Here is a 101,686-nt window from a genome sequence, read left to right on the forward strand (position 1 = left end):
TTTGTACCATGCATTGCTGTACAAAGATGTGGGTGCCCCATATCTGGGCTATGGGGCTGTAAGGTCCCTCCCAACCCAACCATGTTGTGAGTCTATCATTCTATCTGTTGGCTGTTGGATGGACCACACTTTATACCACTGTACTTTGTGATATCCCTGCCCTTATACCAGCACCTGTGGTGTTGGATAGCTTTGCTATTATCTGTATACAAGGAATAAGCAACCAAATGTAGCATAGCAGCCTATGTAAGCAGAGTTTGAGTGCTGGCAGAGGAGATGCTGGCAGCTCCATAAGCTTCTCCTGCAGGACCAGGTCAGGCCAAGGAGCCCAAAGGAATCTTTCACATTCTATGGATGTTCCTTACCCAACATCCCTCCAGCAAACACCCAGCCTGGCAGCTTCAGTGCACATGTATTGCTCTGCTACCATGTTTGTATCTGAAAGTGCAGAGAACACCAGATGAGATGGACCCGACCCCAGAGCACAGCTGCTGTAATGGAACCTCTGCCTTTCCTTGATTTCGACACCTACATGTTGCAGAACAAAAGGCGAATCTTCTCCCCACAAAAGGACTTTGATTTTCCTGTGTGTCAGAGGTGAGATCGCAGTGCAGAGCTAAGAACACTCCGGACCCATCAGTGCTGGTGCCAGTGCACCATCCTGCCTGGCAAAGCACACACTGGGAGCACATCTGCTCTGTGTTGCAGCTCCGGAGTCAAACAGCAAAGCACTGTAAAGCACTTCTCTGCTGCGAGTTAAAATAGATGGCGTTGCTGGGCTGTCTATGGTGCAGAAGGGGGATGTGAAGCAAGCAGGGATGTAACACAGAAGGAATCACTTTCTAGTTTCACTCTGTGCATTGGTGAAGCTCTGCTGGCTGACCCAGACCAGTAATGGGAGCAGAATGATGCAGGAGGTGGCCACATAAAGCCCCCAAAGCAGTGGCTGCTCAGCAGGTGACACCGTGGCTGTGCCCACCTCCCCACCCTGAGCTCCTGCTGCTGCCTGCAAAGAGGAAAACCCTTCAGATGGAGTAATTCTCATTGTTCCTTATGTCTTACCAGCACCAGCCGGGATAACATCAACAAAATGTCATAGAAAGTTTGGTTTAAGCTCTTAATATATGTCAGCTGTAGCTTGTAAAAGTTGGATTGGCTTTTTAAGCAAAATAGCCCCAAGACAGGTTTTACTGTAATTGTATCTTCTGCAGTCGGGCTTTGGGAGTTTTCTCCTTATAGCAAAGGAGAGAGTTATCACTGAGGGGTCCGGGCAGAGGGGGGGCAGCTCTATGGAGCAGCAATGGGGAGGAAGGGCACAAATAGAAGTGTGGGGCTGCAGTGCTCGTTCTTGTGCTTCCAGCACCTCCTTGGAGGATTACCCTGCACAGCATTCCCTATACCCCATCCTATGGGCCTTTTGTGGACCCAGGTAGAAAATCCATCTGTTCTTTTGGTGGAAGTTAACAGTCCAACAGTTCTGAAACGCAAAGTGGTTTATAGTTCTGAAGTATGGAGGCTTGTAGGTTTACGGCAGGGCACACACAGCTCTTCTTAAGACCTGTTTGGGGCCGTGCACCCCAATACGGAGCCGGGCAGTGGGCAGCGCCTCTGTACAGATGTAAGAGGAGATCTTGTTTCTCTCAACCTGAAACCATTTCCTTTCCCCCGCTGCCCTCCCTCCCCTCACCCCCTAATTTGTCCCTGGGGCTTTAATATCTATTTCTCCAAGTGCCACGGGCCGAATTTACTGCTCGCATAACTCCACCGACTTCAGTGGGGAAGAGCGTTTAGGGTGCTCCAAGGAGGCGTAAGTAGGAGTGATGTGATGGAATCGAGCAAAGGAAAATAGAGCCTGACTGTCAAGAAGAGTTTCCTACCAGGGAAATCTATAGGCTGTGGAAGTTCCCCATGGGAACAAGCAGAGACCAAGTTGCTGAAGTCATTTTCAAACAGCACAAGAGAATAGGAAATCAGCCCAGCGACCGGCCAGAAGGAAAGGCGAGATGACATAATGCTACTTCTCCATCTCTAATTTCTGTGTCTGCATTTCTTTGTCCTTGGAGTTCTTTTCCTGCAACTGGATTTCTCCTCTCTGTCTGAGCGATGCGACGGCTCTCGCTGCTTCTGTTTCAGTCCCTCTGCTAAGCTCTGCCCTGGATTATAGAAACATGCCAGTGCTCCTCTTTGTCCTGCAGGGCACAAACCTCCTTCCAGGTTTCACCCCTTTCCTATCTGAGCAGTTGTCTCCTGTAGTTACGAGGCTATATCAGATGAGTTGGCTTAATCTTAGACTCTCTGGGGTGAGGGTGCATCTGTAACTCACACACAAGCAGGGCTGGCAACTTTCCTATCACCGCAGATCCTCAGCTAGAAAATCACGCAGGCAATCGGCACAACAGGACACAGCGCTTCCTTTGGCATCCCGGTTCCGATCAGCACAGCCTCCTATGAGCCCAAACAGAGCCCAGGTCCGTGAATGGGGACATGCCCGGCTCCCACCCGCGGCTCCTGCAGCGCTTCCTCCGTGTTTATTCATGACTTCACATTCGCTCACCGTCTCAGCATCAGCGACTCGAAGCTCCGCTGCTCGCAGCCTCCTGCCTCGCACAGATAATTACAGATTAGAACCGGCTAATTTTTATTTTTGTAAGGCTGTCAGAGATCTATGTTTGTTATTATTGTCTCCTAGGTTGCCAGTTGCATAAATACATATGTAAAACCCCCTTTGATCTCGAAGGATAATGACACAGATTTATCAAATGTTTGCCTTTTTCTGTCTCTTTGAAAAGGCTGATTTATGGAGTGCAGTCCCTACCTCCCTTCCTCTCTTGAAATATGAAGTGTTTGTGAGCAGCCAAGGTAATATTTAATATCCTGCCAAGAATCCTTTGCACTTCCTAACAAATGAACTACAACCTAACCAAATGGTTCACATCTGTTTAGCCTCTTCTCCTTTTTAACTAAACAAATTAGCATTAGAATACCTGGGAGGCACACAAAGTCCCTTTCTAGATGACAGAACACAGACAATTATTAGCAAGGGGAGTAACTGTACTGAAAGGCTCAGGCAGGGACCCAGCAGATGCTTTCACATCTCCTGTCGAGCCCATCAATGACCCACATGGGGCTGACACACCGCCGCGGCCCCGGGGTGGGCTGTGGGGTCCTGAATGCCATCAAGCAGCGGCCTCGGCTTCTTCAGTGTTTCGTTTCATTCATGCAAAAGTGCATTTTGGGGTGGATTTTTGTTGCTCTGCAGCCTGCAGGAAGGAGTCCTGCCTAGAGGGAGTGCTGCCAGCGGTCAGGAAGGGGATGAGTTATTCTGCACTTGTTTCTGATGCATTGGTTGCCCTTCCTGAGAGCATCAAGCCAGCTCAGCTCCATCACCGCTGCCCTCTGTGAATGGCACTGTAACAAACTGCTGGCTTTTACAATGGCAAGGTGTGAACTAACATCTGCACAGTGAGACCTTGGGTCAGCACGGCCTCATGGAGCTGATCCATAGGTAACTCCAGGCTCCAACCGTGCCAAGCAATACGCTGCTGGAGCCTCAGGTACCTTAGAATGACACATTTGGGTCCAATTTGGGGGCTGTTCAGGACGGGAGGCGTTGGGATGAACTCTGCTGAGCGTCACTTCATTGGATTCATCACGGCAGAACGGAGCCAAAGGAAACACACGTTTTATTGGGGCTAAAGCTCAGCTTTTGTTGTAAATGTTTTGGAAAAGAAAACACTTGAAAGCCTCACGCAGATACTGCTATTAATATATCATCCCCAAACCAAGTGATTAAAACCAACAACAGCTACTATGAAAACGCGGTTTTGTAGCACAGGACCGCATGGGATGCAGCAGGGAAAATCATTATGAGCACAGCAGCAGGGTGCAATTATAAATAAACCCAGCTCTGTTCAGGCTACAAAAGCAGCAATAATCGGTCGGGGCTGCGGTTTAGGAAGGACTAAAAACATTTACCAAAGGTGCTATTTATTACCAGAGACAGGGACGCAATTGGATTATGGGGTGCAACTTCAGGAGAAGTCAACAGAGGGAGTTCAGTGCCATCACGGCCAGGCCAGGTTCAGCCCTGCAGCCTGGCAAGCAGCAAACTGCCTGTTCACCTGTCCGTCCATCCACCTGCATGGCCTTCCTGCCATCCCCATCATAAACAAAGCATCCCAGGGCTGGTGGCTTCTCCCTGCTTCGGCACAGGTTGAGTAGCAAAGAACCTAACCACCATTCCTCCCTCTGCCCCAAGGTGACTGTGTGGCCCCAGCATCCTGCTGCCACAGCCTGCATCAGCTTGGCAGGCTCCAGTTTAGACAGGGACCTTTCAGGTTGGATGTTAGGACAAGTTTCTTCTCTGAAAGACCAGTGACACATTGGCACAGCTGCTCAAAGGGCTGGGGGGAGTCACCATCCCTGGAGGTGTTCCAGAGCCATGGAGATGTGGCACTGAAGGATGTGGGCAGTGGTGGGTTGGCAGTTGGACTTGATAACTGGAGTGGTCTTTTCCAACCTTAATTATTCTGCGATGCTGTTTTCAGTCATTCAGGGCCATTCCCTGAAGTCTATGTTTCTGTTTAAGGAGAAGTCAGCCCGGCTCCAGCTGCAGTTTATACTGGTACGAGCAGTGGATTTTGTAGCACATAACTCATATTCAAGGCACGCTGTAGTTATAATCGAAAGCACTGAAAACATGAATGTTGGCCAGAATGGACCTCACCATTGGGCAGCACTGCAGGAAGGCCCCAGCTCCTTGCAGCAGTGTGTGCCATCAGTGACCTTTTAGAGGCTGTGAACACAAGGCTCTGCACAGAGCAGTTCAACACACCAACCCAAACCCAGTGAACCCACTGCCAGAGCCTCAGTTCTCATTCCAAGGCCCGGAGGTGCCAGAGCTGGTTAGAAACAGGAGGAAAAACATCACCACGTTGTGGGAAAGCTGCTGGCTCTGCCAACCCTGCTCTGTGAATCAGTCCAACTGTGCCTTTCGAAACACTGTGAGCTTCAATCCAGCCCGAGGCACTGACTGGGGCTGGAAAATCTTCAGTGCAAACAGTTCATTCTGGGAGCAGAAAAAGCGTGTGAGGCAAAGCTGATGGGCTGCTCCTGCCAGCTGTGTCCAACATATGGGTATCAGAGGGCAGTCTGTGGCTTTGGGATGCTGGAGTAGGATGGCTGAGTTCTTTGGATAGACTCTTTAGTAGGGTCTGTTGCGACAGGACAAGGGGAAATGGTTTCAAAACCCATCAGGTTTCCTCATTCCTGCAAGAATGAAGTCACCAGTGAGGCTGCTCTATGGGATGCCCATCACATGGGGTTGCAACAGGCACAGCGTGGATCCATGCAACAGTCTGGCTGCTCGGGCAGTGGCAATCACACAACTGAGCCTTCCCCGTCCTGCCAGGCAGGCGTTGTTCAAGATTAAATGATTTGCTGAAGATCAGCACAAGGAGCAGAAGCTGTAGGAGCCAGCCACTGTAATGCGGCTCAATCGCCAGCGCATCCTTAGGGGCTGTAGGAGATAATGGCAAAGGGACTGATAGAAACGTGAGCTCGTCCAGCCAGGCAAAATATCACCATCCCCATTTTACAGATGGATTGCATTTCTTAAGCAGAGATCTGGAAAGAATGAAGATTGTTCGAACCTTAGGGCTACCACATCATCCACAAAGCCACGCTCGGAGTCATACAGAATGTTTAAAGCACAAACAGAACCAAGCTTCACCTAAAGCCACTGGCCCAGATCCCTCTGTGAGCCCCAGCACAGGCTTCTGGAAGCGCAGTGCTGCCAGTGAGGGATTTCCTTTGCAAAATGCTGTAACAGCATCAGCCAGATGAGCCATAATTAAAGCTACCAGCAGCGCTGCAGTTCTGAGTCTTGACGTTTTCAGCTGGGCAAAGTTTTTGTTTCTAAAGTGTATGCAGCAGTGTAATACACTGAGCTGAAAGGAAGCATTTTCTTCAAGTCCTCCCTACAAAAAAAAAGGGTATTTTTACCTTCAGATTGCAGATTCACTCATTCTAGCAACAGGCCCTCCCTGCAGGCCAAGCTGTCCAGGCGATGGTGATGGTGCAATTCTCTGACCTGCATTTTGCAGTCACTCAGTGATGATTACAGAGCTCCCGTCTGGCCCCAAACCTGTGAATGTTACACGTTCTGGCCCAAGAAAAGAAGATGGCCACACTTCAAAACTGAACCACAGGCACGTCCTCAGGCCCTTTAATCACATCCGAGCCTGGCAGGACAGCACCCCAACCTCCCAGGCCATCCTGAGGCTGGGATGACCATGACCTAGGAGAAAACCACAGCTTCAGCCCCACTTTCTGCCTCTGGCAGCCAAACCCGCGGCCTTTGTGAGCTGTCTGCTATTTTCAGGTTCCTCTCCCAGCTAAAGGTTCACCAAATCCTTTGGCTTTGCACACTTTCCACTCACACGCAACCTGCTTTCAGTGTGCTTTTTGCACAACCAGCCACCATTCTGCAAGCTGCCCCTTAAGGATCAAGAAGAATATTGTTGCAGGGAGAAATGCCACAGAACTATTGCAATATACCTCTGTGATGAACAGCACCAGGGCTTCAATTCTACACAAGCTGTTTAAAACAAACAACTTCCAAGCACCGCTCTCTTCCTGTACAGTATGCACTTTATTGCAGAGAAGACCTGATGCATTAAAATGAAGTAGCTGCACAGTTGTACAGTATTGAGATATACCCACAAAGTGTTCCACCCAGTAACTCAGAGCTGCACAGAGACAGGGAACTCAGCCCCAATGCCTGTAGTAGAACAGGAGGCGCTGCTGTGCCAGCACCTCTGCCAGCAGTACAGGGGTTAATGGTGCCACTCTGTATATAAACCAGTGTAACAGAGCAGAGGTTGGGTGCGTGGCATCCAATCCACCACGGAGCATTTACAGCAGCATGATGCACTCGTGGTGGCAGAGCTGTGATGCTTCTTGGAGGGTTTTATTTGGGATCTGATTAGGGAAGCTGTCTCCCGTTTCAGGTATTACTGTACCCTTGGGGTGATGCACAACCGCGCTGCCCACATGGGAAAGAATTCTTGGCAGGATGTTGGTTAGAAATGCATTTCATCTGTCAGCTACCAAAGATGATGTGTTTTCCTAATAAGACCATCCCTAAGAGTTTCTTTGGAGAGACACTGGCTGCATCAGCAATGTGAACATGATGATATTAGCTACAAATCCTAATGTTTCTATTCTGTAGAGTTTCCTTCCTGATGACAAACCTTTGTGAACCACTGCGGTGTGATACCAAACACAGTTCTAACTGCTGATACCCAGCGCTCACCTTGAGACACAGTCTGAATGGGCGGCACAAGGCACATCAGCAGAGAAAAGCCTTATAAAGACCAGACTCTGGGGCCAGGCCCTTTTCCAATACCAGGTGCCTTTTCCAATACCTTTCCAAAGCGATGGTAGGTTTATTTTGTGTCAGCTGAAGCTCTGCCACACAGGGCTCAAACCTTAGTGATGGAAGTGCGCTGTGATGGATGTACAGTGAAATGGCTATAGGAGTGTTCCAGTGTGTCCTACAGAACAGTGATCTGGAGGCTGCGTAAATGCTGATGCGTAGCGTGCTGGAAGACAGCTTTCCTAACTCCTTTAGCACTGTGAAAACCTTGTGAAAACGATATGAAAGCTACAAACCTACTGGGGTGAATGAGAACCTTGGGAAAAGCAACTGATAGGGAAAAGCCTCAGAAGATGAAGGCTTCTATGTAAGAACAGAGCAGGGACAGCAGGGAACGAGACAAAACCAGCTCACCTAACCCACTGAGATCCTTAAAGCCTCATCTAGGAAAGGGTGCTTGGGGCTGGGGTGGCAAATCATTCATCACTTCCTGACTTTGCCAAGTGTATGTGCGCTTGTGACAGGAGGACCCAGGACCCACAAGGATCTTGGAAGGCCGTCTGAAAGTGATGTGCTTCTATACACAGGCTGCATTTGAATCTGTGATGAGTGAATGGGCCTGTGGCAAATGAAAGCCTGAAGCTCTCACACCTATTCCCTTTAAGAAGAAAGTAGAAAATCATCACGTGAAGTGGTCACCAGGCACAAATGATTCTTCTTCTAACAGATCCCACAGGTTTCCCCCTTGTAATTACTAAAATATACTACCTGACATGTCACGAGGACGATGAGTAATTGACATTTAAGGCAATCTAATTTCCATAGCCCTCCCATGACTTCCACTGAGCGCATCACCTTTCTCTTCCTTCTCCAGAAGAGACTTCTTGCAGGAGAACATGACCAGCAGCAGCAAGGGCAAATGCCAGAGGCTGCAGAAGAAAAGCTTCCTAGAGCTGCTGCGGTCTGCATCCTTGTAGAACCGAAAGCCGAGGTAGGAGATGTACAGGTTAAGGGGGAGTGAAATGATGGGGAAAGTCCACGTGGTGATGTCCAGGATGGGAGCCATTGTGCAGAGTCCGATTAAGGCCACGCAGTGACGCAGAGCAACCCGCCTGCACAGCTCCGGGTGGGTCACTGACATCATGCAGTATCCTCCCCGCGAATAATCCTCCCGCAGCCCCCAGCTCAGCGCGTTGAAATGAGGGAACTGCCAGGAATAGAGGATTCCTCCCAGCAGCAAAGCACCTGCAGTGGGGAAGAGAGAAGGAAAGAGGCGTTAGAGGGCCCAGCTGGGACACCGCAAGCTGTGCACCAAGAACTCAGCAGTGTGGGGCTTATCTGCCAAAAAAGCAGTGCTAAAAAGCCCCCCAAAAGGGGCTGCTAATTGTCTCTACCTGTAAAGGTCAATGAAGCAAAACTGGGCAAGAGACTTTGTTAGCAGCCCCTTGCTTCCAATGCCATGCTCCCAAGTTGTGCATGCACAGAAAGCCAACGGGCAGACCACTGCTTTTCAGATGTAACAGTGACCAGAAACGGGGCCCTGTTCAAGGAAAGCAGAAGACTAACGTCCTGCAGGGAACTGGGGAACCACCAGCAACCTGACTGCCTGTTTGTCCCTTGCACAAGGGGTGACTGGTTGCTTATGGACCTCTGGGCCAGCAGAACGGGCACAAGTGGATAATGATGTGACAGCAGATGGAGAACTTTCCTTCAAACCAACTTCAGCGTCTTCTAAGCAATTTGATCATTCAGCTTTAGTGTTTAAAAAGGAGCAATGAAAGCGTGACACTTTCCACACTGTCCCAGCTCTCCTCAAGACACAGAGCTCAATACGCTCAGGGCTTATGGAGGCAGAAGCAGTTCATGCTGAGTTCAGTGAGCTTCAGGGAGGCCCTCAGACCAAACTCTGCTCACTATTTTTGTCTGCAGATGCAAAAATCCCCCACAACTGATGCACATTTAGGAGCATTCCTGGATTTTCTATTTGTTTCCCAGTTCCCAAACACTCCATTCCAGCATTAACACTTCCGTTGCATCTTCCTGCCTCTATGAGTTCACCCAAGGGAAATTACCTCCCAGTTAGAGCCAAGAATCCTCCATTTCCTCAATAATTTGTCAAGAATAGCAACATTTATCTCCACACAGGTTAACGTCCTTCACCTCTTCCCAAAATACTCACTTCTTCCCCAGCATCCGCTTGAGCTGTAACAAGACTGAGCACCACCTCCTCTGATCTGCTCTGTGCTTCATATCTGATACCCTACTGTTCTGGCCTCTTTGGGGTTGGACACGTATGCTTCTTGTCTTAAAGCATACCATGCAGTGCTGTTGCTATGCAATAATAGTAATCTAAGTTTGCAAGAAAGCCATTTTTGGGGGTCCTATCTTATCAATAAATAAAAGAATGGACCATCAGACCTTCTGTAGGCTTCCAGTTGCCAAGAAGAAACAACAGTGGAACAGAAGATCTTTGTGTGAACACATACCTCTGAGACCTGGCCACATGAAGCATTGACACCAATGGAGTGGGCAGGCAGCTTTCAGAACAACAATGGTTCAAAACTGCACACCCAAAAATCGCCTATATTTTTCATTGCAGAAAATTATGGTGAGTGGCAACAAGAGTAATTCAGTCCCCGACAAAACAGGACTGAACTCAGTTCCATTCAAACATAATGGAGTAGGCTCTATTCAGATCAATGGAAATACAACTTTACTGAGGTTTTCATAATGCTGGGAACGGCAAGTCACAATTATCCACCAGCAGAGGAAATGCAAGTGGCTGGAGCTGGGGCCAGGACTCACAGCAGGGCTGCCCCTGCTTCCCACGGCCGTGGCCCTGCCTGTTTTCCGCCTGGCATGAGTGGCTTCACTTGTTCCGTTGTTCAGACGTTGTCTGCAGCCAAGCTCCAAACACACCCTGAACCTCAAACACACACAAAAACCTTTAACAGTTCTCAAATTGTAATGCCATTAAAGAAAAAAAAGAAATAGTCATCTGGAGAAACTTTTAAACGCAAACAGAGCGACTCAACTACTTGAGGCTGGGTTCCCATTTACAAAGCTCTGGTTTTCACATGCGAGCCTTTGGAATGTAATTGCTTTGATTACATTACAGCCATTGAGATAATTGATATTTTACAGAGAAGCTGAACAGTAAAACAATTTAATGGGCCATTATGAGGACTGTAACTGGTCTGGTTCTTTGTTATTTCCCACATGCTTTGCACATCCCGCCATCTCCCTGCCCGGATGGGATCGCCAGGTTGTCGGAGATTTTCTAGTGTCATATAAGGCTGATAACTTGCAAAGCAAAGCACATGGTGAGGGATGATCCAGCATCAAAAGAGCCCCAGGAAGGAGTCCTGTCAAGCCCAGAGCAGACACTATAATACCGGCTAATTACTAGATGCATGTTAACTATGTCATAATTAGGTCAGTGGTGTTTTTAAGCAATACCATAGAGAGACGGACTCTGGAGAATCACCTGGTTCCAAGCACTGCAGTCTGCTCTGTTTATTCTGTGCAGTTCCCAACAGCTTGAAAGTCAGTTTAATCAATGCAAATCTTTTTCTTCACACGGTTTATAATTAAAATGAAGAACAGACGAGGTCGTTCCCAAGCGATACACAAGGAGCTGGGAAAACCTCAGCTCTGCATTTCTACCAAGGGTTTGCATCCATGGGCTCCTTCATGGCACACGAAGCACCTGTGCTCCCTCACACCACTCAGCATGGAACACAAGGAACATCTTTCAGCTCTTCTCTAAGTGTTTATACACTCTAAGAATACAAGTGCCTGGATGTTGGATGACTTTTGGCCACATATTGAATAGCTGCAAGTTGAGCCCACAGAGTACAGCATCCAAACTCTTGCTTCTCCAAGAGTAAGCCTGGGATTGCTGCAAGCAGGCACCGATAAATCCTGGTCACTTGGCAGAGGTGTCCTGTTTGATCTCTGAAAACAAATCAAGTCTCTTTAGGGAAACAGGACCCAGCTCTCCAGTATTCTTTCACTGCTGGGTGCAGAACAGGCATTAAAGTGTTTTCACATTGAGTTCCTATTGCTTAATTGCTTCGTACCAGCTTAAATCATCTCGGAAGTCAGCCCTGCAGAGAACCAGGCATGTCCCTATACCATATGCAGTGTCAAAGAACAGACTTCACCATTCATCATGAATGTTAAGGTTAAGCTATTTTTTTTCCCCTTAAATTCTTTTAAGGGTATTTAAATAGTAATAATAGATCTTTTTTTCTCTTTTTCTTTTTTAATAAACAAGAACAAGCTGAGGTTTTTATTTTAATATCTAAGATAAAGCCAAAATGTCAGCTGGAGTTGAAGAAGGTGGAAAACGGTTCTTTCTTTCTGTAAATATATTTTTATCTAGTAAAATACTGAAGCTCTATAAATTGCCTTTTTTTTTCCTAAGACAAACACGGACACTAAATTCCACAGACGTTCAGAAACTGCTTGGCAAGACATTTTAAGGTTCAACAAATCTGAGTAAGCCTTGGAAATAACAGTGAGATGAGACTTCCAAAAGCAACGGGTGATGCTTTCGGACCAAAGCAGCTGGCAGTCTGACTTGCAGAAATACACAAGCAAGAAGCATCCCTCTCTGAAGTTATGCTCTTCATGGTGTCAAGGTCTTTCAGTATTCTCTATAGTTTGATTTGAATCCTATGCTATATTCCTTTGGAAGCAGCTTGTGATGACCTCATGTGCTGGATGTCCCCATCTATACATGTCCTGTAAAGGATACATTGACCAGTCAAGTCTACACAGTGGCTGCTCAAGACACAGCAAACTCTTCTGCCCTAATAGAGCCAAGAGGAATCTTGCTGGAGAAACCCCCTGCATAAACTATTTCATTCACATAACACAACCTGAGGACTGGAAACCTATTTCCTCATCTACTCCAGGGCAGATGTAACACCTGGTTACCGTGTGAGCATCCCATGCTGAGGATGCCACTCTCCCAAGTGAAACACGGCTCCTTCATACTGCCAATGCCATGCAGCCAACGCATGGAGCAGCAGCAACAATTTAACCCACAGCTGAATTCGCTTCATTTGCTGTCCTAAATAAGGCACAATCCCATTGAAATTGTCCACAGCTTCTTGAAGGTGAGTTGTTGCAGGGCAAAAGAGGATCACAGCCAGATAGGGTGAGAGGCTTCAGGCTGGCGCAGCCCTTTGTGCATGTGGCTGTGTGCCTGCCTGCACAAGTGGGACAAACACAGCCAAGGTTATCTGCAAGGCTGCTGCCGTGCTGACATCATGTTCCTGAAAGCACCAGGGACCAACAGCTGATTGCCTTCTGATCTTCCTTGCTGCTCCTTGGAGCACGCACGGTGCTTTCTGTGATGATCTGCAAAGCTCTGCAAGCTCCAGACAGGACAAGCATCCAGATATTTCACCAGTGAAACAAAATAAAGCAAAACAAAGCAAAATTAAAGAATGGGAGAGCTGATGCTGAGCATCCATTCAGGAATGGACTCGCCCTTCTGTCTTTTCCTCAGGACTGGGAAGTGGCCAACCCGGCATTAAAATAAACACAGAATGGTTAAAATATCAGCTCCGAAACAGATGTTGAAATCTTACTGCATTTCCCAAAGCTGGTGTTTACTGCCTTGGCAACCTAAGAACGCTGTTTTGCTTAAAGCACCATTTGAGTAATTCTTCTGCCTTGAATAATGTGAAGGAATTTTAAAATCATTTCCAGACCTCGGTAGCTGCCTTATTAGAGGGAAGCACCGGCCTTTTGTCTCCGGGAAACTGCTCGGGTTTGGCTCCTGTCAGCAGGGGAGGCTCCGGGAGCTTCGCCTCTAAATGGACCATAGGCAGGAAACGGCCACACGCCATGGAGAGCACCCAACTGGCGCTCCTCTGTTAAAGGACGTCGAACAAATTGCTGCTCTTTAATCCAGACAAGGCAGATTAGAGCTCCGAGGCTTGAAGTGGCCCAGCTGTATCCACCTGCTCATGGTAAGCAAGCCGTCTCCAACTGTGTTTTTCACCTTTTCTACAGGAAATTTAATGTAACCAGTGCAAAACATTTCTCTGCAGCCCTGCGTGACTTTTACAGGATGTTACAAGAGCAAAAAGCATTACTTGACACATCCCCAAAGCTCTTATTTTTCTGTCTTTTGTGCATGTTCACAACAGGTCTAGCACAGCAGCCCTCCCTGGAGATCTCTAACTATGCAGCAATTACGGGTGTAAAGGAAAGCTTTGAAGTCTCAACACGACCTCGCCGCACATGGCAGATACCGCGCCATGTTAAACACCCAAAGGGCTCTTTGAGGCACTGGGTGCCAAAGCTCAGCGTGGTTTGGAGCATGCAGCAATGCTGCCCAGCCTCACAAGTCAGGGGTTGCAATCTCTGCTCGTGCAGCAGGGTTGGAACGTGTGGTAATTAGGTTCTTTCCTTCAACTTGTTTCAGTGACGGGAAATAACCATTAAGGTAAAGCAATTGGCCTCAGATTACATGCGTTCAAGACGCTGCCCTGATAAAATCTCCCAGAGGAAACACGTTACCTGCTATTTCATTCTTACTGTTGTCTTGGAGAGGAGCAGTGAGATTAGCAATACAAAATCTACATCTTAATTTGTGATTATGAAGCATTCTCAAACACAACGGCATTCGGGAATTATCTGTTCACCAACCTTAACAAAACCAATACAAATTCCCCCATGTTTTACCACTGCGCTATATCCTGTATTAGCAGCTGAGCAAGACAACAACTGGCACTTCTGCTTCCCTAGGAAAACAAAGCATATGCTGCTGCTTGTGTGGGGTGACACGTGAGTGGCTCGGCAGCCTTGAGAAGAAAAAAGGATCAAAGTATTGCAAGGAAAGCCTCGCCCAAGGTCCCTGTGCTGCTGATAATGGCACTCAAGTGTGGTTGTGGGCACTATGCTCCTGCCCAGCATTGTATACCGCCAAGGTTGTGCATGGGGAACACACTGCAGAGCTGAAAGGCTCATGGTCATGGGTTTGTATAGCTGCTTCTTTGGAAGGATGGCACAAAGGATGCGTGGAATGGGGTGGTTGCAGAGCTGCAATGGACTTCTCTGCTGGAGCACTTAAAGGGGAGGGATGGCGGGTGTGCACACTGTGAGAGGAACAAAAGGAGCATCTCAGTGCCCACCACAAAGAGGGCATGGGGTTCCTATCTCCTGAAATGCTCCTGGCTTTACTGGGAGGAAACCAGATGACCTCAGGTACTGCATGCAGGTACTGCACACAGACACAGGTATTGCATGTGGACACACACAGGCACACACGCCTTTCATGCAACACAACACATAACAACAGGTTATGACTAATGACAGCATTACAAGGAAACGCCTTCCATTATACAGCCACGGTTGTGAAAAGCAACACTGCCTTGCAAAACTCATCTCTGCTACCCCAGCGACACACATCATAAAACATGTGGGCCTGTTGGGTGAGATGAAATTACCAGAGCACTCATTTCTGCAGATACATTGAAGAAGTATTCACCAAAGGACCACGTGCAGCAGAGGATGGGAAACTTCATGGATGCACAGGGGCTCCTCCTGTGTGTCACCCAGGGCCCCAGTGTGGGTACACCTGTGGGTACCATGTGTCCCCTGTGTCCATGCAGCCCCAGTCACTCCAGCTGCCCCAATCACAGCACACAGGTCTGGGATGCAGCACTGGGATGCAGTACCAATGCACTGCCTCTGAACTCCTGGCGCTGCTCCCACAGGTGTCCTACTGCTGGAGCTGCCACTTCTTTTGTTTCTTTTGAAGATGGAAAGTGTTGGGGGGGAGGGAAAAAAAAATAAGGCTCCCTAGCTTTTGTACTAAATTCAGACCAGCTGCTAACCGGCATTGTCCCTCCACCCCACTTTTTACAGTTTTTACCCACACAAAGCACACTCCTGGGCCCCAGCTTCCAAATCTCAGATGTCGATGACATGAATATCTCCGCTTCCTCCGGAGCGGACCGCAAATCCTGTCGTCTTTCATCTGAGAAGCAAAACCCCAACGAGCTGCAGGAGGGGGCTGAGAGCTGGAGTTGGGGGCTGCAAACACTCACAGCTCAGAGAGAAGGGATGGGACAGCGAGCTCTCCGAGCTCACTGTGCATGCAATTAAGCTGTTGCTTTCCTTTCTTCCTGGCAGACAAGTGCTACATCAGAGAAGGTATGGGGGACCCCGGGCACTGACAGGTTGGGCCAAGGCCTCCCCCCTTCTCCTGTTTTCCTTTTCTTTCTGTGCCTGAAACTATCCATCTGCCAAATGTCACCGGCTGATAAGAACTGCCCGTTTTAAATCCCCATTTGTAAATAGATGTTGGCTGACATAATTAATGTCTACCATACAACATAATTTGAATTACAAAGTAAAGGCAATTTAGAAATCAGCCTCCACATGATTACAATTGATACGCAGCCTATAAATTCCATAGCCCCGGGAATTATTTAAATTTCTCCAAATGAATGAAAATCAGTACAAGATGTCTTTCAGGAATACGAGACCAGAAGTGGAGCATCTGAGATAAACTAAATGGTCTCTTGAGATAAACACTCTTTGGTGCAGTAATACCTATGGCTCCAGGCCACCGCGGGTCTGTAATGTCTGCTGCACTGTCAAGGCTGCTATCTGCTACGCCACCGCCACCTACTCAGAATAAATCCCCTTAACTGATAAGCACATTATGTGGAAGACCCCTGCTTGTCACTTCCATCTATCTGGGTGGCTTACATGACCGCGATGGCACTGAGCTCTGCCCCAAGGCACAATGCTGTGGGCTGGGATCAGCCATCAGGGCACGGGATGGTGAGCAGAAGCACAAAATGTACACGGCAAGATACGGGCTGTTGGCACTTGGAAACGCTCCCTGCAGATTTGTTCATTTTCAACTGAAAAATACCAAGTTAAGATGAACAACAAACACCGCTAAGAAGCGAGCAGCAGCATCAGGCTGGGGAGGAAGAACAGCAGTGCGAGGGTAGCTTGCAGCATGCAGACATGTGCCCGCTTGCATGCCAAAATAAACAGCTCTGCTACTTCCTAAAGACATCTGCACTACCAAACACACCCAGACTCAATAGCACAGCAATAGCAATAGCAATAGCACGGCACACAGAGCACAGTGCTGGAGAGCACAGACCTTGCACACAGCAGCACTGCTGAGCTATGCCTCTTTCTCCTGTCTTTACACCACCACTCCAGTCTTAAAGAGAATGGCATTATTTCCCTGCACAGCATTCCTTTGTAAAACAGGGAGAAATTATTTGAGAGTCTCTATTTAACAGAAAAACAAATATCTTAGTAAATAAATCGTGCCACAGAGGAGCAATGAAGCCTGCTTTCAAGGAAACAAACGTGTTGCTGCAACTCGCAGGCGGGCAGTCAGGTTCTGCATAAACACAGCAGAGATGTGGCAGTGATATCTGTGTGATAAATTACGCTTATCAAGCACCTCTGACCATCTCACCTGCACTCGGCGAGGAAATGTGAACATTCCTGATCTCTCATCGGTTTCAAACAGCTGCCATCAAAAAGAAAAGAACCCCCCCAAAAAAAAAGAAAAGAAAACCCACTCCAAACCCACAACAAAGAATTCCCAGAGATAACCTTATCTTTCTCTTTTGAAATGGGAGGTTTCCCCTAAATTGCATTGGCATGAAACCCAGAGGTGGGGGCAGGATGCTCAATCAGACTTAAGAGCATACAATTAAAGACTTATCAGGGGCACAAATGGAAACAAGCATCACTGGGAACTACCCTAAGAGGTGCAAATCTGTAGCAAAAGTGATATAAGCATGTATTTGTACCATTGGAAATAGAAGGTCACAGATTTTTATCTGCAAATCTGCATATATATTTTTTTGCTTATCTGTCAATGAATTACTCTTCGGGATAAGAGGGTTATAAAGGAAATGAAGACAAATGACAAGAGAGTGCTGCTCAATCAGAGATATTTCCTTGTTATGTCTTGAATTAGAAGTTGGGAATCGCCTTCAGCTTTACCAGCTGAATGAGGGCACCCCATGGCACTACGAACCCGCTGGCAGCACATGCACAGCCTGAAGGGCGCAGTAAGGGAGGCTCATAAAAATGCAACATAAATGCTACAACCAGCAGCACGTACAACAGTTTGGCTGCTGTGAGATTACAAGGAGAGAAAATCCACCATAAAATGTCAGCTGGGAAGGGCCCATTTCCATGGGGAGAGCCCTCCTTCTCCCAGTTAGATGGTGAGAGCCTTCCATCTCAGTTTTCTAACTCCCTTCTTTCACATTCCTCTTTGTTATTGAGTGGAATAAATCTTTTCTCTCTTTTTTTTTCCCCACCTTTTTAAACGAGGTGCAAATGCATTTTCACACCTCCAACTAAAACGAGGTTAAGGCTCCAAGCTAATTACCCTTTATTAATGAGCTCAACAATGGTGTGTTGGCCTGCACATCACACATGTGCACGTGAAGATGCACATTTGTGCTCCAGGTGGGATGGATTCTTCCAAGTACTAAACTCTTTTTTAGCAGCATAATGCTACAGCACTGGAAATTGGTTACCGTGCAGCTTTTTTCCTCCTTAATTCTATATACATATGTATATATACAAATATTGGAATGCACTAAAATATGACATGCAGGTCACCATTTTCAGGACTGTCCCCAGACCTGCTTCATTACAAAGGTCTTCATCAACTCAACAGTTCTTCTGTCATTATCAGCTGCTCTGTCCTGCTGGCACCCATTGGGAGATTGCTGTGGAACATTTCATCTGCCCAGAACAGCCAGGACAACAGCAGTTATGCACCAGCACAGGTCATCATGGTCTGGCAAAGTCTGCATTGGTTCAGGTCATCTTCCACTGACTGCATCCCTGCCAGAGCTGGCAGAGGGAAGTGTGCCCACATGCCTAAAATTAATTGCAAATTAGATAGGAAGAGAGAGAAGATAGAAAGAAACGGACTCTCTGCAGCCTGCAGTAAAGGGACAGCATAGCTCACCAAGAAATAGGTCTGGAAGAGCAAGTTATAACTTGATGATAGAAAATCATTAAAGATAATGAAAACCAGTGCCCGTTTCCTTTAATGTGGTGTGCTCTGGCTGCAGTTTAGCTGCCGTTTCAAAAGGGATATGGCAATCTGAACTCTGACAGCCTCTCCAGCAGCACCCCATGCAGACCTGGAGCCCTTCCCTAAGGGCAGCTCCCAATGGTGCAGCTGAAGCATCCTACAGCATCAGCCCCACAGCACCAGGCCAATCTTCTGGACTGAGGCTCTATGCAGTGACCGAGTTCTAAAACATGAAAACGTACTTTATGTTTTTGAATCACTCGCTTCAGAACTACAAAGCTCCTGATGACCTTTGTTAGGCACTCCTTAACACAAGACACTACATAGGCATACCCGTATCATTTATAAGGCTAAATATGTATGTCTGAATATGTCAAGACCTCATCGAAACGTTTCTTGAACGCCTCCAGGGGTGGTGGACTCACCAGCGGTCAAGAAACATTTAGATGCACAGATTCTGATAAAGTAAAAGTGGTGTTGTTGGATGAATGTGAGCTAACAAATATTCTTAACAAACCTGCCAATTGAACTCCATGAGTTTCCTCAGAATATAACTATGCAGAGCTGCTTTGACTCTTAAGCTTGTAGCTGGCAGGACAAACAAGCCCTAATTGTGTCAGAGTTGCTGCTGAAGAGATCAGTGTTTTATGAGAGACGTTAAAAAAAAGGTTCACAGTTACTAAAATAGAAGTTCTTGTTTGCTTTTCAAGGAGCTGGGGAAAGGAACATTTATAAGTGTCTAAAAGTGACCAATTAAAAAAGAAACACCAATAAATTAATCTTCCTAAGATATTTTCTGGCTTGTGGAAAGACAGTAGTAAACACATCTGTGAGTTCCTGCTAAAAGCTCCTAACTGAAAAGTCAGATCTAATTGTGTAATGGATTCATACTGAAATTATAACAGAATACCAGAACTGTAGGGGCTGGAAGGGTCCGCAGATCCCCCAGTCCAACCCCACTAATGCAGATTCCCTACTGCAGGTTGTACAGGAAGACATGAGCAAACAGCCTGCTGTGCTGTGAGCAGCTGGGACAGAAAGCAACCTGGACAAAGACACTGCCACCAATTGGTATTGAATGAGAACCAGAACAGGACAAAACGCTTGTCACAAAAGTAAATACACAGAAGAAGAATCTGTGTGGAGATGGGAAATGTGTGCAACCTTTATTTTCCCAAATCTATCAGCTGCACAAAGGACAGTCAATGAAGGATGGAGGGCAACATAGGCCCAGCCTGGCACCCAAATACACACAGCCCTGTGCTGCCAGGTCACCGACCAAGGAACTGTGACAGCAGCGGGAGATGGCTGTGACCTCACCGACCCCCCCTGCAGAAGCTGGGGCGCAGCAGAGCCCTGCATCACTCGTGCCTGGACTCTGGTTGAGCGCAGTAGCGAGACTTGGAGCCGCCTACGAGATTTTGTTTGGGCCGTGCTGTGGGGCTGCCGGCAGCAGTTCCTGGTGCTCAGCCCACAGCATCGCCAACGTTCCCCTGGCCCTGCCTGGCTCAGGCAGCCGGGGCCCACGGGGTGCGCTCGCAGCAGCGGAGGTGAGCGGTGTGGGGACACGGGGCTTTGTGCTGAGGGACCGGGGCATTGCTGCTGCTGCTGCTGCTGCCGCCCCAGGGACGGTGAGTGACCGCAGCCTCTTCTCTTTTGCAGTTGCTGACAGCTCCTGCCCGCTGCAGCGCCAGCCAAGGGAGCAGCTTTCCCACCTCGGCTCTCCCCAGCCCACCACACAGCCCGGAGCCATGGAGCTGCCCTCGGAATGGACCTGCCCCATCTGCGGGCAGAGCCGGGACGAGGCGGCCTACGCGATGCCCTGTTGGCACCAGCTGTGCTTGGGCTGTGCACTGCGGTGGGCAAAGCAGCAGCCCACCTGTGCTGTGTGCAAGGAGAGCATCGAGACCATCCGGTTCTCGGTGCGCGCGGAGGACGATTACCTCGAGTGCCCCATCCCGCAGCCTGCACAGCACTGCGAGGACGAGCAGGAGGACGAGCAGGGCTCTGCACAGCCGCAGCTCGTGGCTGCTGAGCAGAGCTTCCCAGCCGAGGTCTGGGCGGACTTCTTCCGAGGAGATCCAGGAGACCTCGGCCCACTGCTCCAGTGGATCCAGCAGGAGCTGCAGAGGATCACCGAGGATGAGTGGTGGGAGGTGGCTGCAGCACGGACTGCCGTCATGAACTTCCTGTGCGCATATGGGCTGGACGAGGTTGCCCTGATCCTGACTATGGAGACCCACCTTCGAGAACACACGGAGCAGTTTGTGGCAGGGCTCATCGACACCGTGACAGCCCTGTATGGCCCAGAGCTCCGCCGGCAGCAGCACAGCCAGGCTGCCCGTGAAGCAGGAGGGCAGGACGGCCCCGCAGACACCCCCAGCCCTGCCACCTCCCAGCAGGAGCCTCCTGCCTCCGTCCCGGGCCGCTCCGCCAGCCCTGCAGGCCCCGGCGCTGAGCAGCTCCCCGGTGTCCCTCATGGGGGGCCTGAGCCCCAGCCCGCCACCCCTGTGTCCCCGCAGGAGCCGCAGGAGGAGCCGGGGCAGGCGGCGGCAGCGGGCCCCTCCGCCCAGGGCACGGACCGCTCGCCTGGGGGGCCCCAACGCCCCCCGAAGAGGAGGGCCAGCAGCTGCCCCCCGGATTCGTCCCCATCCCCCAAGAGGCGGCGCTAGGCCGGCACCCACTGCGGGGATGAGCACGGCTCTGGGGTTGGGAGAACAACAACAACCTCCATCTGTTTATGGATAATTAATAAATTGCAAAAAACTATAAAAGGTCTCCGCGTTATTCACGATGAAATTGGGTTTGATGCCCCTCCACACCTCGGTTTCTCCAGCATCTCCTGATGCTGGGAGAAGACACAGAACCATAACTTTCACTACTAGCACCAAGGAGAGGATGCTCGCATTTGCAGGTCACACTGAGGTGGGTGAATGGGATTAATGGGAACCCTTTGGAGATTTACTGATGCCAGACTCTAAATGCCAACCAGCATCTCTTGCTTCCAGAACAACTGATAAGGAAGAATCTCCAGGCACACAACCACAGAAGCGTAGGGGCAGGAAGGGCCCTGTGGAAATCCCCCCATCCAGACCCTTGCTAAAGCCAGCTTGTGACATACACTACACAGGAAAGCGTGAGCAAGCAGCCTGCTGTGCGGTGTGCAGGGGCTGTAGAAAGGAACCCGGGTGTAGGCATTGCCCCCAGTTGGTGCTGCTTGTGAACCAGAACACGTCAAAAAGTATCCAGGTACCAGGAGGTATAAAGTAGTGGAAGGAAGACATGCCATTCTGAGGGCCCTCAACAGACTTGAAAGGTGGGCCTGGGAGAATCTAATGAGATTCAACACAGTAAAGTGCCAGGGTTGGCACTAGGGCTGGAGGAATCCCAGGTAAACATACAGAGGGGAAGGAGCAGGCCTTGAGACCAGCCCTGCAGAGAAGGGCCTGGGGGCCCTGGTGGATGAAGAACTTAACATGAGCCAGCTTTGTGCCTTTCAGCACCGAAAGCAAACATTATCGTGGGCTCCATCAGGAGAGGAATGGCCAGTAGGCACAGGGAGGTGATTGTCCTTCTCTGCTCTGTCCTTGTGAGGCCCCGTCTGGAGTGCTGTGACCAGGCCTGGGACCCCCAGTACAAGAAAGACAGGGAGCAGTTGGAGAGGGTCCAGAGCAGGCCACAGAGATCATCAGATGGCTGCAGCACCTCCCCAGCAAAGACAGGCTGAGGGAGCTGGGCTTGCTCAGCCCGGAGAAGGCAAGGCTGAGCGGTGACCTCGTTGCGGCCTATCAGTACCTGAAGACAGACCACAGGCAGGAGGGGAGTCAACTCTTCACAAGGGTAGATGGTGTCAGGACAAGGGGATACAGTTTTAAGCTGAAGAGGGCTGGATTTAGGTTGGATATCAGGGGGAAGTTCTTCACAGAGAGAGTGGTGAGGTGCTGGAACAGCTGCCCAGAAATGCTGTAGATGCCCCGTGCTTGGAGAAGGCCAGCTTGCACTGGGAACTGGGCAGCCTGGTCCAGTATTACATGTTGAGGTTGATTGCCCTGCCTGCAGCAGGGCGGTTGGAGACTGGTGAGCATTGGGGTCCCTTCCAACCCAAGCCTTCCTATCCTTCTATGATGCTAAACAAACAGCAGAGGAAAGATTGATATGGAGATAGTGTGTGTGCAACCTTTATTTTCCCAAATCTATCAGCTGCACAAAGGACAGTCAATGAAGGATGGAGGGCAACGTAGGCCCAGCCTGGTGCCCAAATACACACAGCCCTTTGCTGCCAGGTCACCGACCAAGGAACTGTGACAGCAGCGGGAGATGGCTGTGACCTCACCGACCCCCCCTGCAGAAGCTGGGGCGCAGCAGAGCCCGGCATCACTCGTGCCTGGACTCTGGTTGAGCGCAGCAGCGAGACTTGGAGCCGCCAACGAGATTAAGTTTGGGCCGTGCTGTGGGGCTGCCGGCAGCAGTTCCTGGTGCTCAGCCCACAGCATCGCCAACGTTCCCCCGGCCCTGCCTGGCTCAGGCAGCCGGGGCCCGCAGGGTGCGCTCGCAGCAGCGGAGGTGAGCGGTGTGGGGACACGGGGCTTTGTGCTGAGGGACCGGGGCATCGCTGCTGCTGCGGCTGCCGCCCCGGGCACAGTGAGTGACCGCAGCCTCTTCTCTTTTGCAGTTGCTGACAGCTCCTGCCCGCTGCAGCGCGAGCCAAGGGAGCAGCTTTCCCACTTCGGCTCTCCCCAGCCCACCGCACAGCCCGGGGCCATGGAGCTGCCCTCGGAATGGACCTGCCCCATCTGCGGGCAGAGCCGGGACGAGGCGGCCTACATGATGCCCTGTTGGCACCAGCTGTGCTTGGGCTGTGCGCTGCGGTGGGCAAAGCAGCAGCCCACCTGTGCTGTCTGCAAGGAGAGCATCGAGACCATCCGGTTCTCGGTGCGCTCGGAGGACGATTACCTTGAGTGCCCCATCCCGCAGCCTGCACAGCACTGCGAGGACGAGCAGGAGGACGAGCAGGGCTCTGCACAGCCGCAGCTTGTGGCTGCTGAGCAGAGCTTCCCAGCCGAGGTCTGGGCGGACTTCTTCCGAGGAGATCCGGGAGACCTCGGCCCACTGCTCCAGTGGATCCAGCAGGAGCTGCAGAGGATCACCGAGGATGAGTGGTGGGAGGTGGCTGCAGCACGGACTGCCATCATGAACTTCCTGTGCGCATATGGGCTGGACGAGGTTGCCCTGATCCTGACTATGGAGACCCACCTTCAAGACCACACGGAGCAGTTTGTGGCAGGGCTCATCAACACCGTGACAGCCCTGTACGGCCCAGAGCTCCGCCGGCAGCAGCACAGCCAGGCTGCCCGTGAAGCAGGAGGGCAGGACAGCCCCGCGGACACCCCCAGCCCTGCCACCTCCCAGCAGGAGCCTCCTGCCTCCGTCCCGGGCCGCTCCGCCAGCCCTGCAGGCCCCAGCGCTGAGCAGCTCCCCGGCGTCCCTCATGGGGGGCCCGAGCCCCAGCCCGCCGCCCCCGTGTCAACGCAGGAGCCACAGGAGGAGCCAGGGCAGGCGGCGGCAGCGGGCCCCTCCGCCCAGGGCACGGACCGCTCGCCTGGGGGGCCCCAACGCCCCCCGAAGAGGAGGGCCAGCAGCTGCCCCCCGGATTCGTCCCCATCCCCCAAGAGGCGGCGCTAGGCCTGCACCCATTGCGGGGCTGAGCACGGCTCTTGGGTTGGGAGACCAACAGCAATCTTTGTGTAATTTTAGAGACAATAAAACATATTTTATTCCTTTATTTTAAGGAAAAGTCTCTGTGTTATTGATGACACTGTTGCATTTGCTGTCCCTATGCATGTAGGTTTCTCCTGGGCCTGGGTGAGGCCACAGAATTGTAAGTTGATTTCCACAATGAGAAATCAAGAGAGCGTACTCCAGTTTGAACACCATATTGAGATGGACGAATGGGATCGGTATTTTCTTCCACATGAACCACATTCCTCATTTTCCTTTTAATATGTTCTAAACACATACTGTTTAGGACATGCATTTTTTACTACCTCATGTTTGCCCTTAAAATGCAATACAAGGATCATTACCATCAGGCCTACTTCTTCCATCCTCATGCTCATTGTGATGTAATAGTACTTTCTGATGTTTGCACCGTAACAGCTGCACTTATGAAGCCGTATCAGGCCAACAAGCAGAAAGAGAAGAGCTTAAGAAAATTCATTACGCATTGCCTTTTGTGCAGGTATTTTTAGGTGTCCCAAAGGCAAAGCTAACAACCAATCCCCCAAGATTTCAACATGGATTTTCCACTTACCAGCATCAAGACTTGCAGTCGCTGCAGTCCAGCCCATGACAGGGGGAATGGCTCCGACAACGGCTCCCACCCAAGTGTTGGCGATGCTCATTCTCTTCATGGGTGTGTAACAGCAGGTGTACAGGAAGATGTTGAATGCTCCGAGGGCTCCGGTGAGGGGGTTGACCCCCATGGTCAGCAGGGCGATGCCAGGAATGCCACAAGATGCTGCAAAGCACACGGCAAGCAGGGGGCTGCAGGAGGAGAGCAGGGGTTGCATTAGAGAAGGTTTGCCACGAGAGGTTATTTTTATACACCTCACTGTTGCCTTTGCCAAATAAGTTTAAGCAATGGAGGTCAATGCAAGCGGTGCTTCCAGCAGATCATTTTCTTTTATTGTAATCTTAGTAGATTTTGACCTCTGGAAATGGCACTGAGTGTTCAGAATGAATGAGCACGGTTGTAGCCTGCCAGAATTGTAACTGATTGCAATTTTCCAAGGGGCTCTTTGGCTGAAATACAACAGAGTTAGACACAAAATGAGGAAGCGTTTAAGAGGAAAAGAGCACATTCAATCATTTGGAAATTATGCTAACAGAAACAAAGTAATTTTTGGCTTTACTGAAAATGACTGAATTCTCTACGTTGCCATTAAGCTCACGGACTGTGCTGGGCAGGGGGAGCACAGCAAAGCCATTCTGGTAACAAAACCAAACTGAAATCTTCTAAGGGAGGAATTAACCAAAGATATTTCAGGTTTGCCTGAAAGAACCAGACAGACAAAAAAAAGATGTGAATTATTTCTGTTGATTTTTACCATGCAACAGCCCTATGGGCTCAGGGAAAGCTGGAAACTCCTTTTAAAATCTGTTAAGAAAGTGGTTGAAGTTGTGTAAACTTCTGCTAATAAGTTCCACAACAAACATCCAAACACAACGAACAAGGCTTTTTTGTTTGGCTACCAAAACCACATTCACAGGCAGCAAGCACCGTGACACAACACGGAGGAAGCTTTGTTTGTGTTCCTTTGCATCAGGTCAACACGCTGCTGGCGATCTCTTCGAATGAGCTTGTTCAGGGGTATCAGGTAAAGTTGGAAGGGAACTAAATGCCACTGAGAGAAATAATCATGGAATCACAGAATAGTTGGAGTTGGGACTCTAAAGGCCACCTGGTTCCACACCCTGCACTGAGCAGGGACACCCACAGCTCCATCAGTGCTCACAGCCCATCCCCTGACCTTGGCTGACTGCAGGGATGGGGCACCACCGCTTCTCTGGGCAACCTGTACCACTGCCTCACCACCTTTAGGGTATATCCAACCTAAATGAAACCATTTTCCTTTGTCCTGTCACATCAGATTCTGCTTAAGAGTCCGTCCCCTTCTTTCTTACAGCCCCCCTTTAAGTACTGAAATGTATGGGAGACCTCTGGAAGGGAGAAAAATGTCATTAACTGAGCTGCATTAAATACACGCTTTCAGTCATATATATATAAGAGCAGAAAATAAATGTGCTTGCAGCAAATGTCTGCGTGTGAACTTTAGCTTTACACATTTTGTCTCATTTAAAACTATGTAGCCTTTGTATTCTACCATCACTCTGCCCTCTGGACAAACCTTTAACCTTAAAATACGTGTTGCAAGCACTGCTCCAGCTTCATAAGGAGAATATGCTGGTGGGGATGAATTTTATGAGTGTTTTATCAGCCAAAAAACCCACCTTTTTAAAGCCTTCATCAAACTATTACTGTATGAAAATCCTAAATAACCACAAGAATTACAGCGAGCAAAACTCACACCCTGCCTCTGATTCAAATTAAATGGACTGAGTCAATACATCCCAACACAGGTAATGGAGCGGCAGGAACAGATGGAGCAGGATGCTGCCTGGCTGCCCAACAACAGAGCAAGGCCTACAGGTTGAGAACACATTGCAGAGGGAGCCAGGAGGTGCCGTGCCCTTCGGGTTTGCAGCTAGCAATGCTCTGCTATGCAAAGGCAACACAACACAGTCTGCATGGCGAGGTGTCTCAGCGCTGACTACAAACACTACTCTTTCTGCGTGTTGCCCCTCTACAGTGAAAGCCTGACTGGTTTTGGTTAAACAAATCCATCCTGACTGGTGGCTGAATAAAACAGAGCCAGACGTACGGCTGAGCACCAGACTGGCACAATGCATGCACTGGAGGTGACAAAAGACCAGCAGGATTCTCAGAACCAGGCACTCCTATGGGGTGCACGTCCTCAATGAGGACTCGGTTTGACCCAACGCAATGAGCTTTCTTCTCGCTAATCAAGAGTGAAGACTCAGCTGTATTGCTCCAAATGAAAGGCCCAGCACGCATCAAGAGCTGGTGATGAAAGGCTGACACCAGAATTTAATCACAGAACCACAGAATTACAGAGTGGTTGGGTTGGAAGGGACCTTATGGATCATCCAGTTCCACCCACTTGCTATGGGCTGGCTGCCCTGCACCAGATCAGGTTGCCCGGAGCCCATCCAGCCTGGCCTTGGGCAGCTGTGGGGATGGGAAACCCACAACATTTGATAAGAAATTCAGTATTTCCTTCATCCCTTCCTCAGGAGATGGGAGCAGAACCTCTTTAATTTTTGCTCCTTTTCAAAAGGAGGCTCCTGAAGGCACTTTGATCAACGTACATTCCTAATGATCTCAGTGGAGGGCATCAAGTCAGCGATGGCCGTTCTTCACATGCAGGTTTTAGACACCTTGAAAGTATCCTATTTCCTACTTCTCCCCTCAAAAACCAAGCAACTGTAAAATCCTTCTCAAAGACTAATTGTCTGACTGACAAGGGCCTGCACTAGAAACACCAACTGAGATCAGAAACTCCCACTGTGATCCGATGATTCAGCTTTGTTATTTCTGCCCCATAAAACTCCTTGGCGTTACAAAGACTACACACTCAGAAATTAGGACTTTGCTTTCTTGGAGACAAACCAGGCAGAATTCAGTTCACTGTCCCATAAATACATCATATTGATAAAGCCTAGGAGATGGATAAGCAACATCTCACAGAAAAAGAGGCCATATTTGAGGAAAAGGCAGAGAATTTTCAGTTATTGCTGCAGTTTTTACCACTTTCGTGTCTTAGAGGACTTTAAGAAGGAATGCTTGACACACCTTTAAGTCAAGCAGTTTAAGGGCACCCTGATTTCTAATAGCTGATGGTCTCCTAGGGACCATGATATATCTCCCTGCTGACGTAAGACCTGTCAGAACTCATGGATGAGATGTGATGCTCATTGGTTTGGCACACAGTTCATTGCCTGTACCTCACTGAGGCAGCAAGGGGATGAGGATCCCAGCCTGCAGCAGGAGGAAGGCTGTGATGCTCAGCTGTCACCAGCTCTATCCCACATAAGGTCCACAAAGTCCTCCCAGGAACAAGGGGACCCCAAGACCATGGAATTCTCATGTGGCATTGAGAATGGGCTACGGGCTCTCTGCTGGTTTCCTTCATCCCTAAACCAACCCCTCCAATAAGTGCAGGATGATGACAGACGCTGGTACATAAGCTTCATTTCACTTGGGCGTTCACTTATGCTGAGGGAATCACTCTCATGGGAATAAAAAAGGCAGTCTTCCATTGGAAAATTGGCCAAGCAGCTAGCTGGGAAAGCAAACATATTGAGTAAGAAACCGGGTTTTATGATGGATTCTTGGGAGGAGTTGGTTTCAGTTATTTGACTGATTAAAATCAGACTCTGGAAAAATACTACAAGTGCCAAATGAGTTCTCTTCACATTTCAACGCTAAAATACCCACGTATGTCACCACATACGACACCTCCTCCAGGAAAACCAAAAACCGGAGGCTCTGCCTCAACCCTCTTCTCTCTGTCATTGAGAACGCAAATGCCCAATAATAGTGAGCAAAGACACTGACCTTCAGCTAAAAGCTCCTGAAAGAACTTCAGCTTGAGCGCCAAACAACCAAACCCCTCCAGATCCAAGGAGAATTTGCTGAGATGCCTCTCCTGCTCAGCTCACCCACGATGAACCCATCCCAGTAGTGGCATCCAGGAGAGGACCCTCACCCATCACATTGCTGATGGTGACATGGGCAGCACAGCAGCCTGCTGTGATCCACGAGGAATAGCAGCATCTTTGGATCCAGGTGACACTTACAGATGAGCTGGTTGCACGTATATAATGATCTCACACACATGAAGCATGATTATTTAATAGGCTCCAGAGCATGGGTAACAGTGCTTATTGACTCCTGGTGTTACTTGGAAAAATGGAGCAGGGAAAACAAATTAAAGCGTTTGCCCATCTATAAAATTAACGTATTATCTTACCTACTTCACAGCAGCATTAGCGAGCTTAATGTGTACAGAGATCAATAGCTTCACTGCTGTGCATGCTCTCCTGTGCTGCCTTTGGCAAAACATTTTGGGAAGATGGCCATCAAAGCACCGATAGAGCCACAAATTAGAAAAAGCATATTAAGAGGAGATAATGAATTTAAAAAACAAATGACATCCAAAAATTACCCAGAAATTACTTCATCTCAACACACACCAGCCTTCAGAAACATGACAAATTCCAGTATCAGCACCTAACACTTGGACGTGGCTCTGTGAATGCACTGATACTCAGATACCAGCACATCCACACGGCCTGTATGCATTCTGAATAGGTGCATTCAAGCAATCGGCAGTTGCATGCAATACATGCTCAGATGTTGTGTAAATACATAAGAAACTTAATCTGTGACCTTGCTTTAATGGGAAATTGGGCACACAAAACATATTTACATAAAAGCGAGAGCTTGAATCTAAGTGTCCATTTAAGACCGCCTGCATATTTTTCAGGTGAAGCGCAAGTGCTTATGTTTGAAAATTAGATTCAAAGCCTAATACAGAAGGTAAGAAAACAAATTCTCTCTTCTCCCTGTCTGTCAAAAACCTTTTAAGGAAACATCACCCACTTCCAAAATGGCAAATTGGAAAAAAACCCAACAGATCAAAGAAAACAACAGCGCCCTTTTGTTTAGTGCAGCATGCACAGAACACCTCAGCGGATTGAAATGCTCACATTCCTGGTCAAGTATTTTGTATTAGACCTTATTATTATCAACAACAGCCTCTGGAGCCACAGGATCATTCTGCCCAATGCAAGATGAAGACCTAAAACCAGCAGGAGGGGTTGGTGAGAAATGGGATGCAGGGAACAAACGCCCCCACCTCCTGCATCACTCTCCACTGGGACAGGGAAATAAGGCAGTAAAGGGTAGACTGATGCCTCAGATCAATCTCAGTATTGTTGCTCTGGATGAAGATTTCAGCTGCAAACAGTGTCAAAACAATTTGCTGCAATAAAAAGAGGAACAGCCAGAACTAGGTTGGGCTGAAAATAGTGAGGCTCTAAGGGAGACATTGGCAATACCAGCCTGGTCCGCATCTCAGCAGCTCTATTCTGCCATCTCAGTCTGAGGCACAAGTCCAGTGCAAGAATGCTGCTCTAAAGCCATAATTAAAATCAGATTTGAGGAGTTAGTATCATAAGCTACTTATTATTTCTGGAATCGGTAGGTACTAAAAACGTCCCCATACTCCTTGCCAGCCCGGCTGACAGAGGAAGCCCCTCTTCCCAACTTTTTCCAGGTCAGCAAGAAGCTATTCGGGCTTCTGAAGCCAATTACAAGCTCAGACTAAAGCATCGGGCTGAGGTTTCTGCATTTTCCAACAGAAACAAGAGGTTATTCAAACTGAAGTCACGTCCCTTTGGATGTTCCTGCAGCCATGAAAGCCGACTCCGCAAGAGGAGGATCCACAGAGCTCCCCATTCCCAATGCACCTGGCCCCGCTCAGAAAACCACCGCCTCTGCACTTCTGCTTGGCATCTTCTCAGCTCCCGTGGCCAGACAACATGAAGGACTGCCAAAAGCCAGTCCTAAAAAACCATTGCCAGGGTGGGATCACCACAACTGCCATAGGGAGCTGAGCTATGTCTGGGCCACCTCCCTCAGCCTGCAGATTCTTACTTTTTATTTATTTTTTGAAGGATCAGCACCCAGAACTGCCAGACCCACCTTGAAAACTCTTTCAGACCCACCAAGAGGATTCAGGAAGGCCACCAAGCCCTGCAGCTACAAGCAATCCCACCTCACATGGAAAGGAAGCGAGGAGCCGAGGACGTTACACACTGCAACAACATATGACCGTATAGAAGCCTTCCTGCTCCTCTGACTTAGGTAATGGGGAGGAAAGTCCGTCTTTTTCCAGCACACATCTGGGCTGTGTTTGCACAGTTTCCAGCCCTGCTTCCCCAGATGCCTGCAGCCAGAAGCAGGGCAGCCTTCTGGCACTCAGCTGATGGCGAAAAACCAGCCAGAAAGCTGCAAAAAGGCACATTTTGCCCCGAATAGCAACGGTAGCTTCCCTGAAATGATTGTGATGGGAGGCTAAAAAAACCACTCCGACAGCTTCGAAAGCTCAAAGTAAGGAACAGATCTTTCAAACCCAATTAGTAATCATGGCAGACAACTGAATGATGGCAATCTACCAACAGTGAAATTGAATTTTAAACTTTCCACACAAATCCTTTCAGGCTGCATATTTATATATTTAGTAATAAAAACCATATTCATGACCATTGTCAGCTGTAAAAGTTATATAGTAATAACAACAAAGCTAATGGAAACTGAAACTGGAACAGCACCGCCTGGGCTCAGTAGCTTCATCATGAATGAATGAGTGTTTGATTTTGCTAAAATGATTTTAATTTCTCTGCAAAAGGTATTAAATTCCAGAAGAGCCTTTTGGATGGACAAGGGGGGGGATGCACCTGATAGAAGAAACATCCACACTCTGAGCCTGAATCAAAGCGGTGCAGCACGACCCCAATCAGCGCAGCCTTGAGACAGCACATCTTCATTTCATACGGCACTTAAAGCATGACTAACACAATATTTTTATATGCAGTGATAGCTTTCAGCTACCGAACTGATTTGCTTCGAGGAATGGTATTTCTTTCCAACTGAAGAAATTACACTGATCTGATGCTAGAAGCATCACTGAACACCCATGACCTGTTCTCTCCTTCCCGGACCATCTATGGTTAAGCTGTGGCTGAGCAGCATGAAAACGCCCTCCAGCCTCCTGATAGAGGTGCTCATATGCACCCATTTGTTCTCTTCTCAGTCAAGAAAGAAAGTTCGTGACTCATGATAAGGGCTGGAGGATGATTTATTTTAAAATTAAAACATGAAACTTTTAATTGGGAATTTGTTTTTTTCCCCCCTTGGCTCCAAAGCATCAGAATATGCACTTGTCTGTCATATACCACCAATGATTGACAAGATGTCCGTTAGAAGGAGCAAATGAATGGGAGCGTTGTCAAATCCCATTCTTCATTACCTTAATGAATTACTCAATGTTAAATCTTAACTAGCAGAGAAATCTTCATTCTGCCAATGATTCAACCTCTGGTCTGCACTGTGAACAAACTCCCTGCAGGCATCTTGTCCCAAAAGCTGTTTCTATAGCACACCACATTCTACATGCACTGCAAGAAGTGCATTTCATATCAATTTCCCTTTAGGTGAGTATGACACTACCACAATTGCTAAGATAGCAGGAAGCCACCTGTTGCAATTCTGCCTGCTAATGCTTTTGTAACTGGCTTTTTGCAAATGCAGTTTCTGAGGGGAACCATAACAGAGATGCTGATAAGCTCCTATTGGACTGTATTGTTCCCCACATCTAAATAAATAAATATACATACATATATATATATATGAAACATGATAAGAATTACTTCTAATGCAGAATCTGAGCTGAAGAGGAACTAGTCTGAGCTCAGCAATGGATGAACAGCATTGCTGGCTGGGTGCTGTCAGAGAGATGCATTCAGGAGTCTGGGCACTAAACAGCCAAGCAAGCTCTGGCTTTGCTATCCAATGTACTTGTTCAGAAGCTCACTTAGTGTAAATAAATACAAATGAGGATAAAATACCCCATGTCTATGTCAATTCATTTCTCTCCCAGTGAAGAAACAACCCATGCATGGAGCCCAAGCCTCGCTGTCAAGGCTGTGTATCACTGTTGTTTAAAGGAGTAATTGACACTGTATTTTAACCAAATTGGAGGCAATTAGTTTCCCTCGCTCCTCAAGAATCTGAGCTGCAGATGTTCAGTTTCCCTTGCCAGAGCTGGGGACTTTAAAACTATCATAAACAAACAGGGCTAATTTAAAAGAATCATTTCATCTTGAAGGACACATCTCTCTTTTTTACGCTCGCATAAATCAAAACCGGTTCAATTGATTTCACTGGAAGTTTCCACAAAGATGCTACGTTCGTGCTAACGAGAAGGAGTTCAGCTCAGCTGGAAATAACAGAACCTGGAGGTCCACCTTCAGCATAGAGCCTTCTCCTGAGCATCTCCTGCCATCCCACCAGCCAGCTCCATGGATGCGATGCTGGGATCTGCTCCTCCATTGCTCTGAGGTTTGAGGCTCTTCTGACAGATGGAACCACACCAGCCACAGTGATGGGATGAGATAAACCTAACACAGCCTGGGAACACTTGCAGGTTTATTAACAGCGCGGTCAGACAGAAATACGGCTTTTTATGCTGCCCTTTGGTATTAAGCAGAAGCACCAATTGGGCTCCATCACTTCACTGGAGGCAAAGGAAAAGAATAAAAATGAAAAGAAGCCCTACTTCTCCAATGTTTATGCTCTCATTACGTTTGCTATACACAGCAGAACACTAACCATAACAACCCTGAGCAACCCTGCCGAGCGTCAGCACGCTCCTTGTTATATGTCTCTGTTAGGTAGGAGTGAAGGGGTGAATAATAATATTCACAGCTTCCCTGCAGTCACAAAAATGTAAATATTTTGTTAAAGTGCTTACAAGACAAACCCACAGTAAATTTGAAAAATGTCCCCCATAATATTTAAACTAAATCCTCCTCTTTAACCTAACAAAGCTAACCTTACAGCATGGCACTTAAGTGATCCATTCATTTCATTTCAAGATCTCAGTTCTCTCTCTGTGTAAGAACCAGAGGCCAGCTGACAAACACACTGGATAATATGTTCTCGCCAGAAACATTTCTTCTGTGATTTAGAGTGATTAAATCTAACACATGCTGCTGCTCAGCCTACAGCCAACGCTTAGAAAGCAGAGAGTAAAGAAGTCCCAGGTCAGTTCTCCATCTCATTGAGATGGAAGAAAACTGAAGTGCTACAATATGAATCAGCGTGGTCTTCAGAAAGTGATAAGGCGGTCCAGTCATTCTTGGTTGTGAAGTGCAGGATCATTGGCTCTAAACACGTTCCTGGGAGCAATGAGAATGAAGGAAAGAAGTCATCCACCACATCCAGACACACCAGGGCAGGAAGCAGCAGTCGGCAGCAGGAGGAGGATCCACGCTGCAGATACCATAATGAGGAAGAGTAAGTGAACAGCTGAGACCATCAAATTGCAGTTTTAAGATCCTTGCATTGCACTGATGGTGCTTCAGGGCAGGTGAACCAGCCCCTGTGTTGTCCACTGAGAACAGAAGCCTCTTTCATTTCTGTTGCTTAACAAGCTCAGAGGCAGGGCTCCTCTTCCCTTCAGGACAATTGAACACATCACGCTTCTGGGAAAAGAACCTTAAGCCAAAATCTCAGTGAAAGAAGGAAGCTGAACCAGCAGTAGAGGAGCCTCCATGCATCTTCTTAACAATGAGCGCTGCCATGCCCAACAACTACCAGGCATCAAGGCAAAGCTGCTGCTTTCCACAGCAGAAAGGATGGGAATGATCATGGCTTGGGATTCTTGCATTATTATTTGGGTGTTTTGTCTGATATAGTTAGCATCCGGAGTTACATCTTACAGACATTCAGCTAAAATAAACCCACATAAGCCTCCATGTACCCCTGAAGTGCACAAACGTAATGCTGTCACACGCAGGCAGCACTGTGAGTCATTGTGGCTCATGCTCCTTTATGGCATGATTTAGAATACAATAATCCTGTGATTCGAGGACCCTGGCAAAAAGAAAAGTTTAAATAAAACATATCAAAGAAGTTCCCTGGATATCTTAACCTCAGGAATGCCACTTCTCTGGTAATAAGGACTAAAGAGCAAGCATCTGTGCTAGCGGAGCTAATTACATTGTAAGAAAAAACCTCTTTTAAATCTGGCTTGCAAAGTTGATAACATGTAAATTATAACTTGTGTAAGACATGATAAACTCTGTCCTTCACAGAAGGAAATGCACTTCTAACACGACTTACTGTAAACAGATCTCAGGGTATAGCAGCTTCTAATCAGAGGCAGCTCTGTAATGGACTTGTTGAGCAGTGACATTTCCTCCGACACTTGGCACTCCGTGAATAATGATGCTGTTGTGGTTAAACCAGATAAGGTTTAATACTAATAGAAGGAACAAAGTGCTGAGCTTTTGACTGCATTAAGCCAAAATTTACAAACATGAACCTGAAATGTTTGACAGCCACGAGGACAAAACTGTGAATGAGTCAGAGATAGGATCCTGGGCTTCCAACTTCATTTGGCTTTTGTTTGTGAGGCATAAGAGGAAACATTTCACCATCACCTCCATAGAAAACCACTCCTCACGCAGCAGTTACAAAAGGAAAAGTAAAAATCAATGGCCATCCCAGCGGACAGCAAGGGCACAAAGCAGGGCTCTGCCCCCCAGCATGGAGCTGACACGGGGGGGATAAGACATCTCCATTAGCAGCACTCCCTGTGAGCAGATGGAGCAGCTATTTAGCCAAATGCACCGTGACTCCTGGTTTATACATGAGCATCTGGGATGCTTCCTAACGGGAGGCAGGGCACAATGTCCGCCGATTTATCAACTGTTCTGCGCGCAATTAAGGATTCTGATAAATAATTTGGCTGTGAAGGCCCCTCGGCTGAACTGAAAGGCAGCAAGGCGTGAGGGGTCAAGTGTTTCCGCAGGATTTATATTGAGCAAACAGAGCTGCCTACAAAGGAATGCCCGCGCTGAGTGCTGCAGGGCTGCTGGGGCAGAGGGCTGTACCAGGAGCTGGAGGGTTCTTTGCTGCAGCTGAAATGAATCTGGATGCAGAGTTCGTTGTTAAAACCACACTCCTTATTGCCTTAAGAAACAAAACGGAGATGTAGTTAGAGCTATATAATTTCCTGCTAATACACATTTTGATCTAAGGATAATGTGCGGTATCACCACTTTTCCGCGAGCTCTACAAAAGGCCTCTAATACCTCAGAACCATTTAATCAACATCCTATGCAGGCAGTGAATAGATAATTGAAATATAAGTACTGTCATCCATATCCCCCTTGGGAAAGCGACACAGTAAGCATTATATCATTCCATTAGTCCACCCTTTGATGTGGGTTCTATCCTCATCAACCTATGTCTTAGCCTCGAGGTTCCTCCCCCCACCTCTCCATAATGTGGCCACGCCAGGAATACAGAGAATGCCCCGCTGTTCAGAACACACCGTGTACACTTCTACAAGGCCTTGGATGTGTCAAAAGCATAAAGCTGCCTTTTTCATTTCTTGTTTACCAAATACAGTCAATGACAGCTTCTGGAGAACAGGGTGAAAACAAACAAGGCAGCCAGGAGGGTGGCGGTGGCAATGGAATGCATTTACTTGTTTCCAAATAATAAAGGTTGACTACAAGCAGGATAAAAAACGGCTTGGAAAGGCTGCAGTGATGGTGTCTGCTTTGAATCGTGCCCTGTTTAAACAAGAGGAAAACCTCCCGCTGTAAAAAGAAACAGTTTTTATCATTCAGAACCATCTCAGGGCAGCCCCTTTAAAAACGAGGTATTTTCTAAACAAAATATCAGGATGTTTCCCTGCGGGGAATGAGCATCGGAGCTCTCACAACGATTTCCCTTGAAGAAGTGTAGATTTATGGAGTTTCTGTTTTATTTGTTTTAACTTAAATACGAGGAAAACCCATCTGAAATGACCACCCAAGGGAGCAGCCCGAGCGGCTCAGAGGGGGCTGATCCCTAAATGGGAACCAAAGTGGAGCTGAAAGCCTCGGGGAGATTTCAAACCACTGCTTTAAACCCCAGGGCTGTCTGAGTGCTGCATGCAGGTCTCAGCACAGCACTCATGGATTTCCTCTCACTTATATCAGTGGAACTCCACCAATTCCAGTGGAGACGTTCCTGATTTGCATTCGTGTTAGCAAACAAAGAATCGAGCTAATTACCCCGAGATATCAACAGCGATTATGGGAGATTATTTTCTATTCTTTTTTAATGCATTTTCTCAGCACGGAGTGCTTTTGCTGTAGCAGCAGTAGGTCTGCTCCATGAGATGGAAAGAGAACTCGGCCTCACGCATTGCCAGACAGATCTGGTCCTGAGGCTCAATGAGTTTCTGAGTAAATAGGAAGGCCTGACACGCTGCAATTTCCTATCAGATAATGAACCTTCAAGTTGTATTTGCAGTTGTCACCACAGTTCATAAACATAAGCCATCAGCGTGAAATATTACTGACTTTGGAGCTCTTTTTGGTCTGATTCTCCAGGAGTTTATCTTAGAGTTGAACTGACCAAAGTCAACACTGCACTCAGAAACGTCAACAAGTGGGAAAAGCATTAAAGCCTCCATTAATTGCTGTAATAATTAAGAGAGGCCATAAGCTCATATACAGAACACAGCTCCTTGTTCATTGCTAAGTGAGGGAGTTAATGGGATTCCAGGAAAAAAATATTTACCAAACAACATGAAGATTTATTTCTTTTGAAGCATCAGAGGCATTATCCGTGTTGTGCCTTCTGCCAAGTTAATAGACTTAAGCTTCTTAATTGCACAAGGAAAAGCAACTTGAGAAAGCAAATATTTTGCATGAGGAGAATACAGTTAAATACCACAGCGTGTTAGTCACATATTGAAGAGTTTATGGATAGGGCTGGATAAAACCTGCGGCAACATCCCAGCTGCCCCTGCAGGGAACCGGAGATGGGACTGTCCCTGCAGCCCAAGCCACCCCGATGCTGCCTGCACAGCATGGGTGACATGAGCCCAGAGGTGAACTAAGGGAGTAATCATGGCTTCAGTCCCAAGGAAAGGCTGTAGGAATGGGTGTAGGGAAGAGCTGCAAAATGCAGAGCAGAGCAGTGTTGACACGGTTGTGAGTTAGTCAGCTATTGAGAACACACTGTTTGATGTCGGATATGGAAATTCCCCCCCCCTCCCCCTTATTATTATTTTCTTTTTTGTTTTTAAGATGAAAAACCATTCCCCTACAACTATTAAGTTTTTATGAGTGCTTAGAGCAGCAGATCCAGCAGCACTATAAGTTCATAAAAACAGATGCTTTCTAACAAGTGCGCACGCAGCTCCGTGTCAAACTGCAATCAAAGCTGTCATTCTGTACAATGTAATGGAGCAGGACACTTGTCATAGTAGAGGCTAAGCTCACCCAGCTACTGCAGCTCATACTGGAGATTTATTTAAATTAATCTGCAGGAAAATTAAATCCATTACTGTAAGAAGCAAGGGAATAAATCAAACCCAACAGGAAACTAGAAAAAGCTGCTGCCATTTCAGTCCAATCTAAGGTTGCGTGAGTGCAGCGACTTCTTTCTTGTCAAGAGCATAAAAACAACCCATAGCAGGAAAAATAATATCAGCTGTTGTTCTAATGCAAAACACAAATAGGCCCGATGAGTTTAACACTACGGTCAAAGTAGGAGGAACATCTGAAGCTGTCTGCATTTCCAAACAAGACTCGAGGGTCAGCGGAGGGAGGGGACATGTGGGCAGGCTGGAATGATGGATGGCGTTTAGTGGCATGCTGTGTTTGGGTCTACCCGTGTTATTTTTGCAACAGGATGTCTCTGATTACTCTCTGAATAGAGAATAAGGATGGTTACGTCTCATTGCTCAGAGGGGAATTTTTTTCAGAGCCCTACAAATTAAATAGGATGCTGGAAAGCAAGAAGTCAATGAACTATCAGGTGCTGTTTGTCACAGACCTAGCAAGAGTGTCAGAATTTTCCCAAGGGGTGTCAGCAGCAGGTTTGGGGCAGGCAGAAAGATGTGTGCACTCGTCTCCAATGTACAGGAGACCCCAGCTCTGCAAGGCCCATTGGCATCCCTGCCTGTATGCTTTGCCTGGTGTCAGAGCCAGGGACAAAGCGTTTTATAGCAGGGGCACATCAAGTGTCTGGGTAACTATTTCAGCCATATAGTTGATGCAATATAACATAGTCTGATATGTCTTTATATCAGACAGAAAACAATGCCTTTCCCAAACTGCATCATTTCTGAGTACTTTGCAGAGCTGGCTCCTGGCTCACAGGCTGCTGCTGCCTGGTGTGACAGTATGGATAAAGCTGCCTGATAGAAACACCCCCTGAACCCCACAGGCTGCGGTGACACAGACACCCTGCAGCACAGCCCTGCTTCCTTGAAGCATGTTCAGGTTCCTCAGTGATGCTGACGGACACTGCCAGCCCTCAGCAAGTTACCCTGGCTGCCCAGGCTGGTGGTGGATTCACCATCCTTGGAGGTGTTGAAGAGACGTGGAGATGCTGCACTGAGAGATGTGGTCACTGGGCAGTGCTGGTGGAGATGGGCTGATGGTTGGACATGATGATCTTAGCGGTCATTTCCAACTGTAATGACTCGATGATTTAGTTACATGGCAGCTTCTCTTAAACCTAACTAAGCCCATCTAATCTTTGCTGAAGCTGCAAATGAAGGCCACAAAGCCAAACACATGGGAGCAATTTCCCTGTTACAGCATGACACATCTAATGAGCCAGTTCCATGAGTTGGCTTAGTGGAAAGGAAGACACGAGCTCATCCAAGGGCTGGATGACTCAGGGACACTCAGGACCTCATGATGAGGGTTACCAGCTTGATTTGGGCCCAAGTTCTGAAAATCTGAGAGTTGCCTACAAAAGAATCCCCTGGTCCCAATGCAGCTTCTCAATGGGCATAGGTTCACACCAATACCGCCACTGGAAACCCTTGCAAAGAAGTGCAGTCAATCAGCACTAGGCAGAGTGAAGGACTCCTCAGTCTTCAAAAGGGGTCTCAGGCTCAGCACTGGACTGCACAAATGGCATGGTCCTACACCAGCTCTCTAACAGGACCTGTGAGAACTAAACCTCTAAATAAAACGTGAAGAGAGAAGGGAAGAATGAAAAAATAAGGCCATTACGTTTTATTTATGAGCAGTGAAAATGAGCATGGACTGTAAAATGATGCCTCATTTGCACTGCATATCACAGATATGAGTTTAAAAGGCACCAAGGACCTCATGATATGAAACAGTTAAAGAAAACATCAAAACTTAAATGTCAGACAGATTTTAGTCAAGAACTCCATATGTACCCCAAGCTTGTTGAGTTCTTTCCCCAAGGTGAGATACCATTCTCTTACCTACAATTTATCCATCTCTGTCCAGCCTGTTCTCGACTTATATAAGGATAATCATTTAAGGGTCTTATTTAACCAGCCAGAAATGAAAGAGTTCAAGGAACACCAGGGAATACGTGGCAAAAAATAACAAGCTTACATCACTTGCACTGGATTACTCTCCTCTGGCACACCGCAGAAGAAATAACGCCAGTCATGGCCTGCATGCTCACAAGTCTCCAGGGAATCAGGTCGGCATTATTCAAGGTAAATGACACTTTAAAGAACTTTAAATTAGCTGTTGACAGTAAGGTAGATAGATTGACGAGTGATTACATGAAGTCCTTAGCATTACCATTTTGTGGTGAAAGTAAATATGAAAGGGGGGGAAAGCAGAAAATACGTTAAGTATGGTTTTGTCAGTCCGTGATGCAGTTGGAAGATGGTGAAGTTCACTGAAGGATGCTGGAAACTTCTACAACTAATTGCTTTCTCTAAATCAGGAGTTGTCAGAAGGTTTCCCAGCAGAATCCCTGCAAACAATACGAGACTATGCCCCAAAAAAACGGGGAAGAAATGAAAGGGAAAAGCATCCCCCCCATCACCTTTCCCCCTAAGTGAGAAAGCATCCCTGCAGGCATTCAAGGCCAGGCTGGACGTGGCTCTGGGCAGCCTGGTCTGCTGGTTGGTGACCCTGCACACAGCAGGGGGTTGGAACTGGATGAGCACTATGGGCCTTTGCAACCCAGGCCATTCTATGAGTCTATGATTCTAAGAGGAAGCCAGCTCCGCCTGGTGCTGCACAGGAGGACACTCTGCATGCACAACAGATGTCCTCACTGCAGTTGTCCCTAAAATATGTTTTTTAAATAAAATTAACTCAGCTCAGGCATCTGTAATTAGCACCATCCTTGAGAACAAACCAGAACGAGTTTATTGAAGCTCTCTAACTATTTACAGTGAGAGCAAATTTACCCTCAAGGTTCACTTTACTATTTTGTCTCAATTTTCTTGTAATTTCATCCATCGCCATTTTTTTTTTTTTTTCAGTCTTCCAAAGGTGATGGATAAAACACAGAAATAAATAGGACCAACTGTTCACAGAAGCCTAAGGGAAAACAGGATTTTGTTATAAATAATCCTTGGCACCAATCGTGGAAACGCAATACTAAAATTGTTTGTTGAATCATTTATGAATTGGGCCTCAGTTTTAGTTTGCAAATAAGTTACAGTTTTTTTGTTGATGTTCTTTTCCACTTTGCTTTTTTAGCTGGGAAACAGCCTTTGAGAAGCTGAGCTGATACGTAATGCAGAAGACAGAGTGACTAAAGGATCTTTTGAAGGGAAATCTATGCACATACAGCACTCTTGCTGGATTTAGATACAGGTGATGAGAAGCTAAATGATGACACTTGTACCAGACGTTCTTAGATGCCACCGCTCTGAGTTTTCATTCCAGCTTTACATGTAGAAAAGGCAAAGGCAGAACAGTGCATTATAAAACGACTGGGAAAAGAAAAGGAAGCCTTTTACACAGGTCGTTTTTAGCAGCGCCTCTATGGGATGGTTTCATTGCTCAGGAAATGACAACCCAGGAGACTCAGGTGAATGCATGCGGTCTAACAGATAAAGGGGATGGATAAGGACAGCCCACCATCTCGTGTTCATTCCAAGATGGGAAGTTTTGAAGATCTGTTGTTACAACCCAATGCAAACCTTCAAGGGAGCGTAATGGCACCCTGCTGCACTGCATGGAGTCTGGTCACACGTGCAGGAGTACACAATACGAGTGGAAGGTTTGGGATTGCAGAGGACAGCTGATTACCCAAACACCTCACATGAAAGTCACAAACATGAAACAGTATCAAAGAACAGAGAGTTGCGTTTCTTTTGTCTGCAAATTGCTCTTTTTCCTCATCTGAAGAGAGCAAGAGAGACACTTGGAGACAGATAAAAGCAACATTAAGACCCATTGCTCATTAGCTGGAAGCAGGTGTGTGTGTGCAGCCTTACCTGATCTGTCCTCGCACCAGGGGTCTGTTTTTTGTCCTGTTCATATTCGAGTCAAACGGAACCTCAAAGAACTGAAATGATAGAAAAAAAAGAGGGAAGAACCAAAATGAAAAGGATGCCGGAAAACGTGCCACGCGTGGAATGCCGTGTCTGCATCTGCAGGTGCTTTCATCTCTTAAGTTTTGAAGGTTCAGAAATGCAACTAAAATGGCAAACTCCTTTCATGGAGCTTTGATAGTCTGCAATAATACTTCTGGCATCCCTTTAGAAAGAAAATCACCTGGAGGACAAAAATAGTTTGTTCAAGTCCCCCAGAAGTTCCTTATTTGAAGCAGAGGCCGATTTCAAGTTCTCAACAGGTCAAACAGAGCCTTTATACACGCTGTTATATGCACACACACACAGAGCTCTGCCCCAGGTTTTATATTAAGACCAACAGCCCTCACCAATGTTGTGCTTTTGGTATTTTAAAGACAGATGCCTTTTTTCGAGATCTTCTACCTTCCGAGAACCTACAACCCACCCCAAAAACCAATCAGCTCTTGTGAAACGCGACCCAAACTGCACTGAGCACCTCTCTTGGGCTGCAGGCAGCGAGCACACCATATGTTGTTATTTAACACCACCAACCCAATCTGACTTGAAACACCACCTATGGGAACACTGAGGCAGTGCTATCAGCACGCTACAAATTCCTGCAGGCTTCTGCAGAGCTGCTTCATAGAGAACGGCATTGGAAAAGCTGAGTGTGGTTTTCCATGCAGCAGCATAAAGGACAAAATAGCAACAAAAAACTGAAATATACATACATATATAAAAACCACCATGCTTCAGGGATTCACCAAAAGCTATTTATAGGCATAGCAATATGTATTTATAGAAAGGATATCTTCTACTGACGTTATGTCTGAGGTTTTGGGGGCAGGAACCCAATTACAGTGAATGTGTAGGAACAGCAGCAGGATTTCAAGCCATCAGAAGGACATATTGAGCAGTCAGACTGCAGATGGATTTCAGGTTGCTGCTGTATAAGGTCTATGTCGCTTCATCAAGCTGATGCATCCTTTCACACGACAAAAGACAAAGTTTGCAAACATCCCCATCCTGACAGTGCCACGTTTCTGGCCTTGCTGTTTGATGGGGCTGTGTTCCACAGTGCAGAGTGGAAAAGATCACCAAGAACAGCCCTGCTGTGGGTTGCCCAGCCCAGCATCACCGAGCCCCAAGGCACCGATGCACAGCAGCTTTGAGGTGTGGGTCAGCTTTGCATCACTGCAGCACCACGGTGTGAGTGCTGGGGGGGGGGACAGACTCACAAAGACCCTCTGTACAAAATGGCAACAAGTACACCCAGGGAAGGGAAAGCACTTTGTTTGGGTTGGAAGGCAGTGATTGCTTCTGACAGCTCAGCATTTTGCTAATGGGTTGTTTCACTGTTACATTTCAGACACAATTACGCTAAATGAAGAAAAAATGTCATTTGACATCAGACTGGTGGAGCGATGCAAGGGAAAATTCTGCAGAGCGAAAGTCTTTTCTTTCTCTTCTGAAAATATTTTGGGCTGTGTGCAGTTTTGTTTCACTCTGTTGGCACAAACCTCCTTTATTTGTATTTGCACTGACCGCCCAGAGCTGACGTCCAGCTGAAACTTGGGCACACACAGAGATCCCGGCTCTTAAATACTCACAGCTAAAGGTGTTCAGTGTGTGATGGGTAAAGCTACAATAACGCCTAAGTTTTAAACTCAAGCTGAAACATAAGAAGGCAGAAATGAAGAACAGTTGGATGCCCAACGCTGCTGAGAGAATCGAAAGGTACACACTTGGTATGATGTGATAATACTGTATCAGTTTGTGACACATTGCTGTATATTTCATATAGCAGTTGAGTCCTGAATAGAACAAGAAACTTCTGTCTGATAGAGGCAAAGTCTGAACGCATCAGCCCAGACAGACAAGGCGGAATGCCCTCCCATAGGTATTTGGGAAGGCAGCCACCAAAGGACAGCCAGAGGGTTAAACCTACAGCATCTACAGTCCCAGAGTGACTAAACTTGGCAATGATTCTCCAGACCCCATCCTAACTTTTTATCAGTACATTCAAGCATCCAAGACACCATGTCGGAAAAGAATAAATCACACCAGCTATACTTTGTGGTTTATTTCTCTGGCAGACTCATCAGACTCTCTGCGTAGATCTCATCTAGTTAATATACAGTAATTATATCTCAAACATCTAACAAATCTTAGATTAGCTGTCACACTACTGCTCACTGTTATTTACAGCCGTGCTTTCTGTCCTTAGCTGCTTCATACTGGTTTCCTCTATGTTTCTAAGTGAAACACTGCAGACTGCTTCATTTCTCCTTCCTGGCAATAGCAGCCCATAGCACTGACTGGGACACACATTAATTACGTTATTTAGACTCGAGCAGGACTCCCAAGCTCACTCCTTCCACACCATCACCGAGCACTTGATTTGCAGTTAAATACAGCCACCACCTATTAAGTTCTCAGATTGAGTGGCCTGACTGTTCGCAATTAATTAGGGATGGAAAAGTCTGAGCACGGAGCTGTTTGCCTTCTGTGGTCATTCCTGCGGGAACAATTTCAGCTCCTGAATTATGACAATTCAATACCCTGATTCCTGTTAACACACAAACATAAATAGAGCACATTACGAGGAACAACATGTCATATAGTTTATCAAATGGATCGCCCGCATGGAGGACTGTGAGCTTTTCCCATCCGCTCTGCTGCGATCTGAGCACCCAGGGCCTGCTCTGAACTGGAACAGCAGATGCTGGAGGCAGCAACTGGCCTCCATGTATTGGATGTGATGTACATTTCCCTCTAACTCTAAACACACGTTTACATCAGAACTGACAAATTTAAAGCCAGAGCATAACCTTGCTATTAAAAAACAGTTTAATTTGTGTCAACGTGCGGATCTCTCCACTGCAATACCAATGCTAGGGCTGGGCAGGACCCAGCAAGGCCCTCACTGCCAGCCATCACCCTCCCACCCCATCTACAGGTCCCTGACCAACCCAGACCCCCAGAGTAGCTCCTGTTTAAGGCCCCATGCACTCATGGAGCACAAAACCTTCAGCCTGATCCTAAGCACTCCAAACAATGTGCCATTCCCAGGGTGCAGTGTGGGCTCAGTGATCCCTGCAGGCTCCTTCCAACTTGAGATACTCTGATTGTGTGATGAGTATCTCACGTGTTCAGAGCACAGTGTTAAAACAAGCCCTGGAAATGCAGCAGGCTGCAAAGGTTCCAGCTCCTCCTTTGAGCCCTCTGTACTATCTGGTTATTTCTACTCCGTGTGTTTTGAGCCATTTATCTCATATTGTGATAAAGTAACGTATAATTACATAAAAGGCAAAGAAAAACAGAACATATAATTTATGGTAAATAAGATCAAAGTCAAGATTATTATTATAGGTTTTCTCCCGGTTTCCTTTCAATCACTTTTATATGAAAACAACAAAGAATAATTAAAGTCTATTACAAAGGTCTTTTGATTCAATTGTACACAGATGTGCCTAAAAAAAACCAAGAAAGCCACGCAAAGGAAGGATTTTCAAAAGCACTCCTGTACTGATCTAACACCATCCCCACTGAAGTCAATGGCAGTTTGACTTCAATGAGAGCACAGACAGACCAATACTGAGTGATTCTGAAAATCCCACCCTAATTGTACAAACAAGGGAAGGCTTTAGAGATTGCTGGCTTGGAGATGGTGTATTTGAGAATCATAAAGGGCACGCAGCACCTGTTTGTCTTCAAGATATGAAAATAAAGCAAGCCAAATATTTTAAGGATTAGAAATGGCTTTTTTTTTCTTTCTTTTCTTTCTTTTTGTCTTTTATTTTTTTATTTAAAGCAGTATCTGAAACCCCCCTGGCTCTGCTCTTCCCAGCCTTGCTATAGACCTGCTTTATTATTTTCCATTTCAAAGAGGATTCTAATTAAAAACGAGCTCGATGCAAGCCTGAACAATGTTACCTACAGGTAGAGAAGGGCAGCTAAACCCCAAACTGTCACTCTCCAGTGAACCCAAGGAAAGCTGCGAGGTAAAGCAGCTGCCAAGCTGCGCTTGTTTTGAAGACACGTTCCTCATATTGCCAGTGTTCAGCAGCCCATTGCTGTCTACAGGGAAGAGGACAGGAGGTAACTGCAGAGAAAGTGCTGAGATCTGTCACTTCAGAAACATATTTTCAAGGCTGAGAATGCAAAGACTCTCAGACTTCAATTAGCACTTATTTGTCTTGTAAGATTAATGACGTGCTGTGCAGGTTCGCCTTTTAGGCCATCAGGACAAGACGTGCTGCTATTTCTCTGGCCACTTCCAGGCACGGGACTTTCTGAGGGTCCTCAGGGACATTTGTCCCATGGCCTGAGAAATCTGACAGGTTTTTGTGCTTAATCACTGAGTACACTTAACCAGAAAGTGCCCTGAGTTCCCATGGCACACCGGGGACTTGGTTCAGTGCCCACTGAGTGACTTGAGATGCCAGCCCAGCCATCCCAGGCATTGGGCTCTGAAACAAAGAGAAACCCCAAACCCACCCAAAATGCCTCCAGGAGTGACATCCATCTTCCTCACAGCTTCCCATGACCAGGGCAGCGGGGAGATGTGCCCACCCTGTATTTGTTGTCAGCTCATCCAAACCCCATTAGAGACCAAGAAAACAAGGAGTCATTAAAGGCTTGTGGCTTGTCAGCCTCTTCATCAACACTTTTGCCACACAAAGTCCTCTGATGCTATCACAAGTGCTGTTACAAGGAGCTGGAATAGAGTGTGGCTGTGCTAACACTCAGGAGTGTCAGTGACAAGGTCCAGACAGCACTGTGCCTCATTGCCCACACAGTTCACCAATCCCATTGCAACAGCCAAGGACTGGCACGGTTGTGACCATCAAGTAGGAAAACATAATTATGGGCTACAGGCAGTCTTCAGTTGTATGAATATCTTCAGACTTTTCTACCACAACCCCTTGTCTCCCTGAGCCAAAAGCAGCCATTTCCAGGTGCAGTGAAGCCCTTCCCATCCCATCCTTTGGGCATGGACTTGGGCACCATTCTGCTCTTCCTTTGCACCTTAAAACCCAACTGGCTATGAATGTGTCTCACAGATATGAGCTCCACCTCACATTCTTCCCTTGTGCTGATCCAACAGTGACCCAACCTGGACACATTTCCCCCTGTTCCTTTCTGCCTGGATCATTACTTGATCCTTTCAGTCACTCTAGGCATGACAAGAGGAGGAGAGGGAGAAGCTGTGATTCAGCTCCCACCTGAAGTGCACAACTGCATAGTTTCTCTCTCCTTTAGGGGTTACACAGTCCTCTCTATCCAGGCTTGGGATAAGGCAATAAAGCAGCATATACATCATGTTTCCCTGAAATATGAAGAGAAAACTTAACTTTTTGGTACAAAATTCAACAGTTGGACTGCAGTCACCCAAAGTCAACCACCTACCCATGCAGGATTTGTGCCTATTCATAAATGATGAACTACAAGTTGATGTCTACAAGCAGAGGTATGTGTTTATTCCAATGTATTTTAGGAACGATTGCAAAGTTGAAGAAAATCACCACTTCTATGCTTACCAAAATACACCCCAAATCCCTTTGCAACGCCACGCTCTCAAAGAGATTCCTCTGAATTAAATCATGTTTGTCATGACAGCAGCGTGCCACGAGGACAACATGTAATTTAAAAAACAAACACAACTGCATACAGCAGCCTCTTTGCTGAAGATAGGAATTGCACAAGGTCGGTATCTGGTTTAAGTTACTCTGTGTCCTAAAATACACCAGGCCAGGTCCTCTGAACACAGTGCAGCTGCTTTGAGCAATACTGCAGATAAAACCCGATACTGAAAATGGCTTAGAGAAATTCCTGTAGTGGAAGGAAGCTGTTCTTCAGGAACTCTTAGGGCAGTATTTTTGCTGCCCAGTGCAAGTGTGAGATGTGCATAATGCTCAGCCAGGAGGCACGAGCATCCTCCAGATGGCAACTGAGAGCCAACAGGCAGCAGCTTCCTTAGCGCCTGGCTGAGATGCGAAGCCTTTACTGCTCTCTAGGAACAAACCACAGGGATCCTGAGCCCTCCACAGCCACTTTTTGGTCCCCACTACAGAGAGCTATAAAACAAAGCTGTGTTGCTGCTGCTCTGCTTTTTCTTCCCAGGAGATCAGAGCACGGAAGTGTAAAGGTGAGGTTTAAATCATTCCCACACATCTCCCATTGCCTCCCCATGTGTCCAGGATTCAGGTCATTTTAATCAGCTCTTTATAATTTGTCACTCTGACGATAAGAATACTAATCCAGCACAATGTGCTTCCTGCCAGGCACCCGAATATTAATCCATAAACTGAGCTCTTATATCATGTGTAGACGCATTCATTTTCACTGCTCGTTTCTTTCTTACAACACAGACAAAAGTAGTGCTGTACATAAGCAGCAGGCTTGCCTGCTTTGGGCCACAGAAAGGTTATGTATTTATTTGCATACATGCAGTTTAATTACTCTCAAACACTTCTTAAGGTTTGGAAATACAGAATTGCTTTCTTCCTTGCACTTTACTGACACCTGAGAAAAACTGATTTGCTTTGGTCTGTCGGCATTTGGCAGAGGAGCCTTCAGCTCCTTCTGGAAAAGAAGCCTTGAAAGCTCACCAGTATTAAGAAAAGAAAAGAAACAAAAAAATCCCACACCAAAGAAAAAAACAAGGAACAAAATCTGGGCTCGAGATTCTAAGCGCGAACGAGGGTGTAAACGGCATTAACATTGCCTAACAGAACAGCGGGAAAACTTTGCCCAACTGTCACAGAAACGATCAGCTGGACCTCCCGGCAGCTCAGACCTCTTAATATTAATAAAATCATCCCCCGAGATTGAATTCAGTGAGGTACTGGAGAGCTGATGGCAGGGAGAGCTGATAAGGGGAAGAGCTGCAAGTCACGTTCTTACACATGGCGCATTCAGGCAAATTACTGAGTCTGTAGGAGATGGGAGTATGATGAAGTCAAAAAAGAGAGAGAAATACCTGCAAGGGATTTGAAGACTTTATTAACATTTAACTGGCTGGAAAGCTCCAAAAGGTGCTCATTACTTTTCTTAGGAAGGGCTGTGAATGCTGAAAGACCGTATCAAACTCAGCGATGGGTGCATCACCACCTACGTTTGTATAAAATCAGTTTGGCAACAAAGCAAATTCAGACTAATAGCCATCCTGTCTCCCATTTGCATGGAACTTAATGGGGAGCTATCAGTGTCCTCACTACACCTCTTTTCTCCAGCTGATTTCCCAGTCCTCAGACTCCTTCACAAAGCCAGCCCAGTTCTATTGATCAAATGGAACAAAGAGCTGCCTACAAAACTAGATGGAGTTTCTGTTCAAGCTGAGGGGTTTTACCCAGAGTAAAGTAGTTCTGGTAAGGGCTCTATCTTCAAAACACCACATTTTTAACCAGAAAAAGCACAGTTGCCAAATATAGCAGCAAGGTACAATAACAGATGTACAATATGCATTTAATTAGCTCCAGTTTTGCAGGTAAAATCCAGTAGTTTTTTTCTTCTTATAAAGCATCGTGCATGAGCCAGGACCATTAAATGATGGTGGCCATCATTATGCTCTCCTGTTAAGGGCTGGATGACAAACCTCTGCATGGAGAATCCAAGTTGCAAAGACATCCCAGACCAATAAATAGCTCTCACCTTTTCTTCCCCTTCATTAAGACAGAAAGTGAAGCAACAGCCCCACCAGGACCCATCAGAAAGCACAAACAGCCCAACCTGTTGCACGGCATCACATCATCCGTCTTTCTAAAGCTGTCAAGAAATGTTTGTCATTCCAATACTGCTTGCATCTCCCAAACGCTAAGATAACATGCCCATCAATCTCAGCTGGAGTTAAAAGAGGAGTTGAAAAATAAATAGTTCTGAGTCATGTTACTAAGAGGGATTCCACACACTATTAATTTTAGCTTGGAAACCAATTAAGACACCAAATCAGCATTACCTCCCGTGGCTTTTTAAGGCATAATGACCTATTTGCTTGCTTAAATTTATTTGTTTTATGACAGCAAGCCTTTGAAATGCTGTAGGAGTTTAAACAAAAATAGGGCAATGTGGTCCTCTCTATTTCAGTAGGCCACTCTTTAAACAAAAGAACAACAATAAGGAGCACGATGGCACAGAAACAGCAGTGTGGCAGAATGAGTGGGGTTCATACAAAGCTATTTGTCAATCCTTTGGAGAAACAGTGACTAAAGGAGAGCTCACTGCCCATCCAAGAGCCTACAGCTCCAGCATGATTGTCCAAAGAGGCTGTGGATGCCCCATCCCTGCAGGCATTCAAGGCCAGGCTGGATGTGGCTCTGGGCAGCCTGGGCTGCTGGTTGGTGACCCTGCACATAGCAGGGGGTTGGAAATGGATGAGCACTGTGGGCCTTTTCAACCCAGGCCATTCCACAGCTCTGTGATTCTGTAAGTATTAACATTAGATGAAACCTAATTGAGTTTTACAAGTCACTTAAACACACAGACTGTGTTATTTAGTAAATGCCATTTTTGCTTTGCTTTGTGCTTCAGTTCTTGTTTAAACGGAGCAGCAGAAAGCGCAGGTAGGACTCTCAGTTTCACTGTATAAAAAATGGCAAAATGATGACGTAAACGTGGCTGCAGAAATAAGTGCAAAACATATCACACGTGCTCCCAGCCAAAAGATAATACGTGAATAATAAGAAGAAAAGAACAGTAATCAGGTAAAAGAAACTGATTGCAAGTGCCTTGCTGCAGTGAGAAGCAGCTGCACATCACCTCCTTGGTGCACCCTGGCAACTCCTGTCTAAACATCCACTCGTACACATAAAACATGGGAGAGGTATTTTCTGCACCGAAACATACACAGAACAGGTTTGGAGGATTGCTCACATGGTTCGAAGCGCTTCGTTTCCACACAAGCATATGCATTTACTATATAAATATTTATAGTTTGGCAGTTCATCCTCCAAAGCTGCATGGGTTTTCTCCATTGGGTTGAACCAGCGAGATTTCCTCTGAATTTCCACATTTCCAGATGCTTTGCTCAAGCAGCCTTGATGGAGAACAGTTGTGCCTATTAGCAGACAAGCTGCTGACAACTGAGTGCAGCTTCTCAAAGCTGGCAGAGAGATAATCTGGCACCGTGATCTGATAAGCTACAGAGAAGAGGCAGGGAGGCCTGCAAACAGTGCAAAGTCAGGGGAAAACCTGGTCAGCTCTGAGCCCGTCCCTGGGGCGCTGCCATGAAATTTGGAGGAATTAACAACAAATATAGTTGTTGCCCAGAGTCACATCCAGCCTGGCCTTGAATGCCTGCAGGGATGGGGCATCCACAGCCTCCTTGGGCAGCTGCGTACCATGCTGGGGCTGCTCAGCACAGGCAGGACAACAGCTTCACCCATCCCAGCAGCAGCACCATCCTGCTTTCTGAGCATGATCCTCAGCGAACCCCTGCACTGTGCCACACCAGACAGCAGTCGCATTCAGGCAGCACTGGAGTCATTCCCAGGTAGATAAAATCTGTTGCTTTTTTCTCCATGCAAAGACCGAAAAATAAAGAAATATATATATATATTTATGTTATATATATAAGTATATAACATAAAAAATATAAAACCTCATTTATACTCTTCCACTCCTCCTCAGGCAATCGGTTTTGGCCACTGTTGAGAGGCAGGATTTCTTTGTTTTGACCCAGAATGACTTTCCCAATGCATTTTCCAGGTGAAGGGAATTCCCTCCTTCTCCCTGCCGCCCTCCCACTTGCTCCTTAATTAAAGTCAGTACAGAAAACCTGCTGCAGACTGAAAGCGCTCAACAAATGAGTAGGTTGGGGAAAACACTCTGTTAGCCATTATTTTTAGTGTATGTTTATCATCTTTGAACTGATTAAAAACAGATAACGAGGAGGATTATTGAAATTAACAAAGAAGGAGGAGAAAAACAGAAGATGCGTCCAAAAGCAGAAGGAAACCCGTCCATCACTTTCTGATCCGCTGCCAAGGAACAGGGATCTCTTTTAGAGTGTAATTAAAGAATATCTTTAATAAAGTGGCGTGGCAAAGGGAAGGGATGTTTGAGCGGAGCTGTCAGAGCTCAGAGCCGCAGCCCCAGCAGCCGGGCTGTGGTTGGGAGCACACAGGGGCTCCCAGCTCCCAGACATCAAGGCACTCGCACGAAGCTGGGCTGCCTCCGCGGTCAGGTTCACCCAAATACCTTTTCCATGAACTAATCAAATAGGCATTTATCAGCCAAAAGAGGAACACTGCAAAGCAAAAGGGGTTTATGGAGGAGTTCCCCCCACCCCCCCACTTCATAAAGAGGCCCAAAACTTTCAGTCCAGAAGGTCTGAGATTATCAGGGCAGAGCCAGCTCAGCACAAAGCATCCTTGATGTCTAGACCAAATGAAAAGATTAGCAGGTCTGCAGCAGCCCTGATTACACCAGGCCCATGCTATTTTTCCAGCGGATGCTTTCATAATTAAATATCAAGTAACAGGAGGCGCTTTCACATGTATGTCATCCTCACCTTGGAAAATAATAATAAAAAAGTTTTAGCATTGAGTTTAGCAGTGAGGCTCTCCTGGAAGAAGAGCAGAGCTGGACCAGCAGAAAACAGGTCTCAGGGCATCTCTGCCAGCTCCCCACTGCCTTTATAAAGGGAACAGACTGGGTCCAGGTACAGCCATCAGCTCTTTGGGATGCAGGGAGGTGACAGGCTGCTGCTGGCTGGAGAAGCTGTTGTTCTTCACAATACAAATATATCACATTTCCAATTCAAAAGGAGAAAAAGGAAATAAGATTCCAAATGGAACGAGAAATTATTGAAAAAACAAGCAAAGAAAAATCTGTTAAATAACACCCACAGTATCATCAAAATACAGGAACAAGGGCCAGGCTTTAACCGTATTCTTTTGCTTTAATCACAGTGCAAACCTGGAGAAGACCCTCACCCCTTGCTGAAGCAATTCCGCCAATGCAGCTGGGGCTGAGCTGCCTCTGACATGCAGGAAAAGGGACTACCCTTCTATTAATTACTAGAAGCTCACAATGGTTGAAAACACCCGTCTGATTTCCACCTTGCAGTTACTCACAGCTGATTTGTGCCCATTTCTTTATTTCCCAGCGCCACTCTCAGGTTTAAACACGAGCTCTCCTCCCTGTACTCACCCCTGTGATGGCACAGCACAGTACTGTGCAGCCTTCTTCACGCTACTGCACAGTCATGCTCTGATTAAGAAAACATGTCATTTTCTTCTGTGTTTTTTTTACCATTCCAACTCTTTCTACCTGAGAAGCCCTCAGGCTCGATCCAAGAGCAGATAATATCCAGAATGAGAAAACAAAACCCGGCTGTTAACCCAGGTCAGGTCCTAACAGCCCACATAGTGATGCTGCAAGAAGTCGCCTGATGTCTCCATGTTTTCTCCTTGGTTCCCACACTCACCTATTTAAATCCAAAAGTCATTCAGGACAAGAACAACTGCAATCTAAATTCAGTGCCTCTCATGGATGCTGCTTGTGGCTGGAAATCCTCCATGCCTCCCAGCTTGGAAAGCTTCATGGAAGACTCTAATTCTCGTGACTTGTCACCATTGGGACAGACCCACATGTAAATACCCGCATGTAAATGCACACACACAGAGGTGGGATGTGACTGTGCGTGCAAAGAAAAGGACAGCTGCTGACAGTGCACTGAATCACGGCCAATCTGGAGGCATTTCCAGCAACTTGCAACACTGCAATTCCTTTTGTGAAACGCTCCCATAAACGTCCATTGCTGAGCGATCTTTGGGGAGGCTGCGACGGGTGTGAAATTTACTGAAAATGAGAAGCAAAGTGGGATTGAGGGAGACATAAATTCTGTGGGCAATTTGCAATGCGTGCTGTAAAACCAGCCCGGGGTTGGGGGGAGGCGGCGTGTGTTAGAATTACTCCAGTCTCACAGCTTTACCCCCTCCCATAAACATGGGATTGTGGACTGAAGATGTATCTTCAAGTGTTTATCTATAAAACTATAGAAACTGACAGTCAGGGCTAGCAATTCTCACGGAGAAATATGAAAAAAATTGAGAGAAATTGTCCATGCTAGGATGAAAGCTGTTCTCTAAAGGCATTCCCAGCAGAGGAAAGCAATCCTTCCAGATCTGTCCCAGGGAAGTGAGAGCCAAGCACTGCCATTAACAAACCCTTGTATTCGTCAGAGATGAACCACACAATACTGGCAGCATCCAGGCAGGAGCTGAACCTCCTCTCCTGCTGGGTGACTCAATGAGCTGCTCTACAGGTTCCAACTTGAAGACACAAAAAGGCCGACTGCAAACCAAACTATGTCCCAGCCAAAGGCAGCCACTATCACTTCTAATGAAAAACCTAACAGTGTAAGCTATATAGCTGTATTAAACAGAATTGCTTTTGATTATAGAAACATTGTTCTGGAGCTCAAAGAACATTTGGACACCAGGCTTTGGGTTTGAGTGGTGCTGCATGGCGCTAGGGATTGGACTCAATGATCCGTATGGGATCCTTCCAGCTTGGGGTGCTCTATGGTTCTGTAAAAATAACGCTGGGTGTCCCCTGTGGAAGACACCAATGGGTGAATCCAATAGGATAACTCAAGTTAAGTGGACAAAAAGAAAGCTCAGCCAACCTGTGGATAGCAATGACTGCACACTGGGGAACACAGAGATGTGGCAGTGAGCAATGCAAGCAGTGGGCATGGTGGGCTGGCTTGGCCTTGATGGTCTCAGTGACTTCTTCCAACCTTCATGATTCTATGAGGATATCAGTGCTGTGGATAACATTTCTAATGGCAAAACACAGCAAGGTGCTCCTGCCTGGTTTTGTATTAATTGGAGAACCATCACAGCACGCCGAGCCCTCTATGACAGAAGCCCAGCCTTTTCCTCAAGAAACACAACAGCCATAAAACATTCTGCTGTGAATATCAGCAATGCTGTAAGGAAATTATTTTTACTCCCCATTATATAGAAGATTACCTGAGAGGTTATTATTATTAACTGCAATTAGCATCGCACAGCAAGGCGTATTCCCCAAACCCAGACGCATGCATTAGCAAAATATTTGCCAGCAGAAAGCTGTGCTTGTTCCCATTGCGTGGGAAACAAACGACAGAATCTGAACAACTCGGGTCTTTACAGTTGAGATGGGAAGCTGCTACAAGACTTATCATGCAAACGATGCGTTAGGGACAGCAGCAGCAGCCTACAAATTACTACGAGGCCTTATGAGTCACTCGCAGGCTAAATATCCTCCTTAACTCCCCTACAGGCAGACTTTACTACAGAGGAAGCTTAAGAAACTGCTGTGAAGCAAAAACCAATCAGATTTCATAAAGCAAAGAAAAATATCACTTGTAAAAACCATCATTATTCAGAATTATATTTGGACCCCAGGCTGAGAACTCAGCTGATGTAAATCTATCCTAATGCCATTTAATTGAGTTATAGAGATGTAAACCACCAAAGAATTCACTCCTGAGCCTACCAGGAAAACAATTTCTGCTCACATTCTTTGCAAATGTTGGTCACTATAAATACATAATAAGCATTCAAGGATGAGCCATGCACACAGGGGATTGCATAGAGGAATATTATGTACTCCTGAAGAGCTTAACAATGGATATATGATGCTCTGAGCAAAGGATGCATAAGGTAGAAATACCTTATGGCAGACCAAGCGTGCCTGTTGAGTCCCACCATGACCTCTCTGCTGCTCTGGGGGCTTCAGGAAGGGTCTGGAGGCAGAAGACAGCAGGGATGCCCAAATCTCTGCAAGAAGCCAAGCTGGCAGCATCAGCCTTATAGATTCACGAGGGTCTTGGCTGGGATTTTTGGGCTCCCCAGCACCACCAGCACAGGCTGAGCTTCATGCCAGAGCCACATCTGCAGCAACCACTGCACCTTTCATCCAGCACGTCCTTGAACACAGCTTCTCCCATGCCTGAAAGCAGTAGGCTACAGGGGAGCTGGGGAAGGGGTTGTTTCAACCTTAATCTATCATAATACTCCCAGTAAGTGACAGCTTAAACAATACTTCTCAGACAGAATCAAAACATCTGATATTTTGTCGTCTTGAATCACCACCAAAAGGCTGAATTTTGGAGCACAGCAGAGTTACAAAGCTCAGAATCGAAGAATAACAAGAAAAAAAGTGCATGCCGAGGGATTTCTCAGCAAAAGAGTGATATAGTAGACAAAAATAAGAGGATATACCATATGTCGAGTAATAAAATTGGCAAACCTACTAAGGTTCAAATGCTACTATTATACACATCTGGGCAAAACGGGGGGGAAAAAAAATCATTAAGCAATCTGAGAAGCCCCAAACAAAGAAACTGTAAAATTCTGAACTGTAAAGCAAAGGAAACTCATTTAATCCCCTAGGAGTTGAAGTATGTATTTCAACTGGGCTATCCCATCCCTGTTGTGGCCGTGGAAGCACACCAAAACCTATGGACACAATGCAGGCACTGTGTGCTGCAGGCAGGCGGCCAACTGGCCCCGTACCCGGCAGCCCGGGCACCTGTTGGGTTTATCATCAGCAACTGCCGTGCCTCTTCAGGGCACGCAGGGAGGAAAAATACTCTCTGAAGTGCCCATTTTCTAGTGAAAGCGCATGACTGTGCACTGGGAACGTTTTAAATTGGGATTTCCATCTGCAAGATGAGCCTCCTTCAAGGCTGGAGGAGCTGGGGCTTTTGTGTTCCGCAGCGATGGGCAGGGATCAGCAGCAAGCAGCCCATCAGCCAGCCTTGTCCTCACCGAGCTCCGTGTCATCTGCAGGCAGCTGACCCCAGCCTGGCCTTCCCAAAGGCTAAAAGAGCTATGAACGCTCCTATTAAAAATAGGACTGCTTGCACAGGAGCTCGCTTTGCATTGGAAGGGAAGCAGGATGAATGCGCCTTAAGGAATAGATGTCCTATGGCAGGACAGCTCTTAATGCAGCATTAGTGCCAGCTGCATTTTCTTTTCTCTTTGTTTTTTTCCTGAAGTTTCTTGGCAACATGGAAGGTGGTGCTAACAGGGCAGCAAACTGAGCCCCAATGGCACCGCGATGAGCGGGCAGTGCTGGGGGTACAGCTCAATCAGAACAGGAATGTGGCAGTCTATGGGAATGGGGAAACTTCCCAGAACACAAGGGATGAAATGTGATCAAAACTGACAATAAAAAAAAAAGCAAGAGCAAGACGCAAAGGGAAACGCTTTGAAAATGAAGAAGGCTTTGAGAAACAGGGGCAGGAGCAGAGAAAATCGAACTGAGATGCTTTTGAATGAAGGGAAATCTCTGCCATGCTTTTCATCCTGCACAGAGCAAACTAAACCCGCAAAGAACAACCAACAATGACCAAAAAACAGCAACAAACACCAAGTCCAAAATCCTTATTTTCTGCTCTGTTGGTAATTTACTGCTTTAAAACCAAGATGCAAATCAACTCTAAAAGTCGAGAATGACACACATCACTCGAGCTTTGGGCTTCCCCTTCACTGAGGATCCCAGTAGCAGCATTGGTGCAGCAGCACAAAGCTTCTCTGATAGTCATAGTGGGCTGGGAAGGAAAAGCTTTAAAAACAACAAAAACCTGAAGGCAGTATTTGGGAGGGGGGGGGGGGGGTGTGTGTGTGCTTTCGGGGTGCTGCTGCAATTACATTTCACATTTACTTAAACAAATCCCGACAGCCTGAAGCGATCGGGTGCAGTTCTCTTCCTGCTGTTCCCCAAGCAAAACAAACAAAGATCTGAAAGCAGAGGGCACTGGTTTTTTCCACCCAAGGTTCCAGCTATTTGCCTCCAACAGTATTTTAAACGGCGCTCAGATGCAATGCAGCCTCCATGCAGTGCACCCTGTAGCAATGCCTGGCTGCAAACACTGCATGCAGCGGGCAACAGTAAGCAGAGCTCCACACTGGGAACTTGCCTGCATATCACAAGCAATGAAACCAGGGGGGTTTGAAACCAAACGAAGCCCCCCAGATGTAATTAAGTCCATAAAAACTATGCAGAGGTGATTCTGTACCATGTAGTGATGCTTCTGTTTATAAACTGGGAAAAATACCTCTGGAGAAAACAATATCAAGTCCTACATGTTCATGTAACGAAGTGTAGAAACTCATCAGTGAGTTACACTTTAATGTCATGCCATTAGCAAAAGCAACATTTGGGATCCCAGCTTTCCTGCTCCATAGGAACAGTGGGTCAGTGCCGGGGGGGAGGTGGGCAGAAGGCTTACAATGTTAAAATAATACAAATAAATGGGGATTAGGTGAGCTATTGCTCACAGGGCTGAGTGTTTAACCACAAAGTGGAGAGAAATAGCAGCAGACTGGTGTGATTCTAGGCTGCAATAGCATGGGAGGGAGGGGTTTATGATACAGAAGGAAAAAACTGATAGACTACATAATCACCTTTTTGTGACATCTCATCCCTTCAGGAAATAGTATTATATATGATTTGATATTTATTATTCTTATTCCAGAATAAAGGATATCTTTTACCTGTAAAATAGCACCATGAAGTCTTATATGCATAAAAAGTGATGTCAGTCTCAGGGCAATGCATGTTGCATCCAACTACTTAAAGTGTAATTAATGACATCTAGGGACAATCTCACCCACTGCTCAGCCAAAATGAGGATTCCTTTTACACTTATTTTCCTAGCGTGCATCCTCTGAGACACTACAGTCAGCACAACATTATCCACCTCCAAAGGCTTCCCAAGAAGAGATACATCAATCCCAAAGGTAACCTCGAAGTAGAATGTCAAAGTTCATACAACTTATCTTCACGTGCTTTTTCTACATCTTTTTTTTTTTCTCATTTTGGAAGACTTTCTAAAAGCCAAAGTGCATGCGATCTTAAGCAATGTGAATCTTCCAATGGTTGCTAAAATATCTGATGACTGCATCCAGAAGCTAAATAATGGGGATTTCAGCATGTTAAATACTTCCAGCATATTCACTGCAGGAATTAGACACCATGAAGAGCGCAGAGGTCTGATTGAAATGCAGAAGATGGCCGAAAGCAAAGCGCCATGCGTCTTTAAAGGCCGTAATAAAACACCGCTATTAGCGTGCTCATCAGATTCCTGATTTTCAGCTGCAATGAAGAAAACTTCATAGATTTCCAATATCGCACGCTAAGAAATCTCATGGATAAGGACAATTTATTTTTCACCCCACCATGTTTTTTAAGGACACCGCAGCCATATCTCTCCGTGTTTCTACAACAGAATAAGGCACAGGAAACAAAGATTTTTGGATAAGGAGGGGGAGCAAATCTTAACCAAATCCCCACAGCATTTCCCCCGAACAGGGAGCATGTGAGAACTGAAAGACAATCTGGTCAGCTGAGAACCTGGAGCTGCACAGTGCCATGCGAGAGCACAGAGGAACAAACTACGGTTATCTGATGGCTCCGAACAGGAAAGTGGAGGGGGGAGGGCAGGACGCGGGCTGCCCCGCATGCAACTTCGGCAATCGGAGTCGGAGAGACCATGAAAGGAAATATCACAGCTCTGTGGGTCCCTGCAGGGCTGTAAATCTTTGGGCTCTTGGGAGCAGGTTAAAAAAAAAAAAAAAAAGAAAGTATTTCAATCATTAAATAATAAAGAGCGGTGCTGAAACCTTCCTGGTGATAGCATGTGCAATCAGGTGTTGGCCAGACGGGCTGCAAGTGATTTACAACGCGGGCTGCGCGGGGAGAGCACTCTGTGAATACAAAAAGATGGATCTAATTTACTGGTATTAAAAATCAACATGTAGATTTGGATAAATTCTCTAATCTCACACTGAATTTTATCACGGGGGAGTTCTCAGCCAGCTCTTTGTGGTTTCTGAAATAGCTTTACGAGCCAAGGGGAAAAAGATGAATGAAATTTTTCATTTCTAGGCACCGTATTGATGTAAAACCTTGGGCTTCCAACTAAAGGCAATTAGGTTAAACATGGGACAAACCCCCAAAAAAGAAAGATCTGATCGCCGCAATAAATATCAGACAGCAACAGCAGCTTCATCACCGAGGAGCTCATTCTTTTAGTAACCAGCTTAGGGAGCACCAGCGGAATGAAGCAGAACGAGGAACAGGAGCAGCGTTTTACCTTCTATAAAGAACTCAAAGTCAACAGGAGTCGAGCAAAAGACTCCTAAGGGCTCCTTCTGAGTTGGGATACAACTACAAACCTGGAAACCACCTCCCTAGCAGAGCCCACCACGTCCAACTGCTGCAGGGAAATAAAAACACGCAGATAGAATCCATTATTTATAAGGCAGCAGAACATGTGAAGCGTTAAGTGGCAGATGTTAACAGGAACAGGAGATTTTCACATATATTTTTTTTTCCCCCCTTCGTAAAACGCTGTGAGCTGCTGACAGAGAAGAGACAGAGCAAAATTACCCCGTTAGCTAATTGAATTCCCAGAGCTCTTTCTAAACAGGATGGGGTTGGTTTACTTTAAAGATCGCCAGCATTTCACAAGTGCGGTTAATTTTTTCCTTCGTGTGTGCATATACTTTAATGCACCGATAATGAATGATAATTTAGATCCAATTATTTATCATTCTAATTAAATTACACGGCGATATAGGATTTCAGATATTGATTTAACTAATCTAAAGCTACATGATGAACGATTCAACGGCAGGAAACAAAAACTCTAATGTTGCTCTAAAGAGGCTTTATAAATTGCAAGGACCCAAATCTTGCAATGAAATTGCTCCCAGCTTTTAATCACTGTTTAAATGAAAGAGCTGCGGTGATTTTCTTCCCAGTTAAAAGTTTTGCTCGTTGCTTGATCACTTCTCTTCCTTCAATTGCTTCTATTTTTCCCAGATCCATTAGCACAAGAGCAAAGTACAAGAACCCCCACGCATTCTCCCTAGAATTTCTTAAGCCACGTCCTGAGAGCAAAGGGTGCAACAGCAAAACAGAACAAGGGGAAAGTGCTGCCGAGTGACTCTGTTGGAAGCTTTGCTCTGAGATGCATAAATTAAAACCCAAAAGCGTTCTGTTGGAGAGAGCTGGCTGAGACCACCTCCCACCACTTGGATGGGGACATTAGATTTAGCTGCATTTGTGTTATCTCATTTCTTACACAAGCTTTGAGTGTCCACGCATACTGAGTGGACTCGGTGGCTTAGGGATGGGCAGACATGGAGGCTGTGTGCAGAGCATCCCAAACACACACAGCCCCAAATCCATCACCCAACCATTTCTATGAAACTGATGCGTTTCCATCAAATCTCCTGTTAGATTTACTTTGCTGTAATCCAGCTTGCTTGCAAAACGTTAATGCAGCCTTGCTCTGTATCAATTAGTGCTGTAACAGAGGGGGTGACCCCTTACCCTCCCAGGCAGTAATTAAGGGTTAGAAATTGCATTGATTTTGCTGTTAGCTCGATTCCCTTTGGCCACCCTGCTGCCTAGAGCACACTTTCTGCTGCTTGCTCTGCTTACTGCACCTCATCCACAAATCCTGACTGCCCACACAACGGAAAGCCACACCGACATCAGCGACTCACTGAAGCCCAGCAATGACTGGGTGCCATTCACCCAGCAGCAGGTTATTTGTAAGAATGGACACTGGCAGTGCTGTGCAATGAGTGCTCACCAGACGTTACAGCCCCACTTTGGGAAGGGGTGGGACACCAGGGAGTGAGTGTTAAAGCTCACTGTCAAAACAAATGTAAAAAGCAGGGTTGAGTCATACTAATAGTGCTCCAAATTCAGGAGATCTTTAGCAAACAATAGCTGGTGCACCATCCCCAAAAATTTAGAGCCCAAACAATGTGCGTAACACCATTAAGGAGCTGCTTTGGCACACAGCAATCAGCCCATGGCACGGCTGGAGCTTGTGGGCTTTCAGCTCCCTTACAACCCAAGCCATGCTACAGCTCCACCATGGTTTTTTGTGGTATCTCCTCACTGAGCACAATTCCTCACCAGTCCAGCAGCGGATCTCACTGCACACGCAGTGGTTCCTCTCCGTCAGCAATCACAGCTGCAGCCGAAGGAGAGCAGAGCTTACAGGGCAACCAAACACCTCCCAAACTCTGCCCTCAAACTGGCAAAAAACAGACAAAAGGATGTGTAAAAGGAGCTGCTCCGCTGTGCTGATCAAGGTCAGCCTCCAGAAAAGGCAGAGAACAAGCAAAGCTATGGAACTAACACCGGCAACAGAGCTACTCGTGTTTTAAACCAGCCCTGCTACGTGTTTTCCCAAAGGAAAGCAAGAGAAAGCAAAACAAAGAAAAAGCAAAGCAAGGGAAGCAAGAGGGAAAAAAAAAACACAAAAAGTTGTGTCAGCCCATTAGGCAAAACATGGAAGACTGACAACAGATGCAAAACTTCCCCTTACGCCAGTTCACCTTTAGTTAAAAAACAGACTGGAAACACTGCATTACAAAGTGCGCTCACTGGACCCCCCCACACAGGGAGGCATTTCTCTTTGTCTGTCAAGCTCCATTTTTTCCTACTGAATCTCAATCCTGAGCAAGCCAAATATTTCTTTTCCAAGTTATCTCCCGCCTGCCTACATAAATACATTACTATCTGGAAAGACCCCTAATGTTCTTATGAGGGCAAAGATGCTGAATAAACACCAGCTCGGTTTTTATTTATATTCGTGTTTGAAATAGCTTTTAAAACATTCTGGGGAAGATGATTTTTATTTATAGCTCAGATTTTTGTGTGTCACATTTTTAAACAAAGGGGAAAGGGAAGAGAAGCTCTGCCATGTACATTAGGTGTCAAGCAGACACAGGGAAGGTGTATAATTGCAGAAAAGGAAAAGACCAACTTACAAAAATAATGCCACTCTTGCTTACATTACCCACTTCTCTCCTTACAATTCAAGCTGAAACTCTGAACTGCAGTGCATGTTTCTCAGAGCAGCACACCAAGTGCTGAGAGATCTGCCCGAAAGCTTCGCGGCATCGCTGCAGCCTTGAGAAGGAGGCATCAGAAATGGTGACATTTGACAGGCAGTGGATAACGAGGTGCAAAAAGTTGCTGGAGGTAGAAGGAAAGCAAAGCAACGTAGTGGAAGAAAACATCCCTGACAGCTCTGACACACGGGACCTATTTTTCTCCTCGATGCACACGTAGTTCTCTCTCCTGTGAATATGATGAGTTGTGTGCATGTAGGGAAAACACCACACTATGCAGCAAAGTGGCCGCCTTTAAAAACATGACGTCAAAACAGAGATGTTTTGGTAACTTTTGAGGCAACAAACCTGTTTGTAAAGGCTTTGGGGTCTCTCCAAAGGAGGCACAAAAAAAGGCAAATGTTTATAGCAGCTCAGAGAATGCCTAATGCCCCAAATCAATCACCTGTCTTGCACAGGAGATAAGTCCCGAGATTCAGGTCCCGAAGTAACAGCTCCATCAATCCAGCAGAAAGCAAAGGATAAGAGGATTGATTGTAAAGAGCCAGATTTCGGCGATTAACAAATATTGTTGAATAGCTGAATTACTCGAATGCCTCCACTGAATGTCATCCCTGAATTACAGCGGGAAGGGGCCAATAAACCCTCGTTAGGGCAGAGCAGGAGAGCAGCTGGAGGACAAAGGCAGAGCAGCCGTGGTTAAAGCACTCAGAGCTGAGACGGCGCAGAGGTGAGTTGTAGTGGAGGAGGAGAACACATCTGGGGTCAAAAACCACAACTGTGATGCTGTGATCCTCATTTTCTGTGCTCTCCAGCACGCTTTAGGTTAAAACATCAATTCTTAACAACTTTCATCAACTCCCCTGGCACTAACCTGCTCAAAGGGAGAACACCAGAGGCCAGCGCTGAGACATCGGGCAATAGGTAAAAAGAGAGGAAAGAAACAAACCCACTGTAATGGCTACTTCAAACTGCTAAGTAGTTAAGGAGATAAATCTGTTTTGAAGGCATCCTTAAACTGGACCAGGCTCTGAACAACCTGACCGAGCTGCAATGTTCAGTGCAGAGGATTTGGACCTCTACGAGTCCCTTCCAACTCAAACTACTCCATGATCTGAAATAAGAATGAAGCTGTTCCGTGCTCCCCCATTTATGAACCACACAGAGAAACCAGGATGGGCCACGGCAGGAATTCACCCCCAGCACATACAAACAAACAGATCCACAGGGACGGATCCCCCTTCAACCATTTACAGTTCCTCATCTGCTCTTCAACGACTGGACCCCTAAATATTTGAAAATTAAAACTCCTAAGGACTCAATAAAATAAACAGATATTAGAATAGAGCTTAATAAAGATACAAACAAAGCAGCCTTCAGTCCTGCACAACCAGCATCATACAAAAACATGAAGGGGTGACCCAGCTGCTACCTGAATAACTGCAACCCCAGTGAGCACCCAGAAGCTACACCACAAATCCTGAGGTGCATCCTTTATGCAACAAAACACTTTTTCTCTCTAAGAAAAGTAGACTTTATAATGAACCAGCAAACAGACCTTTCTCCTCACAAGCTGATAATCGGTGGTGTTAATTTTAAGTCGTGCACTTCGTCTTGTATGCAGCTGCCAATTATTGAAGCTTTTGCAGCTTTATTCCCTCCCAGCAGACTGCAAACCACACTCTAACAGTGCTCAAAGTTAACCAAAGCTGGCGCAGAAATCCCACCTAAATAGCTGGCTCCCAAGAAAAGTACAGACTGCTACGTAATGCATAATATCCTGTTTAATATAACAGTCAAAACTTAGGAAAAATGAGAAAATGTTACCATATGTGAGGATGGGTGCTTCTATAAATTAAAAATAACACAGTTTTAAGAATATAACTTACATGCAATGCATGCTGGTGCAATATAATGTTGGAAATGCCACGTGAAGCTGCTGCTGTCTTGTACTAAAGGTTGAAACCAACCACCTCTATGCACGGAGGCTGCAGTGCAGCACTGGAGGGCACGGAGCAGCTCTGCCCTGCACAGCCCCAGTGCAAAGGCAGTGCTGTAAAAGGCAGCACAAGCAGGAGCAGCGTCCCATAACATCCCTATTAACCACGACTTCCAAAGCACTCGAGAAATCATTCCTCACTCCACCACTCTTCACAATCTAGATCTTGATCCTAAGTTATTTTGACAGAATCCTTTTAACGTTCTCCATAGCAGAAAGGGGGGAAGCCAGGCAGATTTACATGGAGGAACTGCAAACTCTGGGCTGTGGGCTTTTTTGTCTTTGCGGTTTTGCTGCCATAATTTAAAACCCACACACAGCGCCGAAGTTTGAGCCCGCCATTAGAAACGCGACTTCGGGATAAATTAAGAACACTCGTGGGAAGGAGGAGAGAACTTTCATGTGGCTTCGTGCAAGCTGTTCTGGCACGGTAGGAAAAGCAGACGCTACACAGTAGTGCATTGGTAACAAAGCACCACTGCCAGACACGCCATGGTGTGGGCAGAGCACGTGTGTGGGGCTGCAGCACGGTGCCTGCTGCAATGGGAGCATTCCAGCATGTGCACAAAGGGGCTTATATGCAAAGGGAGACGTCCATGCTCAAATAATAGGGCTGGAAAGGTTTCCGAGCAGCTCTTCCATTTGCTGTCCTCAGTCAATAACTGCATTAAAGAGAAGTGTTTATTTTACAGGACCCCACATTGTCAACATTAAATGTATCATTCTTCAGATAATAAATGCAAAGGGGGTGTGCGTGTGTAAAACAAATAGTAAATTCATGAGATAAAGCAGAACTGCTTGGATACTCAAACCAAGGAGCCTGGCTTTCAGCAGGCATAAAAACACACATCACAAAGTGCTTTTCTTTTTTAAATACAATTAAAAGCTCCATTTCTAACAATTAGCACAGAGTTTCCTCAAGTTTTCCATCCCCTTGAACAACAATTCAGCTACAAGTTATTCTGGGCATGACAAAGTTACAGCAAAAGTCCCGTAAGAGCAAGAAATCCACTGTTTTCTAAGCACTATCGTCACCTCTAGTTGCACCACGGGAGATTCCAGTTGGATGCAAGGAAAAGACTCTTAAAAAGAGAGAAATGCAACAGCACAGCTGCCCAGGGAGGTGGTAGAGTCACCATCCCTAAGAGGTGTTTGAGAACCATTTAGATGTTGTACTGAGGGATGTGGGTTAGTGGGAAATATTGGTGGTGGGTGGATGGCCAGACTGGGTGACTTGGGAGGCCTTTCCCAACATTGGTGATTCGATGAAATAGTCAAATAAATGCTTTCTCTATTTTATTAACATTTGTATTTTGCTCATCAAAAGAGCTCATTAACTCCCTCCTACCCCTAAACCACAGCTGATGGTCAGAATTTACCTGCCCAGGTAAACTAACCCAGTCCCCCAAATACTTCTCTGTTTGTAGATAGAAAGCCATGGAGCAGTGAAACTCTACTGCTGGAGGCACAGGGAGATGATCAGCACAGCATAGAGCACAGCATAGAGCATCCCCTGAGAGGACCACGAACATGCACTCCAAGGGCACACAGCACAGCGCAGCCCCACCACCAACCCAGCTGTACAGCTAAAAGGCCAATTAAGGGAACATTAACCTTTAACCAAAAATATAACAGTAGTTTAAATTAGACGGGGAAAGTCAGAACAGAATGTTATTTCAAACTCCTTTTCCTACGCAGGCTTCTTTAAAGCGTTATCCATTCATTTTTGTTTTATGAGGGCAACGCTAGCCATAAAACTAACATTTCTGAGGTTAACACATGGCTAACTTAGAGAAACAATGTTTTTGCAGGAATGCTGAGCGGGGGGAGAATGGGGGGAATAGGGAAAAGCCAAACTGGTCCCTGTGTCTGCATTGCACATCGCATAGTCTGGGAAAGCAGCGGTGGTGAGGAGGACTCACCTACGCGACCTCATGTGTCACGTAAGTCTGTACAGATTCATTTAACAAAGCTTTCATTAGATTTCTATGCCTTACACTACTTACATCAAAAATATCTGGCATTTCAGGGTCTGTTTGGTTTCTCCTAGTCCCAAAGTGCCATCTAATAGATTTCCTCCTAACTTCCCCAAGTCAGTTCTCTTTAAAAAACCACTTTAAATAACAACAGTCAGCGTTTGTTCCTCACACTGTGTTAGAAGAATGAACAAACTGGTCGTTCAATGAATGATTTGACACTATTTACTTTAAGAAACAGGTTAAAAAAACAAAACAAAACCAAACATACCACACAGAATTTGCCTTGAAAATTACTCAGAGAGTATTTGGGGATTTAATGGTATGCTTCGTACCAGGGCTATTTCAAGTATCTATCAAAGGGATGCTCACCCCCCGCACACACATACAGCTCCCTGTGAGCCACTGCCGAGCAGACTCCACAGATGAAGCTGGATGTTAATTAAGGTTAGCTTACAAAAAAAACACAAATCCTACCAACGTCTCAGGAGTCAATTTATCATCTGATTTCTGAAGCCATGCTCTGTGGAAATGTAGGCCACCAGTACAGCTGATCAACTTGAAATTAAGCTTCAAAGGGAAAAGCATAACACTCCAAATTGCTTTATTACAAGGCAAGTAAAGGCTTCCAAAGTTGGCTTTGGAGTTTGGGAGCAGGATGCTGTACCCCCATGCTATCCTATGAGAGCAATGTGTGGTACTGAGGGGGTGCACACACACCCAGCAAGGAGCCCGTGGGGTCCTTGAGTCTGAAACAAATCAAACACTCACCATCAAGCTGAAGTGGATATCCCTAAGGAGGAGACACACAGGGATGCTCATGGGTCAGCTGTGATGTCGGCGTTGCTGGATGCTGCACCAGTCCTCCAGCAAAGCTTCCTCAGTCCTCATTCAAGTGCTCTTTGGTAAAACTGTTATTCCAGAATGTGAAAGGAACTGGCGGTTCACACAGATAAAACCATTTCCTCAGACAGCAGTGAAGCTGCTCTCTAGTTGCTACGTGTTTTCAAACATGGTTTGGGTTGGCCAAAGCAGGAAAACGTTGTAAGCTGAGCATTTCCAAATCTCTGCTCCATTTTCACTGCATCTGTTTTCAGACATCACAGAAGACACGGTGCCGAAAGCTGCCCACCAGCCCTGCTCTCTGCATCCACACTGGGGGTAGTTCTCCAACCCACTCTGCTGTAGAAGCATCTTAAATGTTCCTAAGCCCCACAGACATTCCCTACTCTTTAAGGCACAGGGGCAAGCACACTGCCCTGCAATCTCCCAGGCTGACCCTTGTGCACTTGTACCACCTGCAGCTGTTACTTTGAAGGGGGAAAGATTAAAATCCAGCAACTGGGCATTTCCCACATCCTGCTGCTGGGTGCTGCAGGATCCTGAGCCACAAAGGCTCCGCTGGCGGCTGCCTGGGCAGCGCAGGAAAAGTAGCCACGGCCCCATATGGTTTGACTTAATATGAACTGATTAAAGGTATTTTGACTAGTTCAGCAGTCAAATTACATGCACCTGTTACACGCATTAGTAGCACCTACATCCTACTGCAAGCACAAGGACATTGGCTGGGGGGGAAGCAGGACTCCAGAAGATTACATTTCAATCTTTAGCACTGGAACAGAGTAGATTTATTCATCAATTTCACAGTTCCCTTGAAATAAACCATTTGCATTAAAATAATTCCACCTAATATGCCATAAAAGTAACTTATAAATACTCTAATTTATACCTTTTTAATATAAATTGTTCTGTTATTTTTATGATCTGTGCAAAATAAATAAATAAATAAATAAAAACTTTATCAGCATCTTGTTTGTATTATGTATATCCAGGGCCAAACTATATACAGATCACGGGGGAAAACATCCCTGCCTTGCTACTAGCTTTAATTTCAGTAATCAACCACAGCAAACAAATGATGCGTTGTGGGTACATCAGCACAGCAGGATGTAGCTATGCTGCATTTCTAAGCTTCAGAGGTCCCTGCAGATCAGAGCTCTGAGTAATGTTGCTACATCAGGAATGTGGGGTAGCTACGTGTGCAGCTCCCACCTAACTTTAAACTGCACAGTTCCTAATGCATAAGACCACAGCCTTGTACAGCCTTCCTAAACAGCAGTACAATGCACACAGAATGGTCCTCCAAAGGAGGTTCCCAACCTGCCCAGCTGGGACCCACATGAAAAAACAATTATTGGAAAGGCTGAAAACAGAGCCCTTACCAAGCAACCTGTCCAGCAGGTTGACAAAGAACAGGGCAGCATGCTGGTGCAATGCCAGCACTCCTGGCCTGGGTGACACAGCTGTGACATCCCATGCAGTAGATGCAAGTATGGCTACAGAGTGAGCCACCTTACCTCAGAAATGACACTGCATGGGGGTAATAGACAGCTCGATGAAAGTCAGCCCTTATTCAGGAATTGTTTTTAAAAGGAAAGTAAATAAAAGCTCAAGACAGTGTACCAGAGAGAGCTGATTGCTGGGATTGATTACTGTCCCAAGAGCTCTCATCTAATTTTAATTACATTAAGGACTCGATTAATCAAATTTGCTGTTCCCAGTTCTACCCATCAGCAGTGTGTGTGTGCATGCAGGTACGTGCACATGCCTGCTGAAGAAGGGATGCTGCCCTCTATGTGCACTGCTACCTATACCCTCAGTGCACAATGTAGGCTGAGTCTTCTTTCTAAAGAAGCTCCCAAACCTGGCTAAAAATAGCAGAGAGTCAGTTAGAAGCACAGAGCAGTTTCCACACTGAAGTGCCACAAGGAGCAGCTTTACTCAGCCTAGAAAAAAAAAAGGATAGTGAGAGATGTCTATAAAATGAGCAGTGTGGAAAAGCAACAGGGAAGTGACTGGTCATTGCCTCTGCCCAGTGATAACACTGGAAATCAGCAGATGAAGTGATCAGGCACAAAACAGATAAAAGGAACAGTTTTCTTGCAAGAATCCTTTTGTAGAGAACCCTTGTGTCTGATGGCCTGACCTCAGATGGCCACTCTTGTGTAAGAATGCCATACAAACAAAGCTTGCTTTGGTTTAAAACAAGCAAGGAAGGCTTTTCTCCATTGCTTTTAGCAGTGCTGTCCATACCCATCCCTGAGCAAGCACTCAGCTTTCCCAAATTCTCCTTCAGGAACACTGAGCAAAGCCCCACTGTATCCCATTCCAACCTGCAACAAGGGTAGATCCTCAGCTCAGGGATGTCCTGTAGACCCAGGGGCAGCTCAAGCCTTAGGAACAGGCTTCTGGACATGCACACTGCCACCCTAATCTTGGAACAGTTCAGCAGTCTGGAATCTGTGCGCTGCATAACGCCCTCATATGGAGAAACTGATGGGTAAATAAGTCAGAAGCCATCACAATTAAGCTACTTTCAGAATTCAAGCTCATAATCCAAATCAAAGAGATGATTTACTCTGAAGATTTCAGATGACATCTGCTGAAATATAGAAAAAACGGTTTGGAAAAAGACTGTAAAAAAGATGACTACGTTATTACCAATAACTTTTACATCTGTCATTAATTTTCACTTGGTTTTTATCTGCTCTCCTAGTCTGCATCCAATTTCACATTGACTTGTGTTTTATTACAATCCCAATGCGGATCCCATCAACTGAAAAGACTAATAATTGCCTATGAAATGCAGCAAATAGTGGGGATATTGTTTCCCCATACAGAGCAAAACGAAAGGTCTTGAGGCGACTCGCACAAAAGGAGTCAATAGTCTTTAAACTTCCCTTTCCCAAACATAAAAGAGGGCACGGATATATATGTATAAACCAGATTGGGTTTTTTTCCCCTCTAAAACCTGCAAAGGGTTAATTAAGTTACACTTCTTGAACTGGTTAGTGAATGACGTTGAAATGGCACAGAGACGTTTTCTGGCACGGTGGACCCAGACAAACTTCCCCCAGTGACCATAATTTAAGGCTACTTCTTAAAGAGCCTTTGAAAGCTCAGTGTTCGGGAGAACTGCTGGGCCTGTAATAGTATCTCCCTCGCCTTCCTTCCCTGCAAATACACCCAACTCAAAAGTATACATTTAACACCCAAGGGTCCTACCTGTCTGTAAGGAATTTTTATAAAGTAGATGGTTACCTCGGGCTATTTAAGTACTTTGTAGTAAGACATCAATGGCATGTATAGAGATATTCCTTTGATCCTTACACTGATGGGGAAAAAGGAAAAAGAAAAACAACCCCCAACTCTTCACTGTATAAATTTACACTTGGAACTCAGCTACGTAAGCATCATCGTACTACAAAACCACAAACAGCATTCAATTTATTCCCCGTGTTCTCACTACTCTGATTGCCTTTGATATTCCGGGAGGATGAAAAATGAATACATTTTTTTTACTACAAAGACGACTTGTGAACACAACCCCCTTAAATTGCAGTTATCCACTGAAGAAAGGAAAATCAAAAGTTGAAGGAGGGGGTGGGGGTGGGGGGGAAATCAATAGCCAGGCCAATTATTAACCACAACCAGCGATCACCGAATGGAATTGAGGTTTCCCCTGCTTTAATGTCTACCAACACGTTTTGTGCTGCCTTGTTTTGCAGTTTGGAATTGAAATGAGGATCCCAGGCTGAATTTAAACTGCTTTCATTCCCATTGCCTGCACTGAAGACACGCAGCCACGTCTGCCTTGAGAAGCCTCAAACAAAACAGCCTCAGCATGGTACAGAAGTTTTGTTTTAAGGACGGCTCTTGGAAAGCAAAAGGATGTGAACATCTGTGGAAAACAAGTGCAGAAAGAAGAGCAAGATAGGTAGATAAATCATTAGTTATATTAAGATACGAAACAGGCACTCAAAGAATGGCATAAAATGTAAATGAACTTTGGGATCTGGTCTCTTAATTTGACAGCTGTTTGACAACTGCAAAATGGAAAACTGACCTCAGACAACTGTGTATAAATGAGACTATTAAGGAGAAGAATTTCACATGGAATGATACAATATACACTGCAGTAACTCCTCACATGGGAATAGATAAACGCCGGCTGGAATTTTTATTGTCTTTGAAGGTGGTGATGTTAAAAAGAGTTGAATTTCACAAAGAAGGGCAGTATGCTACATTATCACAATTAATGGTGCTCTGAAATATGCCGAGTGTCACATATAGAGGTACAGCCACACTTAACCAGCATTTAAAAAATAATAAAGGTATTTCATAAAGCAGCTCTGGAAGCACAGATGAAAACAATGTCTTCTGCTCTGGGGCTGCAAATCTGAAGCCAGAAGAAGTAGATAGTGACTGGTGCCTGGGATTATATGTATGGGACAGCCACAACTTTGACATGGAAATGTGTTACCTGCAGAGAACCAGCAGACATACAAGAACTGCCATGGGGAGAACAGGGTAAGGAAATACTCTGCAACCACGGCCCCAATGGAGGAACCTTCCTGGAGGCAGCTGGGAAAACTAAACGGAACAGAGGGAGACAGCCTACTTGGGATGTAAGCAGTCATTTGGACTCACAGTTCTGCTCCAGATCCCAGTGAAACAGAGCAGATCTGCCATCAGCATCCCCAAGCGCTACTTCTTCACATTCCCTAGCAGTGCAAAGAGCTATCTGCGATAAACATATTTCAATCCAAAGCAGTTAAGAGCATTGCTGTTTCCTTTATTTCTCTCTTTGGGATAAATACTTAAAATCAGCCTTCCTTGTCTTTGTTTTTTAGCCACGAAAATGGCAGATGTACAACCTGCAGCACATGAGGCAAAAAAAAACCCACCACGCAAGCACATGCAATGAAATCCAGACCCAAAAAGAAAGATTACATCTCTCCGAGCACAAAAGGTTAGCAACAACAGCAGCAGAAGCAAAGCAGTTTTTGGAGGTCAACTGAAACCAAATGGTGGATTTTGGGATAAGAAAGCCATTTACTGTGCAGCTTCTTTAAGTTTCAGCAGTGTTTTGTTTAACAATCACATGGTTTGGTTGTATGTCTAAATGTTCTGTTTGTCGCAAAAATGAGAATGGAAAAGAAACAAAAGCAAATCCCGAGGATGCAAAAGAAATGAGGAGCAGAGGCAAAGCCTCTACAACTGAACTGAACTCCTGCAGCACAGAGTCCTGCAGTGATGGAGCACTGGGTGTGGAGCTGCCTCCTGCTGCCCATTTCAAATGGTCTTCTGCTGGGAGCCCTCATCCTTGCTTTCAAGTGTTCAACCATCTCCTAAACACCTCCTCCACTCTGACCAACCTTCATCACCTTCTGCTTCACCGCCACTTCCTTAATCCGAATTGGAAAGCAATTACAGCGTTGATTTACCCTTAACAAAATCCTGGCATAAATCCAGTTCTCAGTCCACGACGACTAGTCTGTAGTTAACATGAGTTTCACAACCACTGCTACATGATGGCTTGAAGAAAGTTTGTGTTTTATAGGTTATCCTTTTTCTCTAACTCCAGCAGTACTCCCAATAAAGTATTTTAACTCTGCCTACAAAAGCTGCCCTGCTCCTAGACATCTGCATCACTTCTTGGCCCCACTTCAAAAGAAACCTTTAGAAACACCCAAGTCAGGAGGGAGTTAAGCTGGCCATCCCCTTACAGAGGAGGCATGAATGGTTTCCACCAGGAGCAGCCCTCACCCTGCAAGCTTTACTCAAGGATAAGGAATGTGAGCTGCACAGATTGCAGCACCAAGCTCCCCCAGGTGAAACTCTTCTAGATGATGCTCTGTACGTGTCCCTTCCAGACACTGTTCTGCTCCTTCCCCTTAGCTCATGGGTAATGTTCCTTAGCGTGAGAAAACCCCAGTCCCAGATGGGGATGAGGAGCAGGCAGGCAGCTGAGAAGCTACCAAAATTGACAATAAAAACCTTAAATTCATCCCAACTTCTGTTACTCGCTAAGACCGCTTCAGACAAACATTTTTACAAAGGATGCCCTTCAAAGATAATATTTTGGTTTTATTGCCCTTTAATAAACACAAGACGTTCTTAGTCTTAATGCACCTTGTAAAAGATCATTATTTTAAAAAGCATCTAATTTCAGAACATAAAAACGAGTTTGAAGCTGAATCTACTCAACTCTGCTTTCAAATGCCATCACCTTTACGACGCTTTCTGAAGTTAAAACGGATTGTCATGTCTCTGTTAGGAGCATCAGCATAAATCTTGACTGTAATAAGAAACAAGTCTTAAAAGGAAGATTATGGGGACAGATTTTCATCTTCGAGAAGTCTGTTTTCCTTCAAAAATTTACATAATCTACACAGATCCAGACAGAGTTAGCCTTTCCAGTGACCTGAGAATACCAAAACCTCAGAGATCTGCCAGCGTGTTTGGTTTCAAGTCAAAGCTTATATTATTAAGCTGCTACGACTTTTATATTTCCAAGCACGTGTCCCATTTTATTTCTCATCCTAGTTTAATGATGCTTTCAACATGCCTTGTGCTTTTTAATCTGAATGATGCACCTAATGATTTTGGTATTGAAAACCAACCTCTCCTTTCAGTTTCCATACAGATGTCATAAAACCCAGAAGAAATGGATTACTGCCCAGAGCTGTGGTTTACTCCTTCATTAAACAGCTTACGCTTAGAATCCTCTTAAAAAGTCACTTAGTGGTAAATGGCTATTCGAGACTACAAATAAAAATGTTTTAAAAGAATTTACTGCAGCTTTCTATTCATACCAGTGTTATAATCCCACTGGGGATACCACTGATGGTCTTGGTGCAATAGGGACGGTCACTTCTCAGCACAGCAGAGATGCAAGGAACGTGTCAGATGTGCACCTACGTAAAGCAGAAGAGATCTCAAAAGAAAAGATATCCAACCACCAGCAACCGTGGGTGGAAAAGATCTTTCAGGATAACTGACAGACGCCCCAGGAGTTGGCAACATCAGTATGGCACATGCCACGTTAGCTCTTCCCATCATAAATTAGGCAGATGACATATTGGAAAGTTCTTGAATAGAGCAGGCAGGCTTCCAAGAAGCAAGTAACATCCCTGGCTGGTGCCTAGAGCAATCTCCAGCCCAACTTTGTGAGCAGGGAGAAATTAAAAAGCATTCTAAGAATAAGAACTTATAGCAGCTTCAATCAACTCTCAATGTCTCTTACTTCTTGTGGCATGTGCTGCTTTCTAGCAAATCCTAGTAGCAAATAGCTTGACCAGCAAGCAAGAGCTTTGCCAAATCCCAATACTTCCATCACCCCTCTGAGGTTCAGAACCACCACATGCAAAAGGAAGATGGATGGGCTCTGGGTTCTAACATGCTTCACTCAGCTTCTTTCTGCTCCAGATTAGAACCTCTATGACAACCACCACCATCTTTGGTTTCTAAAGGCCAATAATCTCCAACCTTCCCTCGACGCTCCCCTGAAATGCTGAAGTTCACGACTCAAAGAAGAGGTTTTGTTTCCTAAAGGCAGATATATGCTTGTCCCTATCCTGCAGCAGGAAAGACTCAAGACTGCAAACTCTGCAGGTCAGGCATCATTATCTTAAGCTCCAAAATCACGGGGGTCTCAAAAGACAGCACTGCAATGACAAAATAACAACGTTCTGTGCTACCACGGAGAACTTGCTAAGTACAGACATGAAGGAAAGGATCATCTGTTAGTTGCATCTACCTTGACCTGCAGGCTGCCTGCAAGAGCTGCTATGGAGCCTTCAGAAACAGAAATGCCACAAGAGCGGATGACTGCTACTGTACATGACAGGGAGTTCTCAGAAATGGAACCAAATGCATTTATTGATGCCTCCCCTGTGAAGGAGAGAGCTTCAGCAGGCTCTCATGACCTGCTACCCTGACAATCCTAGAGGTGCTTTTGCAGCAAACCACCTATGGAGCTTGAAGGAAAAATCAAAAGAATTATGTCACCGTGGTCACTGCGTTAAGCTACCAGGAAAGCTGAACTTTCTATAAATCAAACAAAAAAAGAACTAACGTGAAAGGAAAGAAGAGGTGAAATAATTAAGCATTTCACGCTACACAGCCTCCAGTCTTTCTGATACTACTTACTGCATGGGTTGCAGAGACACTCACCCAAGCATGCCCTATGTAGACTTAGATTTACACCAGATCCCTATTGAAACTCAACCACTTCCATGGGGAACACCCACAGCAACTGCTTCTTCACCCTGTGCTGGAAGAAGCACATGCCAAGATCCTCAACTGCAAGAGAGGAAGAGATGGTTCCCTGAGGACACCACTCACCTGAAGAGAAACGACAACAACCCACTACTGAGCTCTGGCAGAATCAAGTTTGCTCAAAACTTTGCTTCAAAATCCGTATGTGAGTCAGGAGCCACATTAGGTAAATTAAAGTCTTGCAGACCATACAAATGTGGGCGCAGTGAGTACTCACTGCAGCCCTACCTGCTAATTGCAAAGCATGCCCTGTATTCCTACCCCTCTCCCCCCAGCCAAGGGCTAAGCAGGTTGGATGGTGAAACATGCACAGAACAAAATTTGGTGTGAGCAGCAGCAGGGGTCACTCAATATTAAATAAAGGGGATTTTTACTCTGTTTCACCAGACAGAAATCAAACGCAGCAGTATGAAGACAAAGTAGAACCTGAATTCCCATTATTCGCATAGTATTTCTCAACCATTGAAATTTCAAGGGAAAAAAACTGAAGTCATTCAAAAGGAAAGGGATTCAGAATGCTCTGGGTTAGTGTTACACTGAGCTGTTCCCTACAGACTGGCTCAGGGAACCAGGAAACAATCAGCCTTAACCCTTATGAGCCATACAGCTGTAGGGCTGCACTGCCACTGCTGGGCCGGGCAGCAGCCTGGCTCCAGGCAGTAAGTAAGGCAAATATGCACCATTTAAATCATGAAAAGAAGATGACATTTCCATAATTATCTAACCAGGTTATAGAACTTAATAGTTTCATGACTAAAGAGACTCTTATTGATTCAGAAAATGTCAAAAACATATTTAATACAGACAATATTGACGAGTTATTTTTCCCTTTTCCCTCTCTCAGCTTAGAAAGGCATTGCCCCTATGGATCAAAAAGCCAGATAAATCTTGTTAAGTACGACGCTTTCCCTTTTGTCTAGTGCTCTCCCCACATTCCATCATTTCAGCCCTTTGAAATCCCTTTGTTCTGCCTGCAATCTGAGTTTCCAGGGGATAGCTGGCATTGGATCTAAAGGGAACCCCACACCACCAAAGTACTCCTGACTATTAATCATTTGGCAAATTCTTTCCTTCCCTGTACCTCACTCACCTCCAGTATTTTCAGAGAGCGTTTCAGTACGGTGCTAATGAGGCCAAACATCCCATGGTCTCACAACACATCAGGGATTCATTTATGCACAGAAGTGGCTTCTGCAGATATCACCCCAACGCTCCCCTAATCAGGTGGGACAGGAGTTCCCCCTGCATCCACTCTTGCACCACATGCATCACCAAGGCCTGCCATAGGAAAGGGCAAATCCAGCTGAGGAGAAAGCAAACAGAAGGGCTGCTTTCCTTGCATGTGCAGCCCCTTCATTGAGCCCACTCCTTGTGGTTCCCCTTTTTTTGATATACATAAAATGGAAAAGAACCCCAACATAACATTTTCACTTCACCTCCCTGATAACCTGAAGCTCTACACTAACACACAGAGGGAGGCAAAGCAGTGAAAAACAACACTTGTCTATTTATCTTCATTCCACCTTTAAGGGTCCCTTCCAACTCAAATGATTCTGTGGCTCTCAGGATACACCATGCAGCTCCAAGTGCCACCTCTCCAGTTTCTTCCTAAACCTCTTCACGTGCCACACTCATTCAATCTGCACGTGAGGAGAGAGAATTTCTTCCAACAATGGTATGCATTAATTTATACCATTTTCCCAAGATCCTTTATCAAGTTTCAGCTTTAGGTCAAATAATTTATGCTTTGGAAAGATAATCTCTGCATTTAAAATTTATCGTTCCTTCAAAGGTTGGTTCTCATTAGTGCTCGTCATTTCCACTGCTCATGAAATACATCTCCACAAGCGGAGCCATTCCCACTCGATATCAAGGATTCCTCCACGCTAACTCGATCTAACTGTTGCAATTATGAATCATCTGACGGAGCCGTAACTTATGATCCTCAATGACCACTAATGAAGGCTGTCTAGCAGTTAAAATATCAAAGCAGCATATATCAGCTCGCTTTAGAGCTCAAGATAGACTTCCAGTGTTGCACTTCTTCTGTATTTATTATATACTGTAAATTACATCCCAGCTGCCTCCAGCACATCCAGCCCCGCACCCCGAGTCAGACACCAGGTTTTAATAACCACTGCTGACAATCTTTTGATCGCTGGGGGCGAATGGGGGGGGTGTACAGATGAAAGGCCCGGCCGCCTGCTGCAGGCAATCTGCTCAGTCAAAACAAAGGGAACTTCAGAGGGAGACAGAGATGCATCAGGTGTTAATCCCAAATGAACAGGGAGGGGTGATGCTGATGGACTTCAGGCTAAAACAAGGGAGCGCCGGCAAACGGGCTCATCCAGGACACACCAGGAAGAGAAAGGTGCTAATAGCCAGGCACAAAACGCTTTGATTTGGAAACTCAAAGCTTTGGAAAGCTTTTATAGGATCCTTCTACATTTCTTTAAACCAATCATGCAACTACCTGATTTTTCAAGTACGCTGTATGTAACACACCTCTGGCATTGAGAACAAGTGTACTTACTCAGAAATGGCCTTGTAATAACCTGCTAGAGGAAGATGCAAAATGAATTTGCAAAGCTTTGAAGAAAAAAGCGGACAACACATTGAAAAGAATGGGGAAAAACCTCCAACATTGACCAGAGTTAATCTGCATCTATTAAAGGTCATTTCTTCTAGCTTGGGTCTGATTGACAGCTTATTATGTTTGTTATAAATCCAAGTTCTCGCTACCTGCCCTCAGACATCTAATAAAGCACGTGTTCGATAGGAAAAGTTTAGGTATGATGGCACAACAACAAAGAAAACCTGGTTTGGGGGCTATAGAATAAGCTAATGCTGCTCTCTCCTTAGCCTTCAATTTCTTCACAGGGAAATAAAGAGAACAGGCCCTGGGGAATTGTCAGCCTTCTGCTATTCTTCTTTTCTTCAGTAATCCAAGTGTCTAACCATCATTTTCTCTCCATTAGAATCATAGAATGGCTCGGGTTGGAAGGGACCTCAAGGATCATCAAGTTCCAGCCCCCCTGCCATAGGGATTAGCTTAAACCTTGCTTTACTTTCTTCTGTTGCTTCAGCCCTTTTAAGAGATTTCTCTGTAGATTGCTTCAGAAACCACAACAGCTCTGAAAGGAATACAACAAGTAACATCACATCGCTTCAAATCCCTTCTTACAGCCACAGGAAGCAAAGAGTTTACTTGGGGGTCTTACAGCCCAACATGAAACATTCTTACATCCACAGTAAAAACATCTTGCAATAAACATCTCTCAGATGGAGAAACTTTGAATCAAGAATATTTACAAAGCTCACATAAATAAAAGAAGATACAAGTGGAAAAGCCCAGCACTCACGGGGTCAGCCAGACCCAACTGCACTAAACCTCCCAGGTGCCAAATGAAAGCTGTTTGATGGGGCTGGGGGGGAGGGGGACAATAGGGGAAAGAAGGGATGAGTTAATACTCAAAACTTGTTTCAGACACCGTGTCTCATGCACATAAAATGATAATTGTTACTGCTCGACAGCCCTGAAACAAAACGTGGAGCTGATAAGCAGAAGGCTCCTCTTCACCCTGGAAACTGGCAGCATGTCTCCAGCCGCCCTCCTCCTCTCGACAGCACAGGTGTTGGGATAACCAGTTCCTCGTGGGTGTTTTTCTGCCTTTATAAATGAATTACACTTTCGACTGGGCAAGCAAGCTAACACAGCCAATCTGTCTTCAGAGAGGAACAAGGTGTTGGATTCCTGACAACCTGTGCTATGAGTTCTTTCATAACATTTTATTCCAAGTTAAAAAACACACCCCAACTTGCTTCTTCCTACTCCTTTCAGCCAGATTATGGATCTTAAATATCAGCTCAGAAAACTGCAAATACACAACAAACATCAGTTTGCTGATTGAGCGCTGGACTAAGAGAGCATCGTTAGGACTTCAACAGATGACACTACTCTTTGGCCATCAGGTTAAGAACTGTTCATTGGACATGGATTAGTTTGCCTGGTTTCTCCCCTGAGCTCCAAGCACTGCTGATTAACCCACTTTTGTAAGAACAATTATAACAATGCTGGATTCAGATGATAACTACAGCAATCCATGGCATCACCCACGTACAGTGGAGCTGTATTTGTACAGCAGAACCCCAGGATGGCTGAGGTGGGAAGGGACTTCCATAGGTGATCTGGTCCAGCCTCTGTGCCAGCACTGTACATACCTGAATATATCCACTATGAATACCCCAGCAGGACCTTCTCCTCTATACGCCCTCAAAGAACTTGAGAAATGTACAACATGACCATAAAGTATGACAAAAATAAAGAGTGTTAGAGTGCTTTCAGGAAGAGTGGAAGTGCCTTAACCATCACCACATGATTTTACAACAAAAATATACTAGAACCACTCACTTCAGTTTACTTCTTTTGGAAGAGAGGGCAGCAATTGTTTATTTAAGTAGGCTTATTAATTTCCCAGCATTCATTAAGCTGCTCTGTGAGTAGTGGTCTAAGAAGTTAGTGGTCTAAGAAGAATAGCAAAATATCAAAGACTACAATTATCCCATTGTCTGCACAGAGATAGAAAGTGGATTAAAGACAAGGAAAGAAGGCCACCCTAGTTTAGTTTTGGTCTAGTGCCCATCTCTAGCACCCAAATGTTCATGGAGTCAATACAGAAGGTGATACCCATGGTCCATGAGCTAGCAGCTAACTCAGATCCTTGGTTTCCCCATTTCTTTAAACACTGATCTTATCCTTCCCACCCACTGATGCTGCACCACTATGGGATTACAGCTGTCAGGAGAGGCTGACATCACAAACCCAAGGCAGCCATCAGACCAGACCCTGAAGGGACAGGGATGTGAACCATCCTCACATTTGTTCTCTCATTCCAATTAACATATTTACCAGGCTCTTGTTTTTGGCTCTCCAGCTTCAGCTCAGACACGCAGCCCAGCCTGCTTCCTTTCCAAGGTGCCATCAGTCAAATCCAACCACATCATTTTATCTCTCAGTTACTAAATTCAAACCATTTTAAACATCCTGCTTTCATCTTTACAGCTCTCTCCCACTTTTTAACCGTGCTGCAGTTACAGAAGAATGTACTTGACATATAAAACGCGCGTGCGATTCTTTTAACATTTTAATGCCATGCATTGTGTTGTAAACATCTCTTCATGTTTTATCTCTTTCCCCATAAATCAGAGGCTACTATCTCAGAAGTCTCTCAAGTGACATGTTCTCTCCGCAATATAAATGTAAGGCTCTACTCCTCGAAACTTGACTCAGATTCCAAAAACCATCAAAAAAAGAAAGAGAACAACCCAGAGCTAAGAAACAGCAGCAGATTATCAGCTAACTTCATATCCTTTTCTCCCACTCCATTTCAATGACAGCATGAGCACAACACGTAGAAACACACAGGATGAGGTGAGTGTTCACCAGGCTATCGCAAAACCAACATCTTGATTACTCTTTGTTGTCACTTCTCTGTGGAACAATAATGTGAAATACCCTCTCCTACGTCTACTCCAGCAAAGGATGCTGAACGAGTCAGGAAAGCACTTATAAGTAAAAAGCTCAGAATAATTACTTGTTCTAGTCTGATTAACATGCAGTGTTTACTAGTTGGAGCATAAATCCATTTCCTTACCATAACCGCAATCAAAACGTCTGGTCTCTTACAATGGGATTTTCCAGGCTGAATTTGTGATGTTAGATGGAAAAATTGCATTTCAAGCTATTCCTAATATTCCTTGGTAAACTAATTAGTATTTTATTTTTTAAATTAAAACCACTGCGAAATAGCAGCTCCTTCAAAAAGAAAGGACACCAATGGGGAACACCTGTCCAAAATAATTTCCAGTTGCTTCTACACTAGGAAAGAAAGATTGCCATTACATGAAAGAAAGAAGAGGAAAGCAGTTTGAGCAGGTGGGACTGAAACGTGGTGACATGTTGTAGTACAATAGCAAAGGGCTGAAGGATATAACGCAGTGTTGCATGATGTGGAAGAAAACTGGGGACCACTGGATTAGCGTGCCACTAAGATGCTAGATGAGGTGAGACGTACAGCTCTGAAGTATTGCGATGGGGAGAAGTGAGGCAGAGGCAGAACTGCTGGGAGAGGACAAGAGAAACAAAACACCATCTTTTCCTCAGCACCTCCAGCAGGAATCAACTCCCACGTAAGCCCCCGTGCTCAAGACCCAACACTCAATCCAGGATAACCAAAGGATCCTCTGATACATACCCAGATCATCAGAACGCATTACATCTTCTACAAGCCCGTTTCGCCCTTTGCCCAATACAACTTACTGCAGGGTGCTCCTCTTGTAACGTTGTAAAGAAACTTCTAAAGTGACTTTAATGTAGATCACACACTGTGCTTCCTGCTAATGCAAGCCCAAGCTCAGCTACTTTTTAATCTGTATTTTCCAAGATAATTCAAACAATTCTTCCCCTGTCATTTGTAAAATAAATAAGTAGTTTTCTTAAATAATTACCCAGCATCATACAACTGTCATAATAATGTATTACTTCTGCTTGCATCAGAAACGACAGCCAAAAGTTACGGGCTGCAAAGGGAACTTGTTTATAAATGCATGCCCTTGGTTGAGAACCCCCCCAGCCAGACCTCCACTATTTTACCCCCAGCAACCCCCCATGCATCCAACTTCAGCTCAGCCTGCAGGGCAGCCCTGGCTCCCACCACACTGCACCGATGGGGAAAGAGATAAAGAAAAAAGTCAAAACAAACCCCAGAATAGGAACATTCAGAAGTTTGTAACTGCGCATCCATGAGTATGACGGAATCTCTATTGCATTTCCACAGGATCAAGTTCTTCACATCCTGTCCTAAATCACGGGCAGGAATCTGACACAATCAACGCGCTGCCTTCCCACGGCATATTTGGGGACCGTAAATTGCGAATGCAGATTTATCAGGGAAATGAGGGGTGGGAAAGACGAGTTGCCCTTAAAGATGCACAGATTTATAGCAACGCGGGAAGCGGAAAGACGGTTATCATAGAAAGAGGTCCTTGAGGGACAGCAAGGAGCAGCGAGGGAAACATGAGTCATGAGCTGCCAGGGAAGGGGATGTGAGCTGGGAGCAATGGACAGAACAAAGTAGCAATAAAAGGAAGTTCCAAGTCAAACGCGCTCCCTCCCAGAGGTCAAGACATATCCCAGCTTACAGTATTCACTGAAAATTAAATCCCCGGCCCATTCAGACACAAACAGCACCAATAGCAACATCAGGAAAGGCATAATCATCAACTGAAAGGATCTATTGATAGACAAGGTCATAAACCACAGCTGTTTTCTTTTGCTTTGTTACCAACTCTGCTCTGTTTTCCTTAGTAAGAGTAGCTGCCTTGAAGGCCTGCTTAAATAGCAAAGTAAGAGACTAAAAGAGGCAAGGGTGCAAATTTAAAACACTCAGCCCCAATTGTGCAAAAGAGTTTTACACTTTGAGAGGGCACACAGCTGTCCCTACAGTGAGATGGCACTGAGTAAGCAGCAAATTATAGACCCAGACACAAAACTATCACACTTCTACCTTTCCTTTCCCATCCCAAACTCCATATCGGCTTCCTGGTACAGATATCTTAAGAGATCAAAAAGCAAGAGGTTAAAAAGGCAAAACACAACATCAGGCAATACATGGAAACCCAAGAGAAAGAAAAGCAGCTTTCGGTGCATGAATATTGTCTGTAGGAAGATGCAACTGAATTCACAAATGAAACATTACACAAGAGTGTCTGAACAAGAAATAATTCCCTTTTGAGTCCAGCAGTATCTCGGTCAAAAGGGAAAGTAAATATGGTAGTAAATATAACAGTAAATATTTCAAAGGATTTGATGGGTCCCAAAACAAATCCTTAAATATTACAAACCTGCAGAAAGGGAGAAAAGACATCTCTGAAATTCTATCAAAGCACTTCACCTTACAACAGCTTTCTTGTCCAGACCTCCCTGTGTGAAACATATGCATGAATGCATCCTTCATAAAGCACAGTGTGACAGTCTTAAAATCATTTTTTCAAGGGTACTTAAGTGTTTTAAACTAAATATTTTCAGGGCACTAAAAAAAAAGCATCACCTCTTCTGTTTGCTCGGCAAAACAGGCACAAGGCTGGCAGCCTTCCCTAATTCTTAACTCTGACAAGCAGAACCACCTGCTCTTATCTGAGTCAGAACAAGAGGTGCATTACAAATGCAACCCCAAAGAGCACATAGGTGTCTGCACCTAAGGTGTTATGAGGTTTAAGCATCAATAAGACTAATCAGAGGGGCATCTGCAGGAGGCAGCTCACAGCAAAGCTCTGTGCTCTGCTCCATCAGAGGAGCCCCAGCACTCAAGCACCCAGGTGACTGCAGAACCCACAAAGCGCACACTAGCAAAGGTGTCACAGACATTCATTTTGCAGGCTGCTTTGTAACTCCACTCTGCACCACAAGTTTGCCAGTTTGGTTCTCCTCTGGGGATTCAAAGGAACGTAACAGCAACTCTGCTTCCCAGCTGGGCTGCAGAAGAGCTGAGAGATGCCACACATGAGAGGAAGCCAAGCTCAGGCAACTACATCTGCAGCATGACATGGTTACCCAAGGCTGAGACTTTCAGTGTGTTTCAGTGAAGCACACAGGGGATACCCTGATTTCAGGCTATAATTCAGTTCTCTGAACGCAGGCACAAACCCCACCAACATCTCACTCAATGAACAGGCAGCTCTGAGCCTTCCTTCAGACAGATCCCACAAGGTCATGCAACGCAGCATCCAAGTCTATCAGACTGGAGCCCTGCTGGCTATTCTGATACTCCAATTACACCATTCTTCCTGTGTCATTTGCAGTGATCCATGCACGGTATTATCAAGATAAACATTGTTATTGGGAGGCTTAAAACCTCATCAATTTAATTCCGAATAAACACACTGTGCCTAGCAACACCACTTTAATTCACAGACACGTCTCCCTTCCGTGGTGTCAGTTTTAACAGCCCAGGGCTGGGGCTGCAGCTGAAGGCACAGCACACCCTGCCATTCACTCCCAGCAGGCAGCATTCCCAAAGCTGGGACACAGCAGCTCATAGAGGGGCCGAGGCACTGACCTGATTGATGGAGTTGGCAGCACAGGAAGCCAGGCCGGTTCCCAGAGAGGCGAGCAGGAAACAAGGCAGGTCAAATGGGACAGGGGCCATGGCGAAGCCAGCAGACGCCGTGCTTACCACCAGAGCTGCAACACAAGCAAGAGCACAGTTCAGGGCATCAACAAGAAACTATCTCCCTTATGCACACCACTAGTGGTAAGGTGTGCAAGTCCTGTAAGAAGCCCAGTGCAGATTCACTTCTTACTTCTTTTTTGAATCAAAGTAGCTCCAAGAACAAAGCACCGTTAATGCCTAACTAAGGCAACGATGAGAGGCAGAACAGTCAGGGATGAAATGAGAAACCCAGGCCCATCAGCATATAATTAGACGAAGTGAGAATAAAAGCACTGTACTCTTTGCTGCATGGATTGATAGAGGATTGTAATGCACTGTATAACACACATACCATTGCAAAGTCTAACACAGAAGAAAACAGTAAGGAAAACTGCAAGTTGAGATGCATTTTACATCATACTAAAGAAGTTACTTAAGCAGAGCACAAGACCTGATACAGGGATATGTAAACAACACCTGGTGCATTCAGGAACCTCGATGCACAAGCATTTGCTATGCTGCTTCCATGGGATATGCCCACCTCAGGCAGTAGGTACAATCACATCACCACACAGAGTTAGCGACACTTAAAGACATCCAAATTCCAGTGGATTAACAGAAATCCAGATCAGTTTTGTCATCCGAAATTATAGCTTCAGCATAGCACTGCAAATCACATCTTTAAAGTTACCCAAGTTTCAGTCCTAATACTGTAATCACCTAAATAATAGGTCATGCAAAACTTGCATTTGGCAAGAAATGATACGAAAGGAAAAACTTCTTGTACTCTAAAAGGCAGAACTTATTAAATTTCTTGCTTATGACCTCAAAACTTACAATCAAAAATTAATTCAGTCATTAAACAAAGCAGTTAAAAAACGTTTGGCATGAAACCGCGTTCCAGTCCTCAAATTAAAGGTATGCATTAAAGAATCCAAATGTCCTTATCTCCCCAATTCCTACAAAGCCTCCTGTTTATCCAAAGTTAAGTGACAAATAAATAACCGTTGCTGACTGAAAATACTGGGATTACTGCTGAGTAGTGTTACTTGAGATGAAAAAGTAAATGACACGGCAGGGACCCGTCAGCAAGGATGTACATGCAAAGCACTGCTTTCCAGAACCGTGCCTACATAAGAATATTAGGATTTAATCATAAAACGATGCTGAAGATGACTTGGTGCTCATCAAAACTTTCCTCTAAGTATTAAAATCCATCAGCAGCTGAATATTATGATAATAATGTATCTAATATTGTTATAAACATGACTTCGCCTCGTGATGGATTCACGGGATGGCTGTTAAACGAGCTGTCTGCAAGCGCAAGGCTTACAAGAAGCAAAGCTTTGGCTTTGCCTCCCCACACCAGCACCTGGCTCTCCCCACAGCTCCTTTCAGCTGCTTCTAAGCCACCACGAACCTGTGATGAAGCCTCATCCCTCTGAGCAGCTGTGAAATCACAGCAGAGCCCGTAATCCCCAGGCAGACTAACAGACACACAGGACTGTTGTTTCGGAGTGCTGCACCCCATTTCTTCAGGAGTCAGAGGCACGGCATCCTGCTTCCACAGCTTCTAAACTCATCCTTCATAACAGAGTGAATGAGAAAATACTAAACTCATTGGTTTATAACCAAGTTTAAAAAAAAAAATACACCCCAAAGGGGATAGTAAAACAGTGGCACTTGTATTACTAAGAGTGATTGCATTCATCTTCTGGCATAATAAATCACCCTTCCACTTCTAGACAAGAATTTAATTAAAACTTATCTTAGAGAGCACTTTACACCGATTTATTATGGGAAAACACCAACTCATTTACTGAAGAGGAAAGGTGGAGCAGATTGGCAAACAGTCAGTGTAACATCACCGTACACTGACCTCACAGGGATCCTCATACAGTACAGCTACAGCGCTAATTAAAGGCCCAATTGATTTCCCCAGATTAATTTCAGCCAGTCATTTCAGTGCTACTTATTGGGATCCTGTTACAAAGAGGCCTCAGCACATCCTCAAACACAGCCAGCTCCAACAGGTACTTTGGCTGGCCAGGGCTGTGCTCTGAGCACAAGGCTTTGCTGCTCATCTCATCATCCCACAGCTCGAATGCAACATATTGAGAGCAAGCAAGAAAACATTCTCTTTGCATGGAAAAGTTTATTTTCTTTCACTGTGGAAGCAATAATTTACTCTTCTACTTTCTTGGTGGAGGAAAAGTATATTTTACTGAGATCACATCAAGGGAATGAGGTCATGGACTGTTTGTTTTTTAATCTCTGTTCGCTTAGTGCTTTAGGGACCAAATTAACTTCACCTTATTATAGAATAGATGGAATTGATCCTTTCAAGATTTGTTGATGAGAGCTGGCATTATCTTCAAAAAGAAGCCAGGATTTAAACTTATGATCTCAACCTAAATCTAACTTTACATCTTTTAAACATCTTTAGCAGAAATTAACAAGGCACGTTTGTCTACAACTTCAATGTCAATGAAAACAAAAACGCTAATGCACTGGTGCAAAAAAGAAAGTGAATGGTGTTTCCAGAATAGCACATTCAAAAGGCCTATAGTGCACTGTATTCTTGGCATTCCTTTTCAGTTTCATTGTAGTGTAATCTGCCTCTATAACTCTTTGTATTTATAGCATGCAAATCACTGCGCTATGTTCCATTTACCTCCTATTAAAAAGTAGCCAAGCCAAAATAAATGGGTAAGAAATCCAAAGCAAACCAATTCAGCTTTAGGTTTCCTTTCTGTCCCCGCACTGATGACACATCAGCATATATAGAAGAACAAAAGCACATGGACTTCTATTTTAAGACACAATTTCCTCGTTCTAACACAAGAGTCGCTCCTATCAGGGACACTACCTATAAGGGAGCACCTTTCCAAAAGCTGATGGAATTCCCCAAGCATCACATGTTGCTTTCAGCGAAGGTAAAGGCAGGAAAAGGCCTATCTATGTTCTGTTGCAGATCACAACCCGGACACTACAGACAGCCCAACTCCTGAAGCAAACAAATTCGGGACACTCACTTGAAACAAATCATCTCATATAAAATTCAAGTGCAATAACGCAGAGCAAACAGCATTAATCTCTCACTGTTGAACAACTTTAAAATGCGTGGGAAAACTGCAGTAATAGTTTATTTTTCTTTCTTCAATTTTCCTTGCAGCAACTGCGAGTAAGATATCGCTATCAAGCTTTGTTTCTTTGATAGGATAATAGTTACTGCTTTAATAACCAGAGAACCAGAACTACTGTGACAGGCATGTAAGATATATTTAGGACCAAAAAATACACGTAGACTTGTAACAATCGATACAAGGAACACTGATGAATCTTTCTCAAAGTTTTTGGCTGTATTAAAACCACAATTTAAAGAATAAATTTTGCTCTCAGTTGAAGGAGAAACCTACTGGAACTCCATTAAAGCAAACGGATTTGTTTTTCACTAGGGCAGCTGCAAGCAGACTTTCAGCCCGTGCACACACACACCTTATTTAGTCATCAATGCTTCACCACTTGGCAGCTCAGCAATGCTCAGAATCATTATGCAAAGCTGGATAACCATCATCTTTATTTTGCAGGGATGAAGCTGGGTGTCAGTGAGCACAGCACCAGGTAGGAGCACACATCCCCATTTCCACTGCAGTGTGCCTGTGCAGGAAGATCACTACTACTACACAGATAAATCCATATGTAAGCAATACATTTAATAAGCTCTGGTTGTTTTCTAGTAAATAAAATAGGATTGTTTTATTAAAAGCAGATGTAAAAAAGAATTGAGAACAAGAGCACAGATTCTTCCAACTCTGCTTCCAAAAGGAATTTTGGCCCCTGATTTGGGAACATCCAGATCTTCCTTCTTGAGGAAGGAGCTAACAATGATTAGACAGCAGCAGAACAACCCATAAATCTCTGCCTTAAAAACATACACCAAACAAATCCATGGGCTTCTTCGGAGCACCAATTCCACCAGCCCTGGAGTCAGCCCATAGCACAGACAGCACCCAAGCAAGGACAAAGCACAGCAAGTTCCACTCTCCACTCCGTGGTAAACCCTGGAATGCCTCTATTAAAGATGACAAATGACTCTAGAATTACCAAGGTACAAACACCCCTAAGCTTGCCTTTTTGAACTCTCTCCTAACATACAGGTCAACATAACAGGATTCTGGGCTGAACTCTCTGAGACACAACCAAACAACATCTCACATCCTCAATGAGAGCAAAGCAGCAAAACAAGCTTTAGAGTTTCCAGATTTCTTAGTGCCTGAAGAAATAGTAATATACTTAAAATGGAAGCAAAATAGGGCTACATCAAGAAGCTTTTCAGTAGAGAGGACATGAGCACACTGCAGCAGACTGCACGGTCAAGCTGGTTATTACCCATCCTTGGATGGTTTTTAGAACAGAACAACATGAAGTCAGCAATGATACACCTGAAGTTGGTCCTGCCCTGGGAAAAAGTAGCTTAGACGGCCTTCTGAAGGCACTCAGAGGCCTCTTGTGACTCATGGATGCTGTGCGCACAGAACCAAAGCAAGAAACCCAGCCAACGAGACATGAAATGAGACATGAAACAAGACTTCTGTAACCAGAATAGAAATGTTCATCATATGTTAATAGATTAATAGATTTCCTCAGTGATTCCAGGCACAGAAGAGAGAGAAGCTAAAGACACAGCCCCACAGACAATGAGTTTGCAATGCAGATAAAAACACCACAGCTGTTCAGAAATCAGCAATTTCATTTACAACTGGCTGATAAAAAAAACACACCCACTGCTCAGACCTGCACTACACAACACGCTGTATTGTCAACCAGTCATCAACACCAAGAGAGCAAAGTGCAAGACAGCCCTTAGTACAGGAACAACAATGAGGCTGTGTTCACAAAGCACAGCTCACTAAGGAGGACATCCAATGTTCTGCACACTGTGCCTTCGTCACACTTCCCCACCATTCAAAACCAAAGTTGAACTCCCCTGCACAGCTCACTCCAGCTTTCATCTGCAACTACACTACATGAAGTTTGAGAGAGCCTGAAGTTCTGAATGTGTTCACATTATGAATGATCAGAATTACCGCAGAGCCATATTTCTCTTTGCTTTATTCAGCTCCACGTGAACTTTGCGATAAAGCTGAAAACAACAAAATCTGTAATTCTGAACACTTATCAGGCAGATGCATTCACTTTCCAAGTGCCAGGAGGGTAAGAGACAGCTGTTCAGACAGCAGAGAATGCAGAGATGGGAGAGGATGGAAACCGAACCCGAAAAGGTAGATTACACAACAAGGAATTAAAAGTTCCCTGATCATTTCTTATGGCAAAGGAACATAAACAAAAATCCCTTTCTGTTGGGGAGGCAGTTTCTAATGGCAGAGTCCTATGAACTATAGTTTACATGAGGCAGGAGGGTATGGTAATAGCTAAGCTCATTTCCTTTCAAAGGTGAATTACAGTTCAGAATACAAACAAACACACTCTTTACTTCAGCAGCAGGAAAAGATGGGGGCATAAGGAAGGCCCGTTTTAGCATAATGCACAGTTTGTTTTTTTGTTATTTTATACTCTAAAGAGTATAAATAAAGAGCCCGCCAAAAACAACACACAGGATATGAGATCTATCAGAACTCCATGGGTGAAGTGAATTGGGTTGCGTGTCGTTGGCAGAAATAAAAGTGACCTCAGAGAATCTATTTTCTTCTCTAATAACAGAAATAAATAAACCAAAGGCCTCCACCACCATACCCTGTACAGAATACAGATCTGCCCACGTGATAACACAGCTCAGATAAAAATAACTAAAGCCATTTTCTAGCTCCACGCATTACACCCAATAGTTTTCCTTCTTGCTTCCCATGCTATCCTACAACCCAAAGGGCCAACAGAACTCTCCTCAACAAACCCCTCTCCATCCAAAGTCAAACTCATGCTTTTATACTCCCCAGTTTCTGTAACATCTCCCTGCCAAATACATGAAGATTGCTGCACGAAGAGGGATTAACTTTTTTCCTACAGCTTTATACTTTTCTCACAGTTGCAAAGTCCATCCCTTTACCTCCCCAGCACATCTGAAGATGACAGATTTTGACCAACTGAAGTTCTGTAACCTTCACCTTCCCCAGCTTTTCAGTAACCCCACACCTCAAAACAGAACAGCATTTTGTTGTCTGCAAGGTTGTCTTCAGTATTTAAACAAGAACTACCAGAAGCTGTTATGAAGTCTGGTAGCAAAAGTGAGGTCATACAAAGAGAGTTCAGAAAAAAAGATGCTCTTTCATCTAAGGGCGCTTCTTGAAACTCCTGCTCTGTGAAACACTGCTGTGTTTAGGCTGCAGCAAGTGAGGACTTGCTCAAATACAGCAGCTATGGGTACAGAAATAAAGGAAAGAAGCTGCTTACATTTAGAAGGCCTCGGGTACATAGAGATCTCCAACAAGATCTCCTTGCCCCCATTGCCAACCCTTAAATAAGGTCTGGGAAGGGCTGCATCTTTGTTCCACCCCTTCCAGTAACTCAGTTGCATTGCATACACCTGGGCTCCCCTGCCTTGGCCCTGCCTCCCCACCAGGTGCTCTATCACTGCTTCAAGCTGTATCTTAGCATTTCTACTACACACACAGAAAGAAGCAGCAACAATTTTGACCGCACGTGTCACAAAGCTGTTGCAAAACCTGAAGTACAATAATCCTGAGAACTGATGAATGTGTCAGTAGGAGTTTTATAAGCCTAAATCTAAAATCACCAAGGCTATTAAGTAAAAGGGACGCATTAAAGTATCAAGTGACATTTGCCATCCCTCAAGTGCACTAACTCAAATCTTTAGCAGCAAAAAACAAAGACATCTTGAGCTTTTGTTTTTTAATAACAAGGAGGAACATCTGGACAAACAGACAAGATCAGTTTAGTGAAGTCCAGAAGGTGAGATGTCTCACCAACATCAAGAGCTAGAAGGCTTCCTCAATGGGTTATAATGTAAATGGCCATTGTACGTTCTATGTGGTCAGTAAGATTTCAGCAAGGAAAACACATACAGTGGAACAAAAATGTTCAGAAAATAAATTGAATTCAGGATTTCTGTTATAACAAATTGTTATGGCAAAGAATAACAGTTTTATTATCAAGAATCTATTGCACTCTCCAGAGACAGCACCACAGTAAGGACTTAGGAAATATTTCTGTTCTTGGCCCTGACAGAGACAAAACGTAAAGCTTTGGTCAGATCATTACAGCTTCCCCTACATATAACACTGCCACTTGGCAAAGAAATTATTTATAGCCATTATGTATTACTATTGGAATAACATAAATGTAGCTAGACTACAAGGCAATTGCTAAAACAGCTGCTTAGAAGGTACAGTTCCATTATGGACCACACAGGTAAATTTCACCTCATTTCAGAAAAAGCAATTGACTACACACCATTTTTTTCCTTTATAAACTATGAAATTATTCAAATTGTCTTTTGTTTGTACCGTCAATATGATATGATACTGTAAATATTTAGCTGCACAGAAGTAAATGAGAGATAAGTAGGTAAGTAGATAGCAGCAGATAAGTAAATAAGAGAGGAGGATGGTAAACTTAAGATGCGTTATCTTAATGCAGGGCTTATTTAATCACTTCCTAATCCAGTATTACCTTTTTATTGTATCAGCATTCTCTTATGATCCCCAAAAGCTAGCTGATGATATAATGCAAGCTCCTCCTCGATGTAAATAAACTTAATAGGCAACAAAATACTTGCTCTACATTGTTTTTCCCTGCACACATTTGATGGAACTGACTCAGTTACTTTGTGTCACCAAAGTGGAAATGATCACAGAAAAACATGCAGGGTATCATTAACGTGGTAGGGAACTCTAAATACCAAAGAGGATGGACAGAAGTGAAAAACAATACGGTACCTGTAAGCTTAATTTTGGACAAACGTGCCAGAATTCCTGGCAAATCATCCAGCCGGAGCTTCATTTCTCTCCATTGTCTCTCTTCTTTGGATTCTGCTGTTGGTGGCGTGCCTGGCTCTCCAATTTCTGTAGCTGACTTAGCTTCTCTCAACTCAGACAAAGGCTGATGAACAGGTGACACTGGTGTAATCTTGTGTATAACCTTCCTTTCTTGATCCAACTGACTCTCACGGAATGGAGACACAACTGAATCTGACTTTGGTTTCGCCCGCTGGCTGAGGTCTTTGTTGTACTGTGTTACATACTAGATAGAATGATAAATATTAACATGGTTAAGAAGATATTTTTGTCAACTTGGCATTGTTATTATCACTGACGTTACTGCTACTTTATTCTCCTTAATGATAGTTACTTCCTATGATGACATGATTGAGTTAGCTTGAATTTCACACCTATTTTGTGGGCAAAGAAGTTAAGCTTAATTTGGACAACATACAAAGAAGGCATCTTTCCATTTCACAACTATCTCAATGGTATTTACTTAACCAAGAAGAACTGCTTCAAAGCAAACTTCGTTTTTCCTTCTACTTTCAATAGCAAATATTTCTTAATTCATTTTTAAAACCACCTGACAGTGTCATCTGATTTATGAATGATTAATTCAGGTATATGCAAAGAGGTACCCGTAGGTCTATAATAACTCCAAAACACCTACTCAACTTTATATATCTTTATAAGAAACTAATGATTGGCTTATCATTCAGATGTTACAGACCCAAACTGCTTAACCCTTTAACACAAAAAAGGAGATGCTTGGACTTGGCCTGATTTGGTCAGGTATGAGAAATATACTTTTTTTCCTAAACCATTCTCCAGTATTAACTCAGCACACGAGACAAAACTTAACATGAGCCAGCAGTGTGCTCCTGCAGCTCAGAAAGCAAACATCCTGGGATCCATCAGGAGAGGGGTGGACAGCAGGCACAGGGAGGTGATTGTCCCTCTCTGCTCTGCCCTTGTGAGGCCCCATCTGGAATACCGTGACCAGGCCTGGAACCCCCAATACAAGAAAGACAGGGAGCTGTTGGAGAGGGTCCAGAGAAGGCCGCAAAGATCATCAGAGGGTTGGAGTACCTCCACTACAAAGACAGGCTGAGGGAGCCCAGGGCCCCGTCCAACCTGGTCTTGAACACCTCCAAGGACGGGGCATCCACAACCTCCCTCAGCAGCCTGTTCCAGAACCTAACCACTCTCCTAATGAAGAACTTCCCCCTAACATCCAACCTAAATTTTCCCTCTTTTAACTTAAAACCATTTCCCCGTGTCCTGCTATTATCAGCCCTTTCAAAGATTTTACTCCCCTCCTGGCAGTAAGTTCCCTTCAGGTATTGAAAGGCTGCAATGAGGTCACCCCGCAACCTTCTCTTCTCCAGGCTGAACAAACCCAACTCCCTCAGCCTGTCCTCATAGGGGAGGTGCTCCAGCCCCCTGATCATCTTCCTGTCCCTCTTCTGGACCCTTTCCAAAATCTCCATGTCTTTTTTGTACTGAGGGCTCCACACCTGGACACAGTACTCCAGATGGGGGTCTTCTTCACAAGGGTAATCACAAGATCACAAATCTTCACAAGGGTAAACAAACCATAACTTCCACAATCAGAAAGCAGGAGAGCATGCTCCCATTTGCAGATCACACTGAGGTAGGTGAGTGAGATTAATGGGAACCCTTTGGACATTTACTGATGCCAGACCCTAAATACCAGCCAGCATCTCTTACATCCAGAACAACTGAAAAGGAAGAATCTCCAGGCACACAACCACAGAAGCGTAGGGGCAGGAAGGGCCCTGTGGAAATCACCCCATCCAGACCCCTGCCAAAGCCAGCTTGTGACATACACTACATAGGAACTACCAGAAAGCAGAATCTCATGGAAGGGTGGGTTGGTGATTGATGACCCTCGAGGTCCCTTCTGACCCAGCCCATTCTATGATTCTCTGATACTTCAGGAATAAGAAACGCAGGATGCACACGTCCCATCACTTACCATTCGTTTGAGGAAGTTAAAGTACTGAAATGTGATCAGTCTGTCATTGGGCGCTCGACACAGGTGCACAAAGTAACCCGGGATTTGCCGTATCCCCGTTTTCTTCAATTTCCAGACAAATATCCCTATTAAAAGGAAATCAGAGAACATCAGCTCTTAGTTTCTCTTACCTCTAACTCAGTGTATCACCTTACAGGACTCTGTATGACAATGGGAACGAGGCCATTGGGACAGGAGAGGCCCTGAGCTCCCACATCACCCCCCTCCCATGTCCTGCCCGAGGTACCTGCCAGCGCCTGGGGCGGGCAGCAGCAGCGGGCAGCGTTCATGGCCGCAGCGCTGCTCCCGCTGCCTTCTCCCCTCACCGCCTGGGCGCCGCCATGTTACCCGCTCTGACCTCTAAATGACTTCCAGGTCGGTACTTCCGCTTGGGGGGGGGGGTGGTGGTGGTGACGTGAAATAACGAGATTTGGTTAAAAAATAAAAGGCGAATCGTGCAGTTGGGGGTTGCGAGGTTGAAATTAGCTTTGCTTTTTTGCTGCGTGTTGCAGGAGGTCCCATTGCAGGTCACACTTCAGGTCCCAACGCTTCCTCAGTGCAGTCTGCCTTCCCTTGCATCAGATTTGCTCCTTGATGCTCCTAAGCAGGCTCAGTTTGCTGACCTCAATAGGAAAACACCTTCATTTTGCTTTTTGAGCCCACCCAGTGCAGGACTAACAGTCTAAAAGCTGTTACAAGGCATTGCAGGAGCAGCCTCTGACTAGAAAGGGAGGGGGTGGCTCGGACTGCTCACGTTGTAAAGCATAATCACACCCCAAAATGCCTTTAAAATGTTTTCTCTTAAGAGTTCAAGCTCAGGGGATGTGGGCTGTAAGTCACTGAAATGCTTAAGGAAATGGTTCTCAATATTTTAGCATAGAAATCTGCCTCTGAAATGTCCTCCCCCCAGGCTTTCATTTCTTTATAGAGCTTAAATTCATGCGAAAGTCATCTTAAATCATTATTAGGAAGATAAAATGAAAACACTCACTCTAATTCACTGAGAATATCCTACTTGGAAGCATTTATTTCCACTCCCGATCTATCTGGGGAGCTGGGGAGAAATTAGGACTTCTCATTATAATTAATAACCTGTTTTACTCTGAGCTCTCATCACGTATCACTTCACAGCTCCTGTTTGCATCTCAAGTTTTTGTAAGTTTCGGAGATTTGGTCTCAAGTTAAATTTACACCTGCGAAAATAAAACAAGCATCACGTAACAAACACACACATAGAGATGGCTGGTTGGTTTGGGGGCAATCAGGGTCACAGAGGAAAAGGTTGAGGTAGGCAAGGGGTCTGTGTCAGGGCTGAGATTTAAGATTTAATGATTTTCATTACCTTTCACTTGGGCAATAAATTGCACCCCTGTAGAGAAGGGGTAAAAACACTACTTTCCTAATTAAGGAGAATGTTATCCATGGGCCTCAAGGCAGAGAAATACCTCCTTATGAAACGATAATGATGATTTAAGGAAGGCTGAATGTCACATACCCGTTTGGGTTTAACTACTAAAGCGAATCGTAGGGGAAAAAAAGAAAAATAATAAGATTTTTAGTGAACACAAGTATCCAAATGTCAGAGTTGTATTTCAGCCTAAAGAGTCTGCATGAGCTTTGGGTCTTGTTAGCAAGAGTTTGGGTCTTAAATGCTGCAGAATCTACCTCCACAAAGCACTGAATGCTCCAGAAAGCACCAGGTGCTGTGACTGATCATTAGAAAGCACAGATACTGCACATTGCATACATAACTTTGTCCCACAGTCTCATCCCCCAGCAGCCATGCTGCAGGATGACCAGAAGGCTGCAGGAGCAGAACCTGCCTCGTCTCAGTGCTCCAGGGTGGGCTCTGGTTGGTGCAGTGATTCCCAGTTGCTAAGATTGCTTGGAATCTATTGCTGCTTCTACGAGGTTATAAAATAAACACTGCACCTACAGGTTTGTTTTCGGGGTGATGCACGGGGTGTTTAACCACGCGACTCCCATTAGTGTTAATTACGGAGCACGTATTAACAGCATTATACGATCCTTTTTTTCTATTAGCACTATCATAAATCTGATTGGTGGGGCTTAATTAGATCTCTGCCTCAAAATGCGATAGTTGGATATACAAAAGGACAAATTCATGGAGACAGCATGCTATTATTATACTCTAATCTCCAAATCTCTCCTTCTCTTACTCATAACACCAACAAGGCTTCTGGTGAGATTGATTTGTTGTCAGAAATTGATTTAAAGACCAACTGTAAAAATATTATATTTTCCTTGCTTCATAGAATGCAGCATTGATGTTAGAGCTCCGGAGAGACTTGATGTACTTTCAGATAGGGAACTTGAAAAGCCAAGTGCAAAATAAATAAGATGGCATCCTGCTGTTATTGTGGTAACCTTTACAGATCATTTCAGAGCTGTGGTTGTTGTGGAGTTCAGTAATACACCATGTGGGAAGCCGTAGCTTAGTGCAATTCTACCCCCATCAGCTTGAGCCCCACTGAATTTGCTTTTGGGGGGTCTGGTTGCAGTATAATGGTATACAAAGTGAATGGCACTAAAATATATCAGGAACACAGAAATAAAGGATAAGAAGAACTCATGCAATGCTAAAGGCCAGTCCCGATGCTTTGGTGTAGCTGAAGCTTCCAGGAGCAAATGAAAGAGTCATCCTGGTAGATGAGCACTCAGTAGCCTTTCCTAACAGGTGTGCCAGACCGGTTTCTTTCCCAAAGTAGAGTTCAAATATACCATAGGAAATCAGCAGCTCGGAATTGCTGCCTCTTCCCAGCTGTCCAAGGCGGCCTCGTGCTGACCCTGTGATGTGCTGATTTTGGCAAGCCCTGCATAGCCTGCTCACCACCTGCAATGGACTATGAGCTGTAATAGCTTCCTTCAAGGAAAATGCCTTTCCTTAGGTAGTTTTGACAAGTGGAGTAAATTCAGCTGTGATACAATTTGGAATGACATTGAGTCTGGTGCAAATATGTGGGTAATGGGAAATAAGCAGCAAGCTGAGTGGGGATGAACCGTACTGAGGGAATTACCCTTTAAATCACATTGAGACCTACAGAACATTGAGTAGTTCCACTGGAAGAGACCTGCAAAGGTTGCCCGACTGCCTGAACACCTCAGGCTAACCAAAAGTTAAAGTATGTTATTAAGATAATTATCCAAAAGGCAACAGGGACAGGGATGGGGCATCATCAACCCTGCCCACAGCAATGGGGTTGAAACTACATGATCTTTGAGGTTCTTTTTAACTCAAGTAATTATATGATTCTATCTATTATTTGATCAGACAGCTCTCTAGGAAGTCTGGGCCAGTGTCTGACCACTCTCACAGTAAAGAACTTCTTCCTTACATCCTAATATCCAGTCTGACTTTTTCTCATCTTTCTTCATTGACTGCAGCAGCAGAAACAAGCCACATGTTCACACAGGGGCTGCACGACACCCTGCAGTCCCCCATCGTGTCAGCCATCCCTTCTTAACTCACCCAAACATTGCAGTTTCTGACAAGCAGCGATACCCCTTATCCCTTAAAACTTCTCAGCCAGCATCAACAATGGTTCTTTCCAGCAACTCTTTGCCCAGAAAATGACACTCTGAAGAAAAGAACCTGTGTCCTGTGCTCTTTCAGCTGAGAATTGCAGCCTGAATATCTCTAGACCCTGTTTCTTTTTTTTTTTTTTCCCATACCTCCTCTCAGAGGTCTTTCTTTTCCAGGAAAATCTATGTGAAATTCCCAAGCTGCCCACGACTCAGAAGATCTAATAAAAATAAGATTTATTAAGAGCAGAGGGAGGAAATCAGATTAAAACTGAAGAAACAGCTTGCATAACTGATCTCTTATACTCAGCAAATGCTCAGGAAGTGCTCGGTGCACACACATTAACTGTTTTGTGGAAGCCCTTTCCAGCCTGACAGCCAAATGGAGCAGGCACACAGTCTGCACAGCATGTGCCCTTTGCAGATATGGCCATCAGCTGCACAAAGCCCACCAGCGTTTCTTGCAGCTTTTCAGCCCCAAATGCTTTTGCCACCTCACAATTCCCTCATCCCTGTAGCCTTGCAGGAGGGGCAGCTCCTGGCCATGGGTCCCATGCATGCTCTGTGCAGAGCAGCAGGACTCCAAGCCCCACAGCTCAGTGTTCTCATCAGAACCAGTATCTCTGCTTCTGCCTAACACCAGCTCTTGTGAGTAATGTAGTGCTGCAGCTCATCACAGAATCACAGAATGACCCGGGTTGGAAGGGACCTCAAGGATCATATAGTTCCAACCCCCCTGCCTAGCAGGGCCACCAAACATACACCTTTACTAGATCAGGTTGCCCAGGGCCCTGTCCAACCTGGTCTTGATGTTCAGAATTTCTGCCTCTTGTCCATCTGCTCATTACTCTTTTCTTCTCACACCAGGCCACGCTTTGCTCTCCCATTCATGCCATTACCATACTAGCTTTAGACCCCTGCCTGCAGCACCCACATTGAAATAGTCCGTTTCTGACTCATTTTTCTCCCCTGGCAGCATTTTTACCCAGGTAGGCAGCACTCTGGCAGCAGTGCTTGTGTTCAGGGACACAGCAGCCCCCATCTGCCTGCCATCCCGCTGTGAGGGCTGGCTGAGCGTATGAAGCCCATGTGCCAAGCACCAGGAAACAGCATCAGCTTCCTCTTCATTCCAAACGATGCCCAAACAGCCTTAATTCAGTCACAGTGAGCTCCAGCTCCTGGAAGCAGTTCTTATGATTTACTGTTCTCATTCAGTTGCTATTGCATCTGTTCCTCAATATAAGATTTTGCACTGATGGGCTCCACCAGCCCCATTAAACAGGCATCTCCCTACTTATCCACTGTCAAGCCCAAGCAGCACATCTTTCACTTCTGCTCCCACTTGGTGTAACTTCTCCACTTATGGTTTCTTACACCTCCTGGAAAACTTCTCACTTAGATGGGCTGCTACTTCACTACAACCTTCACAGCTTTTTCTGGCTATTTTTCCTGTTCTTTCTCCAAAATGAGAGGGAGCAAATGGATTTCATTTTACATCTCAGCATGCACCCCTACCACTTCTTGGATGCAGTCTTGCTCCATGTTTGTTGCCACTTTAACCAGATGTGGAGGAATGCTTGGGCTTTGGACAGTCAGGAGTGGAGATGGCACACTGGTAACATCAGCACAGCTTGCTCAGTGCCTCTTGTTATTTGGCTCACCGACTTCACAGCTCTCCAGCAAATATCCCATTCTGCGTGACTTCTTTCTGCCCTGTACTATTCCAAGCCTTTATGTAAGAAGCACTGCAAGCCACTTAACACTAGTTTGTTTGGACAGTTGTTCTGCAGCAGAATTTGTTGGATTCAGCAAAAATGCCTCCTGCTGTCATAGCAGCACCAAACACATCAGTGCGTATGACTGACTTGCAAGGGTAACAGCACTCCTGAGCCTTGTAATTATGCACGGTGCTGCTATTATATAATTGATCCAGGGATTTCATACATTATCTTTTCTATAGTTTCTGATAACACCTGAAGTCAGGTTAGGGAGAGCTTTAGTGATGGCAGAAAGGCACCTGATGGCTGCGTGGCTGACTGGAAGGGCTTCTGCCCACCTCAAAGCAGCACAGAAAATCACATTCATGGCAATGGATGTGTGGGGCTTAGGGCAGCAGTGTTTCCTCACAGATTCTCCTCCATAACCCTTGATGTCAGCATGGTCCTGATGCACCCATCTTGGTGGTGGGCCAGGTGAGTTCTCCAGGTGAGAAACTCCAACATTTCCCCTCACTGTGGAGGGTTTGTACTTATTATCTGTGCATGAACAGGTTTAGTTTCCAAGGACATCATGTCACATATGAGAAACACACCATGAGAAGCTGGAGATGCAGGAAGGCCCCAGCCCTGCTGCTCTCAGCCACAGCCTGCAGCTTTCCCAGCATTTTGGGATACTCAATGGACAAAATAAACTATTGTTTTGCACGTGTCTCCACCTTTAAATCACAAACTGCAGCCAAGCCTCAGTAAAACTCTTCTTTAGAGAAATACCATCTGTCCTATTGACTGCAAGCACCACAAGACAAACCATGTCCAGAGAAACCTCCTAAAGCTAAGCAAAACAAAGGAGAGTGAGAGCAAGAGGATGTCTTGATTACAGAAAAGCAGAGCACCCACTCTCCTTATTTATGGACAAGATGCTCAGGGACTCAGAGTTGCTATAAATCATGCAGCCAAGCAGACATTTGTCTGAAGCTCTCACATCCCAGACCAACTAACCATGCTCACATTAGCTCAGCAGTTGACAACCATAGCAAA

At 45.4% G+C, this 101,686-nt stretch overlaps 1 protein-coding gene across 5 annotated transcripts; it reads right to left on the reverse strand.

Moving 5' to 3' along the window:
• Window positions 1-6,633: 6,633 nt before the first annotated feature.
• On the reverse strand, window positions 6,634-95,749 carry COX10 (cytochrome c oxidase assembly factor heme A:farnesyltransferase COX10). 5 transcript variants are annotated; one of them, XM_015879736.2, is made up of 7 exons: window positions 95,635-95,749; window positions 95,349-95,473; window positions 93,305-93,608; window positions 85,296-85,420; window positions 42,119-42,189; window positions 24,754-24,986; window positions 6,634-8,623 (listed from the first exon to the last, which is right to left on the reverse strand). In XM_015879736.2, exons 1-7 carry the CDS (start codon window positions 95,675-95,677, stop codon window positions 8,181-8,183), a joined length of 1,344 nt encoding a protein of 447 aa, XP_015735222.2. In that variant the 5' UTR covers window positions 95,678-95,749; the 3' UTR covers window positions 6,634-8,180. The 5 variants fall into 5 exon arrangements, with proteins under 5 accessions (XP_015735222.2, XP_085378590.1, XP_032304201.2 ...); XM_032448310.2 differs by lacking the exon at window positions 6,634-8,623 and adding an exon at window positions 22,876-23,576; XM_085522464.1 differs by lacking the exon at window positions 85,296-85,420.
• Window positions 95,750-101,686: the final 5,937 nt, after the last annotated feature.

The sequence above is a fragment of the Coturnix japonica genome, chromosome 23 (genome assembly GCF_054131305.1).
Source record: "Coturnix japonica strain WE chromosome 23, WE-NBRP24, whole genome shotgun sequence".
Taxonomy (NCBI): Eukaryota; Metazoa; Chordata; class Aves; order Galliformes; family Phasianidae; genus Coturnix; species Coturnix japonica.

Coding starts and splice junctions, on each gene's coding strand:
- COX10 (XM_032448310.2), bottom strand. CDS start 95,677: ATGAACGCTGCCCGCTGCTGCTGCCCGCCCCAGGCGCTGGCAG. Junction 85,421..93,304: donor GTCCAAAATTAAGCTTACAG/GTACCGTATTGT, acceptor CTTGTGTTGCAG/CTCTGGTGGTAAGCACGGCG. Junction 23,577..24,753: donor GACTGCAAGTCTTGATGCTG/GTAAGTGGAAAA, acceptor GATCCTCTGCAG/CTCCTGCTGGATCCACTGGA.